The sequence below is a fragment of the Pipistrellus kuhlii genome, unplaced genomic scaffold (assembly GCF_014108245.1).
Source record: "Pipistrellus kuhlii isolate mPipKuh1 unplaced genomic scaffold, mPipKuh1.p scaffold_m20_p_58, whole genome shotgun sequence".
In the NCBI taxonomy this organism is placed as follows: domain Eukaryota; kingdom Metazoa; phylum Chordata; class Mammalia; order Chiroptera; family Vespertilionidae; genus Pipistrellus; species Pipistrellus kuhlii.
The window spans coordinates 274,445-396,081 of NW_023425560.1; the positions used below are offsets into that span (position 1 = coordinate 274,445).

A 121,637-nucleotide genomic window follows, 5' to 3' on the forward strand; every position below is an offset into this window, starting at 1 on the left:
GCGGGGCCTTGCGGGGCGGATTGGCAGAAGCCGCCGGGTGGGCGCTGGGGCCCGCAGCTGCTATTCAGATGATTGGTTCATTTCTAAATTGTCTGTCTTTTTATTGTTGAGCAACAGTTTATACATTATTTATTTTCTTACATATGCTTTATGTATTCTGGGTACTAATGCCTTATCAGATATATGATTTGCAAAACCAGTTGGTTTCTCGGCAGAAATTGCCACACTGAGTCTAAATTCCTGTGCAAATTCAAGGGACCCAGAATAGCCACGACAATCTTGATAAAGAAGAACAAAGTTGCAGGACTCCCATTTCTGACTTAAGAAATTGCCACGAAGCTACCGTAATCAGTACAGTGTGGTGCTGGCCTCAGAAGAGACACGTGGGTAAAGGGATTCGAACTGAGAGCCCAGATATAAATCCTGACATTTAGATCAATTGGTTTTCAAGAAGGGCTGAGACAATTCCCTGGAGAAAGAAGTCTCTTCAACAAGAGCTGCTGGGAGAAAATGAATATTCCCATGTGAAAGAATAAATTGGACGCTTAGGATATCCCATATGCAAAATTAACTCCAGTAAATCACAAAGGCCTAAATGGAAATGTGCAAGCTATTAAACTCTTGAAAGAAAACATAAGCATAAATCTATTTGACCTTGGATTAGGCGATGGTTTCTAAGATATGACATTAAAGGTACAGTACAAGCAACAAAAGAAAAATTGGATAGAAGATTATCATCAAAATAGTCCAGCAGGTGTGGCTCAGTGGTTGAGCATCAACCTACTAGTATAACCAGGAGGTCACGGTTCGATTCCTGGCCAGGGCACATAGTCCCCAGTCGGGGGCATGCAGGAGGCAGTCGATCAATGATTCTCTTATTGATGTTTCTATCTCTTTCTCCCTCTCTCTTCCTCTATGAAATCAATAAAAATACATTTTAAGAAAGAATATCATCAAAACAAAAAATTTCTATTTCAAAGGACACCATCAAGAAAGCTAAAAGAGCCGAAACCGGTTTGGCTCAGTGGATAGAGCGTCGGGCTGTGAACTGAAAAGTCCCAGGTTTGATTCCATTCCAGTCATGGGCATGTACCTTGGTTGCAGGCACATCGCCAGTGAGGGGGGTGCAAGAGGCAGCTGATCGATGATTCTGTTGATGTTTCTAACTCTCTATCCCTCTCTTCCTCTGTGTAAAAAAACCAATAAAATATATTTTAAAAAAGAAAGAAAGCTAAAAGAGCCAGGCTGGTGTGGCTCGATGGTTGAGCATTGACCTATGAACCAGGAGGTCACGGTTCAATTCCCAGTCCAGGAAACATGCCCGAGTTGTGGGCTCAATCTCCATTAGGGAATGTGCAGGAGGCAGCCGATCGACGATTCTGTCATCATTGATGTTTCTATATCTCCTCCCTTTTGCTCTGAAATCAATAAATATATGTTTTTAAAAAATAAAGTGAAATGACAACTCAAAGAGTGGGAGGAAAATTTTGCAGATCATATATCTGATAAGACGTTAGTACCTAGAATACATAAAGCATAAGTAAGAAAATAAATAATGTATAAGCTGTTACTCAACTATAAAAAGACAGACAATTTAGAAATGAACAAATCATCTGAATAGATATTTCTCTACAGAAAATACACAAATGACCACCAAGCATCTGAAAACATGCTCAACATAGTCCTCAGGGAACCACAAATTAGAACCACAGAGAATTACCAGGTGACAGCCACCAAAAAGACAGGCAGACAAGTGTCGCTAGGGATGCAAGAGGCTGGCACCCCGGGCACGGCCGGGAGATGGAACCGGTGTGTCTGTGGAAAACAGTTCCTCAGAGAGTTAGCACACAACCCTGCAGTTCCACTCCTAGGTGTAGAGCCAAAGAAATGAAAACATACGTCCAGCTTTGGCTGGTGTGGCTCAGGGGATAGAGTGTCAACCTGCAGACTGACTGGTCTGGATTCAATTCTGGTCAAGGGCGCATGCCCAGGTTGTGGGCTCAATGCCCAGAAGGGAGTGTGCAGGAGGCAGCTGTTCAATGATCCTCTCTCATCAATGTTTCTATCTATCTCTCCCTGTCTGAAAACAATAAAAAAAAAAATTTTTTTTAAAAGAAAACATGTCCACCCTCAAACCAAGACACAGTGCTCATGGTAGCAAAATCTAGTCCTCAAGCTGGAAACAACGCAAATGCCAATCAAGTGATGAATAGATAAATAAAATGTGGTATGTCCATATAATGAAATCTTATTTGGAAAAAGGAAGTACTAATACATTCTACCACGTGGATGGACCTTGAACACATACTCAGGGGGGGAAACCAGGCACAAAAGACCACATATTATGATTCTATTTATAGAAAACCAGAGGCCTGCTCTCCAGAGAAGGAGCGGGTCACCTGTCTGCTTCGAGGAGCCCGAGAATCCAGATTCCGCCCTGCCCACTCAGCTCCTCACCACGGGAGTGGTGTGCGTGTGGGCTTCTGGCAGCCGCCCGGAGGCAGGTGGCTCGAGCAGGCACGCGTGAAGGCCTGCCCTCCTGGAGGGCGGGGTGCCTCTGGAATCAGTTCTGGGAGGTTAGGCAAGGGATGTGGGTGGGGGCGTGGGGAGGTCACCTGTGAAGAACCTGCCAGGCAGGCCGGTGGGCGAAGAGGGCAGGGAGGGGTGCGAGCAGAAAGGTCACCCGCCCCTGCACGGCTATTCTCGGCCACAGCCACAGCACTCCAGGGTCAGGCGTGGCCATCTGGGCCTGCGCCCACAGAGCTGACATTCCCTGACAAGAGCTGCCCATCAGCAGCACACAGGCCGGGGCGGACCACGTCACCCTCAGCAGAGGAGGGCCGGCCTTGGCACCAGGCTTGGCAGCGTGAGGCTCTCAGTCGCTTACTTTCAAGCACATGCTGTTTAGGGAAGAAGACACGTTCGCCTGAGAAAGCCTCGCCTGGTGCCTGTTTTGGTGCCGAGAGGAGCCTACCTTTGGTTAAGTCTGTGGTCGGCAAACCTCGGCTCTCGAGCCACATGCGGCTCTTTGGCCCCTCAAGTGTGGCTCTTCCACAAAATACCACGGCCTGGGCAAGTCTCTTTTGAAGAAGTGGCATTAGAAGAAGTTGAAGTTTAAAAAATGTGGCTCTCATGTAACCCACCTATGTCCCTCCTTTGATGGCAATGTGTAAATACAGATGTAACCCGCCATTTTCTCAGGAGCATTATCTCAATTCGTGAGGTTGAGGTTCTGCTCAAATAAACTCACGAAAATTAAAAGGAATTTTGGGCTGAGGCCAGTTTGGCTCAGTAGGTAGAGTGTCGGCCTGCGGACTGAAAGGTCCCCGGTTCGATTCCGGTCAAGGGAATGAACCTTGATTGCAGGCACATTCCCAGTGGCAGGTGTGCAAGAGGCAGCTGATCGATGTTTCTCTCTCATCAATGTTTCTGGCTCTCTGTCCTCTCTCTTCTTCTCTGTAAAAAATCAAAAAAGAAATTTCAATCGTTGATATTTGTCTCTGCTGACTAATGAGTCTGCCGACCACTGGATTAAGTAAAAAGGAGAAGAAATGGAAACTGACTCAGTCATAATGTGCGTGCTGGATGTATTTGAAACAAGCCATTACCTATAAACGGAAAAGCACAATGTAGGTGTTTTTCAAGTGAAAACAACGTCACGATGTGCTGGCCCTGAAGGTGTGCCGGGGACCAGGGCTCTGTGTGGCTTCTGTGAATGGCGTGCGGCCAGGATTCGGAATGTGAACCTCGTACGTGGTTATGGTGAAGACACTGGCCCAGAACTTAAATAAACCGGCTTCCCTGAAGGCAGACAAGGCTGTTGCCTCCCAGTGAATGTCCTGTCCACCATGTGTGAGTTTGACAAGCTGTATTTGGTGCTGTGGCTGTAAGGTTTTACAATATATTTTTTATTGGTTTTTTACAGAGAGGAAAAGAGAGGGATAGAGACTTAGAAACATCAGTGAGAGAGAATCATTGATCAGCTGCCTCTTGCACACCCCCTAATGGGGATGTGCCCACAACCAAGGTACATGCCCTTGACTGGAATCAAACCTGGGACCCTTCAGTCCTCAGGCCGACACTATATCCACTGAGCCAAACCCGTTAGGGCTGAAAATAGATTTTAAAATAAGGTGACCAGTGCAGGAGGCAGCTGATCGATGATTCTCTCTCATCAATGTTTTCTAACTCTCTATTCCTCTCCCTTCCTCTCTGTAAAACAATCAATAAAAAATATTTTTAAAAATCTATTTTCATTGATTTCAGAGAAGAAGGGAAAGGGAGATACAGAAACACCCACGTTGGGAGGGAATCCCCCTCCTGCATGCCCACACAGGGGATGGAGCCCACAACTGGGGCGTGTGCCCTGACCAGAATCGAACCGTGACCTCCTGGTTCCTAGATCAATGCTCAGCTACCGAGCATACCAGTCGGGCTGGGCACATTTTACAATCCTTATCAGCAATGCGTGAGTGACCCAGTCACCCATGACCTTGCCACTCAATGTCACTGTTTTTAGCTGAGCCATTCTGAAGGGTGTGTGGAATTAATTTGCATTTTCCTGAAGGCTCAGGATGTCAGCCACGCCTCACTGGTGCTCGCCCTCTTCAGTGACTCATCTCTTCATTCTTCAGTCTTCTGCCCGTTGTCTCACTGGACTTGTTTGTTGTTATTGCTTTTACTGTTGAGCTGTTGTTTTTTTCAAATAGATTTTTTTAATTTTTAAAAATATATTTCTTTATTGATTTCAGAGAGGAAGGGAGAGAGAGGGAGAGAGCGAGCAAAACATCAATGATGAGAGAGAATCATTAATTGGTTGCCTCTAGCACATCCCCCACTGGGGACTGAGCCCATAACCCAGGCATGTGCTCTTGGCCAGAATCGAACCTGGCACCCCTCAGTCCGCAGGCCAACACTCTACTGAGCCAAACCAGCTAGGCTCAAATAGATTTTCTTTCTTTTTTTCTTTTTCTTTTCTTTTCTTTTTTTTTTTTTTTTTAGTATTGATTTCAGAGAGGAAGGGAGAGGGAGAGAGCAATAGAAACATCCATAAAGAAAGAGCATTAGAGATGTGCTGCCTGCTGCACACCCCCTAATGGGGGTCAAGCCCGCAATCTGGGCATGTGCCCTTACCGGAATCGAACCCTCTGCCCTTCATCTGCAGGCTGATTCCGTGCACAGAGCCATGCCAGCCAGGGCTTTCGGGAGGAGTCTCCAGGGGCGGCAGTGCTTTGCTGGAGGTGTGGTTTGCCTGTCTGCTCCCCGTCTGTGCCTGCAAACACCCCTCTTGGGATTTGAGTTGGACCTCCAGGTCAGCCTGGGAGGACTGGCATTGGTATTGACGCTCTATCCATGAGCATGTACGCCTCCATCCTTCAGGCTTTTGTTGTGTAATTTTTAGGGTTCAAGTCCTGCGTGCATTTGCTAACCTCACACACAGGGACCATTTCCTATGGAGTAATTCGCTGTGCGTGGCATGGGTCTGACTTTGGCTTTCACGCCCGGCCACCTGTTGGCTCTCGCCTCTATCCTGGGCCCTGCTGAGCCCCACACAAGGGCCTAGGCCTGGGAGGAGGGGGAATCTGAGCCTGAGCCCCAGGGGGTGAGCCGCAGGGGGAGGGCCCAGGGGGTGAGCCCCAGGGGGGCGGGCCCAGGGGGGAGGGCCCAGGGGGGAGGGCCCAGGGGGTGAGCCCCAGGGGGGAGGGCCCAGGGGGTGAGCCGCAGGGGGGTGAGCCGCAGGGGGAGGGCCCAGGGGGTGAGCCGCAGGGGGGAGGGCCCAGGGGGTGAGCCCCAGGGGGGAGGGCCCAGGGGGGAGGGCCCAGGGGGGAGGGCCCAGGGGGGGAGCCCCAGGGGGGAGGGCCCAGGGGGTGAGCCGCAGGGGGGTGAGCCGCAGGGGGAGGGCCCAGGGGGTGAGCCCCAGGGGGGAGGGCCCAGGGGGTGAGCCCCAGGGGGGAGGGCCCAGGGGGGAGGGCCCAGGGGGGGAGCCCCAGGGGGGAGGGCCCAGGGAGGAGGGCCCAGGGGGGAGGGCCCAGGGGGTGAGCCCCAGGGGGGAGGGCCCAGGGGGGAGGGCCCAGGGGGGGAGCCCCAGGGGGGAGGGCCCAGGGGGTGAGCCGCAGGGGGGTGAGCCGCAGGGGGAGGGCCCAGGGGGTGAGCCCCAGGGGGGAGGGCCCAGGGGGGAGGGCCCAGGGGGTGAGCCCCAGGGGGGAGGGCCCAGGGGGGAGGGCCCAGGGAGGAGGGCCCAGGGGGGAGGGCCCAGGGGGTGAGCCCCAGGGGGGAGGGCCCAGGGGGGAGGGCCCAGGGGGGAGGGCCCAGGGGGTGAGCCCCAGGGGGTGGGGACCCGCTCCTCTGACCCAGCCCACGGGCCTCTCGCACACAGAAACCGTCCCCCTGCGCGTGTTTTCCCAGCTGAGCTGCCCGCTCCCTGCCCTCCGGCCGGCCCGGCCCGCCCTCCCTTCCTGGTTGCCCGCCGCCCGCCCCGGGCCGGTCCCGCCTCCCCCGCCCGGCCCCGCCTCCCCCGGCCGGTCCCGCCTCCCCGCCCCGGGCCGGTCCCGCCTCCCCCGGCCGGTCCCGCCTCCCCGCCCCGGGCCGGTCCCGCCTCCCCCGGCCGTTCCCGCCTCCCCGCCCCGGGCCGCCCTGGTCCCGCCTCCCCCGCCCGGCCCCGCCTCCCCGGCCGGTCCCGCCTCCCCCGCCCGGCCCCGCCTCCCCGCCCGGCCCCGCCTCCCCCGGCCGGTCCCGCCTCCCCGCCCCGGGCCGGTCCCGCCTCCCCGCCCCGGGCCGGTCCCGCCTCCCCGTCCGGGTTCGCCTCCCCCTGGCCGGGCAGGGCAGTCGGGCTCCCCGCTCGGTGCCGGCGGGCCGGTTGGGGTTCCGGGTGGAGGGGTGACCCGAGGACCTCCCCACGGCCTTCCAGGAAGCGGGCCCGGCGCCCTCTCCGCACCCGCCCGGGGCGTGCCCGCCGCGGGCACAGAGCGGCGCTGCCCCGAGGGCGGACCGGTCCCGGAGCCGGACCCTCCCGCCCCGGCCCTGCCCCCGGCCCCCCGGCCCCTGCCCCCGGCCCCCCGGCCCTGTCCCCGGCCCCCCGGCCCTGTCCCCGGCCCCCGGCCCTGTCCCCGGGACTGCCCGCGACCGCGGGGCCCGCGATGGGGCCGGAGGGGGACGCCCCGGGGCCCCCCACGCCGCCGGTGCCCGGCGGGCTGCGGGGCTACCGCGCCTACGCGCGCCGCTGGGTGTTCCTGCTGGTGCTCAGCCTGCTCAGCGGCTCCAACGCCACGGTACGGCCGGCGGGGGCGGTACGGGAGGGGGGTTTGGGGGCGGGTACGGGAGAGGGGGGTTTGGGGGCGGGTACGGGAGGGGGGTTTGGGGGCGGGTACGGGAGGGGGGTTTGGGGGCGGGTACGGGAGGGGGGTTTGGGGGCGGGTACGGGAGGGGGGTTTGGGGGCGGGTACGGGAGGGGGGTTTGGGGGCGGGTACGGGAGGGGGGGGTTTGGGGGCGGGTACGGGAGGGGGGGGTTTGGGGCGGGTACGGGAGGGGGGTTTGGGGGCGGGTACGGAGAGGGGGGTTTGGGGGCGGGTACGGGAGAGGGGGGTTTGGGGGCGGGTACGGGAGGGGGTTTGGGGCGGGTACGGGAGGGGGGTTTGGGGGCGGGTACGGGAGGGGGGGGGGTGGGGGCGGGTACGGGAGGGGGGTTTGGGGGCGGGTACGGGAGGGGGGGTTTGGGGGCGGGTACGGGAGGGGGGTTTGGGGCGGGTACGGGAGGGGGGGGTTGGGGGCGGGTACGGGAGGGGGGTTTGGGGGCGGGTACGGGAGGGGGGTTTGGGGGCGGGTACGGGAGGGGGGGGGTTGGGGCGGGTACGGGAGGGGGTTTGGGGGCGGTACGGGAGGGGGGTTTGGGGGCGGTACGGGAGGGGGGTTTGGGGGCGGTACGGAGGGGGGTTTGGGGCGGTACAGGAGAGGGGGGTTTGGGGGCGGGTACGGGAGGGGGGGTTTGGGGCGGGTACGGGAGGGGGGGTTTGGGGGCGGGTACGGGAGGGGGGGGTTTGGGGGCGGTACGGGAGGAGGGTTTGGGGGCGGGTACAGGAGAGGGGGGTTTGGGGGCGGTACAGGAGAGGGGGGTTTGGGGGCGGGTACGGGAGGGGGGGGTTTGGGGGCGGTACGGGAGAGGGGGGTTTGGGGGCGGGTACAGGAGAGGGGGGTTTGGGGGCGGGTACGGGAGAGTGGGGCTTGGGGGCGGGTACGGTAGAGGGGGGCTTGGGGGCGCCGGGGAGAGGGGGGAGTTTGGGGGCACGGGGGTGGGCAGAGGGGAGTTTGGGGGGCGCCGGGGGCGGGGACCCAGCACCGGAGCCCCTTCTGCTGGGCATGCGGTGTGGGGTTCTGTGCTCTGTGGTGTCTGTGAGGTTCCCCGAGGCGGCCAGAGCCCGGACCGATACAGGCATCTCCCCCCAATATCCCCACACGGGGGCGGGCCTTCCACGACCCCCTCCTCCCCACCCCTTCCTCTGCCGCTGGTGCCCAGTCGCCTCCTGGCTTCTGGTTCAGTTCTTGGGCCCTCAGGGGCCCCCTTCCTGCCCGGCCTGACCTCCTCAGCCCGGCTGGGGGCCCGGGGCCTCATCACTGCTCTAGACCAGGGCTCAGCCGGCTCCTGGGGGCCAGCCCCCAGCCTCTGGGCGGCAGACTCACCCCGGAGCCCCCCAGAGGCCTGTGCCCCCTCCCCAGCCCGCCTCAGGCAGGCAGCTCTGCCCGGTTGGCCCCGCCCCCATGTCCCTGAACTCGGGCAGAGGGTGGGGGCCTGGGGAAGAACGGGCCCTGGGCTCTCCGGGTGGCCCAGTAACCCAATGGGGAGACGGGTCACCAACATGAACAAGCGCCTTGAACCCGAGTGTGCCTGTGGGAACACCCACACGCAGGAGGGTCAGAGAGCACAGATCAGCGAGGTCCAGAGGGCTTTCCAGCCGAGGAGGCCAGGCACCTGGGATTTGGGGCGAGGGGGGTCACTGCAGGATGGTAATTGTCTGGGACGGGGTTCCACTGCTCTCCAGCTGATAACTATTATACATAAAGCTGATAACCTGCCTTCCCCTCCCGCCGAGGGTGCCTGTCCTGAGCCCACACCTGACCCACAGGGCTGCCCCCGGCCCGCATCTCCCCTGGGGCATCTCACCTGGGGTGCCACTGCTCAGCCTCCCACACACCTGCAGGACCGGTTGGTCGGGCAGCCTGGGGCCTCCCTCCCTGTCATCCTGTATCTCCGCTGGTGACCAACCCACCGACTGCTCTGTTCTGCCGGCCACCAGCTCTGGGAGGAGAGAGGAGAGGGTGGGGGCGGGAGGGGGGGAGGGGGCTCTGCTTGGCCAGACGGTCTGGAGAGATGCCGGGTGGTCTGTCCCCTGCTCTGTCCTTTAAATATATTTTATTGATTTTTTTTTTTTTTTTTTTTTTACAGAGAGGAAGGGAGAGAGATAGAGAGATAGAAACGTCGATGAGAGAGAAACATTGACCAGGTGCCTCTTGCACACCCCTTACTAGGGATGTGCCCGCAACCAACGTACATGCCCTTGACCGGAATCGAACCTGGGACCCTTCAGTCCGCAGACCGACGCTCTACCACTGAGCCAAACCGGTTTCGGCTGCTCTGTCCTTTAAACGAGGAAGAAAAGGCCTGGCTGGCGAGGCTCAGTGGTTGAGTGTCGACCTCTGAACCAGGAGGTCATGGTCAGGGCACATACAGGGGGCTGCAGGCTTGATCCCCAGTGTGGGGTGTGCAGGAGGCAGCCAATCAATGATTCTCTCTTCACTGATGTTTCTATCTTTCTCTCTCTTCCTGCCTCTCTGGAATCAGTAAAAATATTCTTAAAAAGAGGAAGAGAAGGTGGCTGTTGCAGAACCTCAGGCATGTGAGGATCTGCGGTCAGAAATCTGTCAGGAAGTTGGGTTGGGTTCTCTCTGATGGAGGACTGGGAGCTTGGGGTTGTGACCCCTCCCCTGGATCCATCGGCCCCCCTCCCTCCTCCCTCCTGCAGGACCCTGCCCCCTCAGGGGCCAGGTGGCTGTCACCTCTTCCAGGAAGCCCTCCCCCAACCGTGTCCCAGTCAGACCAGTCCCACCCCCACCTCCTCCGGCCACACTCATTGTTTGCTGGAGGTCCGCTGAGTGGAGTCCCAGCCTGCTTGGAGCCTCTCCCTCCCAGACACCCCATCTCCTGCGGGGAAGAGGGGGGCTGGCCTTGGGTAGGCCCCCACATCCAGGTGTTCCCCGGACACATTCAGGTGGAGTGCTTTCCGGGCTGTCTTCTGTCCCAGCCAGTACCCACCCCCGCCTTCCCCTGGGCCAGCCACAGCTCTTCCCCCTGCCTCCTTCCCCATCCCCCCGGACACCAAGGGTTGCCCCAGACGTGCTCCCTTTCCCGGCCTGTCTGTGCCCCGGCGTCAGGGCCGCTGGCTCCGCCATCCCAAGGCCTCTCCCAGCTTCCGTGGTCCCGCCATGCCCGGCGCCCGCCTGCCACACACCTCGCCTCCCCCGGCAGCTCTCGGCCTCTCCTGGCAGGGTCAGTCCCGCGGGGCCCTCGTCCTGCGACTGCCCCTTCTGCCAGCAGGACGTGCCTGCAGGGAGACCCTGGGCATCATGGGACGCTGGACACTTGCTCGGGCCGGCCGGCTGCTCCAGGAGGCGGGGCCGTGGTGCCTGTGGCCCCCGGGCTGACGCCGGCCTGTGTCCGCAGCTGTGGCTCAGCTTCGCACCCGTGGCAGACACCGTCGCCCGGCACTTCCTGCTGTCCACCGAGCAGGTCAACTGGCTCTCCCTGGTCTACCTGGTGGTGGCCATCCCGGCGGGCCTGGCGGCCATCTGGATGCTGGACTCCGTGGGGCTCCGCTGGGCGGTGAGTTAGACCCGTCTCAGGGCGGCTGTGGGAGGGCGGGCGGCCATGGCCCCTGCCCGGCCAGAGTGCCCGGGCAGAGCTCCTGACCGCTCCCTGCAGACCATCCTGTGCGCGTGGCTGAACTTCGCCGGGAGCGTGCTCCGCAGCCTGCCCTCCATGCTCAAGGGGACCCCGGCCCCGTTTGCCTTCCTCATGGGCGGCCAGAGCCTCTGTGCCCTGGCCCAAACCCTGGTCATCTTCTCTCCGGCCAAGCTGGCCGCCTTGTGGTTCCCTGAGCACCAGCGGGCCACGGCCAACATGGTCGGCACCATGGGTGAGTGAAGGGCTGAGGCTCAGCGAGCCGTCCGGCCCCTCTGCGCTCCCCGGGCTTGGAGGCAGAGGGCGCCCGTGAGCTGGGGACCCAGGCCTGACGGGGGGGTCTCTGTCCGTCCGCCCGTCCGTCCAGCAAACCCCCTGGGCATCCTGCTGGCCAACGTGCTGTCTCCTGCTCTGGTGAAGAAGGAGGACGACATCCCTGTAATGGTGAGGGGGCTCCCGGGGTGCACCCACATACGTGTGCGTGCTATGCATGCACGTGCGTGTTTGTGTGGTGTACACACGTGTGTATATGTGGCATGTGTTTGCGGTGTGCACGCACATGCCCGCTATCTGTGTGGTGTGTATATGTTTGTGTGGTGCCTGCACATTTATATGGTGCGCACACACATTGTGTGGTCTGTGCACACATGTGTGTTTGTGTGGTGCACACATGCACAGTGTATGTGTGGTGTGTGTTTGTGTGTGGTGTGTGTGAGCAGAGTGTTTGGCTCTCGTGTGCACACGTGTGTCCACACGTCTGTGAGAGTGTGCACCTGCCCCACCTGGCAGCCACTCGGGGCAGAGCACTCAGAGCAGCTCTGCCAAAGCTGGGGCGGGGCAGCCGGACGCAGGCCTGCCAGCCCGGGCTCACCCTGCTCACGCCACCCGGGGAGCTGGCGGAGGTGGCGTGGAGCCCGAGCTGGGCCTGTGCAGCGCGTGTGTCTGCGGGGCCTGCGGGTACCTGCACACGCATGTGCCATGTGCACACCCTCCCCAGCTGGGCGTCTACATCATCCCCGCCGGCCTCGCCTGCCTGCTGGCCACCGCCTGCCTCGGGGAGAGCGAGCCCCCCACCCCGCCCTCCGCGGGGGCTGCCCACTCCAACTCGGAGAAGTTCCTGGACGGGCTGAAGCTGGTTGGTTTGCGGGCTCTGGGGCCGGGGGCGGTGTGGGGCCGGGGGAGGCGGGAGAGGCGGTGGGGAGGGGCTCCCGGCTGGGCCCCCGCCGAGCCGCCCCACCCTGCCCTCAGCTCGTGAGGAACAAGGCCTACGTGGTCCTGGCCGTGTGCTTCGGGGGCGGCGTCGGCATCTTCACCAGCTTCTCGGCCCTCCTGGAGCAGATCCTCTGCGTGAACGGCTACTCCAACGTGAGTGTCCGCCCGGCAGGGCTGCCTTTGCGGCTCCTGCGTGTGGCTGTGGAGTGGCCGCCCAGGCCCTGGTGTCCACATCTGGGCAGGGACCTCCTGTTGTGGGCGCTTGGAGGTGCTGGGAGTGAGGGGTCGGTGCCAGACACGGTCTCGGCCGTGGGGCCGTGGAGGGTGGGGCTGTGGGGCCGTGGGGGGGACTGTGCGGGGTGGGCTGGGGCTGTGCAAGGGGGGGCTGTGCGGGGTGGGCTGGGGCCGTGGGGCCGTGGGGGGGGCTGTGCGGGGTGGGCTGGGGCCGTGGGGCCGTGGGGGGGGGGCTGTGGGGCCGTGGAGGGGGGGGCTGTGGGGCCGTGGGGGGGGCTGTGCGGGGTGGGCTGGGGCTGTGCAAGGGGGGGCTGTGCGGGGTGGGCTGGGGCCGGGGGGCCGTGGGGGGGGGGCTGTGGGGCCGTGGAGGGGGGGGCTGTGGGCCGTGGAGGGCGGGGCTGTGCGGGGTGGGCTGGGGCTGTGCAGGGAGGGCTGTGCGGGTGGGCTGGGGCCGTGGGGCCGTGGGGGGGGGCTGTGCGGGGTGGGCTGGGGCCATGGGGCCGTGGAGGGGGAGGCTGTGGGGCCGTGGAGGGGGGACTGTGGGGCCGTGGGGGGGGCTGTGCGGGGTGGGCTGGGGCTGTGGGGCCGTGGGGGGGGCTGTGTGGGGTGGGCTGGGGCCGTGGGGCTGTGGGGGGGGGCTGTGGGGCCGTGGGGGGGGCTGTGCGGGGTGGGCTGGGGCTGTGGGGCCGGGGAGGGGGCTGTGGGGCCGGGGAGGGGGCTGTGGGGCCGGGGAGGGGGCTGTGGGGCCGTGAAGGGGGAGGCTGTGGGGCTGGGGAGGGGGCTGTGGGGCCGTGGAGGGGGGGCTGTGGGGCCGGGGGGGGGGCTGTGGGGCCGTGGAGGGGGTGCTGTGGGGCCGTGGAGGGGGGGGCTGTGGGGCCGTGGAGGGGGGGCTGTGGGGACGTGGAGGGGGGGGCTGTGGGGCCGTAGGGGGGGGGCTGTGGGGCCGTGGAGCGGGGGGCTGTGGGGCCGTGGAGGGGGGGGCTGTGGGGCCGTGGGGGGGGGCTGTGGGGCCGTGGAGCGGGGGGCTGTGGGGCCGTGGAGGGGGGCTGTGCGGGTCGGGGTAGGGCCGTGGGGGGGCGTGCACGCCGTGGGCACCCCGGGGAGGCCCTGTCCTGAGGGTGCCTGATGCCGGCCCCTGGCCTCGCCTCCAGGAGTTCGCAGGCCTCTGCGGGGCGCTCTTCATCGTGTTCGGGATCCTGGGGGCGCTGGCCCTCGGCCTGTACGTGGACCGGACCAAGCGCTTCATGGAAGCCGTCAAGATTGGCTTCTGTCTGACCTCCTTGGTGTGTGTGGCCTTCGCTCTGGTGAGTGTCCCTGCAGCGGAGACCACCCCCGGGAGGACGGGAGCTCCTGGCGGGCGGCCGGCAGCCCGACCACAGGCACGCAGGCCGCCCGCGGGCACAGCCCCCTGGGCCCGGCCCCACTCGGCCAGCCGGGCCGGCGGGGGCCTGACGGCGCCTCACGCGCTTGCTGCCCAGGTGTCCCAGCTGCGGGGACAGACCGTCGCGCTGGCCGCCGTCTGCTCCCTGCTCGGGCTCTTCGGCTTCTCGGTGGCGCCCGTCGCCATGGAGCTGGCCGTGGAGTGCTCCTTCCCCGTGGGGGAGGGCGCGGCCGCCGGCCTGGTCTTCGTGGTGGGGTGAGTGTGTGTGCGGGCGGGGCGGGCGGGCGGGGCGGGGCTCCTGGCCCCGAGGGGGCGGGGCCGTGCCGGCGGGGTTGAGGGCCTCGTGGCTGTCCAGGCAGGCCGAGGGGGTGCTCATCATGGTGCTGCTGACCGCCCTGACCGTGTGCCGTGCGGACCCGTCCTTCTCCACCTGCCAGAGCGGCCAGGACCCCCTGGACTGGAAGGGTGAGCGTCCCCGCCCACGGGTGCCCCCGGGACGCAGGTGAAAAGGGCAGGGCCTGGGCCTCCGGGGACCTCCCTCCTCGGGCCCTTTTGCTGTCCCTGGTGGGTGGGTGGGTGCTGGGTGCCCCCTAGGCAGGGGCAGGATGGGGTCAGAGGACGTTTCTGTCATCGGTGTTTCTGTCTTTCCCTCTCCCTTCCACTCTCCCTAAAGATCCATGGGAAGATAGCCTCAGGTGAGGATTGAAATGAGACCAGGAAAAGAAAAAAGAGATGAGAGAGGGCGGGAGGCAGAGAGAGGAGAGACGCCGGGACAGACGGAGAGGTCCGGTGTGGACCTGGGCCCCGAGCTGGGTCGGGATCGGGCCCGGGGCGCTGCGGCCGTGGTCAGCGGGGTCGCAGGGCCCTGCTGGCTCCACGGCCAGGCCCCAGGCGGCTGCTGTGTCCGCAGTGTCCATGCTGACGATGGCCGGCCTGTGCACCCTCCTGAGCTGCTGCCTGGTCCTCCTCTTCCACACCCCCTACCGACGCCTGCAGGCCGAGGCCCGCTCCAGCCCCTCCCTCCAGGACTGCCCCCCCTTCCAGCAGGCCCTCCCCCCGACCCCCCCCCAGGACCCCGGCAAGTACCCTGCAGGGGCGGCTCGTCCCTAGAGCCTTCCGCACGGGCCCGGCTGAGAGGCATCTGGGAGGGAGAGGCCGGGAGAGGCAGCCAGGGCAGCCACCCATGCGCTGGGCGGGTTCTGCAGGGGCACAGGGACTGCGGCAGGCAGTGTGGGCTCAGTGTAGCGGGCCTGGCTCCTGGGAGTGCACAGGTTGTGGGTCCAGAGGGCCCCCCAGTGTCGGTGTCTGGAACGCATGGGGGTGGGGAGGGCCATCCTTGAAGGAGCCCATCCCAGACCCCTCTCAGCCTCCGTCACCACGTGACCAGACACCCAGCCTCATGGGGACAGGGGTGGCCAGGGTGCGGATGGGTGGTCCAGGCTGCTCTGGGGGGGAGCGGACGGAGGGTCCCCCAGGCCGATGCCCCCCAGGCCCTCCAGCCCCAGGTGGACACTCCCCTCCCCACAGGCAGGCAGGTTGGTGGGTTCAGGTTTATTGAACTGGCCACAGCGCTGGGGGTGGGGTGGGGTGAGGGCACCCTCACTCCTCCTCCTCCTCCTCATGGGTGAGCACGAAGCTCAGCGCCTTGTAGTCCAGGTTGCCTGCAGCGTTGATCTTTGCAAACTGCAACATCTAGTCAACCTGCGGGCAGGGCAGTGGGTGTCAGCCCTGCAGGAGGCAGAGCAAGTGGGTCCTAAGGGGTGCGGCCTGAGGGTGACGGGTCCCCACCCCCAACCTGCTCTGGACTGGTTTCTGTGCTCGTGGGAGTGAGGGGGGGTGGGGCTCTGCCGCGGGGTGTCCCACCCACACCAACCCTCCAGCCTCTCAGGGCCAGGGCCCACCCCCAGCCAAGCCTGGGGCCCCCCGGCCAGACCTCCTCCATGGTCATCTTGTCGGCCTGGGACATGAGCAGCTGCTTGATGCTGAGGACAAGGAGGGAGGCTCCGGGTTAGGCTGCTCTGGAGAGAGGGCCAGCCCTGGCCGGTGTGGCTCACGGACAGAGAGCCAGCCTACGGGCCGAAGGGCCCCGGTTCCACCCCGGCCGAGGGCATGTGCCGGGACTGTGGGCTCGATTCCCGCGCCGGAGGCAGCCCGTCAGTGATTCCCTCCTGTCACGGATGTTTCTATCTCGCCCTCCCTTTCCCTCCCTCTCTGAAGCCAATAAAAATATATTTTTAAAAAGAAAGTGTCAGCACCGGACAGCTGGACGGCGAGGGGGGCTGTGATAGGGGCAGACGGGGCCGTGGGAGGGGAGGGCCAGGCACCCAGACTGGCCTGTGCCCAAGGCATGGCCCAGGGAGCCCCAGAGCCAGTGCGGGGCATGTGGGCGGGATTGGTGTGCCCTCAGTGGCCGTGGAGGACTCGGGGGAGCGGGCGGGGAGGGTGGGGTGGGCTCGGTGCCCCTCAGACCCAGAGGCCACACTAGTCCTTGTTGATGCTGCCTTTGCCCTGGGGTCCAGCATTTCGAAGCCATTCAGGATGGTCTCCTCGGCATCCGTCCCGGCCACAGAGGCTCCGGTCCGCTCCGCCCTGGTCCCCTCCCACCCTACCCCTCCAGCCCCCCCACCCCCGTCTGCCCTCGGCCGACGGCCCCGCTCCCAGCAGCCTGGGGGACGGGGGCCCTCACTGCCTGCCAAGGCCCAGAGCCGGGCAGCACTCGGCGAGGGGACGGGCCACCAGCGGCCAGCGGGAGGCAGGGCTGGGCTGAGGGTGGAGCTCCCAGTGGGGGTGTGGGGGATAGGGAAGATGTGGGGCCCAGAATGCCGGCTCCTGGCTGTGGCACGGATCTGACTTCCCGTGCAGCGTCGGTTTCTGAAGGAACGGCCGAGGCTCGCCGGTCAGCTTCTCCCCGAACATGTTGGGGAAAGGGGTGAGGTTGATGGGCCCGCGGCCGCCTGCAGCATGGCATCCAGCTCCTCGTCCTTCACGTTGGTCCTGCCTGTGCACACACGGGGTCAGGGGCAGCCCTGCCCTTGCTGACGCGTGCACTGTCCCTCCTGGCAGGTGCCCGTCCTCCCGGTGACCCCAGGACAAAGCGGGGAGGGAGGCCAGCCAATGGGGGGACTCCTGCCCAGGAAGGTGGGCTGCTGAGGAGGGGAGGAGGCCCCGGGCAGCGGGAAGGCCTGAGGGGCCCCCGGGGAAGGCGGGTGGCAATCCCTGCAGGTGGAAGCGGCCTGCCCCCCCTCCCCCGCGCTGGGCTGCAGGCAGGACGCCTCGGGCTGGGAACAGTGTGTCCCCCGATGGGGAGGACGGGGAGCAGGACCTGCCTCCAGCTCTCACCCCATCTTGGCAGTGGTGTCCCTCCCTGGACCTAGTCCCAGCTTCCCCCTCCCCGCCGCTCTCCGCCTCCCTGTGCCCTGCGACACCCCTGCCAGCCCTAGTAGTGCAGAGGGGAGGCTGAGGGCGGGCTGGGGGGACTCTGCTTGGCACCCACCCATGGAGGCGTAGGTGTCCTTCAGGTCCTCCTTGTCGAAGCCGTCCCAGTTCTGATCCATCAGCGTGAAGGCCTGGAGGGAGGACACACATGAGGCCCGGCGCCCTGCTGCCTGCCCGGGTCTCCCGGCCCCCGTGGCCCCCGGGGAGGGGGGGCCTCACCTCCTTGAACTCCTGGATCTGTGTCTGCTCGAAATTGGAGAAGACGTTGGAAGAGGCACCCTGTGCCCGGAGGGCCCCGCCCTCCTTCTTAGTCTTCCTGTTGGCCTGGAGGGGACACGGGAACACGGGTGAGGCTCGGGCCGGGCCTGGAGGGGACACGGGAACACGGGTGAGGCTCGGGCAGGGCCTGGAGGGGACACGGGAACACGGGTGAGGCTCGGGCCGGGCCTGGGGGGGACACGGGAACACGGGTGAGGCTCGGGCCGGGCCTGGGGGGGACACGGGAACACGGGTGAGGCTCGGGCAGGGCCTGGGGGGGACACGGGAACACGGGTGAGGCTCGGGCAGGGCCTGGGGGGGACACGGGAACACGGGTGAGGCTCGGGCCGGGCCTGGGGGGCGTCATGCAGAGGAAGGGCGGGCCAGACTGCAGTGGCCAGGGTCTGGGCCCACAGGCTGGGCAGATCCAGGTGCCGGTGAGCATGGAGCCCTGAGAAGGTGCACCTTGACGTTGGCCCCGTGCCGTCAGCAGTCCCACTGGGAGCCGGCTGGGGGTCCCAGGAGCCAGCAGACTGCGCAGGGGGCCGGCGGCAGATGGGTCCTGGGTACCCTGCTGCGGTGACAGCCAAGACCCGTCTTCCAGCCCCAGACTGTTACCGGGCAGCCTCAGGGCACAGATGCCCCCGTGCCCGGCCGCCAATACCTGTGTGCACACTCGCCTCGTGTGCACACCCTGTGTGTGCACGCCCTCACCTCGTGTGCACACCCTCACTGTGTGTGCACACCCTCACTGTGTGTGCACACCCTCACTGTGTGTGCACGCCCTCACCTCGTGTGCACACCCTCACTGTGTGTGCACACCCTCACTGTGTGTGCACACCCTCACTGTGTGTGCACACCCTCACCTTGTGCACACCCTCACTGTGTGTGCACACCCTCACCTTGTGCACACCCTCACTGTGTGTGCACACCCTCACCTTGTGCACACCCTCACTGTGTGTGCACACCCTCACTGTGTGTGCACACCCTCACCTCGTGTGCACACCCTCACTGTGTGTGCACACCCTCACTGTGTGTGCACACCCTCACCCGTCACACTCAATGGAGCTCTCAGGCACCCCTGCCCGGCTGTCCGCCCGTGCACACTCACCATGCCGGGTCTGCGGTGGATGGTCTGTGCCCTCCCTGTCGGGCCGCCCGTCTTAAGCTCCTGCCCGCTCCCTCAGGACAGCTCTCCCGCTGCCTGCCACTCCCTATAAGGACAGGCCCGGCCCCCACCCCCCCCCCCGGGACCGGACAACTGCCGAGTGAGCTTGGTCATCAGCAGTGACTCTGATGCTCCCTTCTGCCCCGCCCGCAGGGCCCGGCCTCACGGCCCTCCCACAGCTCCCCCAGGAGCCCCGCTCTCCTGTGCACCTGCCGGTCCCTGGACGTGGGCCTGGGGGCCGGTCACAGAGCATCTCCCATATACAGTTCCTGTGCCCTCACTTCCCGGCCTCAGAGGCAGAGAGGTCGCAGGTCCTCAGCCCTGGCGCTGGGGCCGCCCCGCCGTCCCCACCTCAGGTCCACGAGGTGGAGGGCTGGGTGGGCGGGCGGGGCCAGCACCTGCCTGGTCTTCCCACATGCCAGGGCCGTGGGTGCCCGTTAGCATGAGGGCAGAGGCTGATGTCCTGGTTCCGGGCAGCTGCACCCTGGGTGTGCGGGGATGAGCGCCGCTGCGAGCCCTTGCCTCCACTGCAGCTGGAGCAGGGCACACGGAGCGGAGGTGGGACCACAGGCACCCTGAGGAACCAGGAGAGGCGCGGCCTACCGCAGGGATGGAGGGGGCTTCCAGGGGCTCTGCCCGGAGGACACCAGAGGATGCGGGAGACGGGCCTGGGCTGCACCTCAAACGGCCTCCACCGTCCCCCTGGGTGGGGTTGGCTGGGCCTGGAGAGACCCCAGGCCGGGCTGCAGGAGAGGGGAGGGTCACCCGGGGCATCAGGATTCTGTGCTCACAGGCCCTTAAGGGGCAGGGGACCAGCAGAGCCCCCAGGGTGCTCCGGGGCCGGCCAGGCTCTGAGCACAGCCCTAAAGATAGCCGCAGCCCGGCTCCCCAGAGAATCCCGGAATCCGCACCGGCTGGCCATCTGGGACCCCCTCCGCCCACCCCAGGAAGGGCCGTGGCCATGGGGGCTGTGTGGGCTCCGGGGGTCTGCCCTGGGGGGGTGCCTGTGTGCCTGTGGCCCCCCAAACCTCACCCCGAGGGGGCGCTGGTGTGTGGCCCCACCCGCCCTCTGCCCCACCTTCCCCCCACACTTATTTTTGACTCTGGAAGAGGAGTTGCTGAGGAGCCTGGCTTATTTTAAAATCGGGGAAGGGTGAAGGCGGTTATCACCTGTGGTCACCGCCCAACTGCTTGGGGCGAGGAGGCATGTGCTGAGTGCGGGCACTCCGTGGGCACAGGGCGTTTGTCCTGTATTTGTGGGGCCCGAGAACCTTCTCTTTCCCTTCGGGAGCCCTGAGGGTGGAGGCCTGCACCCCGGAGGGGGCCTGCACCACCCACCCGCCTCCGCCTCCTCAGGCCGGGACACACACACAGTGACTTTCCAGCCGGACACCGGCCAGGGCTGCGGAGGAGGCAGCTGCGGGAGGGCCGGCCCGGAGGGGTCCCTCCCCACCGCCCTCCAGAGGCACTCATCAGTCACTCCTGTCGGAGCCTCCTGCCCTCCCGGTTCCCTTTCCGTTCTTCGGAAAGCCGGGGCTTGGTGAGGAGTAACCCTCCGGCCGTTCCTCCTGGCCCCGAGCCCTGGCTCCCAGGGAGCTTCTCCCAAAGGCTCTGGGGGGAGCCCCCCCGGGCGGCCCCAGCCAGTTGCCAGGGGAACCATGTGCCAGCACGGGTGTGTGTGTGTGTGTGTGTGTGTGTGTGTGTGTGTGGAGGCTGGGCAGCCAGCACCCTTGCACCCCTGCTCTGCCTGGCGGTGTTCTCCGAGGGCCAGGGGGCGCAGGGAGGGGAAGGGACCCCGCGGGGTGACCGTGGCTTCCGCCCAGAGGCCCCTGAGGCCTGGGTGGACCTGGGTTGCGGTCCCGAGGGCGGGAGCGGGGAGACCCGGGAAGCGGGCCCTGCAGGGGCACTCCTTCCGGGAGACTGGCCCGGGGTGGCGGGAGGCACCGCGCAGCGCGGATGCAGGAAGGCCCCGAGGCCGCAGTGCGGGGCTCAGCCGCCTGCCCGGACCGCCCCGCCCCGCCCCGCCGCCAGGTGTTCTAACAAACACCGGCTCCCAGCGCCCTGCGGGGGAGGCCCGGGGGCCAGGAGCGGTGACGGCCGGGGAGCCTGACTCAGGCCCAAAGTTCGGGCTCGGCGCGCGGGCCCACGGGCGCTCGGGGCGCTCACTCACTGGGCCCCGCGCAGCCGCCGCCCCGCACATCCCCCGCCATCGCGCACGCGCAACCCCCGCGCAGCCCGGACCGTGCGCGCACGGTGACGTCACGCGCACACCCGCGGGCACGCACCGTTCCCTCTGGCCGCCAGGGGGCGCGCCGCTCGCTTGTGGCCGACAGCGCACGCGCGGGCTCCCGTACACTTAGGCGACTTCCGGCTTTGGGGGGCCTCGTGACGCCTTCGTCCGCCCCGGATTGTGCTTCCGGTGTGAGGGTCACGGACAAGATGGTGCCGCCAGTGCAGGTTTCTCCGCTCATCAAGGTGAACTAGGGTTCGCAGCCGCCTCCCGGCGCTCGGCTGTGCGTGGGCCCCGCCGACCCCCGCCCCCCGCCCCCGCCCCCCGGTGCGCCCCGGTCCCCCGCCCGCGCCCCGCACCCCGGCGCCTCCCGCCGCCTCTGACCGCCCTCTCCCCGCAGCTCTGCCGCTACTCCGCCCTGTTCCTCGGCGTGACCTACGGAGCCAAGCGCCACAGTGAGTACCGCCGTGGACCCGGCACCGCGCCCCGGGGCCTGGGACCGGGGTGCTTGGGAACCTGGGGGAGGGGGAAGGTCCTGGGAACCGCGGGGCCTGGGAACTGGGGGCCTGAAAACGCGGGGGGAGTCTGGGAACACGGAGGGCTTAGAAACCTGGGGGGCCCGGAATCCGGGGTGTTTGGGAACCCGGGGGGTCCTAGAAACTGGGGGATGGGGGTCTGGGAACCTGGGGAGCCTGGAAACCGGTGGGCCTGGGGACTTGGGGGCCTGGAACTTGGGGTGTCTGGGGAGCGGGGGTTGGAAATGGGGTGAGGGGGCCGCTAGAAACCTGTGGTGGATGACAGCTGGGTGGGCGAGAGCTGGCCTGAGTCCAGCGCTGGGCGGTGGGACCCTGGTGGGACCCTGGCGCCCCCTCCGGGTGGGGCTCTGCCAAGGGGCGCCCTGCAGGCCTTGCGGACGTGGAGGTGAAGGAGAATGAAAAGCAAGCTCGTGGGGTTCGTGGCGCCCCGGAAGGGAGCACTGGCGGGAACTGAGCTGCTGTTGGGAGCGTGTCCGAGGAGGCTCATCGGCACTGCCCCCTTCCTGCCGCCCCACAGGTTACCTGAAGCCACGGGCGGAGGAGGAGAGGAGAGTGGCTGCCGAGGAGAAGAAGAGGCAGGATGAGCTGAAACGGATCGAGAGGGAACTGGCAGAAGGTACTGGGGTCTGAACCTTAGAGATTTGCCCTCCGCCCAGATTTTCTGGGACAAACAGCTTCTAGCCACCCTCAGTGGAGGCGGAGAGGAGCCCAGGGTGGTCCAGGGGCGTGGCCACGCCCCGCCTTAGGCGAGGCCATGGGACCTGGAGGCACATTCCTCTGCCCTGCAGGGTGGGGGCCACCTGGGGAGTTGGAGCGGAAGCCAAGCGGGCCTAGTCAGGCTCCGTGGGAGCGGGGTGTGGAGTGGATCACCCGGAAGCCCAGGTGCTCCTTTAAGGGGCTGGGACCGGCAGTGACGCCCCTCCTTCCTCTTCCAGCCCGGGAGGACAGCATCCTGAAGTGAGCGCATCCTGGAGTGAGCGGCCTGGAGCAGGGCCCTGAGTAAAGCTCTCTGTGCTGAGTGAGGCTCTGGCTCTGCTTGGCTCCTCAGTGCGTTCGGTGGACACGGGAGGGGGGGTTTCAGGAGCACGAGAGGCCACCTGAGCTGGGACAATGGCTGCCCTCACACCGGGGCTCCTGGGGAGGGGTGGGGCCTGGGGTCCCAGGAGCCTCAGGGCTGGACCCTCTGTATCTGAACGCCTGTGGAAATACCAAGGCCCCGAGGGCTGGAGCCTGAGGATTTGGTGGGAGTCAGAGTCAGGGGAAGAAGGACGAAGACACCAGTTGGATGCGAGTAAAAGGAACCGAAGGCAGAAGGAAGGGCTCGGGAGGGGTGCTGGGAGCATCAGAGAAAGCAGAGCGCGCTGGTGTGGTGTCCTCCCCTGAGGCCACCCAGGGCCAGCAGCTGAAGGTCATGGTGCTGCTTTGGAATCGAGACAGTATTTTGTGTGGAGTCATTCAGGCTGCTGGCTCCTTCCTCCCCTCCCCCCCAACTTTGCCACCTCCGCCTGACCATCCTAGCTCTACCTCCGCCATAGTGGCCATGCTGGAGTCCCTAGTCCCTGGCATGAGGGGATTCCCTTGTCACCCTGATTGGCTCTGGCTTCAGTCTCAGAACTGCTGGGGGGTGATGGCAGGTACACTCAGCTTCCAGGAAATGCCAGGGCTACAGTCCTGGGTTTCCGGACACAGGTGAGGACTTTGTCCAGGGACAGCCGGTCCCAAGCAGCACTGTTCTCTGCCTCAGAAGGTACAGCATGGACTAGCTGGATGCCTGGGCATGTTAGCTCCGGAGATCGGGTTTGGTTTAGGTAGCTCTTACGGTTTACCGTCTGTTGGCACATACTGATTAGAAGCCTCATTCTTCCACCTGCGGTTGGAGTGCTGCCATTCAGAACACACACTGACCCTCATGGCTGCTTGACAGCCTGGTCCTCCACAGCCCAGGTAGCACCCAAACCAGCCTGCACGCTCAGTGTTCGGGCTTTCTGCTCTGGCCCAGCCGGGGTTCTCTGAGCTTTGAAGAGGTGCATCTCTCTTGAGGGAAAAATGATGCTTGGGGGTCCCCAAAATGAAAGGAAGCCACATTGGGGGCTCTCAAGGAGAAAGGAATCCTAGATAATAAAGAGGTAATATGCAAATGGACCCTTGCACAAGATGGCTGCCCTATGTGGTCAAAGATGGCCGGCAAGGGGGGGGGTGCAGTTGGGGAGGACTAGGCCTGCAGGGGAGGGCAAGTAATCCAGCTGGCAGGGGCAAGGGAGTGGTTAGGGGGTGATTAGGCGGGCAATCGAGTAGTTGGGAGCCAATAGTCCTGGATTGTGAGATGTCCCAGGTTGGAGAGGGTGCAGGCTGGAATGAGGGACATTCCCCCCGCTCCAGTGCATGAATTTCATGAGCCAGGTCTCTAATATGGGTATAAGCAAGGGAAAGCGTTTCAAATCAAGAAGCAAAACAACTTGAAAATTAAATGGCACCAGAAGATGGCAGAAAGGAATGATTACCCACCACAGATGTGTGTGTGGGAACACAGGCCCTAAGGGTGCCGTCTGTAATGGAGACACAGCTGGACCACCAGCCCTCTGAGCTGGGCCAGGCCCTGGGCACGGGGTGGGGGCTTGCAGTGCAAAGGTGGGGGCGGGGCTGGTGCCCTCAGGTGAGACACGGATCTCCAGCTCCTCTGACACCCAGGAAGGGATGTGGCCCGAGAACAGGACAGGGCTGGGCCCTGAACCAAGGGAGAGCCAAGCTCAGCTCTTTCCCGCCCATTTCATTATAAAACGAGTTTGCGTGCACGTGAAGGGGAATATGGGGAGCAGCACACCAGCACCTCGAAGCCCTGGTTTTGGTTCAGGGAGGCCCCTGTGAGGTTGGTGACGTGGTGCCGAGTTCCTCTGGGACCTGGCGGAGCCCAGCCCCAGGCACAGGCACCGGTCAGCCACCAGGTGCCTCTGGCCCCTGAGATGGAAATGAATGCCCCTCTCCGAGGCCTGGCTATGGGCTCCAGCCCACCCCTCCCCCTCTCCGGGGGAGCATCGGGTGCCCTCAGAACTGGCTGTTTCTGGGAGTCCTGTCACCCCGTGTCGGGAACAGGTGCCCGGAGCTCACATCGGGAGTTAAAGGTCCTAATTTCTGCCAGAGTAGGAGCACCCCCTCGCCTGTGTCCTTGCTTCCAGTTTGGGGGTGACTGCCTTTCTTCCTGGCTCATGTGGAGCCATCGGAGGCGTGTGGGGCCCCCCAGCTGCAGGGGAGGGGCTGGGCAGCCAGACCTCGTCCCTCAGCAGCAGCACACACAGCCTTTGTTCTGGTTCTTTCTCACTGCTCACTCCAGTCGGTCATGTGCAACGTGCCCTCGGCCACACTTCCCACCACAGAGAAAAGGGGCAGCTTGTTCTCGTTTATTCTACAGTTCTGGCCACACATTGTTTCTGCAGCCAGCGGAGAGCCAGCACCTCCGTGTCCACATAGACACAGAGCAGGCTTCTCCCCAGAGCCTCCGACACTGGCCACAGCCGCTCAGGGTCTCCGTCGTGACCACGCATCCAAGGCGAGGAGTGTAAGTGTAGGGCAGGAGACGCGGTTGTTTGTCGTGGACTTCAGCTGATGAAAACACTCAAAGCATCCAGCGTCGTCTTGGGCTCCCTAACCTCTGTGCCAGGTGGGCACCCAGGGCTGGAAGCCCTGCCCGCGTGCTCACAGGACGCAGCAGCTCGAGGACCTGGGTGCTAGGTCTCCGTTGCAGATTCCTGTGCCCCCTGCAAGAGAAGGCGAGCACTGAGGGAGGGCCACGCCTGCCCCAGCCCCCCCCCCCCTGCGGCCTGCATGCCCTCTGCTGGCCCCGTGGGAGGGCAAGAGGGTTTGTGGTCAGCTAAGCAGATCTCTGGGGCTCACCGCTCTTATCTCACAGCCCCGGCCGCCCCCAGCCCCACAGCAGGGAGCCGCAGGGAATAGCAACAAAAGCCCCCGATCTGGGTGGCCGGCACAGGCGGACATGTGGCCCTGGAGTCCAGCCAGACTGGCTGGGCCGCTCCACTGCAGCCACCTTCCCACCGTCCAGGGCGAACAGGCCAACGGCTGTGCTGGACACGGCTCCCAGCTCTTCCTTTCCTGTGTGTGTGCATGTGAGCACGTGTAGATGTGCATGTGTAGGTGTGTGTGCGTGTGCGTGGGGGGAGGGGACGGAGGTACAGGTGGGTTTTCTGAGCTGGTGGAGGGGACTGTGCATGAGGGAAAGGTCGGGGGAGAGTTGGCGATATCTCGGCGGGCTGCCTCGTCAAGGAAGGAGCACTCCACAATCACTTCCTGGTCCACGGAGTCCCCACGTGGACCAGCAGGAAGAGCCCTTGCGTCCGGCTGGTGAGCTCCTAAGTCACCGTCTCACCCGTGGACGTGGTTGGGCCTCCTGGTGGCCGGCCCCGTGGCCGCCTCTGCGGTGAGGCCCAGGGACACGGCCTCTCCTCTCAGCTCCACTGTCCTTCCCTCGGTGACGGGCTAACCCGGCCGCCCCGCACCAGGGCCGACCTTTCCTGGCCACCGTCCGCTCCTCCTGCTGCCGCTCCCCCTCCAGGGCCCGCAGCCGCTCCTCATGCTCGTCAGCCAGCGCCTTCCAGTGCTGCCGGTTGTCCTGCAGGCGCTCCAGCATGGGCAGGGTCTCCTCGTGGAAGCGGGAGAACTCCTGGAAGGGAGCCAGGCGTCGCGACCTCCGGCGAGCGGAAGGGACAGGTCACGGCCTGCACCCGCCTCGGTGTGCTCTGAGGAGCGCCCTGCCTGGCGGGAGGGGGGACGGCCACCAAGACGCCCCTGCCCCGCAGAGCCCTGAGCGTTCCGGAGCTGTGGGCGTGATGCTTATAGCAGATGCCGTCACCGTGGCCAGGGACCCCAAGAATAGAAAATCTCAACTGCAGAGGGGGTGGGGGTTCACAGACATGAGTGTCTTGTACTCCTCCCATGCCACACACACACACACACACACACACATGTGCACACAGTGCACACACATCACACCCAATGCATGCACACCACACACAATGCACACACCACACACAGTGCACACACCACACACGGTGCACACATGCCACACATACTACACACAGTGCACACACCACATCCAGTGCACATACCACATCCACTGCACACACCACATCCAGTGCACACACCACAAACAGTGCTCATGCCACACAATGCTCACACTACACATAGTGCACACACTACACATAGTGCACACACCACACAGTGCACACATACAATGCACACACATCACACACAGTGCAAACACATCACACACAGCGCACACACCACATATGATGTGCACACACCACACAGTGCACACACCATGCACATCACACACAGTGCACACACCACATATGATGCGCACACAGTATACACAGTGCACACGCCACACACACTGCACACACCACACACAATGCACACACAACACATACTACACACAATGCACACATCACACACAGTGCACACACCGCATCCAGTGCACACACCACACAGTGTTCACACTACACATAGCACACACATCACACAATGCACACATCACATGCAATAAATACACCACATATTATGCACGCACATCACACAGGATGTGAACACACAAGCTGTAGGCATGCGGGTGCTTGGGGAGGGGATGCGTGGTGACCTGGCCCCGCCTCCCCCCAGCAAGTCAGCTGTGGAGGCAGGACCCAGGGCAGGGGCTGCAACGGAGGGCAGTGTGGTGTCCGGGGGCCGAGGTGGGGTGAGGTGGTCCAGTCAAAACCAGACAACATCCTCGTTGGAGTGTGGGGCCCGCCCTGCTGCCCGAGTGGCCGGGTGGAGACATCACAGGAGGGCCGTGCAGGCAGACGCCCCTCCGTCCCCGGCCAGCCCCCTGAGCTGAGACCTGCTGTCACTTGTCAGCCATGCAGCCTGTGTTTCTGGGCAAAGCACGCCTAGCTCTGGGGGCCACCCCGTGCTCCGGGCTCGTTCTCAGGCACCTGCCGTCAGCCTGAGAACAAGCAGGCCACGGAGTGCCAGGGGGGCTGGGGAAGGGACATTGGAGGCGAGGCCACAAGGTGACTGAAGACATCGAGAGGAGAGAGCCCAGTGGGAACCAGGAGCTGGCTGGGCTGGGGAGGGGGAGGCACTCAACTTGGGGCGACACTGAAGATGTTGGATTTTAACTGCAGATGTGGGGAGGGTGGGCCAGGGCCCTTCTCCTGGGCCCAGGGGCCCTGTCCTGTGCTCACCTTATACACGAAAGTGCACACGAAGTCGATGAAGCCGACCTGCAGTTTGGGGAGCTCAGCCGCCTTGTTCCGGTCCATCATGGGCTTGGGAGGAAGCAGGGACTCCGTGAGGGGCAGGGACAGTGAGGGGCAGGGGCAGTGAGGGGCAGGGGCAGTGAGGGGCAGGGACACAGTGAGGGACAGGGACAGTGAGGGACAGGGACAGTGAGGGGCAGGGACAGTGAGGGGCAGGGGCAGTGAGGGGCAGGGGCAGGGACAGTGAGGGGCAGGGACAGTGAGGGGCAGGGGCAGTGAGAGACAGGGACAGTGAGGGGCAGGGGCAGTGACGGGCAGGGACACAGTGAGGGACAGGGACAGTGAGGGGCAGGGACAGTGAGGGGCAGGGGCAGTGAGGGGCAGGGGCAGTGAGGGGCAGGGGCAGTGAGGGGCAGGGGCAGTGAGGGGCAGGGACAGTGAGGGGCAGGGGCAGTGAGGGACAGGGACAGTGAGGGGCAGGGGCAGTGAGGGGCAGGGGCAGTGAGGGGCAGGGGCAGTGAGGGGCAGGGAATGTGAGGGGCAGGGACACAGTGAGGGGCAGGGGCAGTGAGGGGCAGGGACACAGTGAGGGGCAGGGACAGTGAGGGGCAGGGAATGTGAGGGGCAGGGACACAGTGAGGGGCAGGGGCAGTGAGGGACAGGGACAGTGAGGGGCAGGGACACAGTGAGGGACAGGGACAGTGAGGGGCAGGGACACAGTGAGGGGCAGGGGCAGTGAGGGGCAGGGGCAGTGAGGGGCAGGGGCAGTGAGGGGCAGGGACACAGTGAGGGACAGGGACAGTGAGGGGCAGGGACAGTGAGGGGCAGGGACAGTGAGGGGCAGGGACACAGTGAGGGGCAGGGGCAGTGAGGGGCAGGGACACAGTGAGGGACAGGGACAGTGAGGGGCAGGGGCAGTGAGGGGCAGGGACACAGTGAGGGGCAGGGGCAGTGAGGGGCAGGGACAGTGAGGGGCAGGGGCACAGTGAGGGGCAGGGACAGTGAGGGGCAGGGGCAGTGAGGGGCAGGGACAGTGAGGGGCAGGGGCAGTGAGGGGCAGGGACACAGTGAGGGGCAGAGGCAGTGAGGGACAGGGACAGTGAGGGGCAGGGGCAGTGAGGGGCAGGGGCAGTGAGGGGCAGGGAATGTGAGGGGCAGGGACACAGTGAGGGGCAGGGGCAGTGAGGGACAGGGACAGTGAGGGGCAGGGACACAGTGAGGGACAGGGACAGTGAGGGGCAGGGACACAGTGAGGGGCAGGGACAGTGAGGGGCAGGGGCAGTGAGGGGCAGGGGCAGTGAGGGGCAGGGACACAGTGAGGGACAGGGACAGTGAGGGGCAGGGACAGTGAGGGGCAGGGAATGTGAGGGGCAGGGGCAGTGAGGGGCAGGGACAGTGAGGGGCAGGGACACAGTGAGGGGCAGGGGCAGTGAGGGGCAGGGACACAGTGAGGGACAGGGACAGTGAGGGGCAGGGGCAGTGAGGGGCAGGGACACAGTGAGGGGCAGGGGCAGTGAGGGGCAGGGACAGTGAGGGGCAGGGGCAGTGAGGGGCAGGGACACAGTGAGGGGCAGAGGCAGTGAGGGGCAGGGACAGTGAGGGGCAGGGACAGTGAGGGGCAGGGGCAGTGAGAGGCAGGGACAGTGAGGGGCAGGGACTCCGTAAAGGGGCAGGGAATGTGAGGGGCAGGGACACAGTGAGGGGCAGAGGCAGTGAGGGGCAGGGACAGTGAGGAGCACAGTGAGGGGCAGGGGCAGGGGCAGGAGGGTCCGGCACATCCCCCAAGCACCAGGACACACTCAGCCCCACCCACTCAGATGAACATGTCCACGGAAACACACGAAGGAAGGCGGAGCCCTGGCCCGGCCTCGCCTGCCTGACAGATGCTGACTCTTGGCAGGGCAAGCCCAGGATAGCCCATGCGCCTTGGAGCCATCGGGTCCTGGTTCCAGGGCCACCATATCAAGGTGATAGTGCTGGCCTGTCCCAGGCCTCCCAGGTCCCCCAGAGTGGGCCCCCGCCATTGTCCCTGCGGAGCTGTCCGGGCTTCTGAACCAGCCCCCACAGAGCGACCCCCACCTCAGGGGAGCTGTCCGGGCTTCTGAACCAGCCCCCACAGAGCGACCCCCACCTCAGGGGAGCTGTCCGGGGTGCTGAACCAGCCCCTAGGGCGACCCCAGCTCAGGAGCTGTCCAGGGTGCTGAACCAGCCCCACACAGAGCGGCCCCCAGCTCAGGAGCTGTCCAGGGTGCTGAACCAGGGGGCCCCCGAGAGCGACCCCCAGCTCAGAAGCTGTCCAGCGTTCTGAATCAGGCCCTAGAGGCCTGAAAGAGCGACCCCTGTTCTTGGAGCTGTCCAGGTGCTGAACTAGGTGCCTGAAAAAGAGCGACCCCCAGTTTGGGAAAGCTGCACAGGGTGCTGAAACAGGCTGCAGATGCCTGAGAACGGCCCATCGGCTCCCCAGGAACTGTCCACGGTGCCAAACCAGGACCCCAGACCCCTGGGCACAAGCCCCTGGTAAGCTTAGACCACGGTCCTGGTTGTCTCAACCTCCAGTTCCACCGAGCTGCCTCCTGTCAGTCCCTGCTTCCCATGTCTGGACCGGCGTGGGGAGAAAGGGCCAGGCAGGGCCCTAGAAGCCTGGCCTGGAAAGGACTAACCGGCCCAGTGTCCCCGAGACGCTGCTGGTCAGGGCGCCTCTCCTGCTGTCTGCCCCGCCCACGCCTCCTCAGGCCTGTGCTCAGACCACTCTTCACCAAGCAGGGCTGGCTTGTGAGCAAGCCCCTCCCCACCTCTCCACGTGTTGGACCTGCTACCACCTCCTTTCGCATCGACTCCTGGTTCTCTCGCAGTGGCATCGCAGTTTCACAGAACAGTCACGACACACACCGGTGACCCACAGACGCCTGCACCACCCGGGTACCGTGTGTGGGCCCTGGCTCCAGCACCCTCCCTGGGGCCACATCTGTTCCACCTGGGACTTCCTGGGCCGCGCAAGGCCCAGCCGTGCTCACGGTGGAGCCTCTGGCCACGCTCCACTGCCCGGTTCCACTAGATTCAACCTTACAGCTTCCCCCGGCACCCACACCCTATCTCATCACAAGACCCAGAGTGAAAGCCCAGCACTTTAGAGCCGGACACCCTGTCTGCACTGAGCCAGGACCAAGTCCTGAGCAGGGGTTCTGGGAGCGACACTCACAATGGGCTGTTGGTCCAGAACCGTCCTTTCCAGATCCCCTTGTTCCCAGAACTCCGCTGCCACCAGCAGTGCCACCTGGGGGCACAGCAAAGACAGTCATTCATTCGGTGAAGTTCTGTGGGGTTCCGCGGGGTTCCGCGCTGGGTCAGAGCGCTCCCCACGGACCTGCCTTTGTGTCTGTGGTCTCCACCCGGACCTTTGGGAACCCCACACATGTGAGCACAGGGCACCTCCCGCCCAGCAGCTACGGTGTCCAGCCCAGGGCAGGGCAGTGCCCTGAGCACCACTCGAAGACCCAGGGTCTGCCCCGCGTCCGGCTCCACAGGCCCCCCAGCGGGAGGGAGGTGGTGCCTGGCGATGGCTCACCTTGCTCTGGATCTCCCAGGGCTTGGTGATGGCCGACAGGTCGCAGGCGGTCATCATCATGGCCCTGTGAGCAGAGGGCGCTGGGGCAGGGCCAGGCTGGCCCCCCACCCCCTGCACCCCTGCGCCCTCCTGCCTGGGGGCCTGGGGTGCAGGTCCTTCCGGAAGAGGCAGCCTGTGCTCCCCGCTGCACCCCTGCCCCGCCTCTCCCCTGCACCCCTTCCCTGCAGGCTGCAGCCAGCAGGTGCGTATCCCGAGCCTCGGAGTGCGCGGTGCACAGGCATGAGGATCGGTACCGGCTCCAGGCTGAGCACGTGATCCGGCCACGGTGCTGAGCCAGGCCCCGCCACCTGCGTCCCTGGTGCTGTCGGACCCCAAATCCCCCCAAAACCAGGAGCAGGACGGATCTCTGCTTTCAGGCACCAGCGCCTGTAAGGGAGGAGCCGTCCTCCACAGAGCAGGGGCGCTTGGGCCCGGGGCCTGGCCGACGTTTGCGGGAGTGACCAGCCCCTTGACCCTCCCTCCCCCCGCCGGCTCACATGACTATCTCCTTCCGCGTCGTCTCCAGCGACAGGAACTCGGTCCAGCTCCGCCGGTCCTCGTAGCCCTTGGACTCGTCCACGATCTTCTGGAACATGGTCCTCTTCCTGAACCCCAGGACACGGCACTGTGGGCCTCCCTCCCGCCCGCCCCCTCCCGCCGCCCACGCGGGCCCCCCCCCCCCCACCTCTCCGCCCCGCCCCCGCGCGGGACCCACTTGAAGTAGAGCGCCAGGTCCGTGGCGATGATGGCGATGTCCATGAGGTGGATCACGTGCTCGTGCTGCCGCCGGTTCAGGTTCTGGTAGATGTTCAGGCTCTGCAGGGGGCGGGAGGGGAAGAGGGGCATCAGTCCGTCCCCCAGCCCAGGGTCAGGCACCAGGCTCAGGCGGCATCCCCCAGGGAGCCCACCTTCTGCGGGGAGACTTCCTATGCCCCCCTCTGGCTAGGGCGCAGGGTCAGACTCCCGTCCCCAGGATGGCCCCGGTGCAGGGGGCCCGGTGCAGGGGGCCGGGACACAGGAGGGCCCGGGGCGCAGGGGATCTGGGGTGCAGGGAGCCCTGGTGCAGGGTTAGGGTTAGGGTGCAGGGGGATCCTCAGCGGGAGGTGCGCGCGCACACCGGACCCACACCTCCTCCGCCAGCAGGAACTTCCCGAACTCCAGGTGGTGCCGCTCCAGGATGGAGGAGCCGTGCAGCTTGGCCAACGGGTTCTGGGACCTGCCAGGTTCGGGGAGAAGCCAGCAGCCCTGAGTGGCTGGAGGGCCCACGGGCGCCACGTTGCAGGTCTCTGCTTCCAACCCAGCTGCACAGGCCCTCCCCACGGGCCCTTTGGCCGGGACCCCTGGACACCCCTCCCGGCACCCCTCCCGGAACCCCTCCTGGCACCTTCCCGGACACCCCTCCCGGACACCCCTCCCGGCACCCCTCCTGGCACCTTCCCGGACACCTATCCCGGCACCCCTCCTGGCACCCCTCCCAGACACCCCTCCCGGCACCCCTCCCGGACACCCCTCCCGGCACCCCTCCCGGGCACCCCTCCCGGACACCCCTCCCGGACACCCCTCCTGGCCCCCTCCGGGCACCCCTCCCGGACACCCCTCCCGGAACCCCTCCTGGCACCCCTCCTGGCCCCCTCCGGGCACCCCTCCCGGACACCCCCCCCGGCACCCCTCCCGGCCCCCTCCCGGCCCCCTCCGGGCACCCCTCCCGGACACCCCTCCCGGCCCCCTCCCGGCCCCCTCCTGGCCCCTCCGGGCACCCCTCCCGGCACCCCTCCCGGCCCCCTCCTGGCCCCTCCGGGCACCCCGCCCGCCCGCCCGCCTACTTCATCTGGTACAGGTTGTTGGTGCCGCGGTGGTCGATGTCGTGGCACAGGCCGGCGGTGACCATGGCGAAGGCCTCCAGGTCGGTGTAGTAGCTCCTCAGCTTCCCCGTCTGCGAACACAGGCGCCCAGTCCTGCACCCGCACCCGCTCCTGCTCCAGAGGCCGAGGGCAGTGGGTGGCCGGGGGCCGGGGCATGACCCCTGTCCCTCCCTCCCCGCCAAGCGAGGGGCAGCCCTTGTCCAGCCCTTCAGGGCCTCGCCTCCTCAGGCGTGGGGCTGCCTGTGGCTCAGGAGGTCTTCACAGCCTGGACAGGTGTGTGCGTGGGGGCCGGTGTGTGTGTGTGTGTGTGTGTGTGGGCCGGTGTGTGTGTGTGTGTGTGTGTGTGTGTGTGGGGCCGGTGTGTGTGTGGGGCCGGTGTGTGTGTGTGTGTGTGTGGGGGCCGGTGTGTGTGTGGGGCCGGTGTGTGTGTGCGTGGGGGGCCGGTGTGTGTGTGGGGGCCGGTGTGTGTGTGTGTGGGGGCCGGTGTGTGTGTGTGTGTGTGTGTGGGGCCGGTGTGTGTGTGTGTGGGGGCCGGTGTGTGTGTGTGTGTGTGTGTGTGTGTGGGGCCGGTGTGTGTGTGTGTGGGGGCCGGTGTGTGTGTGTGTGTGGGGCCGGTGTGTGTGGGGGGCCGGTGTGTGTGGGGGCCGGTGTGTGTGTGGGGCCGGTGTGTGTGTGTGTGTGTGTGTGTGTGTGGGGCCGGTGTGTGTGTGGGGGCCGGTGTGTGTGTGTGTGGGGGGCCGGTGTGTGTGGGGGGCCGGTGTGTGTGTGTGTGGGGCCGGTGTGTGTGTGGGGGCCGGTGTGTGTGGGGGGCCGGTGTGTGTGTGGGGGCCGGTGTGTGTGTGTGTGGGGCCGGTGTGTGTGTGGGGGCCGGTGTGTGTGTGGGGGGGGCTGGTGTGTGTGTGTGTGGGGCCGGTGTGTGTGGGGGGCCGGTGTGTGTGTGGGGGGCCGGGTGTGTGTGTGGGGGGGCCGGTGTGTGTGTGTGGGGCCGGTGTGTGTATGGGGGCCGGTGTGTGTGTGGGGCCGGTGTGTGTGTGTGTGTGTGTGGGGCCGGTGTGTGTGGGGGCCGGTGTGTGTGTGTGGGGGGCCGGTGTGTGTGTGGGGGGCCGGTGTGTGTGTGTGGGGGCCGGTGTGTGTGTGTGGGGGGCCGGTGTGTGTGTGTGGGGGGCTGGGGTGTGTGTGTGGGGGCCGGTGTGTTGGGGGGGCCGGTGTGTGTGGGGGCCGGTGTGTGTGTGGGCCGGTGTGTGTGGGAGCCGCTGTCTGTTGGGGGGCCGGTGTGTTGGGGGGGCCGGTGTGTGTGTGGGGGGGGCCGGTGTGTGTGTGGGAGCCGGTGTGTTGGGGGGGCCGGTGTGTGTGGGGGCCGGTGTGTGTGGGAGCCGCTGTCTGTTGGGGGGTCGGTGTGTTGGGGGGCCGGTGTGTGCGGGTGCCTCCCACCCCAGCACCCGGGCCTCTGGGCGCCCTGCCCCTCCGGCACCGTGAGCAGCGTGAACATGGTCTGGGCCACGTTGAAGCCGTGGCGCCAGTTGTGGTAGGTGATCCGCCGGTAGCCTTTGCTGACGGAGAACAGGAACCGCACCAGCACCTGTGGGAGCCAGGACGTGTCTGCGGGCGCCAGGCGCCAGGGCCCAGCTGCTCCGCGCTGCCGGCTATCTGCCCCGTGGCCCAGCCCCAGAGGGAGAGGAGGACCCAGCAGGGTGGAGGCTGGGGTGTTTGTTAACCCTCACCAGGGGGTACTTTCCCCTTGACCTGCAGGGAGGGAGGGAGGGAGGGAGGGAGACATCGGTGTGGGAGAGACAGATCACGCGGTTGCCTCAGAATGCGCCTCAGCCTGGGCCGAGCAAACCGGCCGCCTGGTGTGCCTCGGCTGGGTATGGTGACCGGACGTCCGCTTTTGAACAATTCGTCTGGATCCCGAGGCGTTTTAAAAAAGTCCCGATTTTTAAAACAGGGAGGGGGCGTTTCGGGCGAACAGGCCTGTCTGGGTCAGCGGAGGGCGCTGTGGCTGAGGCCCTCGGCCGGGTGGGGTGGGCTGAGGGTGGAGGCTGGGGAGGCGGGCGGAGGGCAGCTCTCTGGCCCACAGAGCCCGGCTCAGCAGAGCCTCTAATTCTGTGTCTAATCCTCGCCAGAGGATATTTCCCCGTTGCGTTTTAGATAGCGGACGAGAGGGAGAGGCGGAGAGAAGCTCCGATGTGAGAGACACATCGATTGTTGCCTCCTGCACGAGCTCGGCCAGGTCCAGGCCGGGAGGCTCGCGCCCTTGACCGGAGTCAAACCCAGAACCCTTCAGTCCCAGGCGACGTGCTATCGCTGAGCGCACCAGCCAGGGCTGTGCTGACCGTTAGGGCCAGGAAACTACCAGGAAGTACTGTTTTCTGTCCACGTGCTCCATAATTTTTTTCTCTTGCGTTTCTTTCTTACTTAGTGGCCCGTCTCTGAGGCATGCGTTTCCCTCGGGGGCGGTGGGAGCCGAGGCCGGGTGTGAGGGACCGTGGGGCAGCGCAGAGTGGAGGGGCCCCCCCAGGTGGGTGGATGGTTGCCAGGACCCGTACCAGCCGGGTGGCAGGTGCTTTCTGCACAGGCGATGGGCTGCTGTCTCCCCCGCCAGCCAGAGCCCACTGTCACCCGATGCACCTAAGGTCACAGTGCCTGGAGCACCTGCCAATCAGACTGTCCACCCGCCCATCTGTCCTGCGGTCAGCTCTTCCACCCCTCGCTCCACCTGTGTTTTACTGGCCTGCACTGCCCACTCTGTAATGAACGGGCCTCCCCAAGTTCAGAGCAGGACCCGGGACCCCAGCCACCTCCACACCTCCTGGGGCCCTGCCACCTCCACACCTCCTGGGGCCCTTCCACGCCCTCACCTCCTGGGGCCCTTCCACGCCCTCACCTCCTGGGGCCCTGCCACGCCCTCACCTCCTGGGGCCCTGCCACGCCCTCACCTCCTGGGGCACCTGGAACTTGCGGACCACCCCCAGCTCGTAGTACATCTGGATGCCGCATTTGACCAGCTCCAGCTCCGTGCACTCGAGATCCGAGAAGTGGAACTCGTAGATGCCGAACTTGCTGGGCCCGGGCAGCACCTCCTTCTGTGGAGGCACGTGGCTGAGGGGGGCAGGCCCCCGCCTGCCGGCTCCCCGTCGCTCCTCCCGGGACCCTCCGTCCAGCCCCGATGCCCCAGGGACAGCTGCCCTGCCGGTCGCTCCGGCCTGTGCCCGCACACGGCCCCCCCCCAGACCCGCGGCCCGACCACAGGAACGCGCCAGGGAAACACGCAGAGTACACACGTGGGAAGGTGCACGGAGGCACGGCAGGCGGCCAGCACGGCAGGGACGCCCGTGAGCACCCTCAGTCTCCCGGCCCTCCTCCAACCCCCTGCCCGCTGCCCCACCTCCACCTCGGGGAGGGTGGGTTCTGACCAGGATTTCCCGCAGCTCCTCCTCCTCACAGTCGGCCGGCTCCTTCCCCAGGCGCTCCCGCGTGGGCTGAGGGGACGGTGGGGGGCGTCAGTGACAGGGCAGCTACTCCCTGGGAGTGGGGGCGGCGACGGCACCCTCACCCTGTGGCTGGGACCGAGCGCTGGGGGCTCCGCAGGAGCCGGCCAGGGGGCGTCCTGCCTTGGAGACGAGAGAGGGTGCGTGGGGGCTCGTGTCTGCCCCTGCCTCTCCGGGGGGGGGGGCGGGCCTGCTCCTGGGTGCGCGTGGCCAGGGGCGTACCAGGATGCGCTGGATCTCGTCCCGGTCGCACCGCACGTGGTACAGCACCATGTCCTGGGCGATGTCCTTGCGGTTGCCCAGCTTGTTCATCCTGTCGTGGGTGTCGGTGTTGAGCACGGACCAGCCCAGGAACTGAGTGAGGGACTGCGGAGGGCGCAGGCGTCACCCGAGGGCGGGCACCGTGGTCCGTCCGGGGCCGAGTCTGGGGCGGCGCCAGCGGGAAGCCCGCACGCACACCGCCCCAGCCCCTCCCTGGGCCGAGCGGCCGGGGGAGCAGACGGCGTGTCCCGCGGCGTCGGGCCCTCACGCAGCCCCGGGCGGTGCTCACCTCCATGAGCACCTCGTCCTGCTCGTCGAAGGGCTTCCCGTCCTTCCTGTTGTAGAAGGTGGCGACCCCCACGATCTCCTCCTTCTTGTTGACGATGGGCATGGACAGGACGTTCCTGATGGCCCAGCCGGAGTCGTCCAGGGGGCCTTGCTGCGGGGGCGGGGGGGGGCGGGGAGCGGGGGGAGCTGACGGCCGGCCCCGCCCTCAGCTGCAGAGGTGGGTCCCTCCCCTCCCCCCACCGCATGGGGACTGCACGCCCCAGGGCACGCTTCCGACACAAGGGCCCACAGGCACTCCCGCCCCCAGACCGGGCAGCGGCCCCCCCCTACGCCCTGGTCCGGCCGTCCCCGGACCCCTCGGTGACACAGCCCTCTTCCTGGCGCCGTGACCTCTGCCCCCTCCAGAGAAGAGCCTGTCCGTGTCCCCAGGGGGAGACACGGGGAGCAGATCTGAGCCCTCGAACCCGGCAAACCGCAGGCAGGTGAGTGTGAGATACAGGCCCCTACTCCCCCCCCCCCCCCCATATACACTTGGAACAGTTACAAAGTCAGTTTGTTAAATTGAGTGAGTTATCGGCTGTTGAAGTTTGTACTTTTTTTTTCCTGTATGTGTTTGACACTGCGATTCTGAGGTTGTTTCTTAAGCAGTAAAACCCAGTTCTGGCCTGGCCGGCCTGGCTCCGTGGCTGAGCGTCGGCCTAGGAACCAGGAGGTCCCGGACCGATTCCCAGTCTGGCACAGGCCCGGGGGGTGGGCTCCATCCCCAGGCGGGGTGGGCAGGAGGCAGCTGGACCACGTCTCTCCCACTGATTTTCTCTCGCTCCCCCTCCCGGTTCCTCTCGGAGATAATATATAATACAAACTCTGAGCCCAACCCCTTCCCCGAGGGTCCGGCTGGTGACAGCTACCTGGAACGCGAACATCTCGTCCGCGGGGGCGTTCATGATGTTACAGATCTGCGGGGAGAGCCGTCTCAGCGCGCAGCCGCGGGCACACGCTCTGAAAGCCGAGGCGGGCGGCTGGCGGGGCGGGGCGGGGCGGGGCGGGGCGGGGCGGGGCTGCAGGCCGGGCCTGGGGCACTCACAAAGCCGCTCTCCGCCACGTAGGTTGGAAGGCCGCTGGCCAGGGCCCAGTGGTCGGCGGGGGGTGTGCTGGGGAGAGAAGCAGAGGGTCAGGTGGGCCAGACCCAGGGGTGTGAGGCGTGTGTGATTGCGGCAGGGTGCATGCGTGTGTGTGCATGCATGTGTGCGTGTGTTCCCGTGTGTTCTGTTTTCTGAGCTCCGAGTGGGGCAGGGATTGGGGGGAGGGCAGCAGTGGAGGGCGTGGTTGGAGTGTTTTGCTGCCTCATCTGCCTTCTCTGCCCGCCAGGAGGCCCTGGGCCTGGCGGGAGCCCCTTCTCCTCCTGGGGCCTCTGGGGCCGAGCGCTGGTCCCCTGTCCTGTGGCCTGAGGGTCCCAGTCTTTGGGGGCTGTGGGCGGGGCCCTGGCCTTGTGGCTGTCGAGCGGGGATGTCCCTCGTCCGTCCCACTGGGTGTGCGGTGTGCCGAGACCTCGAGGGCCTGGAGCTTGGTCTGTGGCTGGGCCCTGGGCCCCCGGAGGGCCTCGGTGGGGTCCCCCCTCCTTTCCTCCCCACGCGGCACCCACAGCGGGGCCCCTGGCACTCACGGGATGACTTTGATGTCTTCCTTGCCGTGGAGGATGTAGTCGATGACCTTGTAGAAGAGGATCTCCTGAGGACCAGACCACAGCGGGCGGTCGTGGGGGGCCAGCCCCCCGGGGACCCCTGTCCCTGCTCCCCAGCCCCTTGCCCTGCCCCTCCTGGGCTGGGCTGGGCTGGGCTGGCCCGCCCCCTCCCCCATGTCCCCTCCCCCCTCCGCCCTCCGCCACCACTCACACGGCCGTCGGGCGTCCGAGGGCCCGTGTACGGCTGGGCCTCCCCCATCAGGACTGGCCACACGTCGAAGAATTCCTGGCGGAGAGGAGGGAGGTGGTGAGCTGGCCCTGCACGGCCTAGCTGGGGGGCCAGAGGCTGGGGGGCCGGGGGCCGGGGGGCCGGGGGCTGGGGGCCGGGGGCCGGGGGGCTGGGGGGCCGGGGGCCGGGGGCAGGGGGGATGGAGGGGCGAGGGGGCCGGGGGGCCGCAGGCTGGGGGGGGCCGGGGGCCGGGGGCAGGGGGGATGGAGGGGCGAGGGGGCCGGGGGGCCGCAGGCTGGGGGGGGCCAGGGGCCGGGGGCCGGGGGCCGGGCCTCACCTTCTCCTTGCTCATGTCCAGGAGGCCCACGGAGTAGCGCTCACAGTTGAGGTAGGCCCGCACGGTGTAGAAGGCCTTGTGGAACTGCCGCTCGATGTCCGTCAGCTCCTCGAACACCTTGTTGGCCGACCACAGCAGCACCTGCAGGGCGGCACCACGGCCCATGTCCGCGCCCACAGGCCTGGCTGGGCGGGTGGCCCCAGGGCCTGGGGGCGCGGAGCCAGGCGGCCCCCGGCGGCATCCCCGAGGGCCGCCGAGCTGGCACCGGCCCACTCCTGCGGTCTCACCGGGGCCGGCAGCTCCTGGGGCCGAGGCTCCAGCTTCGGCCCCGCGCGCGCGCGGCCTGGGTGGCCTCACCCCGGGCCCCTGAGTGCCTGAGGGCAGTCGGTGGCCGTGAGCTTGGAGGGCAAAGCCGGGACCACCTGGTGGGCGGCGGGGCAGGGCTGTCCTGGGCGGCAAAGTGAGGGAGGAACGGGCCCAGGGTAACCCGCCCCCACGGCTCGGCTAAGGCGAGGCTCCCCAGTCTCAGCCCAGAGGCAGGGCACCTCCTGGACCCGGCCCGTCACACCCGCTCCTCTCGCCCCGTCCTGGGGCCTGAGCCTCCCCCTGCAGGATCACCCCGCCTGGCTCCTCTCCGCGGCCTCCAAGGCCCCCGGGGCCGTCACCGGCCGGGACTGGCTCTCGTGTCCTCTCGCCAGGAGGCAGCCCACTGTCCACTAGGCCGGGAGTTCCTCTCGCCCACTGTCCCTCCCCTGACCCGGCCGGGCCTGGCACCGGTGCGCCCGGCCCCGACCGCGCCCATTCCTCCCCCCTCAGGAAGCACAGCCTCGGGGTCTGCTCACTCGGCCATGGCTGTGAGGTCAGGGGGTCGCCAGCCCCACCCAGAGCCTCGTGCTCGCCGACGACCTGTGGCCAGCTGCCCCGGAGGTCTGCACGCGTGCTGCCCACACGTTCACCCACAGAGTCAGCTGGTGGGGAGCCCCTCAGTCCTGCTGCCAAAGGCCCCCCACACACTGTGTGGGGACACCCACCGGCTTGCTCCCCAGGAGCTCTGAGGCGGGGTCCCCCACTCCACCCGGCCCTCCATCAGGCACCTCACCGTGCGGCCCCCTTGCCAGAAGCGGGTTCTGTCAGAGCCGGAGGAAATGGGCGCGAGGGCTGACGGTGTGTCTGCAGCGTTGTGGCCCCAGCAGCCCGGCCCCCAGGCCCTGCAGGCCCGGCCCGCGTCTCCCTCTGGGAGGAAAGCCGGGTCTTCCGACGCGCCAGGGGGACATCGGGTCACCACGAGGTCGGTTGGCGTGTGGAGCAAATAGCCCTGAAGGTCCTCTTGCCCCAGTCAAGACCCAGCCCTGAGGCTGCTCTGACTCGGGGTGTCCTGGGACTTCACCCCAAGGCCTCGCGCGGGGCCTGCGCTCTGTCCCTCTGCCCGAACCTCCGCCCTCCTCCGTGGGGGCCCGGGCTGGTTCTGCTCGACGGTTACGACTCATGTCTGGTTTGGGCCTTCCTCTCCGGGGAAGCCTGAACCTCAGATTCTTTTATTTATTTTAATCTTCGACCCTGCGTGCCCCCTGAAAGATCTTCTCCATTGATCTTTAGAGACAGTGGGAGGAAGGAGGAAGGAGGGGAGGGAGGGACATCCGTGTGACTGAGGCACACCGATGGGCTGCCTCTGCACCGGCCCCAGCTGACCGTGCCCTGGACCAGGAATGGAACCTGAGGCCCTTTGGTCCCTGGGCAGACTCCAAACCCTGAGCAAAACCGGCCAGGGCTCAACTCAGCATTACTAAAGGTAAATGACAGACGTTTAACCAATTGAGAAGATCACATGAACACCATATTCACATATCCATTCATATAGGTATTTGTATTTCTTTCCAATTATTCATCTTTTAAAAAATATACTTTTATTGATTTCAGAGAGGAAGGGAGAGGGAGAGGGAGAGGAACAGAAGCATCAGTGACGGGCCGCCTCCTGCACGCCCCACACTGGGATGAGCCTACAGCAGGGCATGCGCCCAGAGCGGAACCAAACGCGACCTCCTGGTTCATAGGTTGATGCTCAACCCCTGAGCCACGCCGGCCCGGCTCATCGATGTCTAACAACCGACACCAAAGCGGTAACTGCTCACAACCACAAACGTCAGACCAGGACGTCACGCGCTGTCACTGGCCGCCTGCGAGGCCTCGCCAGGCTGACGCCCACCCGGGCAAACAGGCTCCGAACAGCCTTCCCCTCAGCAGGAGCCTGTCCTGGTCGCAGACACGCATTCCTGCCGGGCGTGCCTGACTCACCTAAGGGAGGTGTTCCTGTGTGTGGCAAACACCGCAGCCGGCAGCTTCCATTCCTCCTTATTCTCGTTGCAGTGACTCTGCCCGAATCCCCAGGGGCCTGTGTGCCCCAGGCTGTGTGCACCCCAGGCCAGCCTGCACTTTGGCGGCAGACCTCACAGCAGAGGCAGGCCGAGCACACGGAGGCAGGGGACACGCAGGTGCACACGGGGGACAAGCAGGGGACACACGGGGGACACACAGGGGACACGTGGGGGGCACGCAGGGGGCACGCGGGGGACACACGGGGGGCACTCAGGGGCACGCAGAGGGCACGCAGGGGAGCATGCAGGGTGCACGCAGGGAACACTCAGGGGACATGCAGGGGGCACGCGGGGGACACACGGGGGGCACGCGGGGGACACGGGACACACGGGGGGCACGCAGGGGACACGCGGGGGACACACGGGGGACACGCAGGGGACACACGGGGGACACGCAGGGGACACGCAGGGGACACACGGGGGGCACGCAGAAGGCACACAGGGGACACGCAGAGGAGCACGCAGGGGAATGCAGGGGAGCACGCAGGGGGCACGCGGGGGCATGCAGAGGGCACGCAGGGGAGCATGCAGGGTGCACGCAGGGAACACTCGGGACACGCAGGGGGCACGCGGGGGACACACGGGGGGCACGCAGGGGACACGCGGGGGACACACGGGGGGCACGCAGGGGACACGCAGGGGACATGCAGAGGAACACGCAGGGGACACACAGGAGCACGCAGGGGAATGCAGGGGACACGTGGGGGACACACGGGGGACACATGGGGGCACGCAGGGGGCACGCAGGGGAATGCGGGGGACACGTGGGGGACACACGGGCACGCAGGGGACACGCAGGGGAATGCGGGGGACACGCGGGGGACACACGGGGGACACATGGGGGCACGCAGGGGGCACGCAGGGGAATGCGGGGGACACGTGGGGGACACACGGGCACGCAGGGGACACGCAGGGGACACGCAGGGGAATGCGGGGGACACGCGGGGGACACACGGGCACGCGGGGGACACACGGGGGCACGCGGGGGCACGCGGGGGAATGCAGGGGACACGTGGGGGACACACAGGGGGCACGCAGGGGGCACGCAGGGGGCACAAGGGGGGCACGCGGGGGGCACGCGGGGGGCACAAGGGGGACTGACGTGGCGTGCGTCAGCCTGTATTCTTCCCTACAGCACCCCCCAGCCGCCACGCCCTCGCTCAGAGAGGCAGACGCTGTCCCGCCTCCAGTGTGGCCAGGGCCACACCACCGGGTCTCAGCCCCAGAGCGGCCTGCACACGCAGCACCACCTCGCGAGGGGGCCCGCCCGCCCGCCCCCCTCCGTCCAGAGCTGCTGGGGCCTGAGCCGGTGTGGCCGGAGGTGGGGCCAGGCCAGGGGGTACCTGTCCGCGGCGCGTCTCACAGCTGTGCAGGTAGCTCAGGTGGTAGATCTTCAGGTTCAAGGCCCCAAAGTTCAGGTACTTGAGGAAAACCTGGAGTAGAGGGTCCGCCACAGGAGTCAGAGCCCGTCTCCGGGGCACGCCTTCCTGCCTCCGGGCGCCCGCGGGCCGAGGGCGGGGGGTCGGAGCCACACGCACCCCCGGGGGAGGCCCGCACTCACGTCCTGGTCCTCGGGGCTGAAGCCCGGCCCGTCCAGCTTGTTCACGGCCATGACCACGGCCACCACGTCTTTGCCGTTCATGACGGGCATGGCCAGGAGGCTCCGTGTCTCATAGCCGGTCAGCTCGTCCGCAAAGGGGCTGAAGTGGGGGTTCTGTGCGGCGACGGGGAGAGACAGCTGGCTCCGCGGGCATGGGCTCGGGGTGGCCGTGGGGGCTCCTGGCCAGTGGATCTGTCCAAAGCCCCCACAGCCTCCCAGGGCCTGTGTTCCAGCTGGGTCTGCCCCTCGGCTGCTGCCCCAGGTGACAGCCTGAGTACCTGCCCCAGGGGTCCCACCCCCAGCACCTGCCCCAGGGGTCCCACCCCCAGCACCTGCCCCAGGGGTCCCACCCCCAGCACCTGCCCCAGGGGTCCCACCCCCAGCACCTGCCCCAGGGGTCCCACCCCTAGCACCTGCCCCAGGGGTCCCACCCCCAGCACCTGCCCCAGGGGTCCCACCCCCAGCACCTGCCCCAGGGGTGCCTGGTGGGCAGGAGGGCCTCCAGTTCTGTCTCTGCAGGGCAGGTCCTCGGCCCTGACAGCCCTGACCAGGGGCTGGCAGAGGGATGTGCCGGCCTCGCCCCCTCCCGTGTGCGACGTGTTTTCACACACGCCAGTGAGCCAGCGGAGGCTGCGGAGGCGGAGGCTGGTGAGGTCTGGGACCTTCTAGCAGAGGCACAGGACCCTCCCTCGCCGGCCAGGACAGATGTCCACACCCTCTCTCAGCACCCTGCCCCCGCCCCCACGCCCTCTGCGCTCTGCCCTCCGAGTGGCTGGCACCGGGGCAGAACCAGACTCTGCCTCAGTCTCCCCTCGAGAGCCGCCTGGAAACCGAGCTCCGGGATTCGGATGCTCTTTGGGGAGATGCCCTCTTGGGTGACTTTGACTCTGGTCTCTGTTCACTGCGTCTGGGGTAAGGAGACCCCAGGGCCTGAGGACCAGGTCAGGGCTGTGAGCCGCCTCGGATGCCGCCCGGCTCCGGAGACCAGGGAGCCTGCCTGCAGGGGGGCCTGGCCTGGGGCAGCCAGACGGCGGACCAGATCCTCGGACCAGCTGTGGGCACCTCGGCATCGGTGTGGGTGGGGGGGGCCCCTGAGGGGACAGGCCTGGGGAGGGGCCCCACCATGAGCCTCCGCTCCTGGGAGGCTGGAGCTGCTGAGGGCCGGGCTGGGGTGACCCATTTCTTAAAAAGGAAGCGGAGGGAGAGGCTAATCCGGGGATTGCGCTGCCCGGCGCAGAGGCCGCTGTGGGCGTGGAGCGCTAAGAGGATTGCCGCCTGCCTCCTTCCAGCCCGGGGCCCGTGGCCATCTGTCCGTCTGCCCGTCTCCAGGGACCAGGGGCCGCGGGGGCTGGGCCCCTCTGACGCCTCCGTGGGCGCGGAGGCGGCGGACCGGGCCTGGCTTCTGCTCTGGCTCCAGGCTGGGCCCCTCCGGCGCCCCCAAACTCCCAGCTCGCACGCGGCAGCCCTGCCCTCCCCGGCCCCCGCCCTGGGGCCTCGCGCGGCCGGCCGGGACCCACCTCCCGCACGTCCGGCACGGTCGCCGTCCTCCTGGTCTGGGCCACGTGGCCCACCACGCCGATGTCCAGCGGGAGGACGATCTCAGCGTCCGGGGGCACCAGGCACTCCTCCAGGGCGCGGCCGGGCCGCACGCCGAAGAGGCGGGTGGCGAGCTCAGCCTGGCCGTTGCGCTGCCGCAGCAGGAAGAGGCTGCAGCAGTCGGCGCGCAGCAGTGGGCCCAGGCGGCGCAGCAGCTTGAAGAGCACGCGCTCCATGCTCACGCCCTCCTGCAGGTCCCCCACCAGCTCCAGCAGCGCCGCCGCCTCCCGCACCTGGCACAGCTCCCGGAAGCTGGCGGCGCCCGCGGGGGCCCCGGCCCCGGCCCCAGCCTCGGCCTCCCAGGCCCCGGCCGCCTGCTCCGGGCTCAGCCGCTTCGCGAAGTACCGGTCCGCAAAGCCGGGGTTCTGGTCCAGGAACCGCCGTGCCTGCTCCTCGCCAAGGCCCATGGCGTCCGCTGCCCGTCCCCGGCCACCGCCGTCCGGTGTGCGGACGCCCGCAGACACTGTCATCAGCAAAGCCTCACTTAGCGCCGATTAGAGGCCAGGCACCAGCTGACCGCCCGCGGCCCCCTCGCCTGGGGCTGAGCTCCCTGAGGCTGGAGGACGGCCTTCGGGACGCCCAGCGGCTGGGGGGGCTTCCCTCCGGGAAGGGGGGACCCAGACCGGGCTCCGGGGTCCCACACAGGCTGGCGTCTGCCGGGGGAGACACCTGGAGAGGGGCTCCCTGAGGGTGCAGCTTCGGCTCCACCCCCGCAGAGCGAGGGGGGTGGGGGCAGGAGGCGGGGGTGAGGGGGGGAGGTGGCCGGGACCCAGTCTGCAGGTGAGGAAGGGGTCTCACCTGGAAGAGCTGGTCCCTATTCAGTTGTCTGCTCGGACACCCCCCCTCCCGCCCCCAGCACCGTTATTTGCCCACAACCTCTGGCCGTGATCTGCAGGTGAGCCCGGATGGCACAGGTTCTCACCCGCCCCGATGTCACGGGTTCGGCTTCTGGGATCTACGAGCCTGTCCCTCTGACTCTCTATCTGTGGAGTGCCCTGTGCTTCGCAGAAGAAAGGCGGTGTGAACACGCACGGGTCTGTGTGTGCCCGTGCAGAGGTGTGTGTGCACCCATGTGCATGCATGTACCTGTGTGTGTGTGTGTGTGTGAGCTCTGTTCGTGGGAACCAGTGGGCACAGCTCAGCTAGCCCGGGGCACCTGGCTTTGGGGTTCCCCGAGGCGGCGGTGAGGGAACCGGCCTGGCTGCGGAGGTGGCAGCAGACCGTCCCGGCGAGGGCTCTGGCCTCCTCCCCATGGAGCCGTTTCTGTGTCGCTGGCACACTGCCCACTGGATGCAGGACTTGTGTGTGAGCCTGACTCTTACTGCACCCAGCAGGCGACGTGTGTGTGTGCGCATGGACGGGTGCCCTCCATGTGAGCACGGGCCCCGGATCTCGGGCTCTGGGCCCTGCAGGTGTGGCGCCATCGGTGGGCTGGCCAGGCGTGGGGGGCGGGTTGAGGCTCCTGCTCCATTGAGCACACAGCCTTTCTTTCAGGATCTGCCCCAGGCCCCGTGTCTCCTGAAACAGTGGGTTCTGGTGGGACGGTGGCGACCTGCAGCTCTGGGCCTGGGGCCTGGGCTGCCACCCACACTGGCCACGCCCCACCAGCTCTGGTGCTCCCGGGCATCGGCTCTGGAGGCCCCGCTGGGCCTGGGTGTGAGGCCGTGATGACCACCACCGGACTGAGCGCCTGGAACGCGGTCTTCGGGGCACTTCCCGAATCTGCCACCCGCCCGTCCCGAGGCCCACCCCCGGCGGCTCTGCCCTCCTCCCTCCAGATGAGCTCGGGGCCTCAGGGCTCAGGCACAGCAGCTTAGGGCCACCTTGTGGTCCACAGAGCTAAACATAAGGCCTGGCTCTGTGCTGGCCCCTGGCCCTGCTGACACCGCCGGCCCCCATGCCTCCCCGCTCACCCCACCCCCGCCAGCCGTCAGCTCGCCGATCCAGAGGAGCCGCCCCTTCAGGCTCAGAGGACACCGGTCTGACCTCACTCCGCCTGAGGACCACGGCCCTGCCGCCAGCCGCCGGCAGCCTGCGGGTGGGCCGGCGGGTGCCCAGGGCGGGGCTGCGGGAGGGCAGGGCCAGGGCAGCTAGAAGGGTGTGGTGAATCAACGTCTGCCCTTTGTCTGTGTGGCCCGGGCTCTGTCCTGTGACTGGGTTTGGAAATTCATCCTCCCAGACCCAGAGGGAGCCAGCCCTGAGCTGCCCCCCAGGAGAGAGAGCACACTCTGGTGTTTAAGTCCCACACTTCCTGCTTTTGTTTGGTTTCTTTTCTTTATTTTTATATTTTATTGATTTTGTACAGAGAGGAAGGGAGAGAGAGAGTTAGAAATGTCGATGAGAGAGAAACATCGACCAGCTGCCTCTTGCACACCCCCTACTGGGGATGTGCCTGCAACCAAGGTACATGCCCTTGACCGGAATCGAACCTGGGACCTTTCAGTCAGCAGACCAATGCTCTATCGCTGAGCCAAACCGGTTTGGGCTGTTTGGTTTCTTTTTTTTGTGTCTGTGGATCCTCAGCAGCGTATATTTTCCCATTGATTTTCAGGAGGGAGGGAGGGAGGGAAGGACAGAGAGAAGCATCAATGTGAGAGAGACACATTGACTGGCTGCCTCCTGCTCGCACCCCGACCAGGGCCTGGGCTGCGGAGGCTGCAACCGAGGTAAGTGTCCTTGATGGGACTCGAATCTGGACCCTTCAGTCCACAGGCCGAAGCTCTAACCACTGAGCACACCAGCCAGGACGTACATCTATCCACGTGGGGCTGCCCTCGGACGCTGACGTGAGCGACAGGCCCGGTCACAGCTGCCACACCAGCCACGCAGGGGGCACGCTGGCCACAGGGCCAATGAGAGATATGCCCAGGAGTTGTCCGGGAGCCGCTGTCCGAGGCAGAGCCAGGACCCAGAAGGCTGAGCAAGGTTTTCAGGGGCCAAGCCTGACCCCTCCTCCTCTGCAGCGTCCTGAGCTCTCAGCCTGTGAGCAGCTGTGGGCTGCAGGAAAGCATCGTCTGAGATATCCGTGCCGGCTCACGCACTGTGTTCCCCAGGCCTCTCCAGAGAAACAGGCCGTTAACACAGAGCGAAAGAGGAAATCTTTAAAAAAATATATTTTTTATTTGTTTCAGAGAGGCCAGGAGAGGAAGAGGAGGTACCCGTATTTTCTGGCGTATAAGACGACTTTTGAAACAAAAAATAGTCAACCGAAAATCGGGGGCAAAAGACCAAAATTGCACAAAAATTACCTGCAGATCTTGACGGCAAAGTAAGTCTTTTCTTTGAAGTGGGGGGTAGTCTTATACAGCGAATATAGGCCTAAACCTATGTTTTAACTGTAAAATTAGGGGTCGTCTTATATGCCGGAAAATACGGTGTAAACATCCATGATGAGAGAGAACCATTACTCAGCTGCCTCCTGCACGCTCCCCACCAGCGATGGAGCCCACAACCCGGGCGTGTGCCCTGACCAGGGATCGAACTGTGACCTCCTGGCTCCCAAGTTAACCTCAACCACTGAGCCGCACCGGCTGGGCAAGAGGAAGTTTGAAGTACGGTAACTGCAGAGGGCAAGCAGTTACTAATCCCTGAGCCCACCTACCAGGACTTACTCTCCACCGTGGGGCTGCCCTCGGACGCTGGAGCTGAGAGGTCTGCAGCCTGCCGTCTGACGGTGGGGGGGGGGGGGGGGGGGGGGATGGGGTGTGGGGTCCGGGGGAGTCAGCGGCACCCGGCCAGAGCTGCCAGGACCGTCGAAGGAATGAGCTCTCGATGCTTTAAACAAAAGGAAGTGCGTCCTCTCACCCGGCCCAGAGGTCGGGAGAAGCTGCTGTAGCTGAGCCGGTGCAGCACAGACCATGTGGCCAGAGACCAGTGCCTAACAGCATTGGCAGGGAAGTGAAACAGCAGCCTTGGGCAGGTGGCAGGGCGGTGGCCAGCACACGATGGCTACTGCTGTGAGGGCGACAGCTTGGGTGGCTTCCTGACCGATCATCTTTATACCGTTTACTGAACTTTACTGATCTTTGACCCCACCTGCTCTGCCTGCGTGGTGTGCTAAAGGGCAAACATGTGACAAAACTGAGGGAAAGCAGCAGGACCCGGACTGGGTGTTCCTCTTCTCAGAGGTCCCGCCTGCTCCCGGGCCTTTAAGATTCGTTTTCCCTGCATGGCGTCTCTTCGTGTGTCAGCCCCCACACAGGTCACCGGGACCCGCTGCACAGGCTGTGGCAGGGGAGCGTAAAAAGTGAATTTTTCTTCGATGAATTCAAGTTCAAACCAAGGGGTTTAATTTGCTCATTGCTATTTTAAGCCACTAAGCAATGTTTATAGCATTAAATGATTACATAAAAAGAAATGTCTCGAACCAGAACTAGAAAAAGAGCAAACTAAAGCCAAAGCGAGCAGAGAAAAAGGGAGTAGTAAAGAAGAGTGGACGTCAGGGAGATAGAAAACAAAAAATGAAAACGATCAAACTAAACACTATTTTAAAAAATATATATTTTATTGATTTTTTACAGAGAGGAAGGGAGTGGGATAGAGAGCTAGATACATTGATGAGAGAGAAACATCGACCAGCTGCCTCCTGCACACCCCCCACTGGGGATGAGCCAGCAACCAAGGCACATGCTCCTGACCGGAATCGAACCTGGGACCCCCCCAGTCTGCAGACTGACGCTCTATCCACCGAGCCAAACCCGTCTCGGCTAAACACTATTTTTAATGATCAAGAATATTAACCTGCAGCCAAACTGGTTTTTAAAAAGCGCACCTCACAGACCTGGCCAGTCAGTGGTTAGAGAAGTGTCTGGTGAACCAAAGGGTCATAGGTTTGACTCCCGCCCAGGGCACACACTGTGGGTGCAGAGGCCCCAACCCCAGGAGGGGTGCAGGCAACCAATCCGTTTGTCCCTCACACACTGATGTTTTTCTCTCCTCCTCCTCCCTCCCCCCCACTCCCTCTAGAAATCAGTGGAAGCAATATTCTCCAGTGAGGATTAAAACAAAAATCAGAAACACCACACAAATTACCAATGTCAAAAATGAAAGAGGGAACTTCACCACAGACCCTAGAGACATAAAAGGATAAAAACATTAAAGACATTTTATTCTTTCAGTTTTATGGAGGTATATTTTTCATACGATAACAGTGGCATCTTATAGAGGAATAGTGTAGACGCTATGCCAGCAAATCTAAAAACTGTGATGGAGAAATTCCTCAAAGAATACTAACGCTCCTTCCAGAAAATAAATATATATCCCTATACATGTTTTTAAAGTTAAGTTTGTTAAAATCATCCCATGAAGAAAACTTCAGCCCCAGACAGTGTCACAGCTGAACTCTGCCAGATCCTTAGGGAGGAAAGGCCAGCTCCACAGGCACTCACAGGGAACAGGAGGGGCCTCCCTCTGCCTCTCCCTTCCTCTCTGCCATCAATAAAAACATTTATAATTTTAAAAACGAGGGAGCCCTTCCCCACTCATTGTGCACTGTCAGCACCCCAGACTCTGAAATGAGATGGCGACAGCATAAGCAGAGCCTGCTGCCAGCGACACCTCTCCCTGACACAGAGCCGAGGTCTGTGGGGGAGAGCAGCGTGCCCGAGGCTCCCGGTGGAGAGGGCCGGACAGGAGGTCTCGCCGTCTTCCCGCCCCCATCAGTCTTACCGCCTGTTATAAGAATGTGATGGTCATAAGGACACTCTAATGTACGAAATAACTGCTGTGTGAAATGTTTGCTGTAAGGAAACCCCAATACTCTGTGACTTCCAAAATTAACGAGCACCCCACTATCTTGATGTAAAAGCTCTGCGTCCACGCTGAAACCGGCTTGGCTCAGTGGATAGAGCATCGGCCTGTGGACTGAAGGGTCCCGGGTTCAATTCCGGTCAAGGGCATGTACCTTGGTTGTGGGCACATCCCCAGTAGGGGGTGTGCAAAAGGCATTGATGATTGATGGTTCTCTCTCATCGATGTTTCTAACTATCCCTCACTCTTCCTCTGTAAAAAATAAATAAATAAAAATCAATAAAATATATTAAAAAAATGTGTGTGTGTGTGTGTGTGTGTGTATATATATATATATATATATATATATATATTATTTTTTTTTTTTTTAAAAGCTCTGTGCCCTTCAAGTGTAAACACCCTGCTCCCAGCGTGAGGTACACCGTCTGGCCCACACTGATAAGGACACAGCTGGTGACCGCGGTCTGTATAACCTGGGACTGTCTTCGGTTGTGGCCTCCTGCCCGAGGAGAGGAGGAGTCCACGTTGCTCCGAGAGACAAGCCCCTGACTGCTGCTGTGTGAGCCTGAACCACCTGTGGCGCCTGCCTGTCTGTTTTCATCGGCCGTCCTTCCGTGTGCACCGGGTGGCCTTTGCCGGAGCCCGGGACCCACTAGGAATCAGTGTGTGTGGTTGTATACTAACTGTCTGTGTGTCATGTGTTCCAGTTCGGCTCAGCTGTCTAGACACTGAAGCACTAGGGGTTAGGCCGTGATCGATGACTGCTGGTCACCTGCGCTTGTCCCACTGAGTCTAGACAGATAATCAATTAATTGGGGCTTAACTGGGACAATGCCCCTACGCATCAGAGCAGCAATGGGCCTTGGGCGGAGCCCTTCCTGCCGGGCGGACGCTGTGCTGGGCTCATCCCCGTGTGGGAATGTCTCGCCTCTTCCAGCTCAATGGGCAGGACGTCCTGCATCAGCGTGTGCCCCAGGGCACCGGGCCAGCCCCGGGGTCTGTGCTGGCGGGGGTGGGGGCTGCCGCTGCAGTACAGGAGGGTGCACGTCTGCCGAGGCAGGAGTCAGCTGCCGGGGGCCTCCTGGCTTTGGGGGAGCAGATCTGGGGACGGCTGTCCCTCCTCGGCGGGGGTAAGGCTTGGCCCTGCCCTGCGTTCCTGTGGGAGAAGTATTGTCCTCTTCCTGGTGAAAGGCAACAGGGGCTGCTGGCCTGACAGGACCAAGTGGGACTTAGCTCAGGAGTGCAGGCGGTCTAGCATGGACACTCGGGGAGGGTGACTCACAGGAACAGTCTGAAAAGGAAGCACAGCAGATACAGCAATAACAAAGTCTTGCCCGGCTGGTGGGGCTCAGGGATTGAGCTCTGACCACGAAGCAAGAGGTCAAGGTGTGATCCCCAGGAGAAGTGCAGGAGGCAGCTGGTCAATGATATTCTCTCTCTCTGTTTCTCTTTCTCCCTCCCTTCCTCCCTCTCCCTCCCTTCCTCCCTCTCCCTCCCTTCCTCCCTCTCCCTCCCTTTCTCCCTCTCTCTCTCCCCGTCTCCCTTTTTCTCTGAAATCAATAAAAAATATTTTTTCAAAAGAGTGTACCTAAAAAAAGAAAAGAAAGCCACGCAAAGCACCCATTGGTCAGGACTCAGGCCCCTGACTACAGTCGGTACCTAGTCACTCTGGGGAGCTCAAGCCGAGATCTCACACGCGAAAGGCGGGCACGGGTGAGGGTGGGGCGACGGAGCGGCTGCAGACAGAACAGCACGGGCGGCGGACCAGGGGGGCGGCGGTCGGGGACAGTGTCCAGGGGAGGGTGGGGCGGGCACTGGCAGAGAGAGGCCGGACCCGGAGAACGGCTGCAGCCCTGCCCAGTGTCCCTGCGCCCGGAGCGAGCGGATCCGCAGCCCGGGAGGAACGGCTGCTTCCTCCGCTCCGCGGCGCCGGCGGAGAACCCGGTCGCCCTGGAAACCAAGCAGTCCCGGGAGCCGGCTCCCGGAAGCTCCACCCGCGCGTGGCGCACGCCTCACCCCGGCCTTCATCCCCCACCTTCGGCGCGGGGCTCAGAGCCCGGCCCGGCCCGGCAAGTCCCCCCGCGGGCGCGCTCCACGCCCCGCAGGCCCCGCTGCCAACCCGGCGAACCGGCCCCGGCGCGATGGTGTCGGGGGAGGTGGGCGCGGCCGGGCTCCCGGCGCCGCGGACGCCCCGCACGGAGGGTCCCCGCGGCAGCCCTGCGCGTGGGAGCGGACGGCGGCGAGCGCTCGGAGCGCCCCGCACCCCCTCCCGCAGCTCCCGCCCCCCGGACCGCGCTCAGCCCGCGGTGAGTCACGGCTCCCGGCCTCCGGCTGCAGCGGGGGCCTCGCAGGCCCGCTGCCGCCCGCGGTCCCTCCGGAGCCGGGGAGGCTGCACCCCTGACCGCTTTCAGGAAGAGCCTGGGGCGCCCTGAGGGCCCGGGACCCCGCGCCCGCCCCTCCTCTCCCCCGCGGGCACCTGCACCTCGTCCCTCCAGCCCGGAGCCGCCTTCCGATGAATTAACGCACAGTCCCTGCGTCCGGGCTCCCCGAGGCTCTGCCTGGGGCTTCGCCTCCACTCGCCCCTTCATCCCCCGCACGCCAGCCGCCCCCCATCCGGCCCCCGCCCCCGGACTCCCGCTAGTCCCCCTGGCACCGGCCCCTCCCTCCGCCAGACCCGCCCCTCCCTCCCGCACTCGGCCCCCGCCCCGAGCCGCCGCCCCCGCCGGCCTCCCGGGTCCTGGCGCCGCGCGCCGGGGGCCGCGGAGAGCCGGAGCCCCGCCGCCAGGAGCGCAGCCGCAGCAGCTCGGGAGGCGGGAGAGGCGGGGGTGGGGCCTGGGGCTCCCGGAGAGCCCGGGGCTGGAGGGTGGCCCTGCCCCAGCGGCCGAGGGCGCCCACACCCGGAGGGACGGGGGGAGACGCGTGGGGGCCCCTCTGCTCTGGGAGCCGGCCGAGGGGCGTCCCCGGGGCGGCGGGAGCCGGGGGCGCGGGGAGCGCGGCGCCCTGGGCGGGGCGCCGCGGGCCGGGGAGGGGGCGCGCTCCCGGCGGGTCTCCGCGCCGCCCGGGTTCCCGGCGCGGGGCGGCGGCGGCGGCGACGGGAGGCAGAGGATGCGGGCTCCGGCGGCGGCGGCGGCGGCGCGGGCCCGGGAGGACGCGGGAGGATGAGGCGGAGGCCGGCGGTCCGGCCGCGCGGCGCCGGGAGGAGGCGCAGGCGGCGGGGGCGGCGGCGGGCGGCGGCGGGCGCGCGGGGCGCGGGCCGGGCCGGGCGCGGAGGATGAAGTGGAGCGTCCGCGGGGCCTGCGCCGCGCTCGCCGCCTGCCTCCTGCTCGCCTGCGCGCTCAGCGCCGCCGCCGTCGGCCTCCAGTGCTTCGCGCTGGGCTCGGAGCTCCGCGGGGAGCCGTTCCGCCTCGGCGCGGCCGCCGGCGCCTTCTACTCGGGGCTGCTGCTGGCCGCCGGCCTCTCGCTGCTCGGCGCCGCCCGGCTCTGCTGCGGGCCGCGCGCCGCGCCTCCCGCGGGGCCGGGCCCGGGGCTCGGGGCGCCCGCCCGCACGGCAGGCGCTCCGGAGGCCGCGCCGGGCGCCGCCGCCGAGCCCGAGGGCCCGGGCACCGGCCAGAACCTGCTCCTGCTCGGCGCCCTGGTCTTCATGCTCGGGGTCCTGAGCGCCTTCGCGGGCGCCGTGATCGACGGCGACGCCGTGTCCCTCGTGGAGCGCAAGTACTCCCACTACTGCCTGCCCCCGCGCGCGCCCCGCCGGCCCGGCCCCGGCCCCGGCCCCGGCCCCGGCCCCCGGCCCCGCGCCCGGCCCGGCCCCCGGCGCGCCACGCGCCCGCGCCACGCCCGCCAAGTGCCGGCAGCTCAAGGACTACCAGCGCGGCCTGGTGCTCTCCACCGTCTTCAACGCGCTCGAGTGCCTGCTGGGCCTGCTCAGCCTGCTGCTGGCCAAGGCCTGCCGGGCGGCGCGGGCCCGGCGCGGGCGGCGGGGAGGCCGGGTGCGGGCGCGGCCCCGCGGCGGCTCGGGGCTCCGTGCACAGCCGCCCCCTCCCTGGGCGCGGAGGGCCCGGCGCGTCCGGCGGCTGCAGCAGCATCGCCCGAGCGAGGCTTCCATCCTGGCCCCGGAGGACGCGGACGCGGACGCGGCCGCGCCCGGGGACTGCGCGGGCTTCGCGGCGCGCCACGCCGTCTCCTACATCCACTTGGGAGTCATCCGCGCGTCGGACGAGGCGGGCGTGGAGGTGTGCTGCGGCGGGCACCCGTCCGTGGAGCTGCCTGGCTACGCGCCCTCGGACCCGGACCTCGACGCCTCCTACCCCTACTGCTGCCGGCCGCCCCGCGAGGCGGCGCGCCCCTGGGAGCCGAGCCGCGCCTGCTGAGCCCGGACGCGGATGGACGGACGGACACGCGAGGGTCGCGGGGCCGGCGGGGGCCGAGCCGGGCCGGCTGCGGGGCCGCCCTCCGAGTCTCCCCGCCCGCGCCACGAGACTGGCCCCGAGAGTTACGTGTCTGTGTCTGGGAGATTTCTCTTCTGGCCCGGGTCTGTTCGTACCGGATTCCATTTAAAGTTTACAACAGTGTTTGGGGTGCGCTCGCCCCGCCGCACTTCTCTTGGCCAGTCCCTTGCTGGGGCGCGGCCCCAGGCCCGGCGCGCGCTCCGTGAGGAGGACACGGACACTTCCGGAACGAAAGACGACGGGATGCACCGCCGGCAACACTTTGTACACGGATGTGCCTGCTTTTGTCAAAACTTTCTTACTGTAAAGCTCCAGAAATGGTGACAATGTTTGGTACATTTATTGCAATTTGAAATTGGCGAGTTCCTTTATTAAATGAATTGCTATGTCGTTGGAGTTAGATGTCTATGCACAGATTGGGGGGGGGGGGGGGTAGAATGGCTGAGCTTGCCAGAGGTAAATCCCGCAGCTCTCGGGTGGACTCACCCAGCCTCCTTCTGGAGCGAGCGTTCCATGTGGGCCCGGGGCCCCAAACATTTCTCTTCTTGGAAACTGGTGATGAGGTTTCTGCTGCAAAGTCGAGCTTATTTATGATAAATGCATATGAATTTCCAACCCTATTTAGGGAAAACCACAGGCCTAGCTTCTCTGGCAAAGGCTATTTTCCTATGGGTGAATTTGGTCATTATACCCTTCCACTTAAATGTACCCTCCGCGGTGATGTGAAGGTCACAGGTGTAAATCGTTAGGAGGTCTGTTGGCACACATGGTGTGAAACGCGTTCCACGCGGCGCTGCGCGGCGGGGCGGGGCGGGGCGGGGCGTGACCCCCGCCCAGTGGGCTGGCCGGGAGCCAGTCGGCTCAGGGTTCAGGGAAAAGGTAAGCCGGGCCGGAGCTGAGGTGTCAGGCGGGTGTGCGCTGGCCCTGAAGGAGAGCCCCACTCTTACCAAAGGGTTTGACCTCCTGCCAAATGAGGTGGGGGCACCCCAGGGTGAAGGTCACCTCTGCCAGAGAAAGGGGAAAGCAGCATGCCCCGTACTGACGTCTGGGATCCACCTCATTGTGGAAAAGTGCCCAGGTTTGGGAATGGAGGTGCTTCCCAGCACAGGGTGAGACCTCTCCTCAGCTACCCGGTGCCCCACCCTAAGCCCAGATCCCCTGGATCCTGCCCACCCAGGCCCCTGCCTGGCCGGGCTGCCCAGCTGCAGCGGACGCTGGCAGGGAGGTGTGGAGGCCCCTCACCATCCGGCGAGATGGCCCATCAACCCGACCTCGGGGACTAAAACTTACCCGGTCAGAGAGACAACGAGCCGACGTCCTCTGAAAATGAGAGTCATCCACATCCGGGTCCTCGGCTCTCACCCAGAGGCTTCTTCAGACACGTGTCCAAATGGGCCTCTGGGTACAGCCAGGCTGAGGGCATGGCCCCTCTCGGTCCCCACACCAGCAGCCCCCGGCCATCAACCCAAGGCAGCAAAAGCGACTTCGACACACTTCCTGTCTGCCCAAGTCTGGCCAACCAGGCCCTGCCAGCAGTTCCCACTTCCTGAGTCGGGCTGCGCCTGTGCCCCATTCCAAGCCCCCGGGTGCCACGGCTTCAGGGACAGCTCAGAGCTGCAGAGCAAGGTGGTCCGGCTGATGTGGCCTAGGACGGCAGACCTCAGGCCCTCATTTTACTCGATGGGTGTGATTTACCTGTTGGGTGCCTTATATGTCAACACCAGGGGCCTCCCTGAGGTTCCAGACTTTCTGGAGATGGAACAGAGGCAGCACTGGCCCAGGCCCAGGCCCAGCAGCGCCCTCCTGTGGGCGTCTGGCTGGGCAGCAGGGAGCGTCTGGGTCACATAGAAGTGAACTTCAAGGCAACAAACACCAGGTGACATTTTTAAAGTTGCAGATGTTCCTAACTTCATGGATACTCTTAGCCCCACTCAAGACGTGCGACACAGGCTTTATTTTTTAAAGTTTATACAGGAAATGAAACTCCAAATACCCCTCAGCCGAAGATCTAAGACCAACCTCGGGGAACAAGCGTGGTCCGGAAGCTCTGAGTTTCCTGTACTCGGGATCAGCTTCCTGGTGTGGGCTTGATGCCCCGACGCCCACGCCCCTCCCCACGGCTACGCCCCATAGCTGCACCCCTCCCCTCACACTGTCCACACTTCCTGCTTTTGAAGTGTCCGTTGTGAAGAAGTGACTGGGAGACAGGGTGGTTCTGGGGCCGTCCTAGGAGCGGTTTTCTCGTGGCCCTGGAGGCCACCCCAGGAATGCAGGTCACAGCGAAGCAAGATTAAACATATCTTAGAGTGTTGTTACATGGCGTGATGCTGAGAGCATAGGTGGTGGTTTTATTTTTTTGCTAGTTTTTGTTTTTGTGAATACTCATCAAAGGATACTTTTCCATGGATTTTTAGAGAGAGTGGAAAAGAGAGGAAAAGACAGGAACATGGATGTGAGAGAAACACATCCACTGGCTGCCTCCCGCAGGTGCCCCAGCAGGGCCTGCACAGGGAGGAGCCTGCCACCAGGCATGTGCCCTTGACCAGAATCGGACCGGGACCCTTTGGACTGCAGGCTGACGCTCTATCCGCAAAGCCAAACCTGCCAGGGCTAAATGCTGCTTTTTTAAGAGGACAGTTAAGATCACACGTGATGTGGTTACTATGCCAGCAGGCTCGCTGCAGACAGGCGCCTCAGGCCTTGGGCTTCCACGTGTCCCTTCTCAGAGCAGCTGTGCCCTGCGGCATGAGTCTGAGCCACACAACTGGTGTTCTGACTGGGATGCAATCAAACAACCCATTACGTTAAAAACCAGTCACATGGTGTTTGTGGTGGAGATCGAGCTGCTGGTGATTAAATATTTTATTTAGTGCCACGACCCAGCACACTCCAATATGCACACACAGTACATACACCCAAGCACACGTGGGTATCCTCATGAGCCCCCATGTGTGTGTATGCACAGAAGAGCACACATGCACATGGGAGTGCATGCAACTATAAAATCAAACAGTGCACGTGCGTGCATGTGTGCACAGCACACACATTGCACACGTGTGCCCATAGGCATACACACATGCACTGCCACCTGGGCATGTCTAAGGCCAGGCCAGCAGCACTGCCTAGAGTACCCAGGGTCTCGGGGAATCTGAGGGGAATGGCCTGGCTGTGGACCACACCCCGGCACAAACACCAGAATGTGCGCTTAGGGAGCATGACACTGAGGGCGGCTGGTGGGTGCTGAGCTGCAGGTTGGCCCACACTGGGTCACAGGAAGGTGGGGCAGGTCCGCTGGTTCACCTTCCAGATGATCTGACGTCTTGGCCTAATTTGCTACTTTTCAGTGCAGTGATTGACAGGAACAAAATGCCGGCAAAAGGGAAGGAAGTTAACATAGGACACACATGTCAAACACAAGGCCCGCGGGCCAAATCCGGCCCGCCAGGCCTTGCAATGTGGCCCGCACCGCACTGTCATCACTGCACTCCGCTGCGTTCCATCACAATGACGCGTGGTGACATAGGAGGCTTGTGATCTCGCCGGCCGCCTCGCCGGCCGCTGTACTTGCTATCTATTACGCATGCGCATAGATAACAAGTCACGGAGATTCAGGAGGCGTGACCTATAGTCCGGCATCTGATGTGGTTGTGCGGGTGGCAGAGCAGAGGAGAGAGTGAGTGTGCGGGCATAAAAAATACACAGCAGAAGCTGCCAGTTCCTGGCATAAAGTGCAGGCATAAAAATCGCAACAGAATCTGCTATCTGTACCCAGCCAGGCATTTATTGACTGACTTTTTTTTTCTCCACTCCATCTGCCAAATCAAGCTATCCCTGTGCAGTTTTCAACTTTTTCCTTCTAACGCAGATTTCCAATAAACTACATCTTTTACTGCCAATATTGATCCCAAAATGTCCAGGAAAAGAAAAGTTGACGGTGAAGGCAGACAATTTAATGACAAATGGGAAAATGAATACATGTTTGTGCTTAGAGAGGGCAAACCAGTGTGTATATTGTGTTATGAGACAGTGTCGGTGATGAAAGAGTACAATATACGTCGTCATTTTGACACCAAACATAATGTTAAGCATGGCAAATATACTTTGGAAGAAAAGCATAAAATTGTTGAAGAACTAAAAGGCAAACTACAATCACAGCAGCAAATGTTTACAAAGGCTACAACGAAAAATGATGCTGCAGTGAAAGCAAGCTTTATAGTGGCTGGAGAAATTGCCTGTACTTCAAGGTGTTTTTCAGAGGGTGCCTTTTTGAAGCAATGCATGCTAAAAGTGTGTGAGCAAGTATGCCCAGACCAGATACAGAGTTTTCAAAATGTCAGTTTGTCAAGAAACACCATTGCAGATAGAGTTCAGGAACTCTCAGGAAATCTATCATCACAGCTGGCCGAACAGGCATGCAGTTATCTCGCTTTTTCACTTGCTATCGATGAAAGCACAGACAACACTGATACAGTGCAGCTGTCCATCTTTATACGTGCTACGAAGACCGACCTCTCTGTCACTGAGGAACTTTTGGAAGTAGCTGCCATGCATGGGACGACGACTGGTAGAGATATATTTGAGGCTGTGGAGAAATCTATAAATAATTTTAAATTACCCTGGGAAAAGTTGGTGGGGCTAACTACCGAAGGCGCACCTTCAATGTGCGGAGAAAAGAAAGGCTTGGTTGGACTAATGAAGGAAAGAATGCAAAAAAGTCACTGCCACACACCCTTGATTACTTATCATTGCATTATCCACCAAGAGGCTATGTGTGGAAAAGTTCTGGACATGAATGACATAATGACCACAGTCATGAAAACTATTAACTTTATACGGGCACATGGCCTGAATCATCGCCAGTTCCAGCAATTTTTACAGGAGGTGGGTGCAGAGCATGGAGACGTGCCATACCACACAGAAGTAAGATGGCTGAGCAAGAGCGCAGTCCTCAAAAGATTTTTTGAGCTCAGAGAACAAATTGCTCTTTTCATGGAAAGTAAAGGAAAGCCCTTGCCTGAACTGTCGGATCCCGCCTGGCTATGTGATTTTGCTATGATGTGTGACATATGCGAGCATCTCGCCCAACTGAATCTGAAGCTGCAGGGACGCAAACAAGTCATCACAAAGATGTCTGACATGATCACAGCATTCCAGCGTAAACTTCAACTATGGAAGTCCCAACTGGAACAGGACAATCTTGCCCACTTTCCCGTTTGTTTGAGTATCTCAACCACTATTTCTGGTACTTTTCCTTGCAGTCGGCTGGCTACCAAAGTTGGCCGTTTACTAAGTGAATTTGAGCGGCGCTTCTCTGACTTTAGAACACAGCACTCAGGCTTTGACATCTTTGCCAATCCTTTTACAGTTGATGTCAACAATGTGCCCCATCACCTTCAGATGGAGATAATCGAGCTTCAGTCTGACAGTGGCCTGAAATCAAGGTTTCAGGATGTTGAAATTGAGGACTTCTACCCTCTACTGCCCCTGACTCAATGCCAGAGATCCGACTTCATGCTGCCCATATTCTATCCATGTTTGGGAGCACCTATCTTTGTGAACAGATGTTTTCAATAATGAATCTGAACAAAAACAAGCACAGATCACGCATTACCAATGACAACCTCCATGCTGTTTTGCGGGTTGCTACAGCCCAAGAAATAAAACCGAACATTGACTCATTGATCCGGGGAAAACGGTGTCAGACATCTAGCCAGAAAACAAAACAATGAGCATTTTAGGTACATTCCAATATTACTGTTTTGCTTGATACCAATATTACTGTTTTGCTTGATAGCATGTGAGTTGGTTAACAGCACTGTTAAGGAAAAGATTGTTCCACTCATTTTAAATTCACATTTCTGGTTAACATTGTCAGTTTATGACTGTTCAGTAAACTATTCGGCCCGCGATTTAGGCTGGATTTTAGATTTTGGCCCCTTCTCTGATTGAGTTCGACACCCCTGACATAGGAAAACAGTGTGCAGGTTTCATGTCCCCAGTCTGAACGCTCCTCGCGACTCCCAGCTGTCGGAGGAAGTGGACCGCACCCTCAGGGAGCTGTGTTTACAACAGTTTTCTAAAAATCTCTGCGGTCAGTGGGGTCTACTCACAGCGTGAGTTTGCCACTGTAGGTGCCCCGATCCTCAGCAGGATGTCTGTCTTTTATCCACCTGGGAGTTTATCTGTTTATAATGTGATCTCACTTTATCTTCTGTTATATGTATGTATGTGTGTTCATCTGTTATCTATCCATACACATCCATCATCTATCCATCATCCACCATCAATCATCTACCCTTTACCTTATCCATCTCCTTTGTCATTTTTCCTTCCTTGTATGGAGAGCTAATTTCTCTAGCACCCCTTCTGTTTTATCATGGTAACCCCATTATCTCAGTGCTTTGTGACATCTATTAGTATTGAGCTGTTTGTGACGTATCTCACATAACGATATTCTACATTCACACAATTTTCCTTCTTTGTTCTGTTCTTCCTGTTGACCCACACGTCTTACTTCACCGAAGGGCTGTCCGGGGCATGTACCCTGTGCATTTCCGGTAAGACTGCCACAGCCGCGCAGAACTCACACGACGCAGACTGGCCTGGCCTTGGGCATTCGCTCATTCATTCGAGTAGAATACCATTTTGACAAATGTGAGTCCTTCCATCTCTGGATAGATCTCTCTTCACTTATTGAGGTGTTCTTTTATGTTTTTCAATAAAGTTATACTAATACATATTTATATATAAATCTAACCAATACTGCATCTGATTTAAAAGTCAGTAATGGTTTTGTTTTCCCCTCTGACTCTGTATTTCCACCCCTTCCTTTGCTAGGAACCTGCCTGCAGCTGCACACAGTGTCCAGGGCTCTGTGAATGGCACACGGGGCCGAGAGATGCGGGTCATGCGTCTATAGCAGCTTTATTCATAATTGCCAAAACTTGGAAGTAAACAAGATGGTGCTCACTAGATTCTGTGTGTCCACCAGACAATGGAATATTAATAGTATTCAGCACTCAAAGGAAATGAGCGATCAAGCCACGAAAAGACTTGGGAACCTTAGATGCATGTTGCCCAGGGGAAGAACCCATCTGAAGGACTACATGTGGTGGGATTCCAGATATGTGACATTCAGGGAAAAGAAAAACTATAGGGTGTCCCCCCAAATGTATACACACACACTGAATAGTTATAAAGGCAGTGCTTGCCGAAACCGGTTTGGCTCAGTGGATGGAGCATTGGTCTGCAGACTGAAAGGTCCCAGGTTCGATTCCGGTCAAGGGCATGTACACTGGCTGAGGGCACATCCCCAGTGGGGGGTGTTCAGGAGACAGCTGATCGATGTCTCTCTCTCATCGATGTTTCTGGCTCTCTATCCCTCTCCCTTCCTCTCTGTAAAAAAATCAATAAAATATATATTTTTTAAAAATTAAAAAAATAAAGGCAGTGCTTATTAAAATACATTTCATTTTCCAAATGGAGCTACCAGCTGTTAAAGTGTGCATACATTTAAACAGCAAATAAGAAGAAAATAATAAAAAAACAAAGAGAGATAAAAACCACTCTCCTAAAAACATTTGAAAGGCAAGGGGGGAAATCCAGACAGAGAAAACTAAGGAAGAAAAGAGGGAGGGCTAAGGAGGAAGGGACCAGGGAGGGCAAGCTGGGTGTAAGGGAGGAAGGGGTCTGGGCCAGACCACCAGCAAGCGCACGATGCAGACTCCGCTGCCCAGAACCCACAGCGGACACTTCCCGGTGCTGTGGGAACACACCAGAGCACGCCGACGGCCAGGGCCAATGAGGCTGTGGAAATCTCTATCAAAGTGTTCAAGGCTAAGAGGCTACACCCAGGCACACGGTGGTATGGCAATCTCAGGCAAACCTGCTATAACCCGGATGGCTGCTGCCACTGCTTGGCGGAGCCTTTTGTCTAAACAGCATTAAAGTGTGTCATTGAGGCTGTGTGCTTAGATCAGCTGCTGAGAGGCGATGGGCCCAGGGGCAGCTCCCCGGCGGCTCAGACAACGGCTGTGGGTTCAGAGGCTGCTGCTGCTGCTGTGGGAATGGGGTCCTGTCACCTGGCTGGCATGCAGCTGCCTGCTGTATGGAGAACTGCTTTGTCTAATGGGTCCTGTGAGCGGTGGCTACATGGCCACTCGCTCCTACAGTCAAGACTCTCTTATAGATTCACAGCTTGTCACGGCTTCCCTGTCTGCCACTGAGAGTCCCAGAAGGCCAGAATAGGGCAGGATCAGAATCTACTTGGATCAGTTGGCAGGATGGCGCAGTGAGTGCTGTCATCAACAGCACAGCGAGCAGGGTCCAAGTAGGAAGCTGCTCTGACAACTGGCACTGTGAGTAGAACTTAGAAATAAATACTCTAAGAAGGAGATCTTGCTCTGACAGATGCAAAGTTCAGAAAGTCCACATCCACGAGTCCTCTCTGAAAAGATTCAAAACAGAGGAAAGAAAATAGAGAGTAAGTGGCATGGGAAGGCTGGGGGCGAGCTGTGTGCCCTTTGTCACAGAATCAAATCCAGGCCACTGTGTCGATCCCCGCAGGAAATCGGCGTCATAAATTGTGACGATAATCCAGTAAAAGAAGTTGTAAGTGGGGGAAGGGGAAAAGGGGGTGTGATACTTCTGTTATGTTTTATAGCAAGGAGTCCAGGGATATGGACTAAAGTAGGAAGGAGTTTATTTTTTAAATGAATATTTAAAATACATATATATATATTCTTAAAAATATCTTGATTATCATATATTTGTCCTCATCCCCCCATTCCCATCTCAAACTCCTCCCCACATATGCCCCCAACCCCCTGTTGTCCATGACCACTGGTCAGGCTTATATGTATGCATACAAGTCCCTTGGTTGATTTCTCCCCCTTTTCCCCACCCTCCCCTGCCTTCCCTCTGAGGTTTGACAGTCTGATTAGACTGTCAAAAACATTTTTTTTTGGAGGACCCAAGATGGCTGCACAGGTAAACACCTAACCACAGCCACACACAACAATTTCAATGGAATACAACTAAAATATAAAATGGACATTGCCCAGAGCTACAGGAAGTCGACTGACTGAAAATTCTACAACAAGAAGGAAAGAGAAAACCAGAAGGAAAATCAGAGGAGCTGTAAAAGCCTAAGGTACGGAGACATGCTGCGCGCGCGCAGAGAAGACGTAGCTGGAGAGAAGGGGGAGGCTGAGCACCTGGCTGACGTTCCCTAGTGGGAATGAAATAAAAGCTCCGAACTGGATTGAACCCCAGTCCAACAGCGCTGAACCCCAGTTCTAGGCCAGACCCTGGGGACCCAGGCTCAAACAGAGGGAGATGGGGCTGTGAGGCAGAATCCCAGGGGAGTGGTGAAAAGCAGAGTCCCCAGAGTCGCGCCCATTGTGCACAGAGGACGGACTGTTGACTCTGATGCTAGACTGCCCTGGTGGGAAGGAGACAAAGGCTACAGGCTGGGAGGAGCGCGATGAAGAGTGGGAGCCACCACCGGGCACCGGCAAGGAGCAGGGTGACAGGGCCCCCGGGGGGAGGTGCCGCTGGGCCCTGGACTGCTGATCGCTGGCCACAGAGCCTAGGCCGGGGGCTGCTTCCTGGTGGGGCAGACCCCGGCAACAGGCTGAAGCTGCGCAGGAGGCTGCGGAGAACAAAGGGGCGCCGCAGGCCAGCCTGCTGAGCTTCTAGGACGAGGAGGAAGAAACCAAAGAAGTTTTCAATGTGAAGAAATCAAGTTATAGCAAAAAGATAGTAAAATTACTTAAGAATACAAAAAAGATCTTGAAAAATCGAAGATTAAGACAGAACTCAACTCAGCAGCCAACACTGCAACATAAATGAGTTAAAAAAAAAAGACAATGTTGGAGCGGCGGCCAGGCCCAGAGTGGCCAGGCCCAGGGCAGTAGCAGCCGGGCCCGGAGCAGCAGCAGCCGGACCCGGAGCAGCAGCAGCCAGGCCCAGAGCAGCCAGGCCGGGAGCGGCTGGGCCCGGAGCAGCCGAGCCCAGAGCAGCAGCAGCCAGGCCCAGAGCAGCCAGGCCGGGAGCAGCTGGGCCCGGAGCAGCCGAGCCCAGAGCAGCAGCAGCCAGGCACGGAGAAGCCAGGCCAGGAGCGGCCAGGCCCGGAGCGGCTGGGTCCTAAACAGCCAGGTTGGGAGCAGCCAGGCCTGGAACAGCAGTAGCCAGGCCGGGAGCGGCCGGGCCCGGAGCGGCCAGGCCCAGAGCGTCTAGGTCGGGAGCAGCCAGGCCTGGAACAGCAGTAGCCAGGCTGGGAGCGGCCAGGCCCGGAGCAGCCAGGCCCGGAGTGGCCAGGCCCGGAGCAGCCGGGTTGGGAGCAGCCAGGCCTGGAACAGCAGGAGCCAGGCCGGGAGCAGCCGGGCCCGGAGCGGCCAGGCCCAGAGCATCTAGGTCGGGAGCAGCCAGGCCCGGAACATCCGGCCTTGGAGCAGCAGCGGCCAGGCCCAGAGCAGCCAGGCCCGGAGCAGCCGGGTTGGGAGCAGCCAGGCCCGGAGTGGCCAGGCCCGGAGCAGCCAGGCCAGGAGTGGCCAGGCCCGGAGCAGCCGGGTTGGGAGCAGCCAGGCCTGGAACAGCAGTAGCCAGGCTGGGAGCGGCCAGGCCTGGAGCAGCCAGGTCAGGAGCAGCTAGGCCTGGAGCAGCACCATCCAGACCCGGAGTGGCAGCAACCGGGCCCCAAGCAGCAGCGGCCAGACCCAGAGCAGCTGGCTGTGGAGCGGCCTGGAGCAACAGAGGCCAGGCCCAGAGTAGCGGGCCAGAACAGCTTGCTCCTCACCTGCCCATGCCCCAGGGCTGCTTCTCAGACATGGCTGGAAACTTTTGGGGGAACTTGAGGGTCTGCTGAATCAAGTGATTGTTACGCCCAGACTTAGTGATCCCCAAGGACCACCAGGGAGCCGAGTCCGATGCAATAAACAAAAGAGCCTTTTCCATGCTAGCATGAGCTCTGTCCCACTCACGCCAGCAGCATGGCGGAAGAGAGTGAATTTCGCCCAGTCCAGGGGTTTTACTCTGGTCGGTGGTGATGTCACTGCCTTGGCTAACCCTGATTGGTTGGGTAAGGGCTAGGGTTCAATTACAGAATGGAGGATAACTCCGCCCTGCCCTCTCAGTGATGAAGGCTTAGATCTGGATGTGTTGAGTTAGTATAGCGCTGGGGTGTTCATCTGTGAGTGCCTTGTGTGAGGCCTGGAAAGGTTGGTTGATCTATTTGGAAGTGTCTTTTGTGTGAAGTGTATCCTTGGGCATGTGGAGGTATTATTGACTTGAGAAAATGCTAAGTAATTGATTTACTACCTGAAAAATTTAAAGTTCTGAAAGTTTAAGGTCTCTTGCCAAAAAGAGGTTTTAAAGCTAACACCTTAATTTTAGTGGAGAAAGGGAAAGACAAGCCCTTCCCAACCAGAACAGGTAATCCAATTCCAGCCAGCAGCTATCTTTAAGCAATGTGTTCATTTACATTTGAATGGCTACGCCTTTTTGATAGCCTAAGGGCAAGTTTACATGTAAACAAGTTTGCTTCTCAGTTCCCAGGGCAAAAAAAACAAGGTTTAAAATTATTAGATTTAAAAATTTATTTTTTTTAATATATTTTATTGATTTTGTACAGAGAGGAAGAGAGAGAGATAGAAAGCTAGAAACATCGATGAGAGAGAGTCATCGATCAGCTGCCTCCTGCACACCCCCTACAGGGGATATGCCTGCAACCAAGGTACATGCCCTTGACCGGAATCGAACCCGGGTCCCTTCAGTCCCCAAGCCGACGCTCTATCCATTGAGCCAAACCGGTCTCGGCTAAAATTTATTCTTAAAAATATAAAAGTTTATTAATTAAAAACAAACAAGGAAATTAAAAAACCTGATGAACAATATTAACTGTTGATTATAATAGAATCAGAGATACGGGAGGGGAGTGGACTGACAATTCTTGGGGGAAAAGGGGAGTGGTTGATGCGGGAAGAGACTGAACATAAACTGTGCACCTATGGATGAGGACAATGGGGGGTGGGGAAAGGGCAGAGGGTGGGGTGGGAACCTGGTGGAGTGGGGAAGAAATGAGGAACCTTTGTAATAATATGAACAATAAAGATTGATTAAAAAAATTTTTTTTTCTTAAGTTTTTAGGAATATTTTATGAACTTCTTGTAAGAAGGAACAGTTATCCAAAGTTCAGCACTTTCTCTTTTTCTGTTAAATTCAGAAAAATTACATGAAATGCTCTGGATTAAAAATAGCAATAGAGTGAAGCCTGCTGGACAAATCGCCCCCGAGAAAGTTTCCTGAGTGTCCGTGACTGCTGCTTCTGGGTAATAAGAGTTAAAAATACTTTCTTGCCCTAACAGGTGTGGCTCAGTGGATAGAGCGTCGGCCTGAGGACTAAAGGGGCCCACGCTCTATCCACTGGTCAGGCTTGACCTTGATTCTGGTCAAGGCCACATGCCCGAGTTGCATGCTCAATCCCAGTAGGGGGAGTGCAGGAGGCAGCTGATCAACAATTTTCATCCCTGTTTTTCCTTCTCCCCTCCTCAATGAAATCAATAAAAATGTATTTTTTTAAATGCAGTATTTTTTTATTCTTTTATTTTTTTTTCATTTTCATTTTGTTTTAAAATGCAGTATTTTTATTGAGCATTTACGATTAAAAAATTACAAGTGATATCAAGTCGTTATTTCTTTTATTTTTATTATTTTATTTTTATAGTTATATTTTAAAAACTGGTATGTTACTTCCATATGAAAAATAAGCTTCTGTTCAAATAAACTGTTACATGAGATGTGTCTGAACTGTATTCTGGACAATATTATATTCTACTACCCTGGGCCATATAACACACCAACCATTAATCTTAACATAAACCAGCTTAAATTTAAACTTTTGTTTCTATGAGCTCTTTTAGGCTAGGAGAGAATCAGATGGAACTTAATATTGATGAAAATTTCAAGCTTATGAGTCACCAACTTACTAATTTATAAAGGGCAGGCCTAATCAGAGAGAAATGAATTTATCATCCCACTAATAAACATTTTGGTGGCATACTTTCTCTGCATGAAATTTTCATCAGATACCATTTAGTGAATAACAGATAAAAGATTCACTTAACAGCAGTTTAATCCACTTCTCTCACTGGTTTCCATTTGCTTCAAATGCTAAAATAATCTCAAAAAGCATTGACTAATCTTTTGAATGAATAAATTTGAAGACAAAACAATAACAACAACAACAACAAAAAAACAATAGCAACTACTATGCACAGTTATGTTAAGAGTTTCAGACAAAAGGGCTGTTTACCAAATTGAAAACTATTCTTCGTCTGTGCAGGCATCCATTCATGTTTAGAGCTGAAAACATCAAACACATCTCCAGTCTAGCTCCCTCTTTGCCAAAACATCAGGCTCTGACTTCCAGGTGCCCACTTCCACAGACGTGGTTCCTCTATGACATATCTACTGTAGCTTATTTACGACAAACAAAGCAATAATGATAATAAAAAATCCACAGGGTTCTCATCCATAGTATTTTTTAAAAAGCACATACACTATTAAAAACATTTCTTTCTGAAGAGAAATAAACAAAGAAATTAAAAATGCACAACAAAAGTCAGATGTGCAAGGTCTACACAGTAATACTGCTGGCTCCGCAGGAGGTGCCCCTCTGTGCACCCAACGTGGGCCAAGCACAGGAGGCCGTTAATTTAAACATCACTCAGCACAGGCAACACTGTCCTCACCAGCCCGTGTCATCGCTCCCCACAAAGCCAGAAACCAAGGCATGTCTAACTGTGCTGTTTGAGACAAGTATCTGCACTCTGCATGTCCTCTGGGAACAGATCTAAATGGAAAAAACTCAGTGCTCAGAGAAAGCTCTTCTACTGCCCTCTGAATGGACTTTTAGCTAATTAGTCTGTGGACAATATTTTCTATTGAAGTTTCATAGATTCAAGAATGAAATACGATAAAAAAAAAAAGTACGTTTTCTAAGAATACAAATGCAAGCGATTTTATGTGAGACCCAAAGTTACAGAGCCTGGTAGAAGGTATCAGACAGAGGCGTTCTTACTCTGGGCCAGTGCTAAAACCTATCACGCCTCATGAGTTTATAACATCCGACATAGCCTTTGTTCAAACACCATTTTTTGTTAAAACTCTAGAACATGTGTCAAACACAAGGCCCGCAGGCCAAATCCATCCCGCCAGGCCTTGCAATGTGGCCCGCACCGCGCTGTCATCACTGCACTCTGCTGCGTTTCCATCACAATGACAGTTTATGACTGTTCAGTAAACCATTCGGCCCACGATTTAGGCTGGATTTTAGATTTTGGCCCCTTCTCTGATTGAGTTCGACACCCCTACAAGGCATCTTATCTTCAATCTTATTGTTATTTTTTTTAGCAAGTCAACATTTATTTTGGATATTAAATGCATTACTGCATGGAAGAGCCCTCATAAAACTACTTGGTCAACTACTGATTTCATGGCAGGGGTCTATACATAATAGTAAGTTTTCAGGAAAATGTTTTGCAATAAAGAAAAGTTGTATAAGGAGAGTTCTGATACTTTAAATTCTCAGAATCTCAACCTTTTACCTTTTATCCTTTAAAATTACTTTGTATGCCTTAGAATTAAATTAATACATACATATATGGAATCTCTTTTAAACAAATGTGACCCTGAATCTCATATTGAGCAAAAATAATGAAAATGAATAATAATAATAAAATAACAACAACTGACATTGTGCACATTAAACAAGGTAAGGAAAACATCAGTTTATCTCCTTGGTGATAAAAACCACCTGTGACTGGTAGAAGAGAGAAATCAACTAAAGTGGAAAAGTAATTACTATAAAATCTCAAGAAAATTTAGGTTGGGATACAATCCCTACTACGAAGATCTGTGGCCCAGCAATGAATTCATATAGAGTCTAACCTTAAACACAGAAACAACCATGTTTTCTGGAGCCCATGTGAAAAGTGTCTGGCAGGTGAACACTCGGCCGTTATGCCCCTGCAGGAAGTTGTGTTCCCCATACAGTACTAAATCTCCAAAGTTTAGTGTTTAAAAATATCTTTCCTCGTCTAAAACCAAACAAAATCCCTCCCTACGTCCCAAAGTCCCAACAACTCACAGTACAACATTTCTAGTCCCTCCACTCGTGCTGTGAGAGCATGAGGCCGCAGGTGAACGGAGGGAGGACAAACACACATTCTGGGAGGCTGCTGGCAGAATGCTGCTTGTCAGACCTTTATACTCCGGTTCAAAACCATTAATACCTTTACACTGTGGTTCAAAACCAGCTCCTCATGTAACCCATTAGAACGACGTGGTTTTTTTTTTAAAAGTCTATCTGAAAAAGGCGATTCCCCCCCCCCCTAAAATTAATACAAAGTTAAAAGAAATGCAAATGAGCTACGATCTATTCCAAGCACAGCACCACCAGGAGACCACACACACTATTTGGTGTTGGTTATCCTTGTGTTCTTTTAAGGCAGTGGTTTCCACAGGTCAGTTCAGAGATAAGCAGCATGGTCCATGGCAGTTTGTTTTGCAACTGCAGTTGGTTCTCTGGGAATGTCTCACTTCATTCCCTGGAATTAGTACTTTTTGGTTCAGAATCCGGAGGGAAAAGGGAAGCTCGGCTCCCCTGGCACAGGACTGGTTTTTGCTGGCGCTGGTCCACCAGGCCTCGCTCCCTCTGTGGAGCAACAATTCACCTCTCTTCTTTCTTAGGCTTTTACTAAAAAATCATCAAGTTTGTAGGAACCTGTTGTTTGTTACTTTGGCAGGCAGCACTCAAATGCTTAAACCACAGCAATGCATTCATCCTATTGCCAGCTTGAAACTTGTATGAATTTCCTTTCTCAGAGTCAGTCAGTAGGAAGAGGTCAGGATGTTCCGGGTCATCAGCGATCATCACCATCCATCCTACCACAGACACATTCTTATTTGATGTGGATTTGAAATGTTTCTTTCTGTAGCTTTTAGAGATTTGGCAGTATAGTTAAAAAGTTGTGTCCCACACAAAGCTGCCCAATATTTTGTCCAAGATGCTACTGTAGGCTTTTTGCCTTCCTTTAACAAAGTTTTTCTCTTGAGAACACCTTGAATAGTAACAGCTCCTGGATATAAATGTACTGCCAAATCTTCTGATTCTGCAGAACTTTCAAAAGCAGGCCATGAGGTCTCTTCACTTAGTTCAGAACCATCACTGCTACCTATTGATATTCCACTAGACAGAGTAGAACTTTTGGCTTGGCCTCGAGATGGTGCGTGGGGCTCCAAGATGCTATTGTCTAATAGATGTGTTGGCCCTGCATTTGGGAATGTCGCGCTCTTAAATTCTGCTGTGTTCATTTTATGAATGAAATTATAACTCAGGCTATGGCACTTCCTATGTCTGTGTGGAATCAGGTTCCGAGGGGATGGCAGTGTGTGTGGTAATCAGGCTCCTTCAGCGGCCACACGTCTTCCACTTTGTGGAGATCCCACTTCAGGGCCCACTAAGTCTTCCCTAGAGGCGGCAGAGTGCGGTGTGCTGGTCCCCGGTTCTACCTTTAATGAAAGCTTGCAATTATCATCTTCCACAAACTTTAGTGGTTCTTCTATATACTGAACAGAGTTCAGATATTTTTGGACATGAGGCAACATGGGGTATCATATGCACAAGACTGCTGTAAATCAGAAATTATTCAAAGGATGTTATTCATCAAATTTGATCTCTGCTCACTTTCTAGAATGCTGCTAGTTGACGGGTATGCTGAATCAATGTAAGTTAAATCTGACAAATAGATACTTAAATAGGGAATTCAGGGCGTCATCTTTAAGCTACTTATATAGTCTCTGAGTCTTTTGCAGTTTTCTTTACTCATTACATATTCTAATTTTTCAAAGGTAGTTTTGTCTTTCGACTTAGTAACGCCCATGTTTTCGCCAACCTAAAAATTGGGGCGCTCTGTGAGCCAGAAACCACTGCCATGAGTGCAATAGCTCCTCAGTTTCTTCGCAGTTTTAATATAGTGGCTCAAAACTGCTCTAATTTTTAATGTTTGAGCATGAAGAATCTCTTTAACAACCCACCAGCTTACATGATTAAATCTTCTTGTGAAGGCAACTGTATTTGGTGCAGAACTATATTTTTCTTTTATATTCCATCCACAAATTGAAAGCTCATCTGGTTGAATGGCTTTAAATACTGGGACATCCATTAGTGTTATTTGACCCGCATATTCTTCTGGTGTAACCTTAAGAATATCAAATACCACGGCATCAAAGCTTTTCTTCAATTCAGAACCCTTGTCACTTAATGATTCCGAACTGCTACTTTTCTCCAAAGCGGTAGCAGCAACATTAACACTGCTTGCCTGCCCATTCAGTAGGTCCACGCTTCCCACAACATCAGTCCTGCTGCTATGTCAACAGCACAGAAGACTGACTAACTGCTTCACGCTGAAGGCCACAAATACATTATCATTCTTGTGCAGCCGTGGCCGTCGCCTCGAGGGATGGGGAGACCCGCTGGCCAACCCCACTGCCACCCTGCAGGGAGCGCCTGCTAGGTGACCCAGCCACTTAGCGCCCTGTGGCACTGTGGGGAGGGGAGGGAGCGGGATCCACCCCGTCCGCAGGGGCTGGGGGAGGAGGGCCGCCTGGCGGGGACGCGCGCCTGGGGGGGGGGCCTCAAATCATTATTCTTAAAAAGAGGGGGCAGGCTCTGGGGAGGCCAGGAACCGAGGACGGAGAGGGGAGAGAGACCAGGTGGTGGAGGCTGCAAGAACCTGCCCGTTCTTTCTAGATCACACCGCTCTTCCGAGTCCGAAGTGGAGCCAGACTGAGTCTGTGGGGACCGTGGAGAAGGAGGGCCTGGGGTAGGACTGTGAGGAGGGATAGAAACCCCTCCCCCGCCTCACTGTGCCGGGACCTGGTGCACCAGATGCCTCAAGGAAAGCCCCGTTCTCACCTGAAAAAAGGACCACCTAGTGGTTTGGGTTCGGGGAGGTGGCAGTCATTTCCTTGAAAACCAAGTGGACTGTCGTTGCCAAGACAACTCGGGATGTGCTGATGAGCTCCGAGTTTTCACAAGAAGTTAGGGTTCTGGAACACGTGCACTTGCCCCCTTGCTCCCAGCACTGTGTTCTGATGAGGCTGTGGGCGGTGGGACTGTGGTGCTTGGCTTTGCATCAGGAACCGTGTTGCCATGCTGTTTTCCAGATGAGAGTGTAGTGACCACATCTGGGGAGGGTCTCCTCAGAGCACAACGGCCAATGCAGCCCAGGCCAGTCATGGTGTGGTTTCAGACCGCACAGCACAACTAAGCTTTCTTTTCAAAGTAACTTTATTTTGGAAAAGTTTAAATCTCACAAGAAGTAGTAAAAAAGTATAGTCACTCTCATGGCCGCGTCCCACACTAGCTCCCCCTGTGGCATTTCCAGCTGCAGGGCTGCCGACACCAGGGTGAAGCTCAGTGCACACTCGCTGCTTTGTTTCCAGTGCGCCTTCCAGCCTCGGCACAGCATGGACACAGAACACCCACAGCGACACCAACAGACCACACCCTCCTGTCCAGCCCAGGCTGCGCCTGCACCGCATACAGCCCAGCAGGCTGAGCGCAGAGCCCTGCTGTCCCCACCTGAGCCAGACAGGAGATTTGCAAAGATATAAGATAATGCCACTCTTCTTGCTAATTTTTGTGTGTGGAAAATAGTCATTTTTCTTAAAAATATATTAGAGTTTATATCTTTATTTTTAAATGAATAAATTGTTTTGAAATGTCTGTTTTAATTTTCAGTGCCATCAGTGCTGACAGATGTGACCCCATGAAGCCGAGCTCCGGGGCCCTAAGATGGAAGGGCCTACCTCTGAAGGCCACACACATTACACCTGCTCTGGCAACCTTTTGCGCACCACGTAAACACACAGGGCTGGTCATAGCCTAACTTATTCAGAAGCAAATGAAAGTCCAGCAGCTTCTGTAGTGATTGTCTGTCTCCAGGGGACTATGACTCATATTCAAACTAAGTATTTTAAAGTGACCTTTTATTAAGCCACTTAGTACTGAATTCAACTAAAAGTATAGTCATCCAAGCAATTGAAGCTATTCACTTACATTGTAGAATTCTCCTCTTCTTTTCAGAATAATCTTGCACTTACACCTACTTTTACTAATCAAATCCACGAAGTAAAGAGGAGGCTTTAACAACGTGCTATTCTCCCAGTGTCTGCCTTGGTGCTGGACCGGCCCACGGCGGTGAAGCACAGGCAGAGGGCGGCTGTGACGAGCAGGTGCATGCCCTCGTAGAGGAGCTTCGGGGAGAACACGCTCCAGATGAACAGGTGGTAGCGCAGGGCGGTGACCAGGACGATGTAGGCGGACACCGGGATGGAGCTGAGCAGCGCGTAGCAGAAGCAGGCCCGCCCCAGCGCCAAATCGCTGCAGGTAAAGGGGAACGGGTTAGTGCACTGTGCTCTGTTCCAGTGCTCTGTCACTGACATTTGTATTTTGAAAACGTGGAGGTAAAGCTTGCTCCTGGGCCTGGTCAGTCTGGTGGGCAGAGGTGACTGAGGAGATGGGGCTGCAGGCAGACACCTCCTGTCACGCTACTTCACGCCCCATTTTGCAAAAGTATCTACTTAAAAACGACAGGCATGCACTGCTATCCCCTCACGTGTATGCTAACCTATAAACTACGAAAAGATAACCGCACAAGACTAGGGTCAACTATATGCCAACAAACTGAACGATCTGTAAGAAACAGATAAACTCCTAGACACGTACCATCTTCCAAGTCTGAGTGTAGAAGAAAGAATCTGAAAAGAATGATAACTACTCATGAAATCAAAGCAGGAATAAAAAAACTCCCCACAAACAAAAACCCTGGGCCGATGACTTCATGGATACATTTAACAGAACACTTAAAGAATTATTAACGTGAATTCCTCTTAAACTATTCCCAAACATTCAGGAGGAAGGAAGGCTTCCAAGCTCATGTTCCGGGGCCAGCATCATCCTCGTTACAAAACCAGACAGAGACTTTGAAAAAGAAAGCTATAGGTCCGCATCCCTGATTAACACAGATGCAAAAATCCTCAACAAAATGCTACCAAATTGAGCCCAGCAAGATCACACACCATGACAAGGGCTAAACAGAGCCTGGAAAGGGAGGCCAGCCACATGGTCTAGGACAGAGGTGGTGACAAGAGAGCACAGCGGGTAGTCAGTCTCTCGATAAAGGGCGCTGGAACCTGAACAGATGTGCAAAAAGTGAAGCTAGGCCACCAACTTACACCTCATAGAAGAAGCAACTCAAAACGGGTCACAGCCCTAAATGCAAGAGCCTGAGTGTCAGCGCATGCTGCCTCACTCTACGCTCAGACACCGAGGCCCCCACGTGCTCCCCTGGCAGCTGTGATCCCTGATGCCCCAACTCCATCCCCACCCTGATCCTGACCCTGACCCTGGCCTTGCTCTGTGAGGCCACCTGACTCCGGTGCTCTGGCTTTGGGGTAATTAGTTCACTCTCATGGCCGCTCCAGACCTGAGCTCCTGCAGCAAGTCCTTGTACACACACCCCGGGTCCCACTGGGGATCCAACCATCAGGAAGGGGAACCCCAGGGAGCTCGTCACCTCCAGGAGCCATGGCACCAACAAGGAAGAACTGGGAGAAGCTTGGTTGATAGGTGGGCCTTGGCCCATCCCTGGCCCTCGCCTGGGGGGTGGGTCCTTCTCAGCCATGGGAATAGGGGCTTCCACAGTCATATTCCAGGCTCACCCTTCCTGTCACCCTGGCAAAGGGAGCTGCGCACTTGAGGGGCATGGCCAGACTGCTGAGGGACAGAGGAGGAGCTGCACCTGCTTGGTTCCCAACTCAGGAAGTTCACCAAGTGGCTGGCCCACAGCACGGGCCCCGCATACGTCGCAAATGCCGTCAGGAACATGGCCGGGACCTCCATGTAGGTGTTCAGGCCCACGAAGCCCGCCGAGATGTCCACCGTGGCGATGTTATTGGAGTTTCCCTGGAACGATATGGCCACGCTCACAACACGGCCATGTGACTAGGAGAAGCCAGGAGCCACGGCCGCCCGCCTCTCCATCTGTCCCGCTGACCCCATGTGTCACAGAGACACAGGACACACTTCCAAAGGCGGTGAGGAGCAAGTGCCAGGTCTGAGCGTGGGGAGACTCTACGGACGGAAGTCTCTGGTGAGCTGCAGCAAGCTCTGCCTTTCCTCAGATCTCTCCACCTCACAGACACACGGTACACCCTCCCCCAGGACCCTGTCTAAGGGCTGTGTGTGGCCGCTGGGGTCACACGGCCAAGGGGCCATTGCTGGAGGCTGAGGGTGGCTGCTGGGCCCTGGGGATCAGTGACTGAGGGTACAGGCGAGCAGGATGGCAACGAGAGTACAGCCACACCTCAGCAGATGCAGCTGTGCAGACGGTCCGGCGGCAGCCGTGCCCGCGCAACTGCTGCATCATGCCTACAGACACGCATACGGCAGGAGCAGCACCCCCCCCACTGCTGCGTCATGCCTACAGACACGCATACGGCAGGAGCAGCACAACCCCCCCCCCCCCAACTGCTCTTTCACCGACTAACACTGACACTTGCAAAGGACAACTAAGGTACATGACACAAAGTTACTGGTGTGCCCACAGAGATAAAGAAAACCTACCTGGAAATAGAAGAACGCCTGGCCAAACCAATAGTGCATGATAGTGACCTCAGCCGCCCCGTGCCCCAGGGGCCTCCAGAGGAACCTGGCCATCAGAGTCTGGGTCAGGAGGCTGCACAGCAGGACAGGAAGGTTATGTGGCCTGAAGAGCAGGGCTGCCAGGAGCACCAGTGCACTGTGCACGTCCCACAGACCGACAGTCTTGGCCTGGACATCTGCCGTGAGGACTTGAGACTTAAGCACCTGTTTGATGCCCGTGAACAGAATGCCAAGGACAAACACGTACACAAAACGTGCTTCAATGATGCCCCTAAGGAAAAGCAAAGCAAGTTAGCACATATTTCCTCACAGAGACCGAGCGACCACTCAGCTAACAGGCCCCAGCCCCATCTGCCGGGTGCCCCGTGCCCCATGGAAGCACCCAGGACCCCTCGTGTGTGCCCTCCTCTGATGCAGGTGGCATACAGGAACCTTCCTCCTCTTGTCCAAGGAGGACCTGGTACAGCTCTGCCAGGAACAGCCACGAGCTCACAAGCAGACAAACACCTGCACATGTCTGCACATACAATGATTTCGTCCATACCATCTGTTGTGTGGGCAAGTTAATCAGGACTTCTGATGCTCAACCGTGATACTTGCAAATGAAGAGACGGCACCTGCACCCCACAGAGCTGTCCTGGAAACTGAGGGAGGGACTCATGTCCAGTGTCTGCCAGGTGCCTGCTGTGAACTGAGTATTTCTGCACGTCACCTACAGCTGTCTGCAGAGGACGCAATCTGTGACAACATGCCAGAGAACTTCATCGTGTAGAACACACACTCCTACAACATAGTTAACTAAACTCCATACCTGGCCCTACCCTCTGCAGCCCCACCTACACTGTTGCAGCAGCTCTTTCGTATGAATAAGTCTGTCCAGGCTCAGGTTTCAGACCGAGAACCAACAAATGATCTTCACGGCCACAGAAGCGAATACAGGCAGCTGCCACTCTCCTGCGTGACCTGCAGCTCCCCTGGGGCCGCCATTTTGAAATGGCAAAGGTCACCCTTCCTTTTCCCTTTAAATTAGCCAACCGTGCAAGACTGGGAGCCTAAGTTCTCCCACTGAGAGTGAGGGACAGATGAGGTGTGTCAGCAATAAAAGCCCGAGTGGACGCCTGCTCCCAGCCCCCAAGCACACGCCCCTCCTGCAGGAGGAAAGGTACGGCCTTGCTGTCTGGCTCCCGAATGTCCTTGGTGTTCAGCCAGGACCCCAGTTTTAGGGGATCGCCTTCTTTCTTACGAGACTTTTTAAAAATCTCTCAGACAAGCAGCAGCTGGTGTCAGCATACCCCATAACTATCAATAAGAGGCTCAAGACCTGGCCTTAGCACCAGCCTACCTTGCTTCACAGCTTGCCCTCAGCTGGCATTTCCAAGCCCAATACAAGTAACAGTCATACACAGATAGCTCTGTAGCTCCTGCAGGGCGGCTCCAGGCAGTGGCTGACTTTGTACCATCCGGTACACCTGGCGGACAGCTTCAGACCACAGGTTACAACCGTACACATCCACAAGAGACACAGTCTGGGGCAGACTCAGTGAGCACCAAAGCCCCACTGAAGCAAGTCCTCCCCATAGTGGTGTCTTCTGCATAGCAGTTCTCCCATGGTAGTCACAGCTGGTCCTCACAGCAAAATGGCCTGAAGGACAACTCCTCCCAGTGATGCCAATAGCAATCAAGGTTAAACTACAGCAACTAGATATAGAATTCAAATTAATGGTTACAAGGATGATCAATGAGAGCTTCAAGGGACTTAGTGAAAATGTGAAAGACATGCAAAAGGACCAGTCAGAAATTAAGCACACACTAACTGAAATACAGAATGATTTATAGGGACTCAATAAGAGAGTAGAGGAGCCTGACCATCAAATCAGCAATTTGGAATACCAGGAAGCAAAAAACACCCAATCAGAAAAGCAAAAAGCACCCAAAAATATGAAGATAGCCTAAGAAGCCTCTGGGATAACTTAAAATTTACCAGCACTTGTGTTATGGGGGTGCCAGAAGGAGAGCAAGACATTGAAAATCTATTTGAGGAAATAGTAATGGAAAACTTCCCTACCTGGTGAAAGAAACAGACTTACAAGTCCAAAAAGTGCAGAGAGTCCCAAACAAGAGGAACCCAAAGAAGACCACACCAAGACACATCACAATTAAAATGCCAAGGGCTAAAGACAAAGAGAGAATCTTAAAAGCAACAAAAGAAAAGCAGTTAGTTACCGACAAGGGAGCACCCATACGGCTGTCAGCTGATTTATCAACAGAAACTATGCAGACCAGAAGGAATGGCAAAGTGATGAAAAGCCAGGACTACAACCAAGATTATTCTACCCAGCAAAGTAATCATTTAGAAATGAAGGTCAGATAAAAAGCTTCACAGACAGGAAAAAGCTAAAGGAATTCATCACCATCAAACTGGTGGAGGAGCAGGAGGAGAAAGAAAGTAAAAAAGAAGAAAAGACAGACAGAGAAGAGGAACCAAGATGGCAGCCTAGGTAAGCACCTAAGCTGCCGCCTCAAACAACAATTTAAAAAACAACTAAAGTCAGAACAGACTTCAGCCAAAACCACAGGAGAGCTGGCGGAGTGGGAAATCTACAACGAGAAAGAAGGAGAGAAGCTCACGGATCAGACTGGGAGCCGCAAAGCGCTGAGGTAGGGAGACGCTCGCGCACGCAGAGAGGAAATGCGGCTGAATGCCTGGCTGGCGGGAGGGGAGGAACTCCCGATTGCACTGAACCCTTTCCGACTGTACTGAATCCCAATCCCGGCCGAAACCTCATGGACCGAGGCTCATACAGGTGGAGCCTGGACTGTAGAGAAAGGCACCCAGAGACTCAGAGACTGGGAGGCGGGGTGGGAGGTGGGGAGCCAGGAGCCGCAGTGGGCAGGGTCTACAGTAGCGAGCATGAGTGAATATGCGCAGAGGTCTGACCACGGAGTTTGCCTCGGCCTCTCCATAGTGGAAGGAGGCAGAAGCTCCAGACTACAGAGACCCAGCCCCTGAGGCTCCCACACTCTTGCCTGGGGAATCTGAAACAGTCAGGAGGAAACTCAGGCAAGTGCACAAGGGCAGGGCTGATGAGAAGCCAAGACTCAGCTCAGCCCTGAGAATCCGCCCTATCCAAGCTGAGCACAGAGGCTTCTGCAATTTTGCAAGTCTGATCCTATAAGACTGTCTCCAATACAGAAGGTATCTCAGAGTAAACACAGCTGATACCCACATCCAAATGGCCTGAAGGTCAATTTCTCCCAGGGATACCAACAACAATAAAGACAGCTACAACAAGGCTGTACACGCAGTCCACAAAGGGGAGCACCAAGAGTGTCTACCTCAGGTAACTGAGGAGGCTGACACACTGGGCCATATAGGACACCAAACACACAAAACCATCCTACCAACTCTGGGAAGCAGCAAAAATGCCGAGACAAGGAAATTTTAAACAAAAGAGATGAAGGATACAGAGTTCAAAACCACAGTTTAAAGGTTATGCAAGAATATCCTAGAAAAGGCTGATAAGTTTCATGAGACCCAACTAAAAATTATACATAAACTGACTGAAATGGAAAATACTATGCAGAGATCCAACAGCAGAATGGAGGAACACAAGAATCAGAGCCAAAAGACACTCCTCTGGAGAAGCAAGAAGAAAAGAGAATCCAGAAAGTTGAAGATAGTGTAAGGAGCCTCTGGGACAACTTCAAGGTTACCAACATCAGAATTATGGGAGTGCCAGAAGAAGAGAGAGTGCAAAATACTGAAAACATACTTGAAGAAATAATATCAGAAAACTTCCCCCACCTGGTGAAAGAAATAGACTTATAAGAACAGAAAGCCCACAGAACTAAGAGAAATCCAAAGAGGACACATAATTAAAATGCCAAGGCAAAAGACAAAAAGAGGATCTTACAAGCAGCAAGAGAAAAGCAGTTGGTTACTTATAAGGGAGCACCCATACGACTATCAGCCGATTTCTCAACAGAAACTATGCAGGCCAGAAGGGAGTGGCAAGAAATGCAAGAACCTACAACCAAGATTACTGCATCCAGCAAAGTTATCATTCAGAATTGAAGGGCAGATAAAGAGCTTCACAGATAAGAAAAAGTTAAAGGAGTTTATCACCACCAACCCAGAATTATATGAAATACTGAAAGGTATTATTTAAGAAGAGGAAGAAGATCAAGTGAATTAAAAATCTGAGGAACAGAATAAACTGGTGAATATAATAGAATCAGGGGCAAAGAAAGGGAGTGGATTGATAATTATCAGAGGGAAAGGGGTGTGTGGGTGCAGAAAGAGACTGGATTAAAATCCTATAACCTATGGATGAGGACAATGGCAGGGGAGGGGGTGGAGAGGTAAGGGCAGAGGGTGGGGCGGGAACCGGGTGGAAGGGAGCTATGTGGGGGGGGGGGGGAGAGAAGGAGAAACAATTGTAATAATCTGAGCAATAAAGATTAAAAAAAAAAAAAAGAAAGAGCCGAAACCTGTTCGGCTCAGTGGATAGAGCATCGGCCTGCAGACTGAAGAGTTCCAGGTTCGATTCCCATCAGAGGCATGTACCTTGGTTGTGGGCACATCCCCAGTACGGGGTGTGCAGGAGGCAGCTGACCAATGATTCTCTCTCATTGATGTTTCTCTCTATCCCTCTCTCTTCCTCTCTGTAAAAAAATCAATAAAATAGAAAATATAATAATAAAATAGCAAAAAAATAAATATTTATCAACAATTAAATCTAAAAATAAAAATAAAAGAACAATATAATGAACAAAATAAACTGATGAATAAAATAGAATGTGCGGCATGGAAACATGGACGAATGAAAACAGACTGACGAATCTCGGGAGGAGAGGCAGGAAGAGATTAACCAAAGATATTCATATTAGAGGCTTGATGCACTAAGTCCTGAGGGGGGCGAGGGGGACCGGGATGCGGGGGGAAATCCTGAGGGGGTGGTGAGGGGAACCAGGGATCCGTTCCGCTGATGTTCAAGTCTCAGGAACCACCTGGTGGCTGCTTTCACATCCTTTCCTCCTGGCAGAAGTTCACTCACCACCAGGGCGCAGCTCCTGCATTGAACATCTGCCCTTCGGTGGTCAGTGTGTGTCACAGCAACAGTCGCTTAGGCTTTCATAGAGGTCTGGTGCACAAAATTCACGCATGGATAGGGTCCCCAGTCCTGGCTGGCCATCAGGGCCTTTTTGGCTGCCGGGCCAGGGCCTCCCTTCCCTGGCTGCCAGCTGGGGTTTTTCTTCATTCTGCCACCCCCTGGTGCTTAGCACGCGTCATAGTGAGCAATCAAACTTATGGCCTCCCAGTAGAACTCCCAAAGGGACACTTTGCGACTTAATAGATACACATCACCTATGGACACAGACAAGAAGGTGGTGAAAGTCTTAGGTGGGACGGGACCAAGTGGAAGGGGTTATGGAGGGGGGGGGTGAGGGAGATACCTGTAATACTTTTTTTTTTTTTTAATATATTTTATTGATTTTTTACAAAGAGGAAGGGAGAGAGAGAGAGAGCTAGAAACGTTGATGAGAGAGAAACATCGACCAGCTGCCTCTTGTACACCCCCCACCAGGAATGTGCCCGCAACCAATGTACATGCCCTTGACCGGAATCGAACCTGGGACCTTTCAGTCCGCAGACCGACGCTCTACCACTGAGCCAAACCGGTTTCAGCTGTACCTGTAATACTCTTAACAATAAAGGTTTAAAAAAATGTCACACAATCCCCTCCGGGGATGTGCCCGCTACCAATGTAATGCCCTTGACCGGAATTGAACCTGGGACCTTTCGGTCTGCATACCAACACTCTACCACTGAATCAAACCGGTTTCGGCTGTTGTTCATAATTTTTATCTTTACCTTTTTCTTCTTTCTCTTGTTAAAAAATACCTTTCAGGGATAACCCAGGGGAGAGGATCCAAGATGGCTGCTCAGGTAGACACCTAACCACAGCAGCACACAACAATTTCAATGGAATACAACTAAAATGTAGAGTGGACATTGCCCAGAGCTACAGGTAATCGACTGAATGAAAATTCTACGACAAGAAGGAAAGAGAAAACCAGAAGGAAAATCAGAGGAGCTGAAAAAAAGCCTAAGGTACGGAGACATGCTGCGCACCTGCACGCGCGTGTGGAGAGGACGCAGCTGGAGAGGAGGAGAAGGCTGGGTGCTTGCTTGGCGTTCCCTAGCAGGAAGGAAATAGAACCCCCGGCCTGGGCTGAACCCCTGAACTGGCAGCGCTGAGCCCCAGTTATGGGCCAAACCCTGGGGACCCAGGCTCGGGCAGGGGGAGACTGGGCTGTGAGGTGGAATCCCAGGGGAGAGGCGAAAAGCGGAGCCCCCAGAGTCGCGCACACTGTGCACAGACGCACACAATGCGCGCAGGGGACAGAATGTTGACTCTGATGCTGTATTGCCCTGGCGGGAAGAAACAAAATCTCCGGCGGTGCTGAGCCCCACTCCCGACTGCCCTAAACTCCAGCTCTAGGCCAATCCCTGGGGACCCAGGCTCAAGCAGAGGGAGACGGGGCTGTGAGGTGGAGTCCTGGGGGAGTGGCGAAAAGTGGAGCCCCCGAAGTCGGGCACACTGCGCGCAGAGGACAGTCTGTTGACTCTGATGCTAGAGTCCCCTAGCAGGAAGGAGAAAAAAAGCTCCAGACTGGAGGAACGTGACGAGGAGCAGGAGCCCCTGCCGGACATCGGCCAGCCAGGCGCCAGCAAGGAACCGGGTGACGTGGCCCCCAGGAGGGGGGTGCCCCTGAGCCTTCGACCACTGAGCGCGGGTAATGGAGCCGAGGCCGGGGGCTGCTTCCTGGGCAGCGGTGCCGACCCCGGCAAGAGGCTGAAGCAGCGCAGGAGCCCGCGGAGAACAAAGTGGTGCCACAGGACAAGGAGGAAGAAACCGAAGAAGTTCTCAATGTGAAGAAATCAAGGGAGAGCAAAAGATAGTAAAATTACTTAAGAAAGAACACAAAGAAGATCTTGAAAAATCAAAGACTAAGTCAGAACTCAACTCAGCAGCCAACATTGCAACATAAATGCGTTTTTAAAATAAAAAAAATAAATAAAAAAGGACAGAATGATGGAATGGCGGCGGCCAGGCCTAGAGTGGCCAGGCACAAGGCAGTGGCAGCCGGGCCTGGAGCAGCAACAGCCAGGCCCCAGAGCAGCAGCAGCCAGAACCAGAGCAGCAACAGCCAGGCCTGGAGCAGTCAGACCTGGGGCAGTGGCAGCCAGGCCTGAGGCGGAGGCGGCCAAGCCCAGGGTGGCCAGTCCAGGAACACCCAGACCCGGAGTGGCCGGGCCCAGAGCAGCCGGGTCGGGAGCAGCCAGGCCCAGAACAGCAGTAGCCAAGCCCGGAGCATCCAGGCCGGGAGCGGCCAGACTCGGAGCGGCCGGGCCTGGGGCAGCCGGGTCGGGTGCAACCAGGCCTGGAGCAGGGGCTGCCAGGCTGGGAGCGGCCAGGTCCGGAGTGGCTGGGCCCGGAGCAGCGGGCCCAGAGCAGCTGGGTCGGGTGCGGCCAGGCCTGGAGCAGGGGCTGCCAGGCTGGGAGCGGCCAGGTCCGGAGTGGCCGGCCCCAGAGCAGCCGGGCCCAAAGCAGCCAGGTTGGGTGTGGCCAGGCCTGGAGCAGCAGCAGCCAAGCCTGGAGCAACCAGGTCGGGAGCGGCAGTGACCAGACCCGGAGCAGCTGGTTGTGGAACAGACCAGAGCAACAGAAGCCAGGCCCGGAACAGCTTGCTCCTCGCCTGCCCCCGCCCCAAGGCTGCCTCTCAGACATGGCTGGAAACTTTTGCGGGAACTTGAGGGTCTGCTGAATCAAGTGATAAAGTCTTAGATCTGGATGTGTTGAGTTAGTATAGCGCTGGGGTGTTGATCTGTGAGTGCCTTGTGCGGGGCCTGGATGAGGTTGGTTGACCTATTTGGAAATGTCTTTTGTGTGAAGTGTATCATTGGGCATGTGGAGGTATTATTGATATGAGAAAATGCTAAGTAACTGATTTACTATCTGAAAAGGGATTTACTATCGGGGAAAGGGAGGGAGGAAGAGACTGAACATAAACTGTGCACCTATGGATGAGGACAATGGGGGAGGGGAGGGGGTGTAGGGTGGGGAGGTAACCTGGTGGAGGGGGGAAGAAATGAGGAACCTTGTAACAATATGAACAATAAAGATTGATTAAAAATAAATAAATAAATAAATATAAAAAAATAAAATAAAATAAAATGTAGTTTTTAAGAAGAAAAGCAATTCAGCACTAGTGAAATGGAGGCCAGTGCCATCGGTGAGTGTCACATGAATATGAGCAGCGATGACCTTGCTTCACAAGCTCAGGCCACAAAGGGACAGCAGCAGGCAGCAGATGCCGGGGCTGAGAGCCCAGAACAAGCCTCCTCACTCCCTCAGAGGCTCAGGCGCCCCCGTGCCTGGCCCTGCTGCCTCCCCCGGAGCAGCACCAGCGCCAGCGCCTTGGTGAGCAGAGTGCCCCTCGCCTCGGGCCTCCTCGCTGCTCAAGAGGACGCCTGGGCCGGAGGGTCCGCACGTTTCCAGCCGTCCTGGCCAATGCCCACCAGCCTCAAGGAGACAGCAGCTGCCTGACCTACGGCGTGTCTACAGGCTCAGCGGCACTAAGCTCCTTAGGGACCCCAAAGACCTGGTGAGTTAGGTTTCTGCTACATTTCCCAGCCGCAGGGCAACACCCATTTTCTCATCTATCTCAGCGACCAAACAACACTGAGTCCTTGAGACTCCTGGTTTTTAAAAAAGATGATCCTCAAACACCTCATAGCCGAGCTACCGTGTCTCCCACCAGGACAAGGGCAGTGGTCAGTTCACTGAGCGTGCTCAATCAGGCCCCAGGATCTGTCGGTGAAACCACTTCACCAACAACAAACTCCAGCATCCTAAAGGCAGCAGGCAGGTGTCCCTTCACAACCAGAGACCTTAAATAAGCCCCAGGCCGCAGCACACTACCTGGAAAGGTCCTTGCTGTCTTGTTGCCATGGGAACAGCAGGTGGCCAGTGGCTGTTCTGTAGCAGTAGACTCCCAACAGGCCAAGCGCCAGGGCCCCCTTGGACAGCGGGGAGCACCGGCTCTGAACCAGCGCGAAGATGGCAAGGAGGGAGAGGGCGGAGAGGATGGAGAGTTCGGCTTGGTGTTCAGAGCTGAAAGAGCAGGAAAGACCAGGAATTACCCACAAGTGCAGCTCGCGAGGCTTGGGTCTCTGCTGAGTGGCTTCCTAAGACAGCTAAAAATGGCTGACTTTCCTGAAAAGCATGGAAGACTATGGTTGGTGACTGAAAAGCAGACTGAGGCGCTCATGATGTACACTGAAGGGCTGCTGCCCCGACCTCCTGCTTCTTGTCCACAGCAGTCCACCCCCTCGGTCATGTCCCTCTGGGCCACATGTTCCCTGCAGTGAGGAGCTGCTGGGCAGACCCTGTGCTTCCCAGGGTGCATCCCGCTCCGGGAGTCATGCCATCTCTTTGGTGTGACCCCCACTCAGGGCCCGAGACCCCAGAGAAGCAGGAGGCTCACAGGCAGCGGCCACAGGGTGGGCAGGTGCCCTGGTGCCTGGCCATGTCCACTGCTGCTGCAGGGAGCACTGTTTACTCACGAAGGGAACTCCCCATGGGAACAGGCAGAGGTGATGTGGCCAGGGTCCTGCTTTAGGCTGGCCACATTTCCCTGTTCTCCTGCTGAAGTTTCCTCTGCACTGTGTCTGTGACCGTCCTGAGCCCCTCAGCGCCTGTCCGACTGTCCTGAGCCCCTCAGCGCCTGTCCAACTGTCCTGAGCCCTTCACAGCGCCTGTCCTACTGTCCTGAGCCCTTCACAGCGCCTGTCCGACTGTCCTGAGCCCCTCACAGCGCCTGTCCTATTGTCCTGAGCCCCTCACAGCGCCTGTCCGACTGTCCTGAGCCCCTCAGCGCCTGTCTGACTGTCCTGAGCCCCTCACAGTCCCTGTCCGACTGTCCTGAGCCCCTCAGTGCCTGTCCGACTGTCCTGAGCCCCTCACAGTCCCTGTCCGACTGTCCTGAGCCCCTCAGCGCCTGTCTGACTGTCCTGAGCCCCTCACAGTCCCTGTCCTACTGTCCTGAGCCCCTCAGTGCCTGTCTGACGGTCATGAGCCCCTCAGCGCCTGTCTGACAGTCATAAGCCCTTCATAGTGCCTGTCCAACTGTCCTGAGCCCTTCACAGCGCCTGTCCTACTGTCCTGAGCCCTTCACAGCGCCTGTCCTACTGTCCTGAGCCCCTCACAGCGCCTGTCCGACTGTCCTGAGCCCCTCACAGCGCCTGTCCTATTGTCCTGAGCCCCTCACAGCGCCTGTCCGACTGTCCTGAGCCCCTCAGCGCCTGTCTGACTGTCCTGAGCCCCTCACAGTCCCTGTCTGACTGTCCTGAGCCCCTCAGTGCCTGTCTGACGGTCATGAGCCCCTCAGCGCCTGTCTGACAGTCATAAGCCCTTCATAGTGCCTGTCCAACTGTCCTGAGCCCTTCACAGTGCCTGTCCTACTGTCCTGAGCCCCTCACAGAGCCTGTTCGACTGTCCTGAGCCCCTCAGCACCTGTCTGTCCTGAGCCCCTCAGCGCCTGTCTGACTGTCCTGAGCCCCTCACAGTCCCTGTCCTACTGTCCTGAGCCCCTCAGTGCCTGTCTGACGGTCATGAGCCCCTCAGCGCCTGTCTGACAGTCATAAGCCCTTCATAGTGCCTGTCCAACTGTCCTGAGCCCTTCACAGTGCCTGTCCTACTGTCCTGAGCCCCTCACAGCGCCTGTCCGACTGTCCTGAGCCCCTCAGCGCCTGTCCGACTGTCCTGAGCCCCTCAGCGCCTATCCGACTGTCCTGAGCCCCTCACAGTGCCTGTCCTACTGTCCTGAGCCCCTCACAGCGCCTGTCCAACTGTCCTGAGCCCCTCAGCGCCTGTCTGTCCTGAGCTCCTCAGCGCCTATCCGACTGTCCTGAGCCCCTCACAGTGCCTGTCCTACTGTCCTGAGCCCCTCACAGCACCTATCCGACTGTCCTGAGCCCCTCAGCGCCTGTCTGTCCTGAGCCCCTCAGCGCCTGTCTGACTATCCTGAGCCCTTCATAGTGCCTGTCCGACTGTCCTGAGCCCCTCACAGTGCCTGTCCGACTTTCCACTGACTGTCCCGAGCCCCTCAGTGCCTGACTGTCCTGAGCCCCACAGCACCCCCTCTAACTGTCATGAGCACCCCTCTCCTGTCTGGTTTTCACCTGCTGCACATCTCTCAGGTGTTGAAGCAGCACCCACCTGGCCACTGGCTGTCGAGGGCTTCTGACCACAATCCTCACAGCCTGTCCTGTCGTCCTGCTGGGAGCAGCTGGCCAGGGCAGGACCAGCTCCTCACTCACAGGTTCTCAAACGCGGTTGGTGATTCGGCAATAAAACCAACCCATTAGGCTAGCCTCATGCAAGTTTGCTTTCCAACATCAACTCATGGGCTAGGATGTATTTTCCTAATTCTTCAAATCTCAAATACCACTTCCATCCTGAACACGGAAAACGGGCCCCATGTGGAGAAAGGCGACTGCTGGCCAGCTAGCTGCGGCCATGGTGTGTGCTCTCACCTGGTGAGCCAGTGTCCCAGGTCAGGGCGGTGGGCCCACTGCACCCCCGTCTGGTTCAGAGACCGCAGCAGCCGGCAGCAGCCGAGGACCAGCCACGGGCTGGCCAGCGCCATGTATTTCTCACGGCCACCGAGTCCGTCCAGGGAAGAGGGGCTCTGGCATGCTTGGTCGAGCTCTAACACGTCACAGCTGACGCTCCTGTCCTGCAAAGCTGATGCCGGGCTGGAGCAATGCCGAGGCTCCCCGTCCTCCCCCAGAAAGCAGGCTCTGTAGCTCTCGTGACACAGAGCCAGGCACAGGGTGCTGACGAGGAAGTACCAGGTCTGGTGCTCCTCCTCGATGAAGCTGCTCGCCCCCAGGCTCAGGACGTGGCCCGCAGTCCCTGCCAGGGTGAGGAAGTCCAGCTCTGACCACCTCCAGGAGGAAGGAGTTGGGTTCTGTGAGAAAGGTACACTGTGTAAGGGAAATCTGAAAACCCAGAACAGAGCCCACGAAGACACTCAGCGGGTGCACCCCTGCTCTGCAGGGATGGCCATCCCCTCCTCACAGCCTGACCTCAGCCCAGTGACGAGACATGGGTGAGGACGAGACATGGGTGTTCAGGCTGGCACCACCTGGGCAGTGGGGGGCTGAGACCTGGGCCCGCCCCCTGGACCTCGCCCTTCATACACATCTTCGTCCTCTCGAGCGTGGGTCGTCAGGCAGCCACAGCCAGTTCCCGCTACTAAAACCAAAGAACCTCAATGATATTTCCCGAGAATCTAACCATGAATTTTCCAGAAATCCAGGAAGTTTCCACTGAAACGTTCGTTCATTCATTCTACTGAAACGACCAAGTTGGCAACACACACCATCCCTCCCACGTACCAACTTGAAGCATTTAAAACTAAGGACGGCTCGGCCAGTGTGGCTCAGGGGTTGAGGTCGACTTATGAACCCGGAGGTCAGGGTTCGATTCCCAGTCAGGGCACATGCCCATGTTATGGGTTCAATCTCCAGTGTGGTGTGTGCAGGAGGCAGCTGGTCAATGATTCTCTCTCATCACTGATGTTTCCATCTCTCTCCCTCTCCTACCCTCTGTCACCGGGACCCTATCTTCCCACCTGACAGGCGAGGCCTGGGACCTGTCAGCACGGAGCTGAAAGTGTGAGGTGGGCCCAGAGCCTGAGGACAGGCTGCCCTCCCCAGCTCGGCCACACTGTGCCTGCCACCCACGGCGGGAGAGGCACTAAACTACAAAGTGCGGCCTACACAGAGAGACACGTCTCACCTGAGAGCCAGCCTTACCCTCCTCAGGAGCTTCCCATCCACACACGTCCTGGTCAGAGCGGACAGGACCCCACAAAGCAGCGCAGAGACCAGCGCCAGCACGCCGCCCGCCATGGGCCACGTGAGGCTGCACAGGTAGCGGGAGCGCTCGGCTGAGGTGCACACAACCACGTGCATGGCCCAGAGAAGCAGGAACGCCAAGTAGAAGAGCAGAGAACACACGGGCGACAGAGGGACCTCCAGCTCGGCTGCAGCGCCCAGGGCCTGTGGGATGCTGAGCAGGAGCAGGGCGAGGACCTGGGCAGAAAGCACGGCTGGTCCACAATGGGCCACAGGGGATGGCCCAAACCACGCCTCCAGCCACCCACCCGGATAGGACTGCGCACAGGGTACACGTGAACCAGCAGGAAAACTAGTCCCGTTTAGGAAACACAGATGTTCTGCAGACACTCCAGTGCAATGCTCGGGCTGGGGTATCGAGCCAGCTCCACGGGGAGCCTCGCTCCGCCCCGTGAGACTCCTACCTCCAGAACCACGACGGTGCCCAGCACCATCGAGTAGATGTCGTACTGGGCCACCTGGCTGCTCACGGCCCGGCTCAGGCTCTTCAGGGCGCCCAGGTACTGCCTGCGGACCTTGGCTCCCAGGTTGAGAAGGACTTCTGAGTTATTGTTCTCTAAGTACAGTCTGACCCAGTTTCCATGTAGCCTCTCCGACATTTTGAACTGTTCAAATCCAGGCTCTGGCAAGAAGAGGAACAGGTTGCGGACGCAGCAGCTGTGGCGCTGGTTCCCAAGTGCTTCCGCGGCCGGTGGGAGAGCCTGACAGCTGGCGCCCAGGAACCTTCGTGCATAGGCTGGTCATGGGCCAGCACCCAATGACCTCCTTCCAGCCAGCCTCCCCAACCCTTCTGCCTCCGCACTGGCCTTGCCTCTCTCCTCCCTTGCTCCTCTCTCCCCTACTCCTGCAGTGGAAAACCACCCAGAAATGCATCATGCTAACAGATCCTCAACTTCACAGAAACGTTCCCATGCTCATGCTGCATGAGGACTGGGCGGACAGGTGCCTGACACTTCTTCACCACATCCACGTCTGTGTGTGTCCCCCCCACCCCCCGCAATGGCTAACCTGCCTGCCTCTCAGCAATAGCTTGCGTCTTCTACCGGCTCTGAATCACGAGTCCTCTGGGCAGGATGGCCTCTGCCTCCATTGTGCAAAGCGGGGCTGTTGTGCAAAGCCCGGCCGGCCGGTCTTCCTCTCAGAGCCGGGCCAGATGCAAGGACTTCCTTCCGGGGCTCCCTAGTGCTCAGGGAGCCACCCCAGGAGTCTGGGCCCCTCCTTGAGGCCTCCACCCCACCCAGTGGTGTGCTGCCCACCTCTCGGTCACAGCCAAGATGAGCCCTCGCCACTCTCTGGCACTGCCTGCACCCAAGCCAAGGGCACTGCCCCTGCTAGCAGGTCTCTGCCAGCAGGCCTCTACAGAGTATTAGTTCCTGTTTCTGGAAATTCTTTCAATGGCCACTTGGCTTCCTTGACACCTACCCCTCACCCACGAGCACCACCTGATGAACCAGCTCCCCTGCAGCCATTCCCACCTCTGTATAGCCACCCCACACTTCCTTCACTATTCACAAAAGCCTGCACCAGGCCTTAGCTCTGGCTCATTTGGGCCGACGTTCAGGGTACCAGCAAGCCCTGCCTGCATGCAATCAGCATCCAGACTGCCCCCCCCCCCGCCCCCTCCTCCCCCGTCCCTGCTCCACCGCCACTGCTACCACGTGGGCCCACTCTCCCCATGCCCCAGCCTCCCCGGCCCAGAGCCTCTCCAGTGCCGGCTGCAGAGCTCAGGCTCTGCAACTCCGGACGAAAGCAAGAGCGCCCATCCCAGCCAGGGCCCCAGAGGCCCCACACCCAGCCTCCCGTCCTATGCCCTCCTCCTCTCCAGCCACTCGGCCCCTCCATTCCTCCAAAGTGAGGCATCCTCCCTACGCTGAGTCTGCCACACGCTCCCTCCCAGGCCCTCGCCATCTGCACCAATAGCCACCTCCTGCTTTCCCTCTCAAGCTGCGCTCTGTAAGGGCAGCCCCAGCCCTGCTGTCCAAACAGAAGCTGAGTGGGAAGAGTTACCACTTGTAGACTGAATACACTTATGGGAGCAGGTGCCTGAGACAACGGCCTCACGGTGATCGATGGCCGAGCTCTGGCAGCAGAGCGGTCGTATAGCCAGCAGCAGTGAGGCCCAGGCACACGGGAGCCCCAGCCTGCCGGAGGGCGGCCACAACGCACCTCTCTCATACACCGGGTTGCTTGCTTGCAGCAGCCTGCTGAGTTGCACTGCATTCAAGTGTAGGAACCTCAGCTGTTCCCGCATGGCTCTGCCCTGCATGACAGGGAACAGGAAGCGGCCCACGCTGTGCTGCGGGATGGGCAGGCCGAGCCCCACCGCCAGGGTGGCAGCCAGGTCGGTCTGCTGCACACGCTCTGGGGGCCTGACTTCACCTACGGAGAAAGCAGGGTGAGTGATGGACACAATGACCTTCTACAAGGGGCACCAACCACCCTCTCCAAACCGTTCCCCGTGGATCTACATGGAGCTTCCCTGACGCAGCCACGGCGCCTGGGAGACGCTGGCATAGGGAGCAGGTGGCCCAGCAGAGGGTCACCTGGGGTCTGGTGGCCCTGCCCTCTGGATGCAGAGTGATGCTCACAGCCCCACAGAGCACCTCTAGGAAAGCAGCAGGAGGCTGCCCAGCGGCCTGCGCACCTGCAGCTCGTTGTGCTAAGCAGGGGCTGGCGTCTGATGGACCCTGCAAGGAGCCTGGGTGAATCAGGACCTGGGCTTGGGCCTGGCTCTGCCCCAGACCCTGGGAGGCTCTGGACAGGAAGCTCAGTGCAGGCGTCCTCTTCTCTGTGGAGAAGACACCTCCCCCACTTCATCCAGACGCCTGATGCAGGTCAGGCGGAGATGGCCAGTGGAACCTGGGACCAGCCTCTCCCTCTAGGGCGAGTTTGTAGAGGTTTAGCTTTGATTATGGTAATTTTGGGCTGCATGAAAAATTTTAAAATCAGGTCAAATTTATTCTTTTCTGACCAACTCTCTACCGCTGCCTTCTGGGCTGCACTTGGAAGTTTTTCACTCCAACATTACCTTTCTCCTCATGGTCTCTTACACTGAGGGCCCAGCTGCCGTGCCGAGACTGGGGGGGTGCGACCCACCCTGACTGCACAGCCCGCCGCTGCGCACAGAACTGGCTGTGCCCTCCAGAGTGCGTCGACAGCAATAGCACCGAGGGAGGGCCAGAGCTGTCCTGGAGAAAAGGATGCCACACGACCCAGCCGGTCAGTGCCCACACCCCGGCTGTGGATTCCATCCCAGTGAGGGGCGTGCCAGAGGCAAGCCATCAGTGATGCTTTCTCATCAATGATGTTTCCATCTCTCTCCTGTACCTTCCTCTCCGAAATAAAAATATGTTTAAAAAAAGACACCATATGGAAATGTCTTCACAAACACTTGTTCACGAATGTGCCAGCCCCCATCACTGATGGGCACAGGGTGTTCACACAGCAGGCATCACTCTGCAGCACTGTGGGGCCCTCTCTTCTCTTCGGGGCACAGAACCATGCGCCCCAGGGCTCCTTGCATTTGAAATCTAATGAGGACAACTTGCTGGAGGGGGGTGGGAGTGGTGGGGACCAATCACAGAAAAGTTCTAAAACTGACAGAGACTCAATGAACAAAAGGAGTGCAGTCTGCAGAACAGAACGGTTCTTAAGCAAATTACCTCCCCCCCCCCCCCCCCCCCCACCAAGCCCTTCAGACCATCTGCCTGCACAGGCACAGGCACAGACACAGGCACAGCACAGGCACAGGCCTCCCAGCCACAGGGCCCCCAACCAGCCCAGCTGTCCTCTTCCTCTGAGTCAGCCTGCTGCCTGCCCACCCTCCCTCTTCCTGCTGCTCTGCTCTGTGGTATCTGACGTGTGGACGCACCATGTTCAGCAAACTCATCAGGGCTTGGGTTTCCAGTCGGCTGCTATGAAACGTTGCTGCAAACATCCGTGAACAAGTGTTTGTAAGACATTTTCACACGGTGCCATTTCCACCACAGGAGCTCAGGCACCTGGGCAGGACAAGAAATGCAGGGAAGCTGTTTCTGGTGCAGGGCTCTCACTCTGCTTGGTGGTCACCCTACTGAGGTCCGAGTGAGGGATGGTGGGGTACAGAGGCCGTGCTGAGGCCCTAGCGAGGGTGGCGGGGTAGAGGCTGGTGCCCTGCTGGGCACTCTCCAGCAGTGCTGCGTGATGGCAAGGACCTGGGAGAGGGAGCCATGGCGTCCACAAGAACAGCGTGGAAGTGTGGGCACAGGCAGGCCCACGGGGAAGGTGTTGGAGACGGACAGGCCTGAGGCAGGGTGGGGGCCGGAGGGGTGCGTGTGTATGGGTATAGAACTTGTGTGTCAGTGATGGCAGATGATTCCTCAGTTAACCTTGCTCGGACTGGTCTGGTGACTCCTATGGACACGGCTACTCAACCTGGAGTTCCTAACAGTGGGCACTTTTAAGGAGATGTAAGCACTTCTGTTTCTCAATTCACATACATGAATTGAGAAACAGTCGCTAAGCTTCGGGGCATCTGTACAACTGAATTCCCACAAGGGACATTTGTGTTGTAGTTATCGAGGCAAGAACCGTAAACTCCCAATCCTGACTGCCCCTCGCCCTGTTAATTTTCATTCTGCCATTGCTCAGGATATTTCAAACTTCGCTTCCAAGAATAATTTTATAACAGCAGTGCAATGCAGTGTCAGCTCGTCGGCCATGTCTACATCCTCACCGGGTTTCCTTGAGAACGCAGAGCTGGTGAGGAGCAGCGCTGTGCTCACTTCCTCCAGAGAGGCGGCCCCATGGCCCCCACTCTCGGACATGCCGTGGTCGCCACAGAGAACCAGCAGGCTGGGCGAGAGGGCCTCCCGCTCCTGCAAGGCAAAGGGGCCATTTCAACGGCATTGACACCAGGAACACATATTTGCTGAGAAGCCAACGTCAGATTTCAGCTGTAATGAGCAGTTGCTAACTTAGTGTTTTTTTCCTTTTACCTACATGAGCTTACAGTCAGATCAAGGTCAAGGTCAAATAATGTCATATGAGACAAACAGAATCACGTGGAGGTCACACAGCACAGTGGGCGTGGACACAGGGCCTCTCAGGGCAGAGGATTTGGGCCGAGACCTCTTTGCCACTTCTGAGCTGTGAGTGCTGGCACATCCCTCGGCATGTCTCGGTGTCTCCCAGTGCAGCCACCTTCCTGCCCCTGGGGCTCCAGCCATGACCTCTGCTGCCCAGTATGTGTCTGGCAGCTCCACCTCACCCTTGCTCTTGGCCTGGCAGATCGGCCCCTTCCTGCCCAGCCTCTGCTCACATCTCCCATGACTGCCCAGGCTGAGGAAAACCAAGCCCCTCAGATGCAGTTCCCTCTGCCTGCCCCCACTGCCCAGTGGCACATCACCTTCAAGAACACTCATGCAGCCTGGCTGGCATGGCTCAGTGGTTAGGTGTTGCCCTATGAACCAGGAGGTCATGGTTCGATTCCCGATTAGGGCACATGCCCAGGATGTAGGCTCAATCCCATCGGTGTGTGTGTGTGTGTGTGTGTGTGTGCAGGAGGCAGCCGACCCAGAATTCTCTCTCATCACGGATGTCTCTTTCTCTCTCTCTCTCTCCCTCTCTGACATAAATAAAATATACTTTAAAAAAGAGCCCTGATGCACTCGGTTACTGTGCTTCTTATCTTCCCTCAAGGCTGGAACCCACACCCTGCAGACACCCAGGCAGGCTCAGCGTCCCAAAGGCACTCAGGAAGCAGGGCCGGGAGAGATGGTGATGGCGGGGACAGAGCCACTGGAGGCGGGACCAGGCAGTGAGCATCACAGTGGCACAGTGCCGGCGGAGGCTGCCGAGGGACGGTGGGCATGACATTCACTCAGGTCACCTGAGCTCACGCGCCAGCTCAATTTTTTCTGGCGAGTGTGGTCACAAGCACCTCCTGGCACCAAGACCCGCTGAAGTGCAGCTCACCTCTGACTGCAGTGAGGTGTGGATTCTCATCAGGATGCTGTCCATCTCGCTGAGCTTGCGCCCAATCAGGGGGCTGCTGGGCCCAGAAATGTGGCCGATGTGATCCAGCCCCAGGTAATGGAGGATTAACACATCCCAATCCCCTCTTTTCAATACTTTATCCAAGTGCCTCGTCACGTTATCATCCACCTTTAAGGGAAAAGTGCATGTCAAGAGCTCCCGTAACGGCCTAGATCTTCACTCCCCAAGAAAGTGATGTGGTCACTATAAATCACAGGTCTAGCTTAGGTGTCAGGAATAGTGGGAGTTGGAAAAGATCAAGGAAAAAAAAAAAAAAAAAGGAACTGCAATAAAGAATTAAACAAGCATCAGGTGAGATGGAACTTTCCCTGACATTGTTTCGAACCTCTAGGCTGCAGACAGTGTGTGTTGTAGAGATGGAGCTAGCAGGGTCTGCTCAGAGAACATCTCTGTGGGCACCACGGGGGCTATACTGAGCAAGGACCCAGGACCCAGGACCCAACTGGAGAGGGAGGGCAGTTAGTGAGCACAGGACAGTGCCCAGAGTTCAAGTGACCAGCATGAGAGCTGTCCTGGGAGGAAGGAGACAGCATTCTGTGACCAGCCGCCCCCAACAGACCCGTTTAGCCTGATCTGCCCCAACCCCTCTGCTGGCCCACTCCCTCCCACTGAAAAGCCTACGTGTTTCTGAGTGACTGTACACAGGGCGGGGAAGGGCCCAGTTGCTGCTGGCCAGCACGGCTATGCTGTACGGGCCACTGCAGCAGACGGCATCTGTGCCAGCCAACGGACAGGTGTGGGGGTGCAACGCTGACCACCCTAAAGCCAAGTCCAGACATGTGGTGCCACTGCCCTTAGGGTCTCCCTCTGCACCTAGGCTCAACTTTTCAACGGGGGCTCTCATCACTCCTCCCCTTGGTGAAGCAGCACTCCCGGAGCAGGCTGATGCCTCTCAGGACCACCCATCCAGCTTGCCCTTGACCCTGTGCCTCCCACTCGACACTGACCCACTTGCAGAGGGACCAGCGGCCTTGGAGCACCAGGCAGGGTGGCAGCCTCAGGCTCGGCCTCAGACAGAGGCTGCCACCACTCCATCTTGTTGGGACGTCCCCACTCCCCTGCGTACCCAGCTCCCTGGCTCCTGGCTGGATTCTTGACCCTTATCAAGTGGTGCTCACACCTACACCGGGCTCACGCCCCTGGCTGACACGGTGCAAGCGAACCACATCTGTGCTATCTCCACACCCTCCCGACAGAGTAACAAACACCACACAGACAACGCTGCCTCTCCGCCTAGTAGGATCTATGTTTCTTATTTTAAACACTGACCTCTGTATAATCTGACACAAAAAATGAGGTCGTTCCATCATATTCCACAAAGTGCTTTGGGAATAACTTCACCCATGTTTCATCTCCATAGAAGATGACCCTCTTCCCTGCGGCTGTTGCCCGTGTGACGACATTGTCTTCCAGCAGAGCGGGGGAGTTGAGGTTTCTGACGACATCCACGAAGCCAGGGAGGCTGCCGGTCACCAACGCCTGCAGGAGGGAACGCTCTCGGATTAGGCTCTGGGACCCAAAGTGCAGCAGGGGGAGGGGCGCTGGCCACCACACAGAAGCAAGCTAAGAGAAGGGCATCCCCAGTACTGGGGCGTGGGTCTTACAACAAATGGGTTCAGCTGCCCGCAGATTCTGGCAAAACCAGAACGCTTTACCGCGAATGCTGAACCATTTCAGACAAGTAGGAGAGAGGAGGCACTGAGGAAGTCAGACGCCGGCATTGCCAGAGGAGAAGAACAAAGCAAGTGACAGAGGGTGGTGTGTGCTCAGACCCGAGTTCACTCCACGCCCAGGCTCTCACCTGAGCTTCACCTCTGCAAACTCCACGTTCCGATTCACAAACCAGAGACTTTATGTCCAATCCCAAGTGAAAGAGCAGCTCCCACACCCCTCTCCAAAGCTCCCCTGGGAAGCTGGCCCAGGTATGCTGAGGGGGACCCCTCCCTGCCCCCACCATATGGCCCCATAGTTTCTGGGAGAGGGAGGGGCGTGACATCTTCACCCCTTCCTGCGATTGGAGTAAGTCAACAGCCTCCCTCATTTTAGCCCAGAGTCCAAGAGGCCACCGTCTCTGTGGTCGGTATCTCCCAACATCCCACACACAAATGTCCGGGCCTGTGCAATGCAAACAGGCATGTACCTGCCAAGACTTCTCCAACAGCAAACACACGTGTGTTCACTCAGCGTCTAGAACGCATGTGAGCTTGCCCCATTTTCTCCCCCAAGGGTAAGTTGACTCTGCATAAAACTGTCAAAACCACCATTTGGGGACTCTAAAAACTCACCAAGGAGAGACAAACCTTTGAGAGGTTCTCACTCAAGACAAATGGCAAGGTCACAGTAAGCACCGTGAGTCCCAGCAGGGCTTTAAAGGGGCTGCGCCCTCCGTCCTGGCTCCGTGCTGCAGAAGCAGAGGATAGGAGGGCCCTCAATTTGGAGCTGGCTCCAGGGACAGAGCCACGCCAGGGTGTGGTGTTCATGGCAAGGCCACCTCAACAGCTGCCCGAGGCGCCGTGCTGGTTGTGGAAAGAGATCAGCCCAAACTTTAGAAGGGAAGTGGAGGGATGAGAGAGGTGTGGTGGAGCCCCATCAGCTCCACCTATTCCTGGCACTTGGAAGGCTGCTTGTACACTCAGAAGACTGGAGAGCGAGGCCTACCTACTAGTTCCTGCTGGCTGGACAGGCCTACCCTCAGAGAAAGGAGACAGGGCGGAAGACTAAGGCCCTGACCAGTGAGCATCTGGCCAGACCCACACATGACCCCACTAAGGGTGGTCTCACCACATTAGGTCTTTATGCACAACTTCTGACCAATCACTAGCCTACGCTGACCCCGAGTGACCCTTGGAAATACTAAAACTAAAAACAAGAATCAGAAAAACAACCTCAGAGACTACACTCAGGGAGAAACTCCCTAGCCTACCTAGTTTAGGCAAGTCATGTCACACAAACAAAATAACAGTGACTGCCGAAACCGGTTTGGCTCAATGGATAGAGCGTCGGCTTGGGGACTGAAAGGTCCCAGGTTCGATTCCGGTCAAGGGCATGTACCTTGGTTGCGGGCATCTCCCCAGTAGGGGGTGTGCAAGAGGCAGCTGATCAATGACTCTCTCTCATCAATGTTTCTAACTCTCTATCCCTCTCCCTTCCTTTCTGTACAAAATTAATAAAATATACTTAAAAAAAAAAAAAAAAGTGACAACAGCCACCACTCCTGAGCGAGGTCAATCTCAAGTGGAGGTGTAGAGCATGGATATTCACATGTTATGTCACGTCCAACTATGCACATACAAATGTATGTGCTGGATTGCACAAAAATTCTATCTCAACAAAGGAACTTTAAAAAAAATATTTTTTTAATGATTTCTAGAGAGACGAAGACAAGTATAGTGGACTTCCATAAGCTCGGGGCAACAGAGGTAAAGGTGAGACATCCAGCTGGAGCCCACAACCACGATGTGCGTCCTGACCAGGAATTGAACCAGGGACCCTCCGATGCAGAGGAAGGACACCTAACCGAGACACCCAACCAAGCCACACTGGCCAGAGCTAAAGTTATTTCTTTTTCTTTTTAAAAATATATTTTTTATTCATTTCAGAGAGAAAGGGAGAGGAAGAGAGAGATAGAAACATCAATGATGAGAGAGAATCCTGGATCAGCTGCCTCCTGGACCCCCCTCAACCCCCCCGGGGACTGAGCCTGCAACCTGGGCATGTGCCCTTGACCGGAATTGAACCTGGGACCTTTCAGTCTGAAGGCTGACGCTCTATCCACTGAGCCAAACCAGTAAGGGCTGAAGTTATTTTTTAAAATATGAGCCTCTTTCTTATCCCAAATTCTACTTCCTAAAGATAATTGGTTTAGGCAATGGACCTAAAAGGATATCTTCAAAAAAAGACAGAAGGAAGGCCAAGAGGCACATGAAAACATGCTCAAAGTCACTAATTATCCGAGAGATGCAAATCAAAACAACAATGCAGTATCATCTCACACCTGTCATACTGGCTAACATCAACAAATCAACAAACAACAAGTGTTGGCCAGGTTGCAGAGAAAAAGGAACCCTCGTGCACTGCTGGTGGGTGCAATCACTGTGAAGAACAGTATGGAGTTTCCTCAAAAAACTGAAAATGGAAGTCCCATTTGATCCAGTAATCCCACTCCCTGGGAATATATCCTAAGAAACTAGAAACACCAATCAAAAAAGATACATGCACCCCTATGTTCATAGCAGCACAATTTACAATAGATAGGATTTGGAAACAGCCTAGGAGCCCGTCAGAAGATAACTGGATCAGAAAACTATGGTACATCTACAAAATGGAATACTATGCTGCCATAAATAAGAAGGAATTCTTATCATTTGTAGCAACATGGATAAAATTGGAGAACATTATCTGAGTGAAATAAGCCAGTCAATGAAAGAAAACCAAAACATGATCTCACGCATTTATGATTAATAAAGAACAGTATAAACTGATGAATAAAAAGATAGATACAGAGACAGTAAAGCAACAAAGACTGTCAAATTACAGTGGGGAGGATAGGGAGATATGGGGGAGATGAGAGATCAACTGAAGGATTTGTATGCATGCATATAAGCATAACCAATGGATGAAAAACTCTGAGGAGGGAGGGCATGTATGGGAGTGGGGAGGGCAATGGTAAGATATGTACACATACAATACCTTAGTAATAATAATAATAATAATAAAAAGATAACTTTATTTCTGGCAAGTACCCTTTCATACTTTTTCTCTGTAGGTGTACAACCTATTTCCACAAGAATACATTTTGCACCAAAATGGTTAACAGATTATGCAAATAATTTTACAACTTAGTTTTGTTTTCCAATTAATAACCACGAATTTCTTTCCCCAGAAAACAATAGCTATAAAAACCACATACATATGTATACACACACACACACATTAACCCTTTTGTACGGATATTTTTTCCTTTTAAAAGACTGGAAAAGTGGGGTGGTAAAACACGGAGGGGACACATCCATCGGTTGCCTCTTGCACAGGCCCAACCGGGCTGGGGATGGAACCTGTAACCAGTATGTGCCTTTGACATGGAATCAAACCCACGGCTCTTCAGTACAAGGGCTGGCACTATCTACTGAGCCATACCAGCTGAGGCTGCTTTTAGTGTCTGAATACACAAGATATTTCCATCCAATATTTGAATGCACAATATATTTAATCAAGTCCATTTTAATGGGCATTTACTTTGAAAACCTTCCAATGGAAGTACATTTGAGCCGAGACCTGAGATTGAAGTGTCGTGAGGTGGAGTCTTCCTAGGGAGACGCAGTGAAGTGCAAAGGCTCCAAGCCAGAGGGCAGTGTGCATGGGAGCTAGCTACATGTGATCATGACAGGAAAAGTAGCTCAGATGAGGGGGAGGTAAACGGGCAGAGAGCCACGTGGCCTGGGGAGTAGGCACAGTGGAGGGCACTCAGTTGAGTAGCCCGAGCTGGGGACCACACTGGCCTGGATGAGGCAGGTGGCTCAGTTCAGCTATATTCTCAGAATGCAGACACCTGTTCACCTCATTTCTCATCAATCTTTAAATGTTTACAATGTGATAGACAACACTTGGCCTTGCACATGGTTTTGAGTTGCTATGATTACTAGTAAAGTAAAAAGAATCTTTTCACATGTTTCATGGGCATTTCAATTTCTTTCCCCAGTGGAACTCCTCTTACCCTCTGGGCTGTCACCCCAGAGAGCATGCACGTAGCAACCGAGTTGCAGTTGGGGCTGTAGGAAGTGTTAAGTGAGAACTCAGGACTGTCATCTCCTTGGAGGTTCCCGTGGCTGCCATGGCCTTGGGAACGGGGGGTTCTTGCCTTCTGAGGGAAGGACCTGTCTCAGCCACCCTGCTCAGCAGTGCTGCCGTCTGCTGCCTCAGGACAGCCAGTCACTGGAGCCAGGCAGCCTTGTACTCCAGCCCCCACTCCAGCCACGTGACTTGGGTACTTCAAGCCTGTTCCCTCCTTTGGAGACGGCCCCTAATCAAGCTTTAGTCGTTTCTTTACCCATAGTTCCTGGGTGAAGCACTAGGCACTTGAATGCCAAACTCACTAGCTGAGCACCTGCAGGCAGCTTACTCTGGCCTCCACTTACTGTGGAGGCCAGACCCTGCTGGGTCAGTCACTGTTTGTTTCAGAGCTGGGCAAGTCTGAGTTTCCCTTGTAGAGGCTGGACTAGAGAACCCTAAAGGCTCTCCAGGATTATAACTGACCTAATGACCACTACAGAAAACAACAGGGTAGCAAGGAGGATGGCATCCCTGAGACTAGGCTGTCCTGGAGTAGCTGGCTTTCAGTCCTTCATGCCTCCCAGTTAGCATGAACTCCGGCTACTTGAAAAGGGGCACAAATGGAGGTCTCAGTTCCACCTTATGTCCCTCTACTGCCCCAGCCAGGCTGAGGGCACCAAATGCATTTCAAATGTGGACAAGTAACAGACTACGGAGAGCCCTCTAAGCCTCTTAGAGCCAAACCATCCTATCTAATAAAGAGCTAATGTGCTAAATAGGACGAAGCCAGGGCTTCGAGGGGCTGCGAGGGCTGAACCCCCCGCATGAATTTCGTGCATCTGGCGCCTAGTGATTCATGAAACACGGTGCTAAAGGGTTTACCTTGATTCGAGGCATAGTAACTGTCGGTGGCTTGGCTTCCGCCACAAAACTGTGAGATGCTCCTTCTTCCACAAGGTAAGTTGTGTAGGGCATAAATTTCACACCTTTTGATCCAAACACAAAATCATCTCTCAAGCCATCGATTAGCATAACAACAACTTTCCCGAAGAGAGGTGGCAGGAGCTTGGTCCCACTGGAACTGGCTCCTAAAAGGGTTTGAAAGGAAAAAGAAAACGTAGCTGTCCGCTTTACTTAGCATTCCATGCCCTCCAGCCGACTTTCTGCCCACGTCTGTAGCACAGCTCCCGCCAGGTCTGCATGGGCCCTCCCAGAGAGCAATGGCCTCCCCTACAGCGTGCGGGGCGGCTCCCACCAGGCGGCCGCGGCCCCCAGGACAGACTTAGGAACTGCCCGCTGCGCGGCACGGAGTGAGTGCTGGGCCCGGACTCCCTGCCAGGCGAGGGCGCTGGAGAGGCACAAGCAGGCGCTGCTCCTGCAACGCGCGCCTCCCTGCGCGGACGGGGAGCTCCCGGCAGCCGGCGACCGTGTCCACAGGGTCAGCGGCTCGCGGAGCGGACCTGGGCAAACGGAGCCTCTGCCTGGCACCCACTGCCCGGAGGGGCCAAGGAGGGGTCCCCGGGGCGGCCGTCAGGAATGTGAGAGACGACAGCGAGGGCTCCGCGGGAACCTCCATCTGCTGTGGCTCAAGGAGCCAAACGGGTGCCGGGGACGCGGGGCGCGGAGCTGCTCGGGGACGGGGCGCGGGCTGGAGGGGCGGCCCGGCGCGGAGAGCGCACTTTCCGGTGACCGGACCGGAGGTGGAGACGGGCTGCCGGGGGCGGGTGTCGGGCTGTCGGACGGACACGGAGCCTGGAGCGTCCGGAGAGGGGCCTGGGCGGGGTCCGGGAGAGCCCGCGCGGAGGGGCTCCGGAGGAGGTGCCTCGGGCCAAGGGCGGCCGGAGGCGGGGCCGTACCTGCCGAGGGCTCGGGCGCCGCCGGGGGCGCGGGCTGGGAGGAGGAGCGCACGGGAGGCGGGAAGAAGCCCCGCAGGAAGAGCGCGACTCCCAGCACCTCGACCGCCACGCAGCCCGCGGCGAAGGCCCCGCAGCCCAGCCGCATGGCGCCCTCCGCGGCCGCCCGGGCGGCGCAACTGGCCACGCACGCACGCAGACGCACGCACGCACGCACGTTCGCACGCACGCACGCACGGGGCGAGCGCTTCCGCTGCCGGGCCGCTCGCGGACAGAGGCTCCACGCACCACTTCCGGCGAGCGGGCCCAATCCCCGCCCTGTTCCTGTCCACCTGCCTGGCAGCCGGTGGCCATTGGCCGGGGGCACGCCCACCTCCCGCCAGGTTGGGGTTGGGGTGAGGGTCCTGGGATGAGGAGTGGGGGCAGAGGTTGAAGGGGAAGCCCCACAGCTAAGGGGGCGGGCGCTGGTGGCTACTTGAGCCAGTCCAGCAGGGACAGGCTGACTCCCCTGAGCCCCTGTCCTGTGGCAGACCGGCAGGTCATCCCCAAAGCCTGGTCTGCATCCCCCCAAGCCAGCAGCTTGTGTGGTAAGAAGGACAAAGATTACCTGGGAAAGTAGGCAAAAGGAATAAAAGTGCGTGTAACGGTTACAGATAAGAAGTGTTAACATAAAAAGAAAGAAACATTCAAACCTGTAAAGAATTTCTGTGCCTTAATTTGAGCCCAACTGCCAACAATTGCCAGAAAACAGAATCTCAGTGTAGTGGGGTAATGCCCCGGATATCCACAGTCCCGTCACACCGCTTTGCACACCACAAGCAGAGGTGGAGACGCAGTGGGTCACATGAGATCCGCCCGCGACACACAGACCCTGGAGGTGGGAGAAAGCAGAGGACGGAAGCCTCTGGAAATGGATGAAAAATAAAATGACATCTTCTACCCAGGTGGGCACAGGACAGTCAGCAGTCAACAGCCAACATAACAATGAAGGAACTTACGGTGTCCTTCCCGCCTTGGTTGTGCCCTTGTTACAGAAGACTGGAGAAAAACCAAGCAAAGCTGAGAGAAATGGAGTTACACAGCTTTATTACTTCGGTGGACTCAGAGGAGGTTGCCTCTCAAATCCTGAGCAAACCCATATGATGGAAGTCCCTCTTTTACCCCCTTTTGGTGTCTTTGTCCCCCAAATATGGATTATACTTCCAGACCATTCTCAGGCTTTGCAAAAAGCCCCAGGTATTGGGGGGCTTGAGACCATACCGAAGGGCCTGGCCTGTCACCAGCACTATAACCCCCTCCAGGGGCTGTGTCATGGTTTATGGCCCCTGTAAGATGGGATCATTTAGCTAACAGGTCTTGCAGGACCAGTTTGTGGAGAAAGGGGCAGTGACTTAATTACAGTCATCAAGAATGTACATTAGATTACTGGCACACATTCAGATTTCTAGGACTCCCCCCCCCCCCCCCCCCCCCCCCCCCCCCGCCCACACACAGACACACACACACACACACACACACACACACTCCCCTAAATATCAGGATTACTTTGGAATTAGCCTTTTAGTCTTCTCACCCTGAGGGGTACAGAAAAAGGGAGGCCACAAGTCACTCTCACATTTCACAGGTTTGCTGAACCTTCCCCCCTCTCTACTCCCTCCCCCCACCTTCCAAATGCAAAAAGGCAATAGGCTCAGGCAAGATCAAAGTTCTTGTTGCCAAAGAACTAGCCTAGGACATGACCACCCACCACAAACTGCTCTCCAATGGTGTTCAAATTCAGACCATCCTCTTTTTTGTGGTCCTCCCGTACCCCATCCCTGCCCCAAAAGGCCCCCGCCTCCCAAGGCCGCCAGCCAGCATGTAGCCCCTTTCCAGTCCACTCAGGCCATGTGTGGTGGGGATTGGCAAAGCACAGGCACATCTGGGACTCCTCTGCAACAAGGTTGTTGATCTTTCCAGGGTACTTGCTCTCCAGGACGCCCATGTCCCGGGGAGTGCAACTCTCAGCCAGGTTAGGATATGCATTCTCTAACCAGAACAGAACAATCCCAGTTAACAGAGCAGGAATACCATTTCTTCCCCTAGCAAAAGAGGGGGGAAAGTGGATGTGGGCCCCCTGAGAGGCTGGGTGGGGGTGGGACCGGGGACCCCAACTTGGTTGTTCCCAGGAGTGCCTGATTTCCCCTAATCGGAGTACACAAAACCTAGGGAGTGTTAGGTTTGTTGGAGCAATTGAGTCAACACCCCTCGCCCGGGAACTGGCTTTTCAGGTCATTTCACTATGGATATTCCCTTTTCTGAGAGCACATTTCACTTGTGCTGACCACTTCCATTCTCTCCCCTCCAGGTATGCATAGAGAGGTCTTCGCCCCCCAGAAAGCCCGCCAAAAGTCCTGTCAAGGCTGCTGACTCCTGTCCTCGGGTGCTGGCGCCATGCAGGCTCAGCCAGGTGGTGTGCGGATGACCAAATAAATCCCTCTCCACTCTGGCCTCCTTTGGCTCCTTTGGGGACCTAACAAGGAGCAGCACACAGCACTTCTCCCCCCACCCCACCCACCCCCACCCCCCCGGGTCCCAGCTATCCTTTGTTACCATGTGGGCCACCCCAGGATTGCGGGATGTCTTGCCCCAAACAGGGACACTTCCCCAAAGGGTCACAAAGCTCCACAGAGTCCCACAAGAGGACTCTACATTGTGTGTGTTGTAGATGGTGGATGGGCTCCAGGTGTCTGACCTGTGGAGTCAGGTCAAACCTGGGGTCAGCAACCTTGGTACTTGGGTTCTGGCTGGCAAAGAATTCAGAGCCACGACCCAAACTGTAAGAGGACATTTATCTGGTAAATCACAGAGGGAGGAAAAGTAATGTCTAGAGGATATTATACACGTAAAGGAAGGGCCCTTGGAGCTTGGGAGTGAGGAAGATGATAGTAACAGGCCTTGGGAAGAGAGGGGGAAAGGCAGGGGCTGTCCTGGGAAGAGAGTGAAACAAAAATGCTGTGGTGGTAGGTAAAAGATGAAGTAGAGAGGGTCGGAGACTGGGATGCCAGGACACAGGCTCTATTGAAGAGAAGTGTGCCACTGCCAGCTGCTTCCAGAGAGAGTGGAAGAGTGCGAGGGCCGTGGTACACGCACTTTTTCAGGGGAGCAGAAGGGATGGGGCTTAGGGCACTCAGCACGCACTGATTGGTGGTTTCATGCAAGGCCTGTGATTAGGGACTTAGGAATCAGGGGCTTAGGGTATTTGGCAGGTGCTGATTGGTGGATCAATGCTCAAGAATGTCCGGCTGCAGGTGGAGTTTATGTCTGTCCATCAGTTGGAGGAAAGGAGGATGTATCATTCCAGGCTTCTGGTAATATTTCTTTAAAAACTGAGAGTCTGGAGAGAATCCAAGATGGCTGCTCGGGTAGGCAACTAGCCACAGCCGCACACAACAATTTCCACAAAATACAACTAAAATATAAAATGGACATTACCCAGAACTACAGGAAAGTCAACTGACTGGAAATTCTACAACAAGAAGCAAGGAGAAAACCAGAAGGAAGCGCGGAGGAGCTGTAAAAGCCCACGGTACGGAGACACGTGGCGCACGTGGAGAGGACACAGCTGGAGAGGAGGGAGGCCGAGTGCCTGGCTGGCGGTCCCAAGTGGGAAGGAGAGAAAAGCTCCGACTGTGCTGGGCCCAGCTCCAACTGCTCTGAACCCCAATTCTAGGCCAGACCCCGAGGACCCAGGCTCATCCATAGGGAGCCGGGCTGTAAGGCGGGACTCCGGGGAAGCGGCGAAAGGAGGTCCCGGAGGCGCGCACACTGCGCGCAGAGAAGGGCTGGCCGGCTGTGCCGCGGGATTGCCCTGACGGGAAGAAGACAGGGGCTTCAGACTGCTCTGAACGCCACCTCCAATCCCACTACCAACTGAACTGAACCCCAATACCGGACTCATTGGGGGAGAGCATAGACAGTTTGGCAGCAGGCGAAAATCGAGGGCACCTTTCTCTCAGAGGCGCTGGCAACAAGTACTGAAGGACCCTGAGTCTCAGGAGTCGCATAGGGCGGGGCTGACGGAAGCCAAGGCTGTAGGCTCCACCCTGAAACCCCGCCCCATCAGGAAAGCTGCCTGCGAAAATGCCTAAACCAAATAGATCACAAACGAAAGAAATGGAGGACAAAAAGCGACTGGATATAGAGTTCAAAACCACACTTATAAGGTTGTTCAAGAATCTCCTAGAAAAGGCCGATAAAATAAACAAGACCTATGAGGATATGAAAAGGGATCAACTAGAAATAATAAGGGATCAACAAGAAATAAAGAATACATTGTCTGAAATAAAAAATATTTTATGTAGTCCTAAAAACAGAATGGAAGATCGCAAGAATCAAGTCAAAGATTTGGAACATAAAGAGCCAGAAGACACTCCTCCGCAGACGCAAGAAGGCCAGAGAATCCAGAAAGTTGAAGATAATGTAAGAAACCTCTGGGACAACTTCAAGCAAACCAACATCAGAATTATGGGGGTCCCAGAAGATGAGAGAGAGCAAGATATCGAAAACATACTGAAAGAAATAGTGACAGAAAACTTTCCCCACCTGGTGAAAGAATTAGACTTACAAGTCCAGGAAGCACACAGAACTCCAAACAACAGGAATCCAAAGAGGACCACACCAAGACAAATCATAATTAAGATTCCAAGAGCAAAAGACAAAGAGAGAATATTAAAAGAAGCAAGAGCAAAGAAGGTAGTTACCTATAAAGGAGCAGCTATACGATTGTCAGCTGATTTCTCAACAGAAACCATGCAGGCCAGATGGGAATGGCAAGAAATATTCAAGGTGATGAATAGCAAGAACCTACAGCCAAAAATAATCTACCCAGCAAAGCTATCACTCAGAATCGAAGGCCATATAAAGAGCTTCACTAATAAAAAAAAGCTAAAGGAGTTCATCACCACCAAACCAGAATTATATGAATTGCTGAAGGGGGTTCTTTCGGAAGAGAAAGTAAATAAAGATAAAAATTATGAACAACAAATACGTAACTATCAACAAGTGAATCTAAAAACCAAGGAAACTAAAAAAAAAAAAAAAAAAAAATCTGAGGAACAATATTTACTGTTGAATATAATAGAATCAGAGGTATGGAAGGGGAGTGAACTGTTTATTCTTGGGGAAAAGGGGAGAGGGGGATGTGGGAAGAGACTGAACATAAACTGTGCACCTATGGATGAGGACAATGGGGGGTGGGGAAAGGGCAGAGGGTGGGGTGAGAAGGGGGGGGGGAAGGAACATTTGTAATAATATGAACAATAAAAATTTATTAAAAAAAAATAAAAAAAAATAAAAAATAAAAACTGAGAGTCTGGGCAAGGTCAGGGGGCGAAGGTCCATCTTCCATAACTACTTCTAGGTGAGAGGGGGCGTCGTTAGGGGCATCTACCCGGGGTCTCAAAGATTCTGGTGTTCGGTTCTGAACTCAGTGCCAGATAGATCTCTCCTACCTTCTGGTTGGCGAATGCCTGCATTCTGTTCTGTAAAAGACTAGTAAAACAGCGCATGAGACAGGGGTCAAAGGGCAAGATTAAGAGTATAGATACCAGTGGGCCTAATAGTGGGGGAAGCCACGGACTAAGTGAGCCAAAAACAGGTAATGGTTTCTGTGCTGGATGAGGGGTGCAGCAGCATGATTTCCCCAAGAGACTGGTTGGTGATGTCTTGAGAGCGATCCTGTTGAGTCACATTGGATGTAAAAGCTGGTCCTGAGGCTGCCACTGAGCCTCTTGTCTGGTTTTGCTGCTTTTCTGCGCCTGGAGCTGACAGTTACCTGAGAACTAGATGCCACTTTCAGGGGAAAAGTGTAGGGGTCTTAGTTGCCTCACTAGTGATATGAAAGGGGAGACCAGGGTACCCTGGGAGTGAGGTTCTTATGTTCCCAGTTTTGCCCCGTGGTGGGCAAAACTTGTTTCTTGTAGGTCTTGATTCAGGGTTTCAAAGTAGGTAGAGCAGTGGTTAAGCTCCCATGGCAGTTCCAAATCCTGCTGAGATGACAAGGGTTAGAAGGAGTGGAATGATCTGGACTCCTCTTTTGTCAGATATGATGGATAAGGGGACAGGGAAAGACTGATTATTGAGGCCGCATCTCCATTGGGTGAGAGAGAGATGAGAGTACAAGATCCTGTCCTGCAATAGGGAGACAGATGTGTGTGTGTTCCCCACAGAGGAAGAAAAATCCTTGATGATGGAGACAAGCTGATAGGTATAGGGAGAAGGGGCGGGCTAAAGGGTATGAGATTCCTTTTTCTACTCCAAGCTGAGAGAGTAGTCACCATGGCGCCACCAATAAGAGGTGACAGATGAGTGATTGAGACTGTGTTGCAGTGAAAGTGGGAGGGAAAAGAAAAGGAATGGAGTAGTGAAAGCCGGGGACCTGGATGGTTGGATAAGAAGTTAGAGACTGTGAATATTCTGGTTTAGCTTAAGAAGTGGCTAGCAACCTTGTCCTGCCAGGCTTGGAGACTGAAGCCTCACTTTAAAAGGCAGGACGGGAGGGAGCTGGGGAGGCTCCGCAACCTGTTCCCAGGCTAGCCAGGCCTCTAACCGCTTGAGGTTTTTTGTTTGTTTGTGTGTTTTTAATATATTTTATTGATTTTTTTACAGAGAGGAAGGGAGAGAGATAGTTAGAAACATCTATAAGAGAGAGTCGTCGATCAGCTGCCTCTTGCACAGCCCCTACTGGGGTTATGCCTGCAACCAAGGTACATGCCCTTGACCGGAATCGAATCGGGACCCTTGAGTCCGCTGGCTGACGCTCTATCCACTGAGCCAAACCGGTTTCGGCTAGCCGCTTGAGTTTTTAAATGGCCCCGCATTCTTCCTAGAGATAGAGGAGATGAGGAGATGAGGCATTTAAGGTCCTTGTGGAATGAGAGAGTGAAGCTGAGGTAGGTGACTGTGGTTTGGAAAACTGGGCTTTGTGAGGGCATGCTTGAAAGCCCTGGCTGGGCACTAAGGTAGAACGAGAAAAGAACGAATGGGGAAATTTGAGGTGGCTAATGGCTGTGAGACTGATCCGCCAACCCCCATCATAGAGACTAAGGACTGGACAAGGGTCTCAGCGAGTTCGGAGAGGGGAGAATAAGTGGCTCTAATGTCGATTAAAGATGAGATTGGCTTACCTGCCACCACAGTCGTTGCCTGAGGCTCTGTCCTGGTGATGTAAGTCTGTGAGGCCCTGCCGGGGCCTGGGAGGCTCCTTCGGTGCCCAGGCCCACGAGGTGTGCGAGCTCCAAACCGGATCCAGAGGGCAGCCATGCTGGACTGGCTGAAGCCTGACCCGGAGGAGCCAGATTACAGTCTGATTTCCAGTGGCCTTCCCTTCCGAGCCTTGGGCAGGACCCTGGCGGGGGTCTCGGGTTTGAGCGGAACTTGGCTCAGTGTCCTTCCTTGCTGCATGTGAAGCATGAGCCCGGAGGAGGCTTAGCCCCTGACTTACCCACGGTTGGAGCACTGGCACTTCGTTTGGGGTTCGTGAGAGTGGTAGGCAGGAGCTGGAAGGCCTCCTACTGGGCCTCAGCCTTGGCCTGATCTCGCCTTCTTGTTGGGTTTTGGTCTCCTGGTCACTGTTATTAAAGACCTTAAAAGTCAGGTTAACGAGGTCTTATTGAGGGGTTTGTGGACCTGCATCATATTTTTGAAGTTGTGGTGTATGTTGGGGAAGTAAAGGTTGTCAGGTGGGTGGAAAAAGACACCTGAGGTGCCTCTCAATCTGTGAGGCTGGACACAGAGAATGGGATGTGGACTCAGACTACGCCCTCAGTTACTGCTGCCTCCCTCGGGTAGAGGAGGGGGAAGAGGGGGAGGGGGAGGGCGGCAGCAGTGGGTGGCCACACCAGGCCAGGCCTGCGGAGGCGGGACTTACTGCTTTAAAATGGCGGCCACCCTGGAGGTCAGTTCCTCCCAGTGATACCAACAACAATCCATACTTGACTACAACAAGGCTGTACACACAGTCCACAAAAGGGGGCACCAAGAGTGTCCACCTCAGGCAACTGGGAGACTGACCCACTGAACCATACAGGACACCTTAGCACACAAAGCCACCCTACCAACTCAGGGAAGCAGGGAAAACGCCGAGACAAGGAAACAGATCACAAACGAAAGAAAGGAAGGACAAAAAGCGACTGGATATAGAGTTGAAACCCACGCTTATATGGTTTTTCAAGAATTTCCTAGAAAAGGCCGGTAAAATAAAGGGACCTATGAGGATATGATAAGGGATCAACTAGAAATAAAAAGAGATCAACTAGAAATAAGGAATACATTGTCTGAAATAAAAAAAAATATTATACAGAGTCAGTCCTAAAAACAGAATGGAAGAACGCAAGAATCAAGTCAAAGATTTGGAACATAAAGAGTCAGAAGACACTCCTACGCAGAAGCAAGAAGACAAGAGAATCCAGAAAGTTCAAGATAATGTAAGAAAGCTCTGGGACAACTTCAAGTGAACCAACATCAGCATTATGGGGGTTCCAGAAGAAGAGAGAGAGCAAAATACCAAAAACATACTGGAAGAAATAGTGACAGAAAACTTCCCCCACCTGGTGAGAGATTTAGACTTACAAGTCCAGGAAGCCCACAGAACTCCAAACAAAAGGAATCCAAAGAGGACCATACCAAGACACATCAGAATTAAAATTCCAAGAGCAAAAGACAAAGAGAGTATATTAAAAGCAGCACGAAAAAAGCAGGTAGTTACCGATATGGGAACACCCATAACATTGTTAGCTGATTTCTCAAAAGAAAGCACTCAGGCCAGAGGGGAATGGCAAGAAATATTCAAGGTGATGAATAGCAAGAACCTACAGCCAAAAATACTCTACCCGGCAAAGCTATCATTCAGAGTCAAAGGCCAGATAAAGAGCTTCACAAATAAAATAAAATAAAAAAGCTAAAGGAGTTCGTCACTGCCAAATCAGAATTATATGAATTGCTGAAGGGGGTTCTTTAGGAAGAGGAAGAAAATAAACATAAAAATTATGAACAACAAATACGTAACTATGAACGAGTGAATCTAAAAACCAAGGGAATTGAAAAATCTGATGAACAATATTCACCTGTAGGGAGCTGAAAAAGAATTGGTGACCACATCTTAAAAGACACCTCCATCTTAGACACTGAGTTTCTGACTTACCAGAACTCATGTGACAAGCTGCGGTTTGGCAGTTAACTATAATAGAAACCATCTAAATGCCTAGCAGCATATCTGGCCATTGAGCAAGGCACATTAACCCTAACCCTAACCCTAACCCTAACCCCAACCCCAACCCCAACCCCAACCCCAACCCCTAACCCCTAACCCCTAACCCCAACCCCTAACCCCAACCCCTACCCCTACCCCCACCCCCACCCCCAACCCCAACCCCTAACTCCTAACCCCTAACCCTAACCCTAACCCTTAACCCTAAACCCTAATCCCTAAACCCTAAACCCTAACCCTAACCCTAACCCTGTTGTGATAACTCGCCCCGCCCCGGAGAATCTCTGCTGTATCCTCTCCTGCAGGCACATCCTGCTGATACACAGCCCTCCCCGCCCTGGAATGTCTCCGAGGCAACTTCCCCCTACAACCTGTGTACATATATTGCGGCTGCAACAAATAAAATTTGAGGCTTGATCGGAACCCTGTCTTGCCTCCATTTCTCCGTGTCTCCTGTCCTCCCTCATTCCCTTCCAGGTGTCTCCTCGCTCCCACGTTGCTGTCCCGCTGGCGGGGGAATTGGTGCCCAACGCGGGGATGGAGGTAGGACTCTGTCCCGGGAACACTTGCTAAGAAGTCCGGCCGGACACCCCTTGAGTCGCCATGCAGTATTGACTCACGAGTCAGACTCGTTCCCCTGATCGCCACGGTTTTCACCCGCCCGTGAGACAGATGGCCGAGAAAGGTAAGCAAGTGCATCTTTTTTGGAAAGGCATGTTTAGTTTTAGTTTTTAAGGCGCCATGTTCTATACTCTGTAGTCCACTAAGAGCATCCTCTCAACCACTCGGGGAAGTGTGAAGGGTAGCCGAGTTTGGAAGAGAGGAAACTCCGAATCACTCCGAATTATCAGCCGAATCGAAAGGCAACCTCTTGAAAACCCTGAGTTCACTATATCTTAGTGGTCGTCCTCCTGGCATGGGGCTTATACATCCCGGCCTATGATAAGTGAACAGGGGCCTTTTTTAAGGTGGACAGAGGCTAGCCAAGTAGGAGAAATCTGATAAAGAGGTAAAATCCTGGGCTGACCTGGTACGGGGTTTATACGTCCCGGAGGCTCACGTGGAAAAGAGGAAGATCATGGGTCAGGCATTAAGCTCCCATGAGATATTTTTAAAGAGTCTTAAAGAATCCCTCAAGACTCGAGGAGTAAGGGTTAAGAAAAAAGATCTTAGAGATTTCTTTATTTTCCTCACTGAGCTCTGTCCCTGGTTTCCCCAAGAGGGGACAATTGACATTAAATGTTGGAGCCGCGTAGGCAGTGCCTTACAAGATTATTATAAGTTGTTTGGTCCGGAAAAGGTTCAGGTCTCCGCCTTTTCGTTTTGGAATCTTATCAATGATGTCCTAAAAGTCCATTCCCATGACCCAGACATTCAAAAAGTCATTGAAACGGAGGAGAGACAGCCCTTAAGGAGGTTTCCCGTCCCCCCTCGGTGTGCAGTTCAGTTTCCATTGACATTCCCGAGGAGCCTAAACAAAAAACTTCTCCCTCAGATGCCGATCCCTCTAAAACCCCTCCACCCACCTCTGACATTTATCCCTCCCTTACCTCCCTCTCCACAAGACGCCACAATGACCAGCTACCCCCCCAAGGATCAGGCTGCCCTAGAGGAAGAGGCCGCCCGATATCACAACCTGGACTGGCCTCCCCTCACCTCCACCCCCCCTCTTCAGCCCCCTCCCTATCTCAAACCCCCTTTCTCAGGAGGCCCCTTCCTAGCCCGATTTTAGAGCCATTCCACACCCTCCCGCTTGCTCGGATCACATCCCTCAAGCTACAGTTACCTTAACTCAAGAAGTCTCTTCATTAAAAGAAATCCTCCAGCAAAAGCGTGAACATCTCCGACTCATTAAAGAAATCCAAGCCCTCGAGGCTGAGCTCACCACTTTAACTCCCACCCCTAAAAAGACTACCGAAAAAAGGCCTCCCAAGACTTCTAAACCCAAACCCACTGTCCATGCTTTCCCTATTACAGTCAGAACCCCGTACCCCCCTCAAAAGATCGGGAGGAAGAAGAAGAAGACCCCCCCACCCCAACCCCGACTCCCAGAACCAAGACCAGACTTCTGCCAATGAAGCTTCAGACACAGATGACCCTACCCCAGGAGAGCCCCAGGCGAAAGGCCAGAAATACCGCCACTTAAACCTTAAGCAATTAAAAGATCTAAAAGCGGCTGTTAACAGTTATGGTCCCACAGCCCCCTTCACCTTAACTCTACTTGAAAGTGAAATATGGTAGCACTCATACTTGGGTAAAAACTGCTGTTTGAATTTTAACCTTGCTATCTGACTTCGACCTTTGATTACTTGCTTGAACAATAGGGTAGTTGCAGGAGATTGACTCCCACTGACTCAGTAGCTTCAGGGGTAGAAACTGTAGATAACCTTTAGTTCTGCTTTTGTATTATGGGCAAGATAGGGCCACATCCAATGTCAAGCAGGGTGTGACTGGGAACCAACCCTGCAGGCTGTCCCCAGTCTTTAGAATTTAGTCCTGAGGGGCCAATCAGGGTTGGCCGAGGCAGTGACATCACCGACCTGAGTAAAACCCCTGGACTGGGTGAAATTCGCTCTCTTCCGCCATGCTGCGGGCATGAGTGGGACAGGGCCCATGCTAGCATGGAGATGGCTCTTTTGTTTATTGCATCGGACTCGGCTCCCTGGTGGTCCTTGGGGATCATGAATTCATCTGGAATCCCCAGCCAGGGCCATGAGGGACCCCCATTCCGGAGAGGCTGACTGGCCGCGGTAGGTGTGTGTTTGTCTGTGTTTTTGTGTGAGCGCTCTGGAGGGACTGCCCCTCCATCAGGGCTCTTACCTGGGTGTTTACTGGCTGCTGCATCAGCCATGGTTTGAGTCCAGATTCGAATCTGTAATAAATTCTAGCATGCTTAATCAAATTGGCTCCGGTGGTCCATCTCTTGGGGACTCGCTTCGTAACAGAAAGCTTAAGCGATCGGTGGCTAACTCTCAATGACTGGCTTTCCTTAGCTCGAGCCACGTTATCCGGGGGTGAATATGTCCTCTGGGGTACTGATTTTGTAGAAAACTGCCGAGAAACAGCACAGCGCAATAGCGAAAGTAAAATGTCCCGCTCGTGGACGCGAGACAAGCTGCTCGGACGGAGTCCTTATGACACCAATGAGGCGCAAGCAGCCTTCCCTCCTGGTTTACTAGCACAGATACAAAATGCTGGCCTTAAAGCTTGGCAACGCCTGCCCCCTAAGGGCTCCGCTACCACCTCTTTAGCCAAAATCCGCCAGGGTCCCGGCGAGCCTTATAGTGATTTTGTCAGCCGCCTAACTGACGCTGCTGAACGCTTAGTCGGAGAAGGGGAAACAGAGAGCGCCTTTATTAAACGCTTTGCTTATGAAATGCTAACCCATCTTGCCAGGAAACTATTAAAGCCCTCCGCTGCGGTAGCGTCTCTGATTATATCAAACTTTGCTCGGGAATAGGAACCTCCCACGCCATCGGACTGGCCATAGGAGCCGCCCTTAAAGATTTTACAAAAGATAAACAAGAAAAAACTTGCTTTAATTGCAAACAGCCTGGACATTTTATTCGTGACTGTCCAACAGGGAAACAGTCTCGGCCAGCCCCTTCATCAGTCTGTCCCAAATGCAGACGCGGTAAACATTGGGCTATTGAATGCCGCTCAAGAACAGACATTGAAGGCAAACCCATCCCTCAACAACAGGGAAACTTCCCGAGGGGCCAGCCCCTGGCCCCTTCCTCGGAACAGAACCTAGGGGCGATCAGGTTTGTTCCTCAGACCCAGAATCAGATCCTCCCCGCGCAGGTATTGGCTCCCTCTGTCACGCCACCCCAGGGAGCGCAGGACTGGACCTCTGTTCCACCACCGACACAGTATTAATACCAGATCAGGGATTATACAGGGCAAATCACCATTCTGGCCTCAGCCCCGTCAGGGCCCATATCTATATCCAAAGGACAAAGAATAGCACAACTTATACTACTTCCCTTAAATTCCTCCTCTAAAAGCAGTATTCAGCACCCCAGGTTAAACTCACCCTAAAAGCCCTCAATATTTCCAACCCAAACCTTGCAGAGAATTGCTGGCTATGCATGACGCTTGGTACCCCTATGCCCCTCACTATCCCAGCTAACGCCACCAACTCCCTATCAGAAGGAAACTGCAGCATTAGCCTTCCCTTTAGAACCCAACCCCTAGGATTCAACTCAACATTGTGCCTACAAAGCCTTCCCTAAAATAACAGCTATGATGTAGATGTAGGATTTGTTACCTTCTCAAATTGCTCCTCTATCACCAATTATACCTCGCCCCTTTGTCCCGCTTCTGGGCAAGTTTTCATATGCGCAGGAAACATGGCCTTCACGGCCCTGCCCATCAATTGGACCGGGCTATGTATACAAGCTAATCTTCTCCCCGATATTGACAGTATTCCAGGGGATGAGCCCGTCCCCCTGCCCAGTTTTTAGTACATTGGCGGTCGCAGTAAGCGAGCTATTCCGTTCATCCCCCTACTTATAGGTCTAGGGGTCTCGGGAGCCGTAGCCACTGGCTCAGCAGGCCTAGGAGTAGCAGTCCACTCTTATATTAAACTCTCTAATCAATTGATTGATGACATTCAAACTCTTTCTGGAACCATCAATGACCTCCAAGACCAAATAGACTCCCTAGCAGAGGTAGTCTTGCAAAACCGAAGAGGCCTAGACTTACTCACAGCAGAGCAGGGAGGGATATGCTTAGCCCTACAGGAACATTGCTGTTTCTACGCCAACAAGTCCAGAATCGTCCGAGACAAGATCAAGAAACTACAAGAAGACCTGATAAAGCGGCGGAAAGAACTGTTCGAGAACCCCCTTTGGAGTGGACTAAATGGACTCCTCCCCTACCTTCTCCTCATCCTGGGCCCCCTTGTAGGCTTTATATTAATCCTATCCTTTGGCCCCTGGGCTTTTCGGAGGTTAACAGATTTTGTAAAACAGCAAATTGATAATGCTCTTGCCAAACCAATTCATATACATTACCAACGCTTGGTCATGGCCAACCGAGAATAAAAATTCCTAGTAATGGCTCCCTCCCCACGGGGACAGCATTAAGACCAGAGGAATGCTTACCTACCCTCCGCTCAGGAGGGAAGGGTATGGGTACCGATCTGAGTGCAGAGCAAAACATTGCAAGGGAAGGTCAAAAATAGTTCGACCCCCTCTGGATTTCCCTGAGAGTAAACCTGGTTTGCATAGAGGTTGGAACTTGCCAAGATGCCATCTGAAGGCTAAGTTTCTCTCTGGCCAAGTTCTCCTCGTCCTGTATCCTTTGGCTTAAACCCTTGGTGAGCGGACTGGTAGTCAAAGACGAGCAAACGGGAGTATACCTGAAAAATATACAGGACGGTCCCAAGACCTCCGCATAAGTCAGAAATATTAGGCCGATCCAATACCGGATCGAACTCCTAAAAGATATTGGACCGATCTGGTACCGGGGCAAGCACCTAATATACTAGGCCGACCCAATGATTGGGGCAAGCTCCTGGTCGAGACTCCACCATGAGTTGAGGCCAGGTATAAGTATCCCGAAGACCCAACAGCCACAGTCCCTTCAAGGAGCAAACCAGGTCAATACTCCCTCAGACGGTTAAGGCTCGCCCTTTAAAAAATGTAAAGAAAGGAAATGTCGGGAGCCAAAAAAGAATTGGTGACTACATCTTAAAAGACACCTCCATCTTAGACACTGAGTTTTTGACTTACCAGAACTCATGTGACAAGCTGTGGTGTGGCAGTTAACTAGAAACAATCTAAATGCCTAGCAGCATATCAGCCATTGAGCAAGGCACACCTGTTTTGATAACTCGCCCGGCCCTGGAGAATCTCTGCTGTATCCTCCCCTGCAGGCACATCCTGCTGATACACAGCCCTCCCCCTACAACCTGTATACATATATTGCGGCTGCAACAAATAAAATTTGAGGCTTGATCAGAACCCTGTCTTGCCTCCATTTCTCCGTGTCTCCTGTCCTCCCTCATTCCCTTCCAGGTGTCTCCTCGCTCCCACGTAACTGTCCCGCTGGCTGGGGCATTAACTGGTGAATATAATAGAATCAGAGGTATGGAAGGGGAGTGAACTGACAATTCTCAGGAGAAAGGGGAATGGGAGGGGAGGCGGGAAGAGTCTGAACATAAACTGTGCAGCTATGGATGAGGACAATGGGGGTGGGGAAGGGGCAGAGTGTGGGGTGGGAACCTGGTGGAGGGGAGCAATGGATGCGGGAGTGGGGGGGGAATAAGGAACATTTGTAATAATATGAACAATAAAGATTTATTTAAAAATAAATAAAATTAAATGGCGGCCACCAAGGGGAAAACACATGGTTGAAGAGGGACAGGACAAGCGGCCAATGTGGTGGCAAGCTGCTCACAATAAACAAGGAAAAAGCAACCCAAAACAGAAATCTCATTTACCTGTTTGGTGAACTAGCAGGCGGGCAGGCGGGCAGGTGGGACAGCGGGACAGCAGGATGGCGGGCTGGCGGGTGGGATGTTATGCAGTTAGAATTCTCAGAAGTAGGAATGCCCCACCCGACAAGGAAGGGACCAGAAGGGCTGCACGGGGAGGGGCATGCAAGCTCTGCCACTTCCTCCACAGCAGCTGCCCCAGCTGTAGCTGCAGCAGCCTCTGAGGCCATGTAGGCAGTGGCCAGGGGGCGGGACCAGTGCCTGTCAGGGAAAAAAAAGTTAAAACTATTTCCCGAGTCCTGAACTCCAGCATTGACCTGGGAAAAAGAGTGCTCAGTCAGAGAGGGACAGGTTTAGGGTTGTAAGGAGGTGGCGGGACTGAGACACATGGAAAGATATGATCCGCTGGGTCTAAAGAGTCAGAACACAGGGAAACGGGTTTGAGAGCGCAAAGAGGACTTCCAGAGGAGGATCAGATGGTGGAACATGAGGAGTAAAGCGAGAGGTGACAGTGGGAGGGGAGAGAGGAAGGGAACACTGTTCCTAGAAATCTCTGAGGCTTCATTGTCCCTTGGAAAAATTATCTAGATCTCGGAGGATACTGGAATGCCATTTTATGAGGCTGTCTGGCGGAGGATATTGGAACCGAAAGTGCCATTTTAAATGAGCTTTTTGGTTTGAAGTAGCAGATTGGAATAGAAAGTTGAGGGGGTATGGATTCAGAGGTTCCCAAGATTGGAGGGAAGTGGCCACCGAGAAGTTGGGGAGGGAATAAGAAGCGTCCTCCTCTGCCTCAAAGCCAACCTGTAAAGAGATGATAAAAGGTCCCAAGGTCGTCACCCCGAAACCTTTCCTGTGGATTAGCAGAGTTCTCCCAGCCAGGCGCCTGGGCTTCTGCAGAACATAGAACGTGAACGTACAACGTAGAACGCGTAACCGAGTAGACAGGAAAACTCTGAGGCCCTTCCGGGTCAAAGGTATGGGGGATGGGTGAGGGGATGGGGAGGTTGGGAAGGTGCCTGAGGCCTACCGGTAAGAAAGCGAGGAGATTCCCACGTGTCCTGGTACTGCAGGGTTCCAGAGGTATTCTGAACTGGCCAATCAACTTAGGAACATGCCACGGAGCAGAGCCAGAGGATTTTCCATGTTCACCTGGGACTGAGGCACCATTTAAAAAGATGAAATAGAGTGGGCCTGAAACCAAGATGCCAGGACACAGGATTAATTGAAGAGAAGAGTACCACTGCCAGCTGCTTCCAGAGAGAGAGAGCAGAAGAGAGCGAGGGCCTGGATACAAGCACCTTTAAGGGGAGGAGAGGGGATGGGGCTTAGGGCACTCAGCACATGCTGTTTGGTGGTTTCATGTGAGGCCTATGATTAGGGACCCTAGGGACTTAGGAATCGGGGGCTTAGGGTATTCGGCAGGTGCTGGTTGGTGGTTCAATGCTCAGGAATGTCCGGCTGCAGGTGGAGTTTATGTCTGTCCATCAGTTGGTTAGAATGCTTTGTCTCACAAAACTGAAGAGTGGATTCAAAGACAAAAACGGTGGATAGAAACTAACCTTTTGGTGGGATTGTGGGAGCACTCACTCGTCCATCTTGCTTGACTCTGCCAATTGTTGGGAGCGCTGGACCTCGGATGCTGGGCATTAAACAGAGAAGACATGAGAAGTTGTAGGCACATGCAGCAGAGCCTATAGTAGATCAAGTAGCCATTGCTAATCTAGAAGCCAATAAATAAAGTAGTTTTTCAAGATAACCCCACAAGAGCAGGTGTAGAAAGCGGCCCATCGCCAGCTGGTCAGTAGAAACTTATATAAGACGCTCAAACAGAGGAGGCCTCATGCCAACTAGTGATCCACGATCAAAGAAGAAAAAACACACTGAAACCTGTAAAGAATTCCTGTGAGTTTATTGGAGCCAAACTGTGGACACATGCTGGGAAGCAGAACCTCAACGAATTGAGATAATGTTCTGGAGATTGGTGGGTTCTCCCCCACCAAGGCCATCTGTATTTATACTTTACAATCAAAGGAGGGATGTAGGTGGGTTACATGAAATGCATCGGGGAGAGATTCTGGAGGTGAGAGAAAGCAGAGCTGGGAGAAACACTGGGTTGGATAAAAAGTAAAATGATGAACACATACTTAAGTGGGTACAGGGACACTTAACGTGATAATGAAGGAATTTGTGTCATCTGTCCTGGCGCCCAGCACATTTGGTGATGCCCCAGGGGGCCCAGAAAAAGGGAGGTTACCAATCACCCAGACATTTCAAGGGCACCTTATTGTAGAGGCAAAACGACAGATAGGCTCAGTTAAGGTAAAGGTTGACCTTGTCATTGAAGATACCAGCCTAAGACATAAGTGCCCACCATAACTGCGTTTAAAGTTTAAGTTCCAGACCA

The 121,637-nt window shown here is 57.8% G+C and overlaps 6 protein-coding genes and 1 pseudogene across 12 annotated transcripts; 3 read left to right on the forward strand and 4 right to left on the reverse strand.

Moving 5' to 3' along the window:
• Nucleotides 1-7,106: 7,106 nt before the first annotated feature.
• On the forward strand, nt 7,107-14,814 carry SLC49A3 (solute carrier family 49 member 3). Its single transcript, XM_036417035.2, has 10 exons — nt 7,107-7,268; nt 10,713-10,871; nt 10,971-11,184; nt 11,317-11,393; nt 11,947-12,084; nt 12,198-12,314; nt 13,547-13,699; nt 13,874-14,031; nt 14,136-14,241; nt 14,687-14,814. The coding sequence occupies exons 1-9, from the start codon at nt 7,137-7,139 to the stop codon at nt 14,164-14,166; spliced, it is 1,179 nt and encodes a 392-aa protein (XP_036272928.1). The 5' UTR covers nt 7,107-7,136; the 3' UTR covers nt 14,167-14,241; nt 14,687-14,814.
• Nucleotides 14,815-15,316: 502 nt separating this feature from the next.
• On the reverse strand, nt 15,317-20,847 carry MYL5 (myosin light chain 5). Its single transcript, XM_045573968.1, is given in 10 exon segments — nt 15,317-15,477; nt 15,710-15,758; nt 16,259-16,286; nt 16,289-16,348; nt 16,671-16,724; nt 16,727-16,774; nt 17,270-17,342; nt 17,431-17,535; nt 17,935-18,095; nt 20,808-20,847. Coding segments are annotated over 10 exon segments (720 nt in total). The 3' UTR covers nt 15,317-15,375.
• A 110-nt stretch (nt 20,848-20,957) lies between these two features.
• On the forward strand, nt 20,958-22,426 carry ATP5ME (ATP synthase membrane subunit e). The gene is made up of 4 exons (XM_036417038.2): nt 20,958-21,112; nt 21,268-21,322; nt 21,921-22,019; nt 22,339-22,426. The coding sequence occupies exons 1-4, from the start codon at nt 21,077-21,079 to the stop codon at nt 22,362-22,364; spliced, it is 216 nt and encodes a 71-aa protein (XP_036272931.1). The 5' UTR covers nt 20,958-21,076; the 3' UTR covers nt 22,365-22,426.
• Nucleotides 22,427-24,782: 2,356 nt separating this feature from the next.
• Nucleotides 24,783-45,428, reverse strand: PDE6B (phosphodiesterase 6B). 2 transcript variants are annotated; one of them, XM_045573966.1, is made up of 22 exons: nt 44,888-45,428; nt 43,332-43,484; nt 43,114-43,203; nt 39,399-39,539; nt 39,044-39,118; nt 38,815-38,861; nt 38,236-38,302; nt 38,060-38,107; nt 37,153-37,302; nt 36,825-36,968; nt 36,528-36,593; nt 36,051-36,197; nt 34,586-34,693; nt 33,076-33,185; nt 32,381-32,468; nt 31,968-32,068; nt 31,750-31,857; nt 31,214-31,277; nt 30,848-30,922; nt 27,634-27,717; nt 25,922-26,075; nt 24,783-25,155 (listed from the first exon to the last, which is right to left on the reverse strand). In XM_045573966.1, the coding sequence occupies exons 1-22, from the start codon at nt 45,371-45,373 to the stop codon at nt 25,094-25,096; spliced, it is 2,568 nt and encodes an 855-aa protein (XP_045429922.1). In that variant the 5' UTR covers nt 45,374-45,428; the 3' UTR covers nt 24,783-25,093. The 2 variants fall into 2 exon arrangements, with proteins under 2 accessions (XP_045429922.1, XP_036272932.1); XM_036417039.2 differs by having other exon boundaries at nt 38,815-38,879.
• Nucleotides 45,429-53,743: 8,315 nt separating this feature from the next.
• On the forward strand, nt 53,744-55,555 carry TMEM271 (transmembrane protein 271). Its single transcript, XM_036417036.2, is given in 2 exon segments — nt 53,744-54,458; nt 54,460-55,555. Coding segments are annotated over 2 exon segments (1,095 nt in total). The 5' UTR covers nt 53,744-53,985; the 3' UTR covers nt 55,082-55,555.
• Nucleotides 55,556-71,536: 15,981 nt separating this feature from the next.
• LOC118707133 lies at nt 71,537-74,051 on the reverse strand (annotated as a pseudogene).
• PIGG (phosphatidylinositol glycan anchor biosynthesis class G) lies at nt 73,497-103,725 on the reverse strand. Of its 6 annotated transcripts, none has more exons than XM_045574024.1 (13): nt 103,545-103,725; nt 102,571-102,776; nt 97,189-97,398; nt 95,839-96,027; nt 94,598-94,739; nt 92,050-92,262; nt 90,288-90,505; nt 89,782-90,060; nt 88,495-88,931; nt 85,880-86,071; nt 76,851-77,160; nt 75,947-76,190; nt 73,497-74,606 (listed from the first exon to the last, which is right to left on the reverse strand). In XM_045574024.1, exons 1-13 carry the CDS (start codon nt 103,687-103,689, stop codon nt 74,380-74,382), a joined length of 3,012 nt encoding a protein of 1,003 aa, XP_045429980.1. In that variant the 5' UTR covers nt 103,690-103,725; the 3' UTR covers nt 73,497-74,379. The 6 variants fall into 6 exon arrangements, with proteins under 6 accessions (XP_045429980.1, XP_045429981.1, XP_036272924.1 ...); XM_045574025.1 differs by having other exon boundaries at nt 97,261-97,398; nt 103,545-103,720; XM_036417031.2 differs by having other exon boundaries at nt 76,027-76,190; nt 103,545-103,720.
• Nucleotides 103,726-121,637: the final 17,912 nt, after the last annotated feature.

Bases quoted from the DNA above. Each gene is read 5' to 3' on its own strand.
- PDE6B (XM_036417039.2), bottom strand. From the start codon at position 45,373: ATGGGCCTTGGCGAGGAGCAGGCACGGCGGTTCCTGGACCAGAACCCC. The intron at 39,119-39,398 runs GTGAGGCCCGGC...CCTCTCCGCCAG, and splicing joins TGGACATGAGCAAGGAGAAG to GAATTCTTCGACGTGTGGCC. The intron at 38,303-38,814 runs GTGAGTGCCAGG...TTCTCTCCCCAG, and splicing joins GAAGACATCAAAGTCATCCC to CACACCCCCCGCCGACCACT.
- PIGG (XM_045574024.1), bottom strand. From the start codon at position 103,689: ATGCGGCTGGGCTGCGGGGCCTTCGCCGCGGGCTGCGTGGCGGTCGAG. The intron at 88,932-89,781 runs GTAAGGCTGGCT...CCTTTCTCACAG, and splicing joins ATGGGAAGCTCCTGAGGAGG to AACCCAACTCCTTCCTCCTG. The intron at 76,191-76,850 runs GTAGGTTTTCTT...ATATCGTTCCAG, and splicing joins AGGCGTTCTTCTATTTCCAG to GGAAACTCCAATAACATCGC.
- SLC49A3 (XM_036417035.2), top strand. From the start codon at position 7,137: ATGGGGCCGGAGGGGGACGCCCCGGGGCCCCCCACGCCGCCGGTGCCC. The intron at 11,394-11,946 runs GTGAGGGGGCTC...CACCCTCCCCAG, and splicing joins AGGACGACATCCCTGTAATG to CTGGGCGTCTACATCATCCC. The intron at 12,315-13,546 runs GTGAGTGTCCGC...CCTCGCCTCCAG, and splicing joins GCGTGAACGGCTACTCCAAC to GAGTTCGCAGGCCTCTGCGG.
- ATP5ME (XM_036417038.2), top strand. From the start codon at position 21,077: ATGGTGCCGCCAGTGCAGGTTTCTCCGCTCATCAAG. The intron at 21,113-21,267 runs GTGAACTAGGGT...CTCTCCCCGCAG, and splicing joins AGGTTTCTCCGCTCATCAAG to CTCTGCCGCTACTCCGCCCT. The intron at 22,020-22,338 runs GTACTGGGGTCT...TTCCTCTTCCAG, and splicing joins CGAGAGGGAACTGGCAGAAG to CCCGGGAGGACAGCATCCTG.